Raw genomic sequence first — 144179 nt, forward strand, 5'->3', positions numbered from 1 at the left:
GTCCTCATGAGTGTTTTACATCCTAATACACTGTAGCACAATGTACCCTTTATGAATACAAGCCCCTCCTCCTCACCTATAGAGACGATGGGGGGGTTTACTCCTGAAGTCTGCTCTGCCTGATGTCACACAAGAGGAGACGCTGCAAAGTTTATTTGAATTCATCTCCTATTTACTCGTCCCACCACCCACCCAGCTTCTCATTACCATCGTGTTGTTGCTATCTCAGTGTCGGAGTGCTGCAGCCTCCTCAAAGAGGCTTCGGCCAACAGAGCTCTCCGCAGGACCGAGCCCCTCGTGCTATTTTACCCAGATTCAGGCTGTCACTCTTCGCCGGGTTCACGGCTCCCTGCCTTTGCTCCGGTGGCCTCTCTCCCCTCGATGATGGAGCAGATAAGCATGTTGCATGCCGAATCAGTGAGCTATGACAAAAAAAAACTTTGTGCTCAATAAGCCAGATGTAAATAATTGTTGAAAGCCATATAGGGCCCTGCGTCGTGGAGTCCACTTGATGTTTTGTTTGGCTGCGAGCGGGGTGGCTCGGTTTCATTCAGGTCCTGAAATGCCTTTTAAATGTTTTGTTGAGACTCTGTACAAATGAAAGACTGCACAGAGTGAGGCATCAATACTGGTGGAGCATGAAGGTGACTATTTTTAAAAACTGCCAATGCTTGAATGCATCTAAATGAAAGGAAGGGGGAAAAAAAAGAAAGAAAGCACTTTTAAATAAATACTTTTTATTCTGTTATTGGCTTTTTACAGGTACAAAGCATACAGCATGTTATAGTTTTATCAAAAGTGGAAAATACTGATGTTACATTTGTAACAAATGTAAAAAATAAGTCTTCAATCTTACTTTCCCCGAAAGTAAGAACATACATTTCAGCATATGAAAATATTCATAAAAACACAGCTTAAGTAATTTAAGTTAATAAACAGTACAAAAATGTAGAAACCATACATGTCAAAATAATGAACGAGGACACCAACATCAAGACGAATGACTCCATGATTGCTCACGAATTCAAAAGAAAAAAATGTACACAAGTTCATAGTGTTTTAGTTGGGGTCACGTTTACAGGATTCATACATCATCACCGTCGCTGCCTGGAAACACTGGTCTGAGAATGTGGTTTTTGACTAATGACACCATCCCTCCTGAAAAACTTCCTCTCTTCCTGAACTGAAATCCTCAAATGTCTGTAAGGCAGGGGGGGGGGGGGGGGGGGGGGGGGGGGGCTCGATTAAATCTCACTCTTGGAGCATTTAGCCAGTCTGTAAGAAAACCCACAGCAGAGGGACGGACGGATGGACAGACGGACGGAGAGGGATCGTAACGCTGGCGGGGTCTGCATAACAATACCGTGCGAGCAAAGCAGTGTTCATACTTTTATGTCACCTACAGGTGCACTTAGATCAAACACACATGCTTCCTTTTAAGTAAATTAGAAAAATGAGCCTAAAAAGGCTGAAACTGGGAGATTTCTCTGGCTCTGTGGAATTCTCTTCCTGTGAGTTTTTAAATGATCTACCCTCTTATCTCTCCACTGAGAATGTGACAGAAGGTTCTGGAAAGGAGAAGCAGTGTTGGTAATAAAGAACAGAAATGTTTAATCAAGATAATGTGAATGGAGCTTTGCAGTCACCAAATTGAATTCAGACATGGACTTCTTTCTTTAGTCAGTGGATATGCTGTAATGAGTCCTCAGAGAGACGAATGCAGAGAAGACTGGTAAACTATTCCAAGGTGGCTCAGATTCGACAAAATCTGTTGTTTTACAGGTGACATTTTTCTGCCTTACTGCATTAAAAGTCGTCTTATTACTTTGAGTTATGTAAAAAAACACAAAGTCCATTGTTCTCTCGAAATGTACAGTCTTCTTTTTTTTTTTTTAAATTGGAGAACGACACCATATTGTACAACATTGTAATAAATAGTCTCATACATATTGCTCAGCTTCTCCTTCGTTTAGGATGGTCACTGAGCCATCTCCACTGTTCATTTCAATGTCTTTTGCTGCTGCGTTCTCGGGAAGCAAGGCTAAGTCCTTGAACACATCTACGTAATGTCCAAAGCCAGGGCCCCAGTTCAACAGATTGTCCCAGTTGAAGCCTCCGGCTTGCTGCCCCAGTTTGTGGGGTAGGGTGTAGTGCTGATCAGTAGGGGGCATCTGGGCAACGCCAGGCCCTCCTTCTGCCCTCCGACTTGAGTACCGCCTCTGCTTGAGCCTCCCGCCGTAGTCCTCGTCGTCAGCGTCCGACTCGTTAACTTGCGAGAGCTTGGGGACCCGGGAGCTGTAGGACACAGGCTTCTCCCGGTCATACTCCATCTCTGAGCAGGTGAAGGAGTCGTGTGAGTCACTTTCTGAAGAGGACTCCGGGGCAGGGATGCCATCAGCGGGGTTGCGCACCCTTGACAGCGGCCTGCGGCAGTCCTCCTCTGAACTGGAGCGCCCGTGGTCAGCGCTGCAGATGCTGGGGTTGCGTGGACGCGGAGTGTTAAGCCGCTCCACTTCCTCAATGGACAGCCCCACGGGAGGCCCCGTCTCCAGTGGGATCTGCTCGATCGGCTGCTTCAGCCGACTGCCGGGCCTTGAGGTGTGGCCGGCCATGGTCTGTGGACTCTTGCTGCGCCTCCCCAGCCGGGTGGCGTAGTTAAACATGGGTGGCGGTTGGCACATGTCATTGTGCAGATCCAGCGGGCTGCCCTCACGACGAGCCAGGTTGAGTTCTCTGGTGGGAGTGTTTCGGTAAAAGGAGGAGGGCTTTGTGAACGGTGCTGGAGAGTGTCTGGAGAGAGGGTTTGGGGTGGGGCAGGCTGAGTGGGAGTGGCTGAGGGGGGTGGATCTCAGCGCTTGGGTGTACTGAGGCTGGTAGGTGTAGCTTGTTGCTCCGAGGGGTAACGGAGACTGCCTGGCGAAGCCCAGCGGGCTGTGTCTCTGGATGGAAAACTTAGGCGTGTGGCTGCGAAACTGCTTGTAGTGTTGGATGATGTCAGCATCCGAGGGGGCGATGCTGCTGGCATTGTCTATATCATAATGTTCAATGTCTGCCTCTGGGGCATTGCAGGGGGCACAGGGAGCACTGGGGACTGTCTCGGTATTGTGAGGAATGTCTGTTTCATCGTAGATCAGGTAAGGGTTCTCCCTCTCAATGATGTCCGGTTTGGGGTTCCCTTCTGGTTGTTTCCGTACCGTCATGTCATCTCCATATGGTGGGATGTTATCCGGATCGTCGAACGCTACATTCTCACTACCCTTCTTCTTTTTCTTCTTCTTCTTCTCCTTGGGTTTCTTCTCCTTGGGTTCCTTTGGCACTTTGGTCTTGTTGCGGTCCTTGCAGTGGTTGCACAGGATCAGGCTGAGCACCACCAAGGCGAGGACGGTGGCACAGCTGCCGACAATAGCTGGCACCGCCCAGATGGGGAGGACCATCGTCTCTGGAGTGGGGCTGGGGCTGCAGACAAATCCTCCATTATTAGCCGTGTTGCACACAGTACCCTGAGGGCACTCGACACCCAGACAGGCCACCAGGGTCTCGCAAGTCCTTCCCGTGTAGAGCTCAGAGCATACACAAGTGAAACCAGAGTGGGGGTCCGGCACGCAGCTGCCTTGGTTCTGGCAGGGATTAGAAGCACAGTCGCCGGGCGGGACGCACTGGTACGTGTACCACTGGTTGACGCACATGAGGCCGTCCCAGCAGGGGTTGCTTTCACATAGGTTGGGACCTCTGCAGCCGATTTTGACAGATGAGCTGGTTTTAGTTAAAGCGACCAGGCTGTGCTCCCCCATAAACGGCAGGTTCTCTCCATTGTACTTCACGTAGGCCAAGCAGCCGTCAAAACCTGCGGACGGAAAGCAGAAAAAAAAACTGGCTCAGATAACGAGAAACAGCCAACAGCAGCTAACAGGGACACAACAGTGGCCTGAAGCGGAATTGTTTCCGACTGCCACCAGACCAACTGTTCTTCAAAATGTCTGCTGACGCTGGATTGCTTCCCCATAAATACCAGGAACTGGCAGCTATAATCAGAGCTGAAGGAATTTTGTTTAGATGGGTAATTGGTTCAAGCTTAGGATAAAAAGATTTTCCTCTTGGACAGCACGTCCAAAAAAAAAAAAAATCATATTCTAAAAACTGGCTGAATAAATCACCGGCCAATTAGGGAGAAGAAATATGAAATATTTTATCCATCGTCAGAGGTCTTATAGCTTCAAGACATCCATCTGGGATGGATGAACGTCTCTGTGTCTAATTTAATCTTTTGCTTTGTGTGTTGCCTAACAGCGCTGCCTCACCGGTGCAATTACACTTTTATTGAATTTATCCCGGTGCAGATGAAATCCATTTGTGTCTTTTCATTAGCTCTCAGAAAGTGAGTACACAACAGAGCACAAACGCTCAGGTACACACTGAGTTAAGGGTGGGTTCACAAACAGTCCGCCACAGATCTGCGTGCTGAGAATGTGTTTGTTTTGAAATATGCTCCGGTCTTTCTGTAAAAGAGGTTGACAAATCATCTAAATTGCTCATTTTTACCATATTAGTCCAAAGTATTAGGTTAGTTTTTCCCTCCCCTGAAACCCTGAAATTTACTGTTGCGTTACCTCCTCCTGGAAAGCCTCTCGTTCACCTTTTCCAAACTGTTCTGAACTCGTGCTTGAGGACCTCTAATCTGTGATTTAAACTAAGAAAAGAGTAGATGCTCCTCCAAGACAAAGTCAAATTAAATTATAATTAGTTATTTTGTCCAATAAAGAAACATTTACTTAACTACTGTAAATTCACAGCAGGTAAATCTCAGCAGTGTCAAATAGAAACAGATTTCAGGCCAGTTCCTGAGTCTCGTTGGACGGCCACCAAATATGGTCAGCTTCTAAGCAGCAGACTATTAATTCATATGCAGGAGAACCCCCCCCCAACACAATCTGCACTGAGGACTCACAAGCTCACGTGTGCTGTGTCACATAGATGTGGTATACGTGCATGCACACACCTTTAGCATGCAGAAGACATTTCCACATTCAACACAAGTTTGACTGTCATGTAGCTAAAATCAGAGTTTTGGACTAAATATCCAAAAAGCCTTTTTAAGGAGGAGGAGGAGGATGAACATGACCTATTCTCACTACATGTGGTAGGCACTTTGGAGAGCAGCTAAACTGGAACATGACTTTGTGTGCATACTGGGAACAAAATATGTGATTTCTTTGCACACACCAAAAATCTTTGTGTTGAGATCAGTAGATCCTTAACTGTTCCCACTCAGATTTATCCTGAAATTTGGGCTTCAAACCTGCAACGCTGCAGTCACGGGCCATTAAAGTGAACTGTGTGTGTTCCACCATCTAACCCTGTTGGAGCAACAGTGCACACTGCAGCAGTGCCAGCAGCATGTCTGGTTCAACTGATGATTATAGACAGCAGCCTCCATACACTGATATATGTTACAAATATGGATGGCAAAATTATTGCATGTCTGATGTTTCTAATATTGTTCCCTTACAGCAATTATAGTCGCTCTAGTCCCTGGAGAGCATCTTAGTCCACTGATTAACTAGTATTAAGTTAGCTAGCAGTACTTGTGCCAACAAGCTTTCTGGTAATCATCTCAGTCCTCAGCCTTATTTTAGGCAGATAGTCTAATTTAGGGGCTGTTTTTGTGAAGAAAAGGGTTCATTTTAAACCCCCCCCCTAAAGTTTTCAGTATTTGTACTTCAGTACCTGCTGTCCCATTTCCCCCACTCAAAGACGGATAACACCCACACTGTCCAGCCTCACCTGCTCCGGTTTTCTGCTGAGCTGGCCCGGGTGCAATCCCACCGAGGGAAAAAGTCAAAACGCCGAGACCCCCGAAGTCCTGTGTGGGGTGTTGGATGACCCTGGGGTGGCCGCCGTCCACCTGGAGCACAGTGACCGAGCCATTCTTGAGCAGCTGAAGCGTGTGCCACTGGCCGTCTGACACCACCGCATCCCCCACGGTCCGCTCCACCTTCCCCGCGACGCCGGCATCTGATACGTAGTGGATGTTGCCGTTCCTCAGCTGAAAGAAGCAGAGAGGTGAGTTCGGTTATTCGCTCACGGCTCAGTGATCAAAGTAAACCGGTGAACTCCGGCTGCTCGGATCCAGCTGGCTTTGGTGCAAGTATGCATAAAAACAGGATGTATGACATTTTGATAATCATGTAAATCTGCATGCTGACACCATTTTTCATGTCAAGCATACAATAAAAATATTCTTTGAGGAAAGTCTAGATAAACAATGGTTAAAACTGCAGTTTTTTAAATTAATGCAATAAGTTATCATGTCAGCATCAATCACGACCAATGAGAGGAAGTCTTGTCTCGGTCCCCACAAAACTACCACCACTGTGCTTTCAGACTCTGGTCGGAGATCGAAAACAAAAATGCAGCTGGATCCTCGTCCAATAAATCTTTCTCCCCCGGGACACGCCGCAGTCAATCATGTTCTCACAGCTCGTGTGCGTCGCTGCAGTCAGTCAGCCAGAAGACGATCAGAAGCTCGAGTGCAACGAATTCAGAGAGATTCAAACAGCCGCGAGAGAAGGCTCTTTACTGAGGAGAGATGACGATTGTGCTTTAAAAAGAAATTAATCAAGCTCACTTTGGCACGGGCTACAAATGTGTGGCTTACTCTATGTATGGTAATCTCATGTGTTCTCCCCACTTCCATGGAAAAGTAATCCTGCCCTCCTCCCCCCAAATCAGCAGTGATAAGTTGCTTCCGGAAGAATTGATTTAAAAAGGGGAAAGTGGAAGTCTCCCAAGCCAAAGAATACTGAGAGCTCTAAAGCTGGAAAACCAATCATGGCGTTTATCTATTAAACATCTTGTTTTTCATATCTCAGTTTATATAGTTCTCTCTCAACATAAGTACACCCATAGTATGTATTCCCCTACCGCTCCTATTTTTTTTAGGTTTCAAAGCACTTATAATACTTTTCTGGACTGTTTAGGAAGCTCCCTCTGACGGTGATTTGATGAGCACCAGAAGCTTCTCAGTGGCAGAAAACAAAATCATAAGAGACAAAGCCTGATGCTGGAGCGGGACTGGACCGATGGTGCTGGGACTGCAGGGTGTCTGCAAGGAAACTGAAGAGGATGAATGAACGCTCAGACTTGTCTGGGCAGCTGCCCGGGATCAGGCAAAGGGAGGAGGGGGTACCGAGCGGGACGAGAAGGGAGAAAAGAGGCTGGAGTGAAATGAAGGTGGCAGAAAAAGACCGGGGGTCCTAGAGTTTATACTGAGAGAAAGTGGGATGTAACGCACACAGAGATATAAGTCAGTCAGTAGAACTGAGCAGATCCAGGCCTTTTTCAGAGATCTGCCTCCTTTTTAATCTTACTCAGTGTTCACAAACTCCAGGACTTTGAAAGCTTTTATTGTGAAATCTCTAGAGAAACACGTAAAATAGAATTACAAGAAACAATAAAAAGTTGCAGTTAATTAAAAGAAAGTCTTTAGCTGTTTTGCTGACAATATCAATTCTGAACATATTCTCAGTATATCTGCAGCTTCAGTTTGTTTTCTGTTCTTCAACCTTTTATTTTGAAATTTCCCATATGTGCTGTCATTAAACACACACTTCCTCACCTTAACAGTAGTGTAGTTGCTGCTCTCCTGCACGTGCATCAGAGTACCGGTCTTGCTGCGTGTCCTGAACTTGACCTCCAACTTGCTGGGACCGACGGGGTCAGAGGTCGCTCCCTGCAGAGAGCGTCTCAGCAGGACGTCCCGTTTCGGGCCCTGCTTCAGGGTGTAGTCCAGGCGGCCGGTGCCATCCAGAGACAGAGCGGTGTCGGCCGTCATGTCTGCATGAGAAAGAATGTTCACAGGCGGCTCTTAAAGTTCCATTTCCACTCTGGCCGACGGTCAGGTACAAACGATTTTCCTAATCCGACTGCCATAACCACAACTCGGTCCTTCCATTCCCACCAGCGGTTACGGATATCTTCCCATAACATCATCAGGTCAGACTTCAGAACAGCCTGTGTACCATTGAGCAAGATAATATTTTCTAATAGACTTTAAATGGGAAAAGAACTGAATCTGAATGCCGGAAATGAAAACCACGAGACATCTCATAATTTCTCAGTGTTATGGAAAGAAAGGGAATTTTATGTGCATATTAGCTGCAAACCTGAGACAGTGCTAATTGTATGACATTACTTTATTTATGAAGCTACAAGCCTTTTGACATATTTCAGATATGACTGTAATGAGAAGCAATATAAGCCCTTAAAATATTAGTATATTATCCAGGATATATAGCCAATTAAATGTTAATAAAACACTGAAACGAGGTTAGATTTATTTCATAAATGCAGTGTGTGCTTCTTGTATATTAACAATGAAATATAACTTTTTTGAAGGGTAACAGTGAATGATGGAGGGAAGGAAAAAGATCATTTATAAGTTTTCCACTTTAAAATGTGCTTAAGAATAACAGCGCGGGCAAGAATTAAACACAACTTTAACAGATTTTGTGCCAATATTTCACTTCAAAGAGTCTATAACAGATACAAATTTACCATGTTAGCTATGTTGGGCTGACCAATGAGATAACAGACAGCAGCTGATGTTACAAATATAGATTTGTAATTAGCAAAGTGACTGCACTGTCACCAGTAAGCTTGCACAGTGGCCTTTTGTGGCTGCTGCTCAGAGGATGAACCTGCAACCCTCTCAGCCTCTGTGGGAACACTTTCAATTGCAAGTTAGACGACTGCCGTCTAATTTACAAACGCAGACAGATTGCAAACACGTTGCAATCAAACTGAGTCAGTCTGTGCCAGTGACAGGAACTCATCTGTGATGTGTCGCTCTGCAACAGAGGACTCAACTCACCTGGTTGTATTCTGCTTATATTCCTATATTAAAACAGTGATGTTGCAGTCAAACCGCCGTCCTACAGTAACTACGTCACTATTTGTGGAGGAATTTCTGTTTCCGATCTCTGAGATTCTGGCTGGACTCTGAATGTAAGTCGTTAATGTGAATTTCTGTGTATGCAGATGGCAACATATTTGCCATTTTATCACAGTAATATGTGTATTATCTCAAACAGTTTGCACGTAAGTGCAGACTGTACGTTCTTTGTCTTGATGCATCAATGTCGCTGTGAAGACGGCCATTAATGGTGAGTGGGTGCAGACCTGGTCCCACTGCTGGAAGCAACTATTTCAAAGGCAACAAAATCAGTGCACACAGTTGCATCCATGTTGAACTCTAATGTGATGGTTACAGAAGCCTTTTGTGCCACTTATTTGAATCTGAAAATGAACTTTTCTGCGCTCCATTCAGAGGGTTTTACAATGTGACCCGTTACAAAGTATTTACTCTGCAATCTTAAATTAACCACAAGACTGAAGTCTATATGACACAGATCACTGCAAAGAGAACATATCCATATTTAACTCACTGCATATCTTGTTTATTTTTCATTTTTCCTTTCTAGTAAACGATGCACACGGCACCGAGAGCCTGTTCCACGTCTGCTAGAAGAAAATGTCTCTCATCTTTTTTTCGTGCGAGTGAGCAAACCAGCAGATTCCCCACAAAATCAAACTTGATGGCAAACAGGCAAAAGCTCGCAGTAATGATCTTGTTTGTTTCCAGTAACAATATCAAAGTCTCCGAATGAATCTGGTAATAATTACCGGTAACACCGCGAAACACAATGTTGCACCTTACACAGTAGCTGTAAGTTTCTGTCAGTTCTCATGCCTCTCAAAGGGGCTTCGGTCTTTTTTAGCTCTCGGATGTGAGTCTAATTTTTCTATGATAAAGTACACAACGCTTTGAAATGAAGCTCAGAACCCACCGACGCGCTCTATATTAAGCTACAGGGTGCAGTACGATGACTCAGGAGGGATAATTCATAAATAATCATGGCACAACATCCCTTTAGTAAGCGCAACCTCAGCAGAAATGAGACACTTCAAAGGCGCACACTTACATTTCTCACAGAATTTGCCAGTGAAGCCGTCCACGCACTGGCACTGCTGCCAGGACCAGCGGTCCACGCAGGTGCCCCCGTGTCTGCAGGGGCTGGTGCTGCAGGCTCCTTCCAGTCTAGGACATCTATGGACACAATTACACACAAACTGACAATCAGTTTGACAGGTCAGCCACACAGTCGGCAGCGGGGGTGGAGGTGGGGGGGTATGCTGCGATTTCTCTTCTCGTACAGCAATACAAAAAACCAGAAAGAACCTCAGAGAATTAGCATATTAAAAGATCTGTCCTCACTATTCACCAGGAAGACAGTGAAGAAAAAAATTGTCTCTGGAATTCTGCAATTGGTCCCCCCCCCCATCAAAAATCTGCCATTTGTACTTAAAAAAAAAAAAAAACTTTTTAAAAACTCCTGAGAGGGTTTTAAAGTGTGAACAGATGTCCCACAGCGAGAGTCAAGGGGGTTAGAGGAGACGGACAGATGGGAAGAAGAGGAAGAAGATGGAGAGAGGCTGCGAAGTGGGAGGGGGGGGGGTGGGGGGTGCAGACCTGTCAAGGATGCCGTGCGATGCCAGCGCCTGACTGGGCTCCAGTGGGCGGCCGTTGACGGCAAACTCCATGATGCAGCCGACAAAGTCGTGGGTGGCGACCTGACCGCGCCGATGAAGGACGGGTTCTATTGACCTGACGCCCCCCACCGAGAGCCTGTTGGGCTGCACATCGAGGATCCTGCACGCACGCGCGCACACACACACACACACACACACACACACTTTGGGTCAGTGAGTTTCATAACAATACGGTCTCTGGGGCCTTTCCTCATCTGCTAAATCTGCCTCTCATGCATCCCCACACACACACACACACACACACACACACACACACAAAGCTAAAAACACACAGAAAAACATACACAGTCTCAAGTTTTGGCCCCACAGGGCCTGGCTCAGAGCTGGCTCTGTGTACGGGTGCTGATCATCGAGTAATTTAATGAAGGTTTACATCATATATTGCATATTTACAACAAATGACTTCATTCTGACTTTGAGTCATTTGTGTAGAAATATGTAAGAGAAGGGCCTGCAACTTTTTAAGCAATTTGCATACATCAGGAGGCTTTGACAGTAACACAGTAGTAAAGGTCATTATGCTTTTTTTTATAATACAGCATTAAGGAAATTGTTGATACTGGATGATGCCTCGGATATGTTCTCACTACTAGCAGTACTCAGTTCAGTTCAGACCCTACTCAGGGCCTGAGCAGAGCCTGCAGGACAAATCACACGCACAGGGTTGGTGTGAACTCAGCAGACAATTACCTGACCAATCCTCATGGAGGCTCAACTGGACGTTACATGGACTTATACTAAGGAGGTGGCAAAGTAATGAGTTAAATGTTTGATCCAACTGACTGTGACGCTTGATTCCCCAAAGCAACATCTAGAAAAGTTCAAGGAAGGTCTGCAGAGGCTGCTGCACACAGCAACATTTTAAGGAGTTGGATCATCATCCACTGATGGGAAGCACAATACGTGTATAATTAAACCTTACTTCTTGGAAGTGAAACTGTCAACAGTGCTTTCACATTTACAATTTGGATGGACCATAGAAACAACTGTTCAGTGTGTGTGTGTGTGTGTGTGTGTGTGTGCGTCTGTGTGTGTTACTTTCTTACCAGTCAGTGTGCACTGCCACGTTGCTCACAGCACAGTAGCCTGGTTCCTGGTCATCACCACACAGGTCCACGGTCAGGGATGCAGCCTGGATGATGACAAGCACACACACACACACTGCTGTCACGTGTGGTTCTCTTTAAGAGTAACAGCTGTGAAGCTACACTGACTCATACAATTATTGTTCATGGAGGAAATTACATTTAAGAAAAAAAATGTTTCTGGAAGACTGTGGTTGACAAAAACACCAACAAGCTGTGTCACTCACTATTATTTGTGACTGTGGTGGGGGTGGGCCATAAAACACTCACTTAGCTCCAGTCAATATTAGTCTGTCAGTCACTTTTTATTTTTTTAAGTGAGTGTTTTTCTCTTGAATGCAGAAAGCCCCCTTTAATTCAGGGCTTAAACACTAGACACATTTTATATTTCCAGTTTTATTTTCTTTTGTTAGCGTGAGTCTGTAGAACAGGCAGATAAATGGTAAAAATAAGGCACCGATCAGGCAACCTGATACCTGGTAAGCCATTATCTTTACAGGTTAATAAACATAACCAAACACATTTTATGTTAATAATGGAGAAGTTTAACATTTTTGGTAATATATCTTCATTTTAAAAAAAAAGGCTATAACTGGTGAAAAAAAAGAAATTGCAGTTCCTCAAATGGCCACTTGAGGCTGGTTCCAAAAGCATGGACAGTATCGGAGCCAGCAATGGCTGTGGCTGCAGAAAGACTCATGGTCCTATAGACGTCAGTAAGAAGGTGCAACTTTTATTTTGAAGGTAAACCGTCTCCAGTTCTGGTTTGCGTAGTCCTTTATCACTGTTTCAGTATAACTTGGTGAATAACTAGAGAGTGTTTGTAGACAAGTTTGTCACTTCCATGAAAACTGTGACTGCAACACTATCCTAGCAATCAGAGCAATCACAAGGAGGTTTTTGCCAACTGTTTGGGAAATACACATTCTTCCCTAGAGATGGATGGTTGCTAGGAGGTCACACTGTGTGTGACTGAACTGCCTGCAGCCTAAAGCAACCGGTCGGGGACCTCACGACCAGTGGTTGCAGACCGGTCTCTTGGCTTGTGTGACTGGGGCCTTATTCGCTCGATCTCAAATTGCCAGCACGATCGTCACGTGTCTGCAAAACCTGCACAGCCAGAGGCTGTTTAACTTAGCATAGCACACAGCCTGGAAACACGTGGCAGAACAGACTTACTCTGTCAGAAGGTTAAAAAAGCAGCAGCAGCAGCTTTGAAGCTCAATAATCAATTTTCTTCTCTTTTTTTGTCCTGAGCTAAACTGTCTGATGGGGGTAAAAATCATATCTGTGGCATTAATCTTCTCTCTGTATACCAGATGGTGAATAAGTATTTCCAAAAATGTTGAGCTATTTCTTTCTTCTGAAGATGGCAACAGCTGTGTAATTAAACCTCATAATGTGACAGTGAACGAAAGGGACAAAACAGTCTGATGGAGGCTATATGCATATTGTTTAGTCACAAGAGGAATAGATCCTCAAATCAATTTTATTTCCTGCCTGAAGTAATTAGAGGTTTATTGTTTGCACATCTTTTGGACTAAAAACCCACGAGAGTGTGTGAGAGTAAATATTTTCTCACGCACAGCTGGCATATCTTTTACTCATGAGTTCTGGTACCACCAACTGAGGGTTGCTTCACCTGACTGCGTTCCAGTATTTGCTGCTGAATATGTGTGTTACTAAGTCCTGTTCAGTGGTTAGCGTGAGCTTTGTTCACCACAAGCCATCAGTTACATTATTTTTCATCATTTCACGAGCATTCGATGGGTGAGGGGCACAGAAATGCCATACATTACAGCAAATGTTTCCTATTTCCTGTTAATGGCACTAAAGCTTTCGGCCAGATGTGGGTTATTCTCCTCTCTCTCTGCGCTCGGAGAGGGAGCGACCCTGCTAGGAAGAAAAGAAATGGGCTGGTGAGGAAACTGTCCGGAAAAGTGTGTGAAAGTGTTGAAAAACCGGGGCAATCACGCTCCACCTCTCCTGGAGCTTAAGCAAACACGGACCACACCGGCTCGGCTCTCCGACACAAATCATCCAGTGGAGTACGACACACACACACACACACACACTCGAGTCAGACACATGAACATATAGAACCAAATAAGAAAAAAAAACAGAAACAAGAGTCGAAGAACAGCAGAACACATTTGACTCTGATGTGCCATAAAGAACATCAGAACCGCATAAACATTTTATTAATGTCTTTCCTGCGATCAAAGGCACTGCAGCCATCCGTCTGCACTCACTGACAACTGTCACAAACTGTGGAGGAGGAATTACTTCTCAAAAGAAACCTCAGAAACAAGGACTGAGTGCAAAGATGAGGAGTGTCTTTTACAGTTTGGCTAACACTGGAGGAAACTTGAGGAAAGCACCACTGGAGATCATTGTTTTCCCCATGACTAATACAATGGGGGGGATCATAGCCTCGCTCTCTGTTGTGGTACACGAGCTGAGTAACTGTTGTTTTGTGCTTGTTTCTAGGACAAATAACTCACTTAATCCAAAACGTAATGATTTGCTGCTGGTGCTAATCAGCAGCAGCGAGACCGATACTGTCAAAGTGAATATGAAACATCATCGTCAGAACACGTCAGTATTTGTTCTGACTTAAAACTCCTGATTTTAAATAAACTAACCTGCTTGGCTGTTACCGTGAGACATCACATGATCACTGTAATTGTTATTAATGCATGATTACATCCAAATAATGCTTCTTATTCTTCTACTTACAGCTACAATATTATCTAGTAGTACAGAAACACTAGGCCTTTGACACGAATGTCCTCAAATATTATTGCAAACTCTGCAAAACTGAACTGATCATCTTTTCAGACTGTAGAGCAGATGGTCCAGTATGGCAACATAAGGACAGTATTAATATCGTAGGTTGAGCGGTTTGGTAACAAAGTTAGAGAGGCAGGCTGGGATGGTTTGGACACGTGCAGAGGAGGGAGAGTGAATATATCAGGCCAAGGATGCTGAAGCTGGAGCTGCCAGGCAGGAGGGAAAGAGGGAGGCCACAGAGGAGGTTCATGGATGCAGTGAAGGAGGACATGCAGAGGGTTGGTGTGACAGAGGAGGATGCTGGGGGGATGATCCACTGTGGCGACCCCCGAAGGGAGCAGCCGAAAGAGGAAGTAGTTCTCAAAATGTATCCAGTTCATTAGGTTAAACAATTAGTCTGACATGGAGTGGGAGCTCTTTGCAAGCTAATGAGTAACATTTTACATTAGAAATGACTTTTTATTTTTCTTTGCTTATGGCACTTGGACCAATAACTGCAGCATTAAGCACAAACACAGAAGCAAAGGGAAACATGTCGAACACGATGAAACGCACTTTGATGTTGCACTGATGCAAATGCTTCTGCTCAGGTCTACTAATGCCTTTCTATTAAATATACACAGACAGAAATATTATCAGACGACACTGTGCAGGTCAGTTTGATCAAAGCAACATGGCTGTTTGAATTTTGACGTCTCTGCTGCTTTGAAGCTGGAAACAGTTACTTCTTACCTCCCTTAAACTCTCAGCTGAACCTCAACTATGAACATTTTCTGTTAGCATGACTCAAACACGACGTCTTACACTGTGAGACTCACTGGACTGAGACAAGCTGCGTTACATTGATGGTATTTTGGCAATTAAAACTGATCCCTGCAGAGATGACAGTAACTGTGATGGTTACTGTATCTGTGAAGCATCCGCTCCCTCTGATTACTCGGAGTCTTCACGGCACGGTGAAGCGGTGCGTGACCGTGTCCGTGTGCTTTCGGGATTGGCTCAGAATTCAGGCGCAGGAATGTAGACCAGACCTCAAGTCTGACCACCGAAATGACCCGTGGCACCTTCTCCAAACACGGTGCTCGGGTTCGCTTCACGGCGCCCGAGGGAGCTGGCACCTGAGGCGTGCCGCACTCACGTTTCTCTCTCATTCTTCAAGAGCCCCGACACGACCACCTCCGCATAATAGCCACTGGGTACTATTTGCAGACAGAATCGCTGTTCTCAACGTGTGCTGTTATTCCTTTACACCCGTCACTCTGCACCATCTCAAAACTGACAATTTAACGATTTTACCAGCTTCCTATGAAACTCCCAGTGCACTGTGGGAAATGACAGATTTGAAGTCCAGCAGGAGAACTACATTATAGAAGGCTTGACAGGGCCTAGCTGGATTTTTTCCCCCCTCCTCCTGCCTTGCCACTGCATTGCTGGCAGAGAGAAGCCTCTCATTCAGAGCACAGGAGACAGGATTTCAACCTTCATGGCCATTTTGGATCCTGGTATTGTAAATCAGAACTAGCAATAAAATATAATTACAAACCATGAAAACCATAAGCTGAGCTACCCGTGATTTGGGGAAGTTTAATTATCATCTGATGGTGCAAAAAAGAATATAAGGCCAAATTTGGAGGCAGCGTTCAGCTATAAAAGCTCAGGACATAAACGCTGTTGAATGTGCAGTCCCGACCATGCAGCCTCTCTCTGATTTTCCTAAATGTTTTTGCTACTAGACCCATAAAAACTAATATCCCACTTAAAGCAAAAATGAATGATGAGAAACATTTGACGTATGAGATAATTTATATCATAAAAAAATAGTTATTCTTACCATCCCGGCTCTCCTGGCAATGACTGTGTGGAACTGCCCGTCCGAAACTTTTATCATGGTCATCAATTTATAAGTTCCACTTCCCAAGTTAAAAGAGAAGCGCATCTGTCCCTCGAAGATCTCCAAAGCCAGGAACTCCGCCTTGTCTCCGGTCTGGTTATCGTGGTTGTACAAAAGTAGCGCGTTGCTCTTCAGGGTAGCAAACTTGATATATATGTAGTTATTGTTGGGATCCAGGGACGGAAACTCCATGTAGGAGAGCTCCTCAAAGCCATAGCTGTTCAGTTCGCAGTGCTTGCCGAAAACCCCTGAGGACAAAAACAGACCAAAAGAGGAATCACGGAGGAAGCCAATGAATGATTCACAGTGCTGCTGTGATAAAAATATCTACAGATAAAACAGAATCTTTATCAAGCACCATTATCTGCTCGGTATGTAGAAGTAGCAAAGCAGACATCACTGCTGTCTGATCATAATCTTGCAAAAGATTATCCTTCAAAGAGTTGCAAACTTTTTTCTTGCATCAACTGGAGACTGAGAACACCAATACAATGCATGAAAAATGGAGACAAAAAATAAAATGACAGTTTCCACATTTGTTTAAGAAATCAAGGATTGAGAATGGAATAACTGCCCGTGCTGTTCAATTTACCAGGACTCTCTCATAGCCTGAAAGTTTCCTACTATTACTTACCAAATGGACAATGACAGTAATATCCATCCACCCGATTCTGACAGGACCCGCCATTAAAACATGGGTTACACTCACAGTGATTGATGATGGAATCACACGTTTTGCCTGGGTTCACAGAACAACACAAATTAAAATGGATGGAGTGGCAGACAACACAGAAAAGCCCCAAAGGGAACGCAGTTCGCTTTCCCCACAGGCCAAGTCATGCACACCTTTCATCACCTCACAGCTGACAAATGCACTGCAAAAAAAAAAAAACCCCAAACCCATTTAACTACGTACTGCACCTTTAAATCTTACTCAAGTTCAAAGAATAAAAGTGAAAACTCCAAGTTCACCTGTTTCGGTGCAATTCCACGATGCTATTTTGGAAAAGCATCGCTTGCCCAAAGATGACATCATTTGACCAAAAACAACATCTTGAAACTTTTATGGGAAAAAAAGAAATGATCTCATTCAACTGGCAGATTCCTCTCAATAGGAATAATCAGATTTTCAAACTCATTGCAAATTATGTTTGGACAAAGCTGGGTTTTTTTTCTGGTTTTTTTGCAGAGCATAAAGGCAAACAGTTACAATGTACACAAATGGCTGCCATACATGCAGGCAAACACTTAAATGAAGTTTAAACATCACAATAAGGAATGTGACACTGGGAATACAAATAATGTACCGGGTTCAAGAGAACACAAGATTCATGAGCGGCAGAACAGAAAAAGACTGACGATGAACTTCAGGAAACGTATTTTATGCTGTAAATCTTGAGACAAGTTGCTTAATGGTGATAAATTCTGCTGCCAAACACTAGTTGCAGAGACAGGAAGTTGAAAGTTCACTGTGAGGGCATGCAAACTACTGTAAGTCAATAGGTGCATTTCTGCAAGAGGGTCATTTATCTTGATGAAACCTACAGAATTGTGGTCATTTTTTATCGTCATAATAAAAAGGGACAGTAATGACTTGACTTGAGGCAAATTGCCTGCTGCAGCCCGCTTTGAAAATGTCTTTCAGATGCTACAGAGGCTGAACAACACACAAGATCCAAATGACCGTTCCGCTTAAATCCCACTCCCATTTTTATCGAGGGTAATAATGAAGAGTATTCATTACATTTCCAAATTAAAAGGCCTGATTGGATCTGTTATAAAGCTGCTCATTTGTCATGCGACTCAAAACACTGCCAAATGAGAACCCTTGATTAAGAAATCCTCGTGTATACAGTTGGATCAGAAATGCATCTGTGTGTGTGGTCAGACTTGCATGCGCATAAAGATACACAATGAAACGTGATAGTGGTGAACTGTGTGTGGAGCCTAGACTCAAGTCCTGACCACGGTCAGCTTCGCATCATCCTTTTTATTAAAGCAAACATGGACGGCTGATATGCATCACAGCTGATACCCCCCCACCCCCACCCAAAACAGCGATCCAAAAACCGAACTGTTTTTGGCAGCAGTGCTCGTATGCTATGGCTACAACAGCTCCAAGAAACATTCAGGAGCAAATATTTTCATTGGACCTAAAGCCATGTGTGCGACTACAGTATTGTGGGAGTTTTAATGCACGTGTGTGTGTGTGTCCCCACATGCTTTTTTTTCCCCGAGCCTAACGTGAGCGGCACTGAGGTCAGACATAAAATGTGACTCCAGTGTGTGTAGTACCTGCAAAGCCGGATTTACAGAGACAGTTGAAGCCGCCGGGGAAATTCTGGCACAGCGCCCCATTCTTGCAGGGATTGGAAAGGCATTCATTGATGTCCCTCTCGCAGGCCTTGCCGGTGAAACCCTCTGGACAGGTGCAGGAGAAATCCCCCACCAGATTATGGCAGGTGCCGCCATTGTGGCAGGGTGATGGCTGGCACTCATCGATGTCTGTCTCACACAGAGCTCCTGTGTATCCTGGCCTGCAGCTGCAGGCGTAGGGCTGCAGGGGGTGGTTGGACACAATGATCACTGGGACGCTTTCTTCTGTCTTCATATCAGGCCCGACACTGAGACGCCTCTTGCAGCTGCCTCCATTCTGGCACGGGTTACGTGTGCAAGGATCATGGTCCACCGCATCTATTTGCACGCCGCTCTGTCTATATAAAATGTCTTTGATACTCTGGAAGAATGTGGCCACGCCACTGGGGTTGACATATTGTCCGTGGCCTCGTTTCACAGCTGCTGTCAGGAAAGTCTGATTGTTGAGCTCAAACGCTCCATAAAGCAGAACCTCTGTGCCTAGTCCTGCTAGCTGAGAGTTGGCAATGCGTAGGAAGCTGAGGTAGTGGTTGGTGAGGAAGTTTTTGACTCCATCAGAGCGGAGCCGGATGAGTATGCTGTTATCCACTGTAGCATTGTTGAAGCCCATGAAGAGGACTTTGGCCGTATTACTGACTGAACCATGGACACCATCACTGCTGCGGATGGTTAGGTCAAACGATCCGTCGGTTGAGCGGGCTTTAGAGTTGAGGTTGCACGTTCCGGTCGGGATGCCAAACAGACCGGAAGATGGAGGTATGAGGGAGCAGTGAAACCTGTCCTGAATGTCAGGGTCTTGGGGTCTGACATCTCCCAGAGAACCTCCAGGAAACATGTTTCCAAAGTAGTGGACAAAGATTTCCATGGACCTGGGCTCTGAAGGGTTGTCATTCTGATCATTTATTTTTACGTGAACTGTTCCCGTGGAGGACATTTGAGGCACGCCAGAGTCCTTAATCACAACAGAGAGGTAGAAGTCACTAATCTGCTCTCTGTCAATCTCCCGACTTGTGGTTAAGACTCCAGCTGGACTAAGGCTGAAGTAGCTCTTGGCAGAGCCAGAACTGAGGAGGCTGTATAGGAAAGGGCCTTGGTTGGGTGCTAAGTCTGGGTCAGATGCTGTCAGTGTTGCGACTGCAGTGCCAGCTCTCTGGTTCTCCATTACCTCAGCATAGGCGGTTGTCAACGTCGGGCCGTTATCATTGATATCTTCAAGATTCACAATCACCGTGGTGCTTCCGGTGGCAGGAGGTGTGCCAGTATCCACAGCGAGAACAGTCAGATTATACACAGGAGTTGTTTCTCTGTCTAGCTCTGCAGCCACAGACACTTGGCCAGTTTTGGGGTTGATAGTAAAAATATTTTTGTCAGACTCAGGAGCAATGGAATAGGAAAATCTGCTCCAGCTTGGGACAGAGTCCGAGTCCTCGGCACTCACAAAAGTCACCAGACCACCAGGTGATAGACCCTCGCTGACCTGGACATCATAAAGTTCGTTAGTGAAAACAGGTGGATCGTTGGCATCAAGAATAGTGATATTAACAAACACCTCATCAATATCCGCCCCACGGATGCTTCCTGCATTCTTGGCTAACACCTTCAGTGAAACCTTCTCTTCTTTCTCACGATCCAGAGTACCTGTGACATAAATCTGGCCTGTCCTCTTGTTGATGCCAAAGCCCTTCTTTCTGCTCCTACCAAAAATGAGGTAGTAAACCACTCCGTCTTCTCCTTGGTCTCGATCGCTGGCAAATACTTCCCCTACCACTGTTCCTTTTGGAGCAGCTTCTGAGATTTCAAAGTAGTACTGTTTGGAGACAAAGCGCGGCACGTATTCGTTGGCTCCTTTTAGCTGAATGTTGACATTGGCGAAGCTGCAGCGCTCCTCGTCTGGGACATTGAAGGCCTTCACTGTTAAATGGTAGACCTGTTTAGCCTCATAATCCAAGAAGCCCTGGGTGGTGATGGTGCCCGTGTTTGGGTCAATAACAAAGAGGTCGCTGTCTGATGACTGAATCACATATGCCATGACTGCATTAGGTCCCGAATCCATGTCTGTGGCGTTCATTTTGACCACAGTGGTGCCACTGGGAACGTTCTCCTGCACGACGGGGAAGTACTCCTCAGGGTCAAACACAGGAGGATTGTCGTTCACGTCAGTCACGTGTACTGTCACGGAAACGTAGCTTGTTTTTGCAATCCAGCCACCGTCAGTGGCTGAAACCCTCAGCTCGTGCTGTTGCTTTTCTTCAAAGTCCAGAGGCTGAGCTAAGGATAACACTCCAGTTTTACTGTTAAGTGCAAACAGACCCTTGTCGTTGCCTGAAGTAATATTGTACGTGATAAGGCCGTTCATGTCTTTGTCTTTGTCTCTGGCAGACAGGGTCCTTATTGCTGTTCCCACAGCAAGGCTTTCAGGTACCGTGGCTGAGATTTGGCTTTGTGAGAACTCAGGTGTGTGGTGGTTTTCCTCTGTGACGGCTATTCTCACTGACGTTTGTGCAGACAGAGGAGGATTTCCTTTGTCACTTGCAGTGATTTCAATGAGGAAAACTTTATTCATATCAGTTGTAAGGGAGGAGGCAACAGTAATCCACCCACTTGTTTTATCTAGCTTGAATTTACTAGAGCTATTTCCACCTGTCATCAAGTACTCCACCTCGGAATTAAGGCCAAAGTCTTTTTTGTCCTGAGCTACAACCCTAAGCAGGCGGGTGCCAACTTTTACACTTTTAGTGACAGGTGTAAAGTAGCTGGGGGCATCAAACTCAGGAGGATTATCATTACTGTCTACAATGTTAACAATAACTGTTGTCTCACTCATCAAAGGCTTGAGTGCTCGGTCTGAGGCTGTCACAATGAAGCTGTGGCGGTTTATATTTATGCTGCTAGCACCTGTTGAGTTCTGATACTTTAGCTGCTGCTTTACAAATATCTCTCCAGTGCTGGCGTTAATTCTGAAATACTCTGACTGGGATCGAATGAAATAGAAAATTTTGCCATTGAAACCCTCGTCGGGATCGGTGGCAGACACCTGTGTGACGAGGGAGCCTACCTCCGTGAGCTCAGGATAGTCCAGATAATAAGAGGGACGGCTAAATCTGGGGGCGTTATCATTAATATCTGTTATGAATATGGTGACATCTGTGCTTACTGCCCAGCCAGAGTCATGGGCGGACACTTTGACGATGTAGTGATCGGTGTCTTCTCTATTGAGCGGCCTGCTAATCATTATGTCACCTGTGTTTGGATTAATATTGAATGGAAGGCTGGTATCTGTAATCGAATATCGGCTAATGGCATTTGAACCAGCGTCCTCGTCTGTGGTGGTGACTCTGGTGACGGTGTAACCCACAGGGGCGTTTTCAGCCACTGTGGCACTGAAGATCTTGGAGAACCTGGGGGCGTTATCGTTCACATCCAGGACGTTGATTAGCACTCTGACCGCTGTGTTTTTTGGAGGCAAACCCCGGTCAGTGGCTTTGACTTTCAAAGCGTACACGGCCACCTTCTCCCGGTCCAGTGGCCTGGTGGTTCGTATTTCACCGGTGGCCCGATTAATGCTGAAACTGTTCTCTTTGTTGCCCTCAATGATGGCGTATTCCAGCTGTCCATTTGGCCCACTGTCCAGATCTACAGCAGAGACCATGAGCACTTGCTGGGGTGAAAGGTTCTCCAATTTCTCAGCATGGAAGGGATCCTTATCAAAAACTGGGTGATTGTCATTCACGTCCAGCACAGTTATTTCCACTTTCTCATAAGAGGAGTAAGGTGGGAAGCCCTGATCTCTGGCCTCAATCCAGAGAACATACTTCTGTATGTGTTCATAATCCAGTGGATGCCTGATAGACAACTCGCCGGACAGCTGGTCTATATGAAAAGCATTATCCAGGTTCCCACTGGCGATGTAATAGGACAGCGGCCCGCCCCTCAGAGATGACCCGGTCACAGTTGTAACGATGTGGCTGCTCGGCTGGTTTTCAGGGAAGGTGAACGCGCGCTCCTTCAGCTTAATGACGGGGAAGTTTCCTCCGGTAACAAAGCGGACGGTCACGGTGGTCGTATCCGTTTTGGGATTAGCTCCGCCGTCTTTTACTCGAACTGTAAGTGTAACTTCTGAGTTTCCAGTTAGCCTCTCGTTGGCGGTGATGGCACCTCTGACTGGGTCGATCTTAAATTTCTCAGCGTTGCGCCCCATCAGGGAGTAGTGCAGCTGGGCGTTTGAACCGGAGTCTTCATCGGTGACGGTAACAGCAAAGACCAAGGACCCTGGAGACATAAGTGGGAATAAATGAGTTTTTACTAGAACAGAATGTAAACAGCCTTTATTGTCCCGCAGACGGGAAATTCAAGATACTAAATTTAATAAAAACCACCTACTGTGATTTAGCAGAAAAAAATTGCATATGTAGACATAAATCATTAAAAAAAAAATTAAACTGTAGTCTATTTTAACACACTACAATTAAAATATTAAGCTATGCCTAATAGCACAAGCACCTTTTAATGCATGTGCTCACCTGCCGCAGTAGAGGCGGGGATGTGGGTGACATAGGGGTGGTGGTGGAAACGTGGAGGGTTGTCATTAATGTCGGCCACTGTCACGGACACAGTAGCAGAGCTGGACAAGCCCTCGGGCTGCCCTCCATCTGTTGCCACAACCAGCAGCTGGTAATTGGCCCTGTCTTCTCGGTCCAGCAGGGAGCTGGTGATAATCTGTCCTGTAGCCGGGTTGATGGAGAACTGGCCGTGCCCTCCGGTCAGGCTGTAGCTGCAGGACAAATAAAGGAGGACGTGTTTTAGTGATTACTTTATAAAGTCTTATGAAGTAATTTCCTGTGATGTATCATGAATTTTTGCATTTGTTTTGTGAGAAATTACAAAGTCACTCATTTCTGATACCCACTATTATAAATCAGTATCATTTTATTAGTGAATATCTTCTCTAAATGTTGATTGATAAAGCAAATTTGAACGCATCTACACATAAAATGCTTACAAGAATTTAGTGCAATATAGTCTGCTACTCTGCACTGACTGAAGGGCCTTGTTCAGTGCCACAAAGTTGCCCATAGAGGGCACTGTTTCAAGGTTCACATTAGCACTTATAGGGGAGAACATGGGCAAAGATGGCCCCGTATTACAGTACAGTGCCTTCAAATCACTGAGGTCTGCACATCCATATGCTTTACTGCTCTGTGGGGTTTCAGCTGCTTTTTCAGAATCCTTTATTTGATTTATCATACTCATTGTGATTTGTTATTGTGGAACACTGTAAACCAAAAGTGATGAGAATTTTAATAGCTATAAAAATATATTGTATAGAATGCAAACAAAACATAAAATACATGCATACATAACATGAGCTTGAGACTGAGGGGGCTAAAGTCTTCTGCTTTCAAACAAGTATCATGTTTCAGCCTGTATCTCCCGAGTCTCCGGCAGGACCCAGACATAAATGTAAACTGACACATACATGTACACACCAGTGCATATTTTGAAAAGGTTTCTTGAAAAAGCACCCCCCTCCAGAGATGGGACGACAAATTGCAGAACAACGTGTGAATGCAGCGTGGGTGCAAAGCTTATTTGGACACTGACAACACTGTAAACTGTCCACAGATGCTTGTGGTCAGAACATAGTCCAGAGACAAGTCCAAGTTTGGGACTTACGTTTGACGGGCTGTAAAAATAAGTAAAACTAATAACTGCTGGTGACCGGTCCTGTTCTCCATTAAAGGCCCCGAACCCCATGGAACCCCTGATGGGTACATCTCGTACTGTCACAGACAATTAACATCCTCATTATCATGTTTTGGGAAACTGGAGCACGCTGCGGTACCCCCCAATGTGTACCCAGTGGGGCTACCGAAGAAAGAGGAGGGGCCGGACTTGAGTCAGCGTCCGGCCTGAGAGAGACCGGCCAGGAGCTCTTACAAGCTCCCCCATGGAGGGGGCTGTGAGCGTGAAAAAGCCTGATTTCAGTTCAGCCCAAAACAATGACTTTGGGTTAAAACTTTACACTCTGTGACTAAACTTCTGTCATCGGTCTGGAATTTTACAAAGCTGACCCGACCGCGCTCAGCAGTTCCCAGGACTGTTCATTAAACACACAAATAATTTAATATTTGTGATGTAAATCTAAAATGTTTTTCTTTAACTCTATTTGGTATTTCTATTATTTAGAAGAAGAGATTTGGATGCAATTTTTGGGGAAACTCTGGAGTTTTCTACGTCCGCTCAGGAAATTTCAAATGTAACTATTTGAAGATTTTTGAGTGGCTTCATTTTATCAATTCTGGTCAAAACAGTTCTTCCACACCTTGAATAATCTGAATAACTGTGCCGCAAGTTAAACAGGCTTTTGATGTGAGTTAAGTTAAGCAGCAAAGCTTTTGCAAAAATAATCAGGCCACAGCACACCGGGGGTCCCACGTTTGAGTTTGGCTGGAAAAAAAACCACTGAGAATGAGAAAGAGTACCTTATAACACCATTCACTCCCACGTCTGCGTCGGAGCTGTTGACCAAAAGCACATCTGTCCCCGTCGGGGCGTCCTCCATGATGGTGGTGTGGAAGGTGGAGGAGGTGAAAATGGGGACGTTATCATTAACATCATCCACCAGAATGGTGACCGTCCCTGTCCCGCTCAGCGATGGAGTACCTGCAGGTGGAGGGGGAGCAAATCTATGAGTGACAACAGCAGCTTTCTCCTCCTTCAGTGAACACCTTAAAGAGAAGTGAAGGAGAAACTGTCTCACTGGCCGGGACAGAAGAAACTCATTACACTCCGAGCTTGCATGACAAACTGAATATGGAGATTAATCCAAGTGACAGAATTACAAACGCTTTTTTGTGCCACAGCGAGCTGGTAAAGGGGACACATGTGAGTGCCATTAAGTTCCCTGCTGACTTTAGACGCATGATTTATTGTACACGACTTGTCATTTGCAGCAAGATCCACACTGAAGCAATTCATATTCCTGCAAAGGCTCAACCACACGATTCCTGCTGCATTCAATTCAAGAAAATGTCTTTAGCCATGGATATGCATTTTCCACGGGGTGTACTGTCACATCAACACACATCAGCGAAAAACACATCAAAGGGGCTTAATGTCTCTGAAACCAAATCTTTCAGATGTCCTTCCTGGGGTCTTGGACACTCACAGATTTAATCTCCACAGTGAGGTATCTATTTTAAGGCGCACGGCCCTGCGCGAGACAGTCGATGGAATCTGAGCATGAAGAAGTGCTATTTTCAGCAAAAATCCGACCGTTTTTTTTTCTCCCAGAGCAGGTGACGAAACGTGGCTTGCTGGGACCCGGGGGGGATGGACTTAAATCAATAGCAGATGAAAATGAGCTGCAATGCAGAAAAACCTAAAGAGAAAAAAAAGACACTCAGGCATCTGCCTTGCTTGAGCTGCCCTTTATAATCCATCCCTAAAAGGGAAACGCAAACCGCCTAATCCATATTCCAAACATAAACAGGAGTTTTCAGGCTTGTTACTGAAAGTCACAGTGTGGGATCAGGGGACATCCTTAAAGGCTTGATGCTATTCCGAGTTCTAAATGATTTGCATATGGTTTACAGTATGAATACTACAAGGACAGAGAGCACCTGAGGACTGAGAAAAGCTGAGATGCGAAAGCTGTGGGAGGTATTTTTTCCCCACCTCTTACATGTAGTTGTTCCCTCCTGCAGCTCTCTTCAGGAATCTGTGTGAATATGTCAACTACAATACAAGCAAATAAAAACATACACAGTCCTGAGCTCGTGTCTCCTGTCCCTGTGTACTCAGCTGCTCAAAACATCACATGCTTGAACTTGTGTACCGTGGAGGCCTGGATTAATAAGAGATAACAAAAAACATTTGGATGTTGGCCACAAAGATTCTCTCCTAATGCTGCGCCGTGCAAAGTGAAAACATAAAGAACTGGAGGAAAGCGGGTGCTGAGGGGTGGAGGGTCAGAAAGAAAGCTGGAGGGACTCGATGGCTTTATGGAGCAGCCAGCATGGATTCTTTACAAATATGAGGAAATTAGGCCAACTTATATTTTGCAGCAGTTCTTCTCATTTGGAAGTCAGATGAAACATCTTTGCTGCTGTAGTCTCCTGAGATGATGCATGAGTGCTGTTGACACAATGATGTCTTTCTATCACACTTAAACGTCACTAAAAGAGAAAGAAAGATATGATATGTCTCCCTTATCATCCAGGTACTAGTTTAGATATTTTAGTCACGCTATCGCGATGACAGTGTTGGTCGGCCCACTGCTTTGACAGACATTCATGTTCCCCAGAGCATCAATGTTAGGATTGTCTGAATGAAGGTTAATGTTCTTGTTATATTGTAACCTGCAGGTGGTTTCACACCTGTACTTTTGGTTCAGATCAAATCAAAAAACCTAAAAGTCCATGTCAGGATTAGAGATGTCCTCTACCAACAATCAAGCCTTATGTTTGCATGAAGTCCATCCATCCATCCATCCATCCATCCCATGGTTGTGTGGGGGTGCTGGAGCCTATCCCAGTCGCAATAGGACAAAAAAGGCAGGGTACACCCTGGACAAGTTGCCAGCCTGTCGTAGGACTAACACAGGGAGACAGACAACCATTCACACTCACATTCACACCTATGGGCAATTTAGAATCACCAGCTAACCTAGCCCCATTAATTGCATGTATTTGGACTGTTGGAGGAAGCCGGAGTACCTGCCGAGAACCCACACAGGCAGGTGGAGAACATGCAAAGTCCACATAGAAAGGCCTTAGCCAGACGGTGGATTCAAACCCGGAACCCGTCTTCCTGTGAGGCAACAGTGCTAACCACTGCGCCACTGTGCTGCAAGACCGGCTTAATATTTTTACATAATGCAGGAACCACTGGCCTGTGAACATTTCAACTTGCTCACTAGTTTGGTTTATAACTTATAACCAAAAGAACTAATCCCATCCACCTATGCTGTCCTGTGGCTGGTTAACACATATTAGCACTTTGAGTGATACCAAGATAAAAGCAGATCTTATACAATCTAAAGCCAGTATAAAAGCTGGAATTCACTGAGGGAATCTCATCATCATCAGCTTAAATTTAATTTGATGTCTGCTACCCTTGATTTAACCTCACACTGGCCATGAACACCACCAACCACTCTGCATCTGTCCAACATAGTGGATTACTGTGAATTCACCCCAGCACTGCAAACTAACCAGAGCAGCCTGCATCTAGATCAGGGCTCTTCAACTCCAGGCCTCGAGAGCCGGTGTCCTGCAGGTTTTAGATGTGTCGCTGCGTCAACACACTTGAGTCAAATATAGAAGTCATCAGCAGGACTCTGGAGAACTTGACTGCATACTGAGGAGGTAATTCAGCCATTTGATTCAGGTGTGTTGGATCAGGGACACATCTAAAACCTGCAGGACACCGGCCCTCAAGGCCTGGAGTTGAAGAGCCCTGGTCTAGATGTTGGAAGCTGTGACGGGGAAGAATAGCTCCCCTCAAATGTCTTAAACCTAAAGTAAGGAGCCTTTTTTGAAAAGTAAGTACAGATATTTGTGTAAAAATGCAGGAAGTCAAAGTAAAAAGTAGTCAGAAAACTCTACTTAAGTACAGTAATAAAGTATTTGTACTTTGTTACTTCCAACCTCTGCGGTTGGCAGTATAAAAAGCACTATAGTTTAGAGACCCGCAAGTTACATACAAAACGTGCCAGCAGGACACAACTTGGAGCTCCCTGCAAACTGTGCTCAAACTCCTAAAGTGTGCGCGAGCACACAGAAATAAAATCCCCCACAGGCTCTACAGCTGAATCGCTGACACTGAGTTCTGAGTCCTCGCGGGCACAGAGCACAAAAGAGATCTTTCCCTGTGAACATCAACAAATTTGAACATTACTGTGGGGCTCGGATACCGCAGCGGCTTCTTTCAGGAGGGCAGGGGATTCCTCCAAAAATGAGATTTGAGATAGTTTACTGTAACATCACTTCACTGCCTGCCTTTACGATAATAAACAGACATCTGGCCCGGGGCTTGTAATGCGTCCAGGTTTTCTGGTCAGAACAGAAGTGGCTAACATTCGCATTCAGAATAAACAGAGCTGAATTCCAGAAGCAAAATAAATGACACAAAAAGAGGTGACAGTAAACAGATTTCGTCCCAAAGGAGACCCAGAAACCATACGACGGTAATCTTCAGTGACTCATTACCAAAGTGAATCACTAACGTGTCCCCTGCTGCTCCGGCTTTACTCACTCCTCTGTTTATACCCATACATAGGCATGTTGAATTTTGTATTTCCACCTTTACAAATATTTGTGATTATGAGAAATCTGCTTATAAACAAAATACAATCTGCAGTCATTTAGGCGGGACATCTGACCACAAATCTGGTGTCAAATACAAAGAATTAGCAGCAGCAGGAACACAATCGGAGCATAAATGTAAATCCATCCAGTCTATAGAGCTTCATCACAGAGCTATTATGTAATAACCGCAGCATTTGTACCAACATCATACTGTACTGTGGCTTTCTAATCCGCCTGCACTCGGACCTGGATGTCATCTCTTTCAGCGCGCTTCATTCGATAAGACTCATCATTCTGGAGGTTGTCATAGCAACAGATTAGAGCTAATTCCGTTCCTCCTCAGCTGATCCTCTTAATTGAAGAGCGATCCAAGTCAGCAAGGTGTCTGTATCACTTTGAATTAACCAGCATGGAGCTGCTGGTGGTGAGCAAAGCGTGTTTGACAGTCAGCAACGCGCTAAGACTGTTGTTGATCAAAGATGTTCTGCGCAGGCTGGAGCTGCCGGGCCGATAAGTGGCTCTGAGGGCTAAGTGGCTTTGTCTACCAAAGCCATTAGCTCACACCAAGAGACTTGAGTGAATGCAGAAATGATCTGTTTTTGAATATCAAACCAGCTGCTGTATTTTTCTGAACTTAACTGATACTGACTGAGCGCGGCGGTTGCATTTCAATAGCATTGTTTCCCCTCACTAAGAGAGGAAGCCCACCAAGCTAAAAACGCTAGCCCCGGCTGTGTGTATCTGCGTGTATGTGCAGCACCCCCCCCCCCCCCCCCCCCCCCCCCCCCCCCTTCAGGCATTTCATTTTTGCACAGGATGCGATGTCACAACCTGTTTACTGCCTCAGAACGGTCAGCCTTCTGTGCTGGAACCTCCAAAGCCTCTGTCACCCAACACATCAGGGACTCCGGGGCTCAGGACACTGTTACGCCAGCTAATCCTGAGTAAGGACAGAACAGAGACACCCCAACCCCCCCTCAATAAAGACCTAAACTACGCTCAAGTGCTCCCAAAGCCCTCTGACGCTCCTCTGTGCAAACCTGAACCTGTGTTGACCCCACAGATGACAGGCACGGGCTCAAACCCAGGATTTTTCACATCTTTCTTGGCGTATCACTTCTCGCAGCATCACACACCTCCGTGCAGTTTCTGAACGCGCCTTCTTAGCCTCTCGGGGCTCACTGATATCACATAACCCCCTGGCAGCTGTTACCCCCTCCGAGCCTCCTGTTGGATGTGTAAATAGTTCAGATCTATCTTGTTACACTGCGTGGGATGACAGATTTAGTAAAGGAACACTATATCTTGGCAGGTATGCAAATGTATGTAGATGACAGTTGTTTCCAATAGTTATGGCTGGTGTGAGACATTGTTGAGATTCATATGACGGCAGACTAAATAACAGCGTCGGCATTGCAGTGAGTCATCATCTGTTTCCGATTCTTAAATTTCCCCTGAATCCTGTACCTGTAACAGCAAGAAAACAATCCCAGAGCATTTTTGAAATGTACAAAATAAACTCCATCCAGTTCTTCTTTTTTATGGAGGCGGTGACTCAACGGGAGAGGAATGCTCTCCGAGCGCGCTGAGAAACGCCAGCATATCCTCCAACCTGGCAAAGCCCGGGGAAGAGTGTCAGGGTCAATGATTTAGATGACTGCAGACAAGGCGGGTGTCACCTCGCGCACGGTAGGGATATGGCAAGGAAATCAGCCTGGATCTGGCAGAGCACGATTTGGCCCACCGCTGGACGACAAATGACATCATCTTGCCATGGAAAGAGAGCTGGTGGAAACTTGCAGCGGGAAGTCAGCTGCCGACCAGTGGCAGCCGTGCACTGTGGTTAGACAAGTATTTTTTCCATTGGCAAATCCTGTCCTCAGACCCTTTCTTTTATTTGTGCAGCAGTTCTTTTATAGGGCTGCATTAACCACGGACATCAAAGACGTTCAGAGGTAGAAATGTGATGCCGTTAGTCTCCATGTTCATCAGCATATAGTGCTGAGCAAAATTTGAAGACACTCATATTAACACTGTGCCTTGAGACAGATGAGGTAATCAAGGCACTCCCTTACCTCTGTTCGATGTTTGCTCCATGAGCTTAATCCTATTTCAGGGGTTAATCTCTAGCCCCCCTCCAACCTGACACTACTCTCCTGGTGACTACACCCTCACATTATTGTGCATTATCACACTTGTCTCATTAAAATCTCATTCAGATGTCAAAGAAAATTGCTTTCAAAGCGACTGCCACTCACTTCCTGTTATTTATTACTGCACAGAAGGAAACAGGGTTTGCTTCCAGAGAGGTGCGCTGCCTCAATCAGCCAGAGTTCTGGTACCGTGTTTCCGTGAGGTGCCACTGAGCTCTGAGGTGATATGTAAGCTAAAGCCTCGTGATAACTCTGCCTTCTGTTTGAGGGTTTTGTCCAAGCAAAGACATCAGACCGATGGTATTCAGATAAAGGTTTTTATCCTGTGAGCAGCCATTACGCTGTGGGATAAAGCAGAAAGACACTGGCGTCAGCGCACACGAAGCAACTCAATCCTTCGGGGAGCTCAAAGCCGCATGAGGATTCCTGCCTGTTTTAATTGAATCTAGACACACCATTACCATTTAATTAAACGCAGCACACTCCCCTTCAGATCTAGGAATGACACAGTTGGCCCGGCGACAACTAAAACAGAGTCCTCTGTTTGATATTTCACAATAATCCCAAAGAACTTAAAGTGGTTGTTAAACTGGCAGCGGGACCGACACATAAACCTGCCCGTTAATATTTCACTGCTGCATCTGAGCTCGCATCTGAAAGCTTTGTTTCAGTTTGATTCCCATTTGGAGAAAATGGAAGAGGCCACGATAACCCCGAGTGTCCAAAATAACGAGCTTTCAGACTAAAGCAGACCGACTGACCATCTGCTGCTGCCTCCGCCATCGAAAAGATCCACAGACAGTTTCCTCCGTAAGCCTCTCAACTCAGAAAGCATAGTCTAGAAAAACATATGGCAGGGTCTAAGCACTTTATTAGTGTACATTACCACTGGACAAATCACATTAACCTCCAAGAAGGTGCCGCGGCCATACTTTCCGCACCAGAGGGGGTACAAATACATGTGTTAATGACGATTAAAGCGGCGTGTTTTCTGACTGCTGCAGCTGCTGCGAGGGTGCGAGAGCCTCGTGGTGGTGGGGGTTGACTTTTAAGGAAACAGCATCACCCACCTAGTGGGAAAGGCTGCGAGTCACCCTGAGTTGCTCAGCCTAAGCCGTGCTAAGAAGAAGGTTTGAGTGTCTGTGCTGGCACAGGAGATAATCTCTTCCTTTAATATATGAGTGCCTGAAGTTTTTATCCAAAAAAAAAAAACCTGAGTTGAGCTTCACACAGGAAGGATAAAGCTGGGATCTTTAAACAAGCAGGTTCATTAAAGTGGGAAGTTAAAGACAGGTTGACTTAGAGAAGACGAATGAATGTGTAAATTTATGAGACAGCCCATCTGTAGCCTGAAGCTTAAGGCTAAACGGTTAATTACGGTTTATGGACTGCGGCTAGATTGTGCTCTTAAGGGACAGCGTAAATAAAACACATCATTACTCAGGGGGGGTGAGAATTGGCTGCCAACAAGCCAAAATTGACATTTTTCTGCCTCTGAGAACCTGTTGCTTTGCGACAAAGCTTCTTTTAATGCAACCCTGTCCGGCACCCATGAAAGACCTCGTGGAGCCGAGGGCAGGGTGCAAGCTGTCCCACTGCACGGTTTGCCAAACATAACAGAGTAAACAGAGGTTTTCTCACAGTTAACAAGCAACAGAGTGAAAGGGATATCTCAGCAGAACACTCAGAGCTGCTACCCGGCATAAAGGGGGATAGAATATTCCTAATAATATGGCAATCTCTGCGGCATCCATCAAAATTAAACCTAGATTCTTATACAGCTCACCAGTTATTTATGGAGTGCCGCGTCTAAATGCTTTTGCATAATTTCTTCCACATATGTTACAGATACGGGTTGGCGGTTTGAAAGCACGCACAAAGAAAAAAAAAAGCCTACTGACAGACACGGGAGTGCTGCTTTTTTTTTTTCTCACATTTTAGGGCTCGTGGTGAAATTTAATGAAGTGATTTGCCTTTTGTGTTTTTATTACTGTGGCGCTTTTATTTGCTGTATTGTAGAATATCTGGAAATCCCAATCTAGCACTGGGTCTGTGCACCATTCAGTGGCTGCTTTCCATTTTATGGTGACACAGGAATACCAACAGATCATAACATCATGTGAGAGGTGGAAAACTTGTGCTGCCAGAAGAACTTGCTCATAATACAGCTCTATAATGTTCATACATGAGCCACATAAAGCTGAAATATGACTTTGGAAAAGTGTTTAAGAGCGAAAGCATGCACACATATTCACATACATATTGCACAGGTTTCCTATGAGTAGAAAAGCAAGTTAGAAGCAGCCTCAGATAGTTATGACAGGTTTATTTTGGTGAGAAAGTGATGCGGTAATGGGGCTCCTCTGTGAATAAACATCATTAAAGAGTGGATCTTGCCAGGCTGAAGCACCGATCATCCAGCCCACACCTCCTTTTTAATGCACGCCTTCTCCCTCCTCCACAACTTACCAGAGATATTTACACAAACATTCAGATCCAGGATCAGTGTGTACCAGAGTGGAAAAGAGAAAACAGGCGATAGGAAAAAACTCTGCACGACCACATTGTTACTGCAGAGCTTTTTAAGAGCTGATCCAGAATGTTACTGCACTGTTAAAGTTCATTTGAGGAACCTGATATTTTATTTGGCCAAGTCCTGTGTTGCCACTAGACTGCAGACTGGGTGAAAGCATCAGAAATGGACCCCATTAAAGGTTTATTATGGCGAGCGTTGGACGGTGATCTGGCGATGCCTCGGCCACGTTTAAGCGCTGCGTTATCAGAGTTCGCGGACGACTTTATTTGATCTGTTTCTGTCTGCCTGATGTGACAGAGACCGACGGAGGTATGCTGGCATTACATTTTCTTTGCTGCTCTTTTCAGAACCTGATGAGAACCTGGAGATTGACAGATCATTATTCACCCAAACAAGCCCGGGGAAAGGAAAACTCAAGAATACTGAAGGGTTTACACATCAGATTCATGGGAGCCATTTAAGAGAATAAAAGATCCTGCTTTTAAATAGGCACGGTCATTAAAATTCTTTATCTGCTAAGCGGTCGTTTAGCCCCCCGAAACTCTCCCCTCACCCACCAGCCAAAAGACCATATACAAACAGCGCGGCACTATGGAGCGATGTGCTGGAGGGATGTGAAAGACATGGGATTTCTATGTGACCGTATCCACCATAATAGGCATGGGCCAAGGGATTTACTGTGCCTTCTCTTTAATAAATGTGGTCAAATGCTGTGCATGTCAATGCGCCCCGAGGATGCTCTCACCACCACACGCAGACTTGCACAAACTCAGGGGCAACACACCCACACACGCGTGCAAATGCACTAAAAATATAAATACAAACATTTAAGATTGTATAAGCGTGCACAAAAACAAGGAACAATGCATGCCTACTAATATGCAGGCACGAGCGTGCATGTACCTGCAACTCTCAATTACTCTCAGCAGGCCGTGACTCAGCCGTGCACCAGTATGAAAAAAGGGGCTTCTGGCTGCATTATTTACTTAAAAAAAAAAAAATACAATAAAATCATGGATCCAGTGGGTTTCTGTGATTAAAGTTCAATCCAGAAAAGGGTAAAAAAACCCCCGATATATATCAGATACATAAACCTCAAACCTGACAAGCTGCCGTGTGCATAAAAATACGCTCTCTATAACCACAGATGCCTACTTAAAGCCATAACAGGAACATTGTTTTGAAAAAGCATTTGCAGCTCTGTGGGAGATCTCATTGTTGCACATTCTTCCGAGCAGGCAAAACTTGTACGTTACTAAGCAGTGGCTTGAAAATCTGACTTGCCTGCAGCTGACTCCAGATGTTGGCTGAGTAAAAACAACAGTCCGGGGCTCCAAACCCCAAATATCTCCTTGTATCTCAACGACCAGCAAACTAAAAAAAATTGAAGCAACTTCCCATAAACAACGAAGGGAGAGTTAAAAAAAACAAAATTCCATGTCAGATTTCCTCTCTACGTGACGCCTTGTAAAACACCTTTATGCGGCTTGTGTGGACGCCACAATTTGTGGGGGCTGAGCTCAGATTTTCAAATAATTGCAGAAGTTTACAAAATCGCGTTCTTCTCACGAGCCAGAAGACATTATGAGAACCGAGCGCCCGGTGCGCGCCTTTGTTTCCATCCATTTCATGACCGATTTAGCTGTTAGCACAACAGAGCAAGGACAGAGGAGATCTCTTAATGAGTTTACATTCACTGAAAATACTGAGAAGGGACCGCTGCAGGATCACGCTCAGGGGCACGGCTCTGCGCATCAGGCTACGATTTCTTCGTGTTAAAAAAGAAGCTGAGAAGTTAGTTATGTAGCACTTTTTCTCTTTCTGTCATAACAAAGTGTTTTTGGGGCACAGCAGCTGCAGGGAGACTCAGACTTGGATGTTACATGACAACCATGACAATAGAGTTTTTTTTTGAGCAGACAGACAGCTCGAGCCGTTTTCTGACAGAATAATACGCCTTAGCATAACAAATCCTCCCCATTCTTTTTCCTTTATGCTCTTTCTTTACGTAACAGCACACAAAGGCAGACTTTAACACGTAAAGATGAATTCGTGCGGTTGCAAATGGGTCACGGTAGACAGCAGGCCCCATCCACCTTCAAACACGTCCTGACAGATAGTGCCTGGGAGAACCATTTCCCTCCACTGTCTCAGCTGAGCCCTCAAAAATGTGAGGAAATGCTGCTGGGTAATTTGGACTGTACTATGATTATGGTGTTTTTGATATTTTGATATTCTACCCCAAAATCCCTCTTTCTGCCTCGGCATCGCACTGAGACGTCCTGTCAAAATATTTTGGAATTGTTGTCAGGGCTCTAAATAAGGAGTCCTCGTGAAGCGTACAGAAAGAGATCAAATCCTAATTAGTATGTTCGCTTTGTTGGGCAACTTTGTCCATGTGGCACCGATCTCCAAACAGCTTCTGAAGCAAGAAAACTTTGACAAAAATTCTTGTTTGAGCAAGGACCTGATTATCCTTTTGATTTACGGAGCCTTTTATAATGAATTATGTCCTCCTTTGCCACAAATATTGTAGTAATTAAATGAAAAGGTAATGAATCTACCGCTTCAGTGTCTTTCAAAACAAGATAACTCCATGCAGCACTGAGCCAATTCTCACCAAAGTCTCTGCATAAAGTCAAAAATACACAGCGTTATGAACGGTCACATGGTCAATCCAGGAATGAAACGGAACCACCCTGAGACCGTGACGGCCGCGCCAGAGCAGCTCAGGGAAACATATACTTAACTGGGATACCATGTGATTTGGCTGCAACGGGGATACGCATGTACTCCTTTAACTGCACATTAACTGGCCTCCATGCAATAACAAGTTAACCTTTTATCTGGCTATAACGAGCTCTACCGCTGTATCCAAATAAACAGAGGATGCTATTCAATTGAAGCCGCTGAAAAGACTTCTGCGGAATAGGTCAAAAAAACACCCACTAGTTTGCAAGCTAAAAACTCCAGATTGTTTGGGTTATTGTGCCACACAAAAGGGGCCCGGAGCAGACTATGAAATCAAAATGCTGTTTGTTGACATCGCTGTTGGTTCATGACAATATTCTTTTTCAGCTGTGTTTTGTAGGCTGATTACAAAATGTGTTCTGCGCTTTGCTTAAGGTCAACAGTGTCCATGTGGGGACATGTTCCACAGTGCTTACTGTTCACTAGATAAACCAGATCGTACGTGATAACTTGAACATGTTAGAGGTGGAGCCAGTTCGGACATAAAGCCGCCTCGCAGCTCGAACCCTTCAACGCGGTCGTACCTGAGTCGGTGGCTGTGACCAGCAGGATGTATTTCTCTTGCACCTCCCGGTCAAGTGTCTCGGTCAGGCTCAGCTGACCGCTGGAGGACAGTGTGAACGCGCCTTCGTCATTCCCGCCGCTGAGCATGTAGCTTAGCTGACCGTTAGCACCTTGGTCATCGTCCCTGGCAACAACCTGGAAATCAGGAAAAGAAATGAGTTTAGTTTAGAAGAGTTTAGAAGATAAAACCAAACTAAACAGGAGTGGAGACCACTTCAGCTGAAAGAAGATGGCATGGGTGAGGTGGGTTGCAAAGCAGCTTGCAGAGGAAAATGGGACCTGTAAGGTGGGCTGACACATCTTAAATGTAAGATTTCTATAAAAGATATGCAAAGGTGATGTGCAGAGGAGGACCAGCTGACAGACACTGGGCTGGCAGTGAGACCAACACTGTTAACATGGGTTAAAATGAGTGTGGAATTAACCTTTTGACTGGCCACGCCCCGTCAAGTCCCGTCCGCCGGACGAATGTAGCGTATCGGAGAAGTTGTGTATCAGAGTGTGTTTTTAGTCTGTGTGTGTATGTGGTGTTTACATTTACTGTAACTTTTTTACGATATACCATTTATTTATTTAGGCTGTGTGAGGGAATCACTGAAAATAGACTGGGCGTGGCCAGATAACAGGTTAAACTTGCATCAGCAATATTATTAAATTAGTATAATCAGTAATGATGCAGCACACACAGAGCCTTATTAGTCAGTACTTTGAAGTACATTTTGCTGATTATACTCTTTTACTTTATTAAGGGTTAAATTTGTAACTTTTTAAAATTTGTAACATTTCCTTCTTTTATATAAGAAAAGGTTTTAACTGTTATTTTTTTTATTATGTGTTTTATTATGTGTTAACTTTTTTAATATTGCAGCTTTTTAAGACGGGTTAATTTTAACTGCATAATTAAATCTATTAAAAAGCTTCATATTCTAGGCTTTGGGCACATTAACAAAAGCACAATGATAGAGTGGAAATCCTTAAAATAAGAAGATACAACACCTCTGGTTTAGGCTGGTGACATTCAGAGACGAATAACTCCTCCCTGCTTGTACGACACGGACGGGATACTTGTAAAAGTTATATTGTCTCTTTTTAAGTCCTGTAAAATTAGGGTATGGTCCAGGTTTTGAGTGCGTGTACTTCCATCAGGGGATATAAAATTTGCTGTATGTATAGACTTGACACTGCAGTGCACTGAGCAAACAGAGCAGCTGACGTGGGACGTGGAGAGAATTCTGAAGAAACATCATGACTGCGATCGAGCACCATCTCCTTTAACTTAAAAAATAAACTTTTGCAAACTTTGATTTGACTTTATTTTCTAATCTCACGTTGCTGGATTCACGCAGCTGCATCAATTTAAGCATGTCTGCAAGTAACCCGGTATAACCACCGACCTCACTCAGTCTCACAGTGAAGGAGCTGAGGCTTAATTACCATCACGGTGCTCAGCGGCACACTGAAGGTAATGGCTGAGGGAAGGAAGATCATTACTTATTCACTTTGTCTAATCAGACTTTCAAAGGGAATCCACCAAGAAGAAAGCCAGAGTCACACACTGTGGGCTGCTGTGAGGATTACAGACAGACATCTATTTAATGGTTTCTAAAGTATGAAGCTATTTGCCATTCTAACGACTCACTGCCCAGTTGCATTGTGGGAATCCCTGTCCGTGTGTCGGTCAGGCATAGCCAGGTTAGCATGCAGATGTGAGCTTTTCTGTGGCAAAATGCACTGGATCTGGACCCTTTCCCACCCCATAACTGTACCCTCATTTCCTCACTCGGTAAACGAGTGAAAAAAGTGAAATTTGCACCATCGGTGGAAATCAGTGTTTACCCACCATTTTTTATGTATGGCTCATTTAGTCATCAGGGTGGTTAGAATCTTAATCATCTTGCCATGCAATTCAGCCAAGTTTCATATTTCGCTGAAATCCCATAAAGCCCTAATTGTGCAGAACAAATAGCAGTTGTATATCATTTCTTTATCATTTCACCAAAGTATTTGCTGTGGCATTTAGCAAAATAAGACCACCATGCTCAGTGGTTTAGTGGCCTAATGGCACTCACACACCTGCACTTATTAAGTTAATGTAGCTACTACCAGTTCAGCTCATTAGAACCTTTTCTTCAGCTTGGATGTTCTTCCTGTGAATGCTAACAGTGGTATAACTTTTAAAATTTAACTTAGTGTCTTGGCAAATTGAAACAAAAACTGACCTGCAGAATGTTTTTCGGTAGGTTCTCGAGGTTCTCCTGAACGTTGACAGTGTAAGGAGAGAGCTCAAAAACAGGTGAGCAGTCATTAACGTCCAGTAAAACAATGTTGATTGTCGCTCGGTCCACTCTGGGGCTGCTGCCGCGGTCTGCAGCTTGGACCACCAACGAATACGACGAACGTGCCTCTCGGTCCAGCTGTTTGGCTACTGAGATCACCCCTGTGACAGAATCGATCCTGAAATCAGAGTTGGTGTTTCCCCCGGAGATAGAAAAACGGATCTGCCCGTTGGTGCCGTCATCAGCATCGCTAGCAAACACCTGGATGACATCGGTTCCCGTCAAGGTGTTCTCCTCGATCTCGATGTCGTAGATATTCTGCGAGAAGCTTGGTGTGTTGTCGTTGACGTCCAGAACCAACATAGTCACGTCCATGGTTGAAGAGAGAGGCGGTTCGCCCTTATCTGTAGCTACGACTGTGAGTGTGTAGTTGGAAAGCTCCTCTCTGTCAAGTTCCCCAACCAACCTGACGTCTCCATCTATTGTACCAATGCTGAACTTGTTACCAAACAGTCCTTTGAGGGAGTACTCCACGTAGCTGTTGGGCCCACTGTCAGCATCTGTGGCTTGGGCCGTGAACACAACCGTGTCCACTGGCGTGTTCTCCTGGATGTAAGTCATCTTCTGAGAAGTGAAGGTCGGCGGGCAGTCGTTGACATCCAGAAGAATGACCGACACTTGGGCAGTGCTGGTGAAGCGGGTCATGGGAGGCGGGGCCAGGTCATTAACTGTGACTGCCAGGTTATAAAACGACTGGGTTTCCCGGTCCAAAGACTTCTTAGTTTGGAGGACCCCTTCTTTGGTGATGACAAAGTGGCCCTGGGGATCCCCAGATGTAATCTTGTAGAGGAGCTGTGCATTCGGGCCTGAAAAACATGGCAAGAGGTGGATTATTAGAAGATAAAAACATGTGATACCAGGAACGTGAAGGAAATTAATCTTTTTAGATTTTAAGCACCCCAACAAACTGATCAATGGAAAGACCTAAGCCTGTTCTCTAATGAAGTCACTTCTCCCCAATTAAAAGACTTTACACTATGAGATTTTAAATTAAGCTTAAATCAAACTATTTACTGCGGCCTTGATAAGGAAAACAAACAGACAGCAAACAGAAAGGACGGTATGGTGGAGGTCAAATGCTGATACTTCTGACTGACATCCATTGTTCTAGATATAACTCTTAGATATTCTCCATGCGCTTGAATTAAATGCATTATCAGCTTCCATTTCCACTAATTGTGCATGTGCAACAGCTGGGTGCTGCAATTTATCTTCCAAGTGGGCAATCCATTCATGGAACATGACAGATTACAATCAGAGGAGAAATACCACTGCAGACCACTTCCTCGACTGATAGTGTGGTCGTGCAGTTTTGGAAAATCCCTCTGAATTGAAATATTTATTTAAGTGACATAACTACAATGCCTGTGAACGAGTGGATGGATGTGCTAAACCATCTAACCCTGAAATCTGGCCTAATCTCTACAACCGCCCTGGAAGTGGAGGTTGAAGCAAGCTTAAATTGAGCGTCTGTAATTCAACTCAACGGGGTATTCATGTGGAAAGCGCCGCCACCTTCCCACACTCCACTGTGTATTTACAGTATACAAGTAATCCCTTATCAAAAGCTTGAGTGCTACTTCCATCTCAGTTTTGGCTACGCTATCTAGAGACAAAGTCTGGGGGTCAGGGGTCAGGGCTTAGGAAGTGCTAACAATGGCGGTGTTTTATTTTGACAGTGCAAAAACGGCAGCAATATATCTGAGAGGAGGACGCGGTCAGATTATGTGGACGGTGGAGAAAGAACCCAGACTTTGGTTGAGAACCAGGCAGCGTATTTCCCAGGAATGTAGGTCACAATAACCACATTAGGCCTGGGTGAAGCGATAATTACAGCAGAGGAGAGCAGCGGTGACCATTCAAATACCACACGGCTCTTCACAGACACAAAACCCACCACCTGAAAGGCCGAAATAACTCCAGCCACTTAATCGCCGGGAGAAGACGCTGTATTTCATCGAATCATTTGTGTGTGACTCAAAATAAAAACAAAAAATTAAAGTGCAGGCTTGAGAGCTTCTGTGTAACCAGCTGTCATAACAAAGTGACAGGCCTCTATTAAATTAATCTACTATGGCTAGCTCATTCTTGATTTATACACAACGAGAGTACATTACTGCTTTAAACATGCCCACCGAGCAGTTTGCTTTAAATACACTGACATCACTGGAAGGCCTCCAGGACTTAACTCGATGACTGAGTTTTCGAGCACAGTTTAAAATGCAGCGCTGGAAAAATTCACTGGGATATCAGGGCCATAAATGCTGCTCGTTATTCCTCATTTTGTCTGACAGGTGATGTTTAATATCATACTGTCAACTAAACAAAAAAAAGCATAATGATTCATAAAGTATCTAAACATTTTCATTCTTATTTTGTTCCCTCAAATTTGATCCTTATTTGTCATCTTTAACGTGCTTACACAAAACGACATGAACAGTGTTTACAAAACATTCACCACTCAATAAAAGCAGGGGGGCATGTTCAGGAGAAACAAGATCATCAACACAACCTGGACTCCAAGTTACCCCCAAAGCCAAAGTTAATAATAATAAGCTAATAAGTTAAATAATGATTAATCACAATGTGGCTCAGCACTGTGTTTGGTCCCCGTGTAGCTGCCAGTTGGATTTAGGTCTGAGGCATCACTGCCATCAATGCCTTCATCATCCAGGAACTGCCTACATGCCCTGGCCACATGAGGCCAGGTATTATCCTGCATTAGGAGGACCCCGGGGCCCACTGCACAGACTCTGGGTCTGAGCATTTTGTCCCGGTACCTAACAGCAGTCGGGGTACCGCTGGCTTGCATGTGGAGGTCTGTGAAGCGCTCCAAGGATAAGCCTCCCCAGACCCTTCACTGTCCCGCTGCTAAAACAGTCTCGCTGGACGAGGTTGCAGGCAGCGACACGACATCTCCAGACTCTTCCACGTCTGCCACGTGTGCTCAGTATGAACCTGCTCACACTGGTACGCTGCTCCCACGTTCAGATGAGCTGAGAAGTACTAGTCAGGTGCTAGTATATAACTATATCCTATGTAATATCTCACATGTACATACCATCATCAGCATCAGTGGCCCCCACGGTGATAATACTGGATCCAGGCGGCAGACTCTCAGAGACAGACGTGCTGTACGCCGTGGTGTTAAAAATAGGCGGGTTGTCGTTTACATCCAAGACGTTGAAGTACACTCTGACTGTGCCGGCCTGCCCCCCACCATCCCGGGCCTTCGCCGTCAGAATGTAGTACTGCTGAGTCTCGTAGTCTAGCGGACGCGTCACGTTGAAAAATCCCGTCACTGGGTTAAGGAGGAACGTCTCGTCCTCGTCGTCGTCCTCCAGCGAGTAGGTGACCTCGCCGTTCACCCCTGAGTCAGAGTCGCTGGCCAGGATCGCCGCCACGATGGAGCCTGCGAGAGTCAGACGGGTCGTAACACAGAGGCGAGAAGTTAGTCTTTATGGCCCTATAGAAAAAAATAACTGCAGGGGGGTTATTAGAGAGGTTTATTAATACCAGTGACTCAGTCATCGCTCCGCCAGTCGCTAAAATAACTGGAATTTTTTAAAGGTCTTTGGCCGCTTCTGCTTTGGACTGGAAACAGTCAGTGATGCTGTCAGCTCACAGCTGAGGCTGAGCTCACAGCTAATTATTAAGTGTTTTATTATCACTTTGCACAAAACGTATCTTAATGACATTCTCATTCGCCTTTGATTACAAAACTTCTGAATCTCTTTCTTGTGAGTGAAGCGGAGAGAAGAGTGAGGACGGCGGGCCAGACAGCTGTCAGTACTGCAGTAAATCCTGCTTGCTGCCGATAGATTTCCATATAAATCAAATATCGGTTACTGTCCCTTTGACCTGTTAAACTCTTGATTTTCCCCTGAAGGAAGATACACAAGGAAAAAAAAATTGTACAAAGAATTTACCCCCAATAATTTGTAACTGATGATCTTAACAGAAATGTCCGGTCTGAAGGGCTTTTTTCCAGGACACCAAACATTGCTCGTCTGGATTTACAATCTCCAGTTCTTCCAGCATCTTACCTGGCACCATGTCTTCAGGGATATCAAACGAGTACGTTGCACGGGAGAACTTTGGCGTGTGGTCGTTGACGTCCTTGACGGTAATGTTCAGCGTCATGTCAGATGACTGCTTTCCATCGTCTGCGCGCACCAAGAGGGAATATTTTGAACGCCGCTCCCGGTCTAGTTTCTTGGTGGCGATGAGATCCCCGGATTCAGGGTCGATGCGGAAACTGTCATCTGCCCCGCTGATGATAGTGTAGGTCACGAGAGCATTGGGACCCTGAGGTGAAAAGAGAGGGATAAAGCCAAACAGTAAGTTAGGATCGAGTCATCGGTTTCACTCTGATATGATTTTCCCTGGTTTCATTTGCCAGCGAGAGTTTATAAAGACCCTGTGGTTTCTTGGACTACACGTACTTTGCTGAACTTTGGTTGAAATTTAAGTTCTTGGGACACAGGAGGAAGATCATCATGATTAGAGACATCAAAGCGAGTCTATCTGCTCAGAAATCAGATTGTTTACTACATGTTAGCATGTCACGTCTCCAGAACAAACTAACTGCTTGTCCAGCATGAATGAAACCCCCTAACATGGCCTGCTTCACAGAGACAGTCCATAAAGTGAAGGCTTGTGATTCCAAAAAGGCCAAAGAGGAGATCACAGATGGACACGGTGACACCGAATGAAGGACCAGAGGGAGAAAACAGAGTTAAAGGGATGATAACGAAGTGACCTTCACAAACGGATGAGCTCTGAGCGTGTAAACAATAAATCCACCCTTTTATCAAATCCTTGATGTTGCTGCTTTAGCACGAAGATTTTACTTTAAGAAAAAATGTCTACCAGAGCAGAGAGAAGAAAAATTTAAGACTTTCCGGCTTGTTTTTGGACAGTAGCATCGAGGACTCATTTACAGGCACAAATGACACGACGTAAAGAGGTTTCAGAAATCTGACAAACACAAAGGGGCTTTTTTTTTCACATTAAAGGTCATTTTCTAAAATAAAAAGTCACACTACGGAGAACAAAAGAACAAGAAACACAGCAGCTGAGTGGTGATATTCAAGGCAGAGCGGCTCTTCCTCTTTGAGCTTTTGGGAGGTATAGTGTTCCTCTATAAATGCAACTAATAGATCATCTATTGCCTTGGACAAGTACAAGCACCGTGACACATGCGATCGCGGAGCGAGAGGCTTTGGAACCAGAGACGGGGGCTGAATGCTGTGAATGAGGCTGACGACAGAGCTCGACGTTTACATTTGTGCCGGGGACAATAGCAGATCAGACGACTGTCTCACTCGGTGTCTTCTGCCAAAAAGCAGGAGCAACATCAAAAAGCTGCTGCTATTCAGCGAGCCGGAGCGAGGGCTCCAGTTACAGTCGGTTAGGAGCTAAGCTAAGAGACTCTTTCAGCTATGCCCGATGCTTGTGTGATGCTTTTTGATCCTGTTGGAACAATGGGAAGGCTTATATGGTAGAAGTGCTGCATTAAGCTGGGTTTTATATGCGTATTGACACATTTACTGCCTAAGTGAATAAGCTGTGTTGAAATAAACTGTATGCACGCAGGGCTGCTTCACGGAGAGTGATGTTAGCTGGTACGACGCTCCTCGCCGTCTCTCGCTTCTTTCTAACATTTTTGGTTCGCTGGATGCAAATTACAGATAAAAATAAAGCAGCATAATTTTTTTCAAGAATACAGAAATATTTGAAGCCTTTCAGATTACTGTTTTGGTTTTTCAGTTTCTCCAAATCTGCCGAACAGATATTGAACTTGCATTTGTTAAATGAGCTGAATCATGACTCAAAATAAGTGCTGATGCCACTCTGTGCCTGCAGGGTATTAACCAAGCAACAAAACAAAACAAGTTTTATTGAGTTTATTGGGTGATAATAGGAACAATAGGCATTTATAACTAATTTACACGAGCTCAGTGGTTTCAATTACAGTCCTGCAATGCTTATAATTGTTTGTGTAAGAAGTGTAGTTCATCTCTCCTGCAGGAATCAAACCCGGCAGGCAGAAGAAGGTGCTCACCCCTACACCGTTAAGATCAAGAAATCTGGAACTTGTTATTCCCTTTTCGATGTCCATAGAGCTCGAAACATAATCACAGTTTAAATGGACGGCTGTTTATCATATGTCACAGAGTCAAATGCAAATGCAGCGTTTTACTGCAGCAGTCTTTGAAGTGATCCTGTCATTAAATCAGTGAAAGGTTAAAACTTACATTAAGTGAATGTGGAGCAGGAAAATATTCTCTTCTCTACCTTTATTTCCATTTTGTTTTTTTACAGCATTTGTGCCCAAACACAACCAGTCTGAAAAGGCAGTCAGTAACATACGACTAACTTCATGACCGGCTCTTATCTCTTTCCCATGGCCTGTTTTTTTTTGTTTTACGACAGATAAAACCTGTCTTCTTGACCTCGTCTCTCATTGCATTACCAGAGACTCGGTCTGAGATCCAGGCCCAATAAAAAAAATGGGGGGGACGGGGAGGACGGAGTGAGGTTCTGCTCATCGAAGGACCCTGCTGTCATCAATCAGTGGCTCCAGTTCTGGCAATCTCATTAGCCACCTGGGCCGCAGTCCGGAACCCAACACCCATGGTTTGCCAATTAATTTTCTGATAGGGTTCAAAGGCAGAGCGAGGAAGGTGGAAGAGGCCGAGCTGGGGGTCCATCTAGGCTTCGATCCAACACACACACCTACCAACACAAACTATAAACACAGGCAAGCATTTACAAACCATTAAAAATAGCTTCACTCTCTTTTTAATGCATTTTATTTCCCTGAACAATCCCATCCCTTTCTCTTCACGTAAAGTCGTTACACACACTCAAACACACACTCAACCCGACTCTGCTTGCCCTCTTGACCCCCACTCAAGAGTCTGACTACTTTACAGCTCTCCAAAGACATGAAGGGTTGTTGGGAGGAAAAAGAAAAAAAAAAAAAAAAAAAAGACGGCTGACCAATTAAACGGCGGCGTTCCAGGGAGCGAAGCGCGCCCGGCTGGGGCAGAAGGAAACTCATTTAGCAGATGAGTGATTTTTGGGAGCGCGCAGTTCCTATGAGAAGCGAGAGGTGCGAAGCAGACAACGCCGACGGGGATAGCAAACTTCCTGTATGCAACGGGACCGAGTGAGCCGAGCCAATCATAACACAGACTTTTGGAAAACAAGCAATGTGGTGTCACTAACAACTTACAGATAAAGAACGCTGGAGGATGACTCAACAGGCTGTGCTGCTGGTGTGTAAATCCACTCGACTGTATAAGATGGGCAGAAATATCCTTGTTGTTGGTTTTCGGGCTTCTGGAATGCATTACTGTTCGTTTGGAGCCTGTGCTTCCTTCCAGGGACCTCTCCCAAACCCCCCATTGTTGTAGCTTTCCTCATTAATAAAGTTTTTTTCTATTTTTTTTTTACCTGCAACATATTTTCCACATAAGGTCAGAATTCTAATAAAATGCTCGCAGTCGCTCCAAAAGCACAAAAGGCTGCATATTTCTTTTAAATGAGGTGAGAAACATTCTCAGAGAGGCCTAACTCGCATTACACAAAGCAGCAGCGTTTTATATTGATTTCCTTTCAACCCCGATGCAATCCCCTCCTCCTGCTTTTTTGGGGGGGTGGAAATGGGCACGGTGCAAAGCGGATGGGTAGAAACAGCATTTTAATACCCTCACACATGAATCCCACATGTAGCACTGTTAAATTGGATGGGATCATTATGATGTCTGAATTCAGCCCGTCAGCTGGCCAACAGCTTGTGCTCTTGGCTTCTCTGCTCTGGCTCACACATGTGGCTTTTCTCAACGAGGGCTCCAATGCGTTCGGTACGCTTAGTGTCAGCGCAACTTAAGTTTCCTGCGTAAGGATGTGGGCAAAGGCTTGGCTGGCCTCATATCTGGCTCCGAGTGGGAGCTGGAATGAAGCACAGGCTTCTATTTAGCAGCCTATTCATGGCAGCGCTGAAGTTTGGAGTAAACATCACTAGAATCTGTAATTCCTAAAAAGGCTCCTCTACATTCACTTTAAGTGCTTCTGTTTTTCATTTGAATCCCCGCTTGGAAGCAAAATGTGACAGCTCTTGAATTAAAGTTCTTTAGGTGGGCAATTCAAGGAAGGCTCATATGCAAATCCGTGCGTGGAAGAACGAACTCTTAATTTTCTACAAATTACCAAAAGCCTTCGATTACCACAGGTCAGGGCTTTCTTAACTTCAGATATGTGGAAAAAGTGAACAACTGTGCAGTTTGATTTCAACAGCATACGCCAAGCCTTTCGAGATCAAAACTGTGAATAGTCTGGAAGTGAAAGAAGAAAATAATCAAATAATGTCCTCAAATCCCCCGGCTGAAAAGACTGACCTGCCTCCAGGTCCGAGATTTACAGTCAATATACGATTCCGACAAAAGAGAAACGGCATGAAGCGGGACTTTGTGCGGCTTTTCTCACATTCAGAGCAAAGAGATGGGAGTGAGGTAACAGCTGTGCAATAAAAAACGTGTGGCCTCATAAGTTAACATTAAATCTGAGTCCATATTCCTACTTTCTAATCTCTCTCCCCTCTCTGGCCTGACTTTTTCCACTCGCTTCAACTGTGTCCTTTGGCTTGGGTGCGGGACTGCAGACCTTTGAGATGCCGCTGGGGCCTGGGTTTTTGCTCGCTGCAGGATTTAATGTCCACATCCTGCAGAAAGCAGCCAAAGATGGAGCCGTTAACTAATTCAGAGTGATGCTGGTGATGTAACGTGACCCACGGAGGCCGCGGAGGGACTATTGAAACGGCAGGCCGAAGAATCAATCGATGGTTCTGTGACACCTGCGAGCTCGAAGCGTCTCAGATAACATCGACATATCAGGGGGAAAATGACCAGTCTGTGTGTGTGTGTGTGTGTGTGTGTGTGTGTGTCTAAGGAGGAAAATAGGTTAATGTTATAAAACGCTGATTTATGTTTTAGTGGCAGCGTGTGAGAGCAGAGGGAGGAGAGAAACTGTGGACGACGTGCTACATGCACGAGTTTGTGGCCTAATCAACTCAAACTCAGCTCCTGATTAGTGACAATAACTCTTTTTGTTACTTTATAATTCATAGCCACTATACTGCTGAATTCTTCTGGTCCTAGCCTTATATCAGGCCATGATTTACTGAGTTTTATTGCTAATGGCCGACTTTAAAATGCAAAAACTGCTGTAAAAATGGATGCAACCCTTATCAGAATAATAGTGAACTCATAATCATAATCAATCAGGGACAAAGTTTCCTACCACTGTCTAGACAATGTTTCCATTTCTCTTCTGCCTCGAATATTTGAAATTTTGGTATGAAAATGGTCCAATGTAAAGATTTTAATACTGACAGCTGTGTTAGTCTAAAAAACAAAAAACAAAATTTGAATCTTTAGTGGTTTTGACACAGTAGGAACAAAAATGTAGAGCATATTTTTAATTCAGATCGCTCCCAGGATATCCACCCTGTGGAAAACGGGCACAGAAAAAGGCCGAAGCCGTTACCTCGTCTGCATCCGTGGCTGTTAGCTGCATTATCTTGAAGCCGTCTCCGACGTTCTCCTCGATGACCACATCAAGAATGTCATTAGGGAAAACAGGTGGGTTGTCATTGACGTCCTGCAGTGTGATCTCCACCTGCAGAGGAAGAATAAACACCACAGTTTCCATTAAAGTGCTGCCAAACTGCTACAGTCTGCCTGCAACAGCTGTTAAGATTCCTGCAAAGAGGAAAAAAACGTCTCAGGCTTCTTGGGTTTCAGGAGATGAAGAAGCTGCACCAGCAGAAATTCATCATTTTCTGGCTCCAGAGGGTATCGAAAGGAAAAAAGTGTGAAATTATCAAGTGGGGGGCGGTGCCTCGATAAAAATGAGTTTGCACTGAAATATGATGATAAATATAATTCAAATGAAAAACAGAGCTTTAAAAAAAGCAGACTGACAGTTGATCCTGCTTTAGGTGCAACACCAACCAATGATCAGCTGCTGTACACCAGCATATCTGGAGAACTGAATTGTGGGTAGAGCTCGTGTACCCCACTGTCACTGCAGCTTATGGAAATTGTATCATTTACAAAATGACTGCAGGCTCTTTTCCACAGAGACACACAGCGAGTGTAACAGTAGAGCAAACTAACTGCAGCACAGGGATTTTCACTTTTAAGTCTTACAAACCAAAATAAACACACATTACAGTCGACCACAGACACCCCCACCCCCACCCCACCCCCCAGGAAAAACCTCGTCCCCTATAAGTGAGACTTTTTCTAATAAATTAAATCTAATACAGATGCAGCAGCAGCGGGAGTGAAACCTATGATTAGATCGATTGTTTATCTAAATTATATAATTCCAAGTAAATCAAAGAGGCCTTTGGCTTTTCCTCATTCACACAGAACGGTTCTCTGACCACAGTTGGAGAACCCTCTGTCACCATCCTGGTTTACAGCTAATACTCCATGTGGGGGCCAACCATGAGCCAGGCCTTCTTCCATCCATCCCTCCATTTTCTCCCGCTTATCCAGCTCAGGGTTGCGGGGGTGCCGGAGCCTATCCGAGCTGCCACAGAGCGAGAAACGGGGTACACCCTGGGCAGACAACCGGTCACTCCTGCATTCACTCCTGCTTTATGCTGTGAAGCGACAGCGCTAACCATCGTGCCACCGTACTGCAGGACTGTTAATATTTTTACATAATGCAGGTACCATCAGCATGTGAAATTTTCAGCTTGTTCACTAGTTTGGTTTATAATCTATATCCATCCACCTAAGCTGCACTGTGGCTGGTTTATCAATATTAGCATGCTAAAACTCTAGACTAGGACAGTGAACATTTTATTTGCTAAATAGCATGCTAGCACAGTCTTGTTTGTTTAAATAAATGAAATCCAGCTAACTAAAAGTCACAGAGATGCAATATAATGTATTTTCAGTGGTTTGCATATCTAAATAAGTTTATGTTTTGCTTCCGGCCACCTATAGGAGGACCCTATGGAGCAGGCACACGAGCCCGGCCGTCCATCTGAGGGGAAAGTGGAAACTGTGGAGACAGTGAGAGTGACACATTTATGGTCTCAAATGTTCGGTGTCTAGCGTGGAGATATTACATTTCCACTCGCATCCCACAACTTACACTGCTCTCCCCTCCACCTCATCTACTAACCCAAATATGCATTTCAAAGCCAGTAAACATGGCTCGCTTTTGAATCATAACAGACATTTTGCTGCGCATTCTCTGTTTATTGCTTCTATAAATATGGAAAAGCCGTGTTTAAATTCTCCAATGATAGGATCTCCATTAATGTTGACAGTGATTATGGTAATTATTGTGCCAGGCATCACTGTAACACACACACACACACACACACACACACACACACACACACACACAGAGTGAAGCATTACTGAGATGATATAGGGGAATGGGGGGAAAAAAAGCAGTTGTTAAAAGTCTACAATGGGTGCAGGATTTATTTTTTTTTGGAGGTAACAGGAGTTTCCCAGTGGGCATTTATAGAGCAGACAACAGGCCTCAAGGCCATTTGACCACAGAGGTGGGGGGGCTTAAACACAGCAGCCTATTCATACGCAGCTATTTACAGGAAAAGCAGCCTTCACGTCCCACAAATCTGCTTTGCAACCAACAGAAGCAGGAAGCGCTTCATAACAGCTGCCGCTGCCGCCTTTTGGGAAAAGCTTAGTTCATTAAAGTTGACCCAAAACAAAAAGCTGAAACAGTGTCACAGCCTGACTGAATAAAATACGCTTCTGCTGCTCGCTAATGTGACACCGCGAGGGCGAGTCTGAGCAAGGTCACAATTAGAACAAATCCAATGGCTGAACACTGCCTGCGTGCCAGGATGCTGTCCACTTATTAAACCCACTCTGAGTTGGTGTCTGTCTGTCTGCATGAGTGGAGATAATTACAGAAGAACAAGACAGATTATGTCCCGGGCACCAGCAATACAGAAGTCTCATAAACAACCACAATGACAGCGGCTCTCGACTCAACTTGCGCCCGAGCTGAGGGACCGGGGCAAAGTCAACAAACAATGAATATTTATCTCCCGCACTGTGTGTCCCCTTGATGTGTAAATAATGCAAGGCCCACTTCTGAGGAGTGAACTAATTAGGGTAGAAGTGCAGTTTTGAGGAATAATTATGCCTCATGCTTCCAGTTTGCATTACCCGGGCTCCCACGGGACAGCAGCATATCAAAGAGCTTTGGTAAAAAATTCATTGGAGGAAGAGGAAGCGAGGTCAGGAGAGGGAGGCTGAGAGAGGCAGGAAGAGAGGCTCTGCTCCCTCTACCTGTCTGCAGCTCGTGGTGAGCAGGCGGTTAACCCGGACGCAGCGGCCCAGGCAGGTGAAACACATTAGTTTACAAGACAAAGATTGTGTTTCATGAACTACTGTTTCAAGTTGCAGGTGCTGCTAACTGGCTGCCAGGGCTTTATTATTTATGGGGACGTATGAATGATTCACGTGTCAAGCGGTTCCTGAGCGCTGTCGATTATAAGACCCTAAGTGATGGAAAGTATTTGTCCGAGAGCCTGAGACTGGAGCTCAGCAGTGATAAATTCATCGAAAATTCCCAAAGCTTGTATGATGCATGCAGAAGTGGCAGGTGGGAAAATTTAGATGTCTGAGCTCATGTTATGTAATCATGTCTCTTTTCTCACTCGTAAAATCCAAAATTTAAAGAGTAAGTTCACCTTAAATTACTAAAGACATCTTTCTCACCAAGATTTGGGGAAAACTGATATTGTGAGTCCAAACTGTCAGCTGCACTGTGCTCAAGGTTTTGGAAAATCTTGGCACAAAAAGTAAGGAAATTTGTGCTTTGATTACTTCTGTGCAGCAACAATGCCTTGAAAGCCTGTTTATTTCCCCTTACATGGAGCCACATTTGTAAGGAAATGCATTTGTGGGTTGAGCAGCAGAGTTGAGTATGTGGGTTGACTGTGTCAAGTTGGATCTTTGTTTTCCTGTTTCTGCCGTTTCTTCTTTGGTTCTTCACTCGCTCAGTTTCCTCAGTTTTTTTAGGGGGACACTGCACACCACGCCGAGATATGCAAAGTTTTTGGCCAATAGCACTTTCACCGTGCTGGTGCAAAAATATTACTTTACACCTGCCAAGTTATCTTTGGAATTTTTCACATATTCAACTAAAGAAATGGAACAAGTGATGTGTTTTTGTGACAGGCTGCTAGTAACAAAAAACTGGCTCTTTGCTCAGTCATCTGTTACAGTATGTGTAGACACAACCCTGGTCCATGCCTGGAGTTAGGTGCCTTTTGATGCTTGAATGAGTCATAAGTCATTTTTTAGTGGCTTAACAAATAAACAAAAAATGATCAGGAAAAAATTAAAAATATTTTAAATAAAAAAAAAATGATCAGGAAAAAATTAAAAATATTTTAAATAAAAAAAATGATCAGGAAAAAATTAAAAATGATCAGGAAGAAGAACTGGACTGAAAATGAAAAAGCAACAGAAAGCCTGAAGATCTCAAGACCAAAATAAAGGGTGTCTCACGACAATTAAACAGTAATATGTGTCAAAATTTGTGACGCAGAACAACTCGGCTGGTCTGTAAATGAAAATTACTGTACAGCACTGTAAGTCATTTGTTAGATAATTGCATTAAAAATAACAAAGGATGAGCCAAACCTGCCCGACAGGTGGAGCACAGCAAACAGCAGCTACGTGGCCACGCCTCTATCTTTAGGTCTGACTAAACTTAAAATAGCCACAGCACCTCAAACTGCTTTCTGCACAACGCTGTAAACACGCTTATTTTTATTATTTAAATTTGGACATTTTAAGACGGGAGTCTCTGGGGATCGATTCACTTTTGGAGTGAGCTTCAAGTGGGTGTGCAAGGAGCTGCAGCTTCTGGCACTTACACACCGGTGTCATCTGTCAACCCCGGAGGCTGCCCCCTGATACCAACGCTCCACATTAAACCGTCTGCCTGTAGAGTAAAACCAGGATGTGTATCAAAGCAAAGAAAGTCAGTTCAAGAGTAACAGAATATTCCAGAATACGTCTTCTGTTCCACCACATCCTATTTTCCACGAGGAGAAGAAAGCAGCCGCGGTTACAGCTGAAAAGAAAGCATCACCTGCTTCCCTGAAAGGAAGCAGGCCATATTCACCACATCTAAAAAGTGGAAGTTGCACAGGTTTTCATGTGTTTCCCACTTTCTCATTCTTGCTCCTTTTCCAGGTGGACTGCAGACAGATGGAGGGGAGTTAGTGTAGGAGCAAAAGATATTTTATTTGAGCACAGTCCCATGTAGGCTGTACACATATTTGGCCAGTCACCGACTCAGTTGTTTTTAATAACCAGTGGAGATTCTGATTAACGGAGTGAGCGATGGTGCGCGTTAAAAATGAGTAACGCGGTGCACGATTGCTCCGCTGAACGCCACGAACCTCTGAGTGAAAAGGGTGAACTTCACATCATTAGCACAAACATTTCTTCCAAGCTTGCAGAAAAAAATGTGACCTCTGAGTGCAACTGATGCAACAGTTGGCCTGTAAATGTTGAGATCATCTGATCATTAAAAAAAAAAAAATGATATACTGGAGCTGGGTGCGCCTCCTGCTGGAAATAATCATTTCAAAATGATTAAATGTCTCATTAGATGCTGCTGACGACTCGGGGTCAAGGGTCGGGGGAAGCACCGACTTCCAGCGCTTATTATACTCAGCCTGTGAGATTGAACAATTCCACTTTGCATCATCCATTTTTCACTGATGTGCATGAGACCAAGTTGGGCCTAATGTGTTAAAAAAAAAAAAACTGGGATCACAAAGCAATCCAAAATACAACACTTCATCACAGAGTCGGAGCCAAAATCATGAGCTCTTAAAATTATTCCGGCTTTCTGGCTGAGTATAAACGGTTAAATTGGACAAAGGAATTTTTGCGATGCCATAAAAGAGTCGAAGCTAAAAGTCTTACTGATTATAACGACGTGTAAGAAACAAATAGTTTGTTTCTTTCCAGTAACATGATGGACATCTAAGCTTACGTTCACCTAACACCTCGGCGGGGCTGTGTGTAATGCGAGGACCTCGCTTTAAGACTGCAGGGAGCGGAAGGCTGGTACGCCTCGCGGCGGTTAGCTGAGTATTCCAGCAGAAGCTGAAAAATACTCCAACTGTTGGGTTCCCAAAAAGGAGCAGAAGAGTCACCACTGAGCCTTCTCATATTCAGACTGAGAGGTTACATCCCTTCCAACCACTGACTGGGAAACCTTTGAGGAGCCGCGCCCATGCAGGTCAGTAAGGACATCTGAAAAAATTCCCACAGCTGCTTCAACAAAGCATCGACCTTCCAGGAGCTTCAAACTGACTCTGAACACACTGGAAAATCATACCGTCTCCATACTGCCTGCACTATATAAGGGGCACTGTATTGTATGAAGGAATCTGTCATCTCTGAACTGAAATGGATTACCAACCGTCTAGAAAAAGCCCAGGCCCGTGTCTGTGTTTGCCTTACTTAATCTGAAAACCGTATGGCATGATCCATGTGCATCTGATGAATTTCCTGCTATGTATAAAGAGAAACTGTAAAGTGGACCTGAATGATCGAAGGCCACATTCAACATGATACATTTCCCGCAGCTCTAGAGACACGCAGACAAAGAGCATCATTATTTCACTTCATCTTCACTTCCTCCTCTACCTCTCCGTGTGGTTATTTCAACTGTTTAGACAGAACGTCATCGACTCTTGGCTCCAGATTTATGGAGCTAAAGAAGTCACGAGTTCTGTGGGTCAAGGATATTGGCAAAAGTGCCATCTTGGTTCAGCCTTGTAACAACAAAAAGGAAACACAACTAAATAATTAAGACAAGGTCAAACTGAGCTCCTCTGTACGGCTTCTTTAACACGTGTACAATCGCAACTGGCTCCATCTGTCAAACAAAGGCCTGCAGAGTAATTCATCTTCCAACCGCAGTCATCAGGCTCGGCAAAGTGCACGCGCGCCCTGGAGACAGGAATTTGCTGGAGATGGGAGCGTGCCCGGGAAAAAGCAGACAAAGCTGGACTTCAGCCAAACCTCAGCGCACAGTGCAAGGGGAAAGTCAGGATACGATCACAGCCCCTTCAAGTCTCCCCCAAAATCTTCTACAGTCCCACGAAAAGAAAAAAAAAAAAAGGGCGAGACAAAGCAAAACAAAACAAAAACAAAACAGGAGAGTCTGCAAATGATCACAGAGCACCTCGGCCATATGCAGGCAACAAGGGGAGAGACCACGAGGACGAGTGGTTTTAATAAAGGGGTGCTCTCCGTGGACCACTTCACCAACTGTTAAAAGATTGTTTGTCTACAGCAGGCCTCTTCAAGCCCCCTGCGAACTCTTGCCAAATGAGGTTCCCTCTGAGTGTTTCTAGTGGGATATACTGTATAATCCAACAGGACAAATAACCTCTCAGGTCATGTGGGCCAGCGTATTGTTTCACCTGGGCTCTGGGCCATCTTTGCACACAGCAGAGTGGGGGGGGGGGGGGAATCGAGATGGATTGCTATTTTTAATGGTCCCATATCCGGCCGTGAGCAGTGCAAACGGGGGTTCGTCTTCACTATAAACAGCCATAACTCTTTCCCCATTATTCCTACCTGAGAGAGTTAGATGGAAAGTTTAATTAGACCTTGCGCAAGATCAGAGTAGAACTAATAGAAGCGAGACAAGACTTCACTCTCCTTGAAGCTGGAGCACAATTCAAAGCCATCATCGAAATTACCACAGCCTATTAACTGCAGCACATTCTGCATCCGTGGATTAAAAGGTTAGAGGAACATCAAAACAAGCGGTTTCTCCTTCTGCTGAGATGAAAGTTCAAAAAACAAAATAATTAGCCTATTTGTGAAAAGTATGCTTTGAAGATATAAGAGAAGAAATGTATTTTGTTTTTATCAGTTGTCTGTCTTTTTTTTTTTTAAGGAGTTCTTAAAAATGGAAGGAGACCATAACGGCCGCCTGTCTCAGCGCTGGTGCCACTGAATCTGCGTGAGTCTGCGGCCTTATCACTCTCCCTCGCTTTCGCTACAATTACCTCCAATCACGGCATTCAAGCCGTGCAGACCATGGCGAGGAGAGGAACAGAAACACGGCACTCTCCTACCCCTAAAATAGATCAAAACAACTCTTTTCTGATTTTAAACCTACAGATTGCTGCAAAAAAAGCAGTAATTATTGTAGAAATTACTGTCAAGCACTGTAACATAAAACACTCGATATGCCTACAGCTGCGCACACAGCGACAAACTCACAGAGCAGCCAGTCGCTGTGAAAGTGTCGCTCCAGCTCATGTCGACGTCGTCTCTGGGCTCGTGCGTCTGGAACCAGTCGCGCTCACGACGGGGTGACACTTCGCAGCGTCTGCCTGTCAGGCTGTAGCTTTAACTGAAAACGACTTGTAGCCAGTCACGTCTTCACCAGCGTCAAGATCATTTCTGGAGACTTTTCCCTCCATTTCGGAGCAAAATGATGCACCTACTTCTTTATGTTCTGCTTCTTCAGGCTTCACACTGTGCCTTGTTTAAAAGTGCTCCTAATGACAGCACAGTTTTACAGTTTTAAAGAGGGTCTAGAGTATTTTCCAGCCTGTGGACGAGCTTGTAATCCTGTAACTGATCTAAAACGATGGAAATTCATACAAGCCTCACGTTTCATCCCATACTGTAGCTGCAGCACAGACACGCACTTCACCACAGTTTAATGAAGTCAGAGTCTGTGCCATCGCTGAGAACATCAGAGCCCACAGGTTCACACAGAAACCGTTCTTCATTATAAGCGCTTGTACATTTTATGCTTTAGATTAATGGGGTATTATTTCAGTACGGTGCTTAAATAAAGGACAGAGTAAAATTATTGTCTTCTACTAATGCAAATGTGCTTTGATATGTCTGGAGCCGTCGTAAATATACATAAGACAGGAAAATTGTTCCACATGCAAGTAATGACAGAGCTTGCATTGAGTGGGATTTTAATAGATAAATGCTCGATCTCAGTGGCATACAGTAGATATCAGGCATCTTTCTCTAAAGCCAGCGCTGGTTTCCAGGCTCTCTGGAAGGTCTGCGCGAGGCTTTAAAGACTATTATGGCATCGGTTTCATCGCTGCTGTCACCCACTGATAAATGCATGAGATTTACAGGAGCTGAGGGATGAAGGAGCACATTAACGAAAGATCTCTGCTTGGATTTGATCTAATTATTAATAAATCACATCTGTGATGACACTCTCCCCCCTCGCCCCCAAAGAAGTCTGCTACTTCTGAAGCTAATTAAACAATTAGCCTAGCCTAATGATGTTTAGGACTGATTAGATTATCGGTCCATTAGATCTGACTTCCATCATGGCGACTGTTCATGAAAGGAAATGTTGCTCCCAAACGTTTCATCTACCTGTTTGTTAGTAACAAGGAGATGTATCCCTCAAAGGAGTCACATGGTTTTCATGGTCTGTCCGTTACAGTATTGTTACTGATTTGCAAGTAAAGTTACCAAAAACACCCTGCTATTCTTTGTGGAGGAGTGGGAGGGGCGGGGGCATACGCAGGCATGTGGTTGTGTGTGTGTCTGTGTGAGAGGTGGTGTAGAAAACGGCTTTAATCCAAAACAGGACCTGGATTGTTGTGTGAAAAGCTGCAGCCCGCCCCCCTGCAGCCCCTGTTTATGTGAAAAAGCCCTGAAAACATTAGGAGCAGCAGAGTGGGGGGAGGTAGAGTGGATATATGTGTGTGTGCGTGTTTGTGTATGTGTGTGTGTGAATGTGGGGGAGATCTAGTAGTCAACTTGTGGCTGACCTGTGCTCCGGGAGGAAGCCTGACTGCCACCCAAGGTCCTGCTGATTAAATGAAAAATAGCACGGTAGCTTAAGTGATAATCTGGAACAATGGGCGGACATTTAAGTTTAGCATTTTTGTCTCATTTTGATGATGTAGCTGTTTCTATTCTTGTCTGATGCTTAAATGTGACGCCATTTAGTAATCTGAAGATGAATATGGGGAATTCTCAGCGTATAAGATTGCGGGAAATCTGCTTTCCCTTATACTAAGCGTGAGATAAGATACACACCGCTCTCATGTCTGAGTGTGAAGGATGGAGCTCGAGCTGGGAAGCGGTTAGCTGAGCTGACCATAAAATGGAAACACAAACTGAAATGTAAAAACAGCAATTTGTGGTTTTATGGGGAGTTATGTACTGTAACTATTACAGGCAAGTTTATCCATCCACCTTCTGTTAGCAGCATAACTGTCTGCATCCAGCTGTCAGAAAAAAAACAAAGGTTAAAAAAGAAAAACAACAACATAAAACTTCCTTCGAAGCCAGAAATTTTCTTTTTACATTTCAGCTTTGGTTCAGACAAAAAAAACCTGGGAGATGACAGCCCTCAGTCTTAAAGCTAACCTATGCAGATGACTTCCTGGTTCGTATTTAAACGACTCCTACAAGCTGTTATTATATCCTGTAGATTACTGTCAAAAAAAGTCACACTTCGGCGTCATCACACCGGCCTACAGTCCTGATGGCAACCGTCTGGCAAACAGCGGTCACAAGGGAAAAATGAGAATTCCCAAGTCGGTTGCGAGTGGTTCCCGAGGGTTGCTCTGCTAAAGCCCCATTCATGCAGGCCTAGAGACCAATCAGTGACCCCCGTAGAAAACCAGCAGTTAGAGATCACCTGGCAAAACCGGGCAATTATCCATCCATCCATCCATCCATCCATATTTCTTCTAAGCATTTTACCTTCTTTAGAAACATTGTTTATGGATTATCTGATGTAAAGCTTAGTCTTAGCTGCCCCCTAAAAAGAAAAGTAGCTTCTGTAGTCAGCATGAAAATGCTAATCTGTTAGCTGATTAAACAAGAGAATATTTTATCAACAGCCTTATCGCCCCGTATTCTGATTCTACTCACCAAATCATGGAATACCATGTAAAAATAGTTACAGAGTAACCACACTAATAAAGCTCTTAAAATCACACAGCGTCACGTCACATACTCGACCCCGTTATTCCCGATCCTATAAATACCTTCCTCCTATTCCTGCTTCACTGCCATGAAATGTCATTTCGGTGTATTATCCATCTGCCTCGGTCATTTAGGCCTCAGCAGGAAACAGCTTGGCAAGAAAACCTGATCTGAAGACATTCTGAGGGGCAAAAGGAAAAAAAAAAATGACAGAGAAATGTTGATGAATTTAACATGAGGTGGTGTAAAAAAAGTCTTCTGCCAAATAACTTGACAATGAGGGACAGTTTCCCCCTGCTGAGGCCATTCGTGGAAACAGGCTGGAGGGCCTCGAGGCAGCGCTGCCTCTCTTTTCTCCCTCTCGCTCACACAGATAGAAACGGATAAAAATGCAGACTCTGCACCAATCACGCGGCAGGCGATGACACGCTCATTCATACATGCGTGATGGTAAAGCCACCCTCCCCCCTTTATACCGCACACATACCTTCACTTCCACACCGCACGGAGGTCTTACAAGGCCTCGCATGTTTAACTCTCTATTATTATCATGAAGATGGGCCTTTTAGAAGTACCATCCATCTTAATTAACAAGCCATTTGTATACGCTTCGGCCCCCACGACAAAGCAGCATGGGAAGAAATCCTGTGGCAAAAGACGAATTCTCGAGCTCTAAGACATCATTAGTGGATTAAAAAAAACACAAAAAAGAAAGCTTTAACGGTCTTCCCGTGTTGCCTGCATATTTCATTATCTCCCACTGTTCACGGCTATTCCCGGATTCATCCTCTGGGCTTTATTTTATTTTTTTTCTACGAATGAGATCCAAAACTTTCTCCATGGAGCGAGACCCTCGCTTCTCACTCCTTTAAAGTCCAACATATTTTGAGGCGCTCTCATCTCGATTTACGGCCTTAACATCGGTGCCTTCGTCGTCTGTGAAGTTAAAACGACTGACATACGGCATGTCGTTCTGCGGCCACCGAAATGAGTGAATATTTTTTCGGCCTTCAGACGCGAGGCGTGAACAAGCAAACGGCGGCCTCGATACGATCTGTTTTCTCTCGCCGGTTCTGAGGCTAAATGGCTCACAGTAAGAAGAACTGCTGAAAGATGACTATTTTAAAGCGGCTCTGTTTTGGCAGATGTCTGGCTTTCGAAATGGTCACTTTTCTGGGTGGTGTGTGCGAGTGCGTGGGGGTCTTCCCATAGGGCCTCTGTCTGTAAAACAAAAAGGTAATGTCTCAAAAACAGCCTTATGGGTAATTCGCCCTCACAGCCATCGCTTTCTTCCTTTCTTTTTCTTCTTTTGCTTTGTCTGGTGGCACGCTTGAACGCAGCTGAATAGCTGAGAGACAATTCATCTCAATTCTGCTTTCAGGAAGCCTACAGAGGCTATTAATTGTCAACTCATAAAGGCCCCAAAGACGCCCCCATGTGAGAGGAAGCAGCTCATACTCCAGGACTCTTTCTCCCCAGTTTTAGCCGTCTCTGCTATCATCCATAACACCTTTGGGTTTTCTCTGGGGTTTAGAGGGTCAGAGCACGAGGTCAGGAGGTTATGATTAATGCCTCTGAGCAGTTGCATTGTGGGAGCTCTTGGTTACTCTGGGGTCAAAAGCTCAGTTTAGTACAAGGGTGTCATTTGTTAGTTGACCTTTCTTGTGGCTCTGACATGCATTTTGTCGATCGGGGGGAAAAAAGGAGAGAGAGGGAGAGCACATGACTTCTGTTGTTCATTTCTATCACTTGGTGCTTTAAATAAATCCTCCAGACTTTTACCTCAAAAAAGAGACAGACTGCCCAGACAACAGGACTTGTGGGTATTTGGGAATCTGACAGAAATAAATACTCAGACAACAAAAGAGCAATGCTGTTCTTCTCTTCTCTGGACTTTGGGAACTGAAAACAGCAATCAGCAATCACGCAAACAAAGGACTTCTTAGAACGGTGAACAACAACAAAAAAAAGTTGATGTTTACTAGTCGGGAAATTGTTTAGTCTAGCAACAACAGCAACAACAAAATTCAAATGTCATTATCAATATCTGTGGCAAACAACGTGGACATGAAACATGAGATATACAGTGTATCCAGAGCTCACTCCACACCCAGGCAAACACACAAACAGACCCTGAGAAGCGGCATATTAATTCAACATTTATACAACATTTTAAACAATGGGAAAACCTTTATGAGATGTGTTTAGACTGAGTGGTTTTGGAAAATGCAAATACACAATGGGCAAGATTTGATCCTGGGCATGTTCAGTCTTACACATCAGATCTGCTTTTTTCTGTTTGGGAAACTCGAACGGGATGTCAAAGATGAGCCCTAACGAAGCCAGAGTTTACCCACAAGCTGCCAGTGCCGCTTTCAGGACCTCACTGTGGATCTGGGCAAAGCGTGTGATCGCAAACTGTGCCAGTATCACTGCCACACAACAGGCGGGGCGCGTCAAAAAGTCAAAATGCTCGACTGACAGTTGCGCATCATCCAGCGCAGAAGGGAAAAGAGCTCCTAACGTTTAAGCCGGAGGACGTCTGGCTGCTGTCACTCAGCGTGGAGAAGAGGATTTAAGAAGGGCCGCGCTGGGGTAAAAAGGCTTACAGTGTCACATATGATCTAGTCACCGACAGGAGCAGTCACCACCTCCACCTCCACCCATCAAACCCCCTCCGTGGCCGTGGCACGGCATGCACGGATGAAATCAGCCACTTGGCTTGACGGGACTGAGAGAAAAGGGGGGAGCTTAGAAAGTGGAAAAAGGGAACGAGGGCAGCAACTGAGAAAGCAGAAAAAGACAAGTGAGGCCCTAAAGTCAATCGGGCCTCTTGTTTCCCTTCTCTGCTCCTTTTCTCCCTCCACTCTCCCCTCCTCTTAACCTCTTCTTCTTTTCTCATGACACACACACACACACACACACACACACACACACACACACACACACACACACACACACACACACACACACACACACACACACACACACACACACACACTTTATTTCAGTCTGTCTCTCAGCTGTCCTCCTGGGTTTCTTCTCCGATGTACAGAGTTATACCCAATAAGCTGAGGCGATACACTAAATATCCGATGTGGATATGAGGGATGTTCTTCCTCAAACAATGTTACACATGTTATTACAGAACAAACTGTAAAAATACTGCTATGACATGAGTAACTGTGTACTCTGCGGTGATGATCTCATCCCACGACCGGGCACAGGTTAAAACAGCGTAACCTCCTGTTTTAGACTCGAGATTGATCCTTCATTGTGATATTTTCTGCCTGAACATCCTGTTTGAACAGGAAATGGAGCAAATTGAGGAAGTAATACCTTCTCATGCAACCTTTAAAATGGCTTATCTTGATTATTTTGTCCGCCTGATTAGGGTAGGCTGAACAACAGAAACACCCATTCTTAATTAAACACAAACACAATAATATTAAGGTTAAATCAACACTTCTAAACATTATAAGGTTTATTGTAGGGCTCTTGTCTTAAACAGCATACAGCAGGCTTTAAGCCAAGGGTACCTAATAAAGTTGCTGCTTTGTTTTTGACTTTTTAAAAAAAATATCTGTCACATTACAGATGCACACAAACCACTAAAGATGCTGATTTTAATGCTTAAAAAAGCAAACCGAACCTTAAATAGAACCTGACAACAAAAGTAGAGCAGAAAATCGCAGCTGTTATAAAACTGCCGTTGTGAAAATGTCAGAAGATATATTAACCATGTCCACTATCAGTCAAACTAATGGCTCATGTCTCTAAACCATCCACTACACTCACATGCACGTCACTCCAGTCTTAATTCTATTTTCCATTTTTCCACAGCAAACCAGAGCTTCTGTTTCATTTGAGATTCCTCTGACATGCAGCTCAGGTTTCAAGTAAATCCAACTCTGGACCCCAACTCTTTATTCCTACCTGTTAAAACAATAGCTCAAAAGTTGAGAACAACACTTCTAAAGACAGTAAACGCTACTGTACGGCCCCACTCTGTGAAATGTAGCACACCAGACTGTCACACAGCGAGGGGTTTATTTTCTATTAGCGTGATATAATTTCCATCTGACACCAAGCTTGGTTCATCAGTGGACCATTGAATTCTCATCTTTCTACCCAGGCAGGCTTTGCTGTGCAGACGTTGAAGTATAGTCTGCTTCAGGGTCATAAATCTACACACATTCAGCTGCTCAGTGCTAACACAGCCATCTACTGCTGGTAACAAGGAAGATTCACTGAAGCTGATGTAGCTCGAATGAGTGGATTTCTCGAGGACAATGAGGAGATGCTTCTTCTTCAAACCCTCACCATATTTTCCAATATGGTCAAACTGGATTTTCGTCTTACTTAAGTTGTTTATTTTGAGATGCTCTGGTAAAATGCATACTCCTCATCCATCCATCCATCCATCCATCCATCCATCCATCCATCCATCCTTTTCCACTTAGCCAATCCATGGTCCCAGGGGGCTAGAGCTGTCATGGGGCAGGAGGTGGGGGACACTCTGGACAGGCTGCCTGTCTATTGCAGGGGTAACACAGAGAACCCACACATGTACAAGGAGAACGTGCAAACTCCATATGAAGGCCCCAAGCACCAGGTGGGTTTAAACCCAGGACTTTCTTGCTGTTAGGCGACAGTGCTAACCACTGCATCACTGTTCTGTAGACTAACATGGTTTGTTTGAACCTGGAAGCTTCTTACAGGGGTTTGATCTAACTGGACATTTCAGTATAATGTAGTTTTTTTTTTTTTTCCAAATCTTCATTCATAATGGTTTAACTCAAGCAAAAATACTTCTCAGGAATGTTGTTAAGAGCTGCCTTTCAGAGTCCTTCTAACTCTTTAGCTGCTGCTGCTCTGTATGTCTCCACATTGTCTAGGAATGCCTTTACATAGCACGGTAGCCCTTCGACTTGGTAGGCCAAAAAAACCTCTCCAAGCCAGATGGTTTGGCTGGACAGTGGAGGTCTGGATTCCCACGGAGGAAACACTGAGCTTGGAGCTTTTTCAGTTGCACTTAAAGCTCCCTGCAGCACTCTGTAAAGCCATGATTCAAACTCATTGGGCTGCGTGATGTTTAATTGAACCACAAGCTGTTAATCCAAGGAAAGAAAATCAACTAATCCAGATTAAGGTCAGCCAGGCGGGGAATGGAATTGTCAAAGGCACTCCCCGGCCTGCTGGGCACCTTTAAAGATCGGACTCATTACTTGAAAGCCAAACATGCTCACGTGAAACAAACACCAAACGGGCTCAGGGTTTTGTCGCACCGTGAGAAGATTTTGACATAATCTCACACCAACGACTACTGGTTTGTTTGTTTTCTGCTAAACTGAAGGCTCCAAACCAGACAAAGATCAGTGTGAGAAATGTGACCGGGCTGATCCAGGAACGGAATTTTAACAAGAGAATTGTTAGGTGTGAGCGGCGAGCAGACAGAGGGTTATTTGATAGCATTAGCAGATGCGGTTGGCACGCCTATCGGTTTCATAGCTACACCACTGTGTCTAATTCAGCCTCTCCTTATCTGCTGACTGTAGACAAACACACTTTCTCACTCTGTAAGTTTCTTTTACAGACACACACCTGCCAGTTTTATCTGCGTTTCACCGTCTCTTTCACCATCCATCCCATCTTCACTCAATAGATAAATGTAAAGGCCAACAATGAATGCACCGTTGACAGGCAAAATTCCTAAATAGTTCTCTGTTACTCCAGCAACAGTACCATCTGCAGGGAATATTGCACGATTATGTCTTTTTTTTTCTTTTCACATCAATGAAACAGCAGGACATTCGTATACACTGTTCACTGAATTCTAAAAGTGTGAAAGTATACAAAAGTGAATGCTATAAAATAGCCGGACAGTTCTATACACTCAGTAGGATACCCACTGAGTGGGTATAGCCAGCCCGTTTTAATCCCCCCGGGCACTTGGGACTAACAGATGCATACAAGGTGTTCTGTGGTGTCGGTGTCATGAAGCACTGAGTTTATGGCCATAGGTTTATGTGAGGTGGCATATTTTAATCCAAATCCTTTTCTAAACACAACAAACTGGTTTTATTGCCTTAATTTAATGAAGCACTTTTTGATGCCTAAACCAAACCGAGCAGCGAATGAAAGCAAAGAAAAAGTCTAATGAAAAAGAAATGAAACAGTGAATGAAAACAGCATGGTGAAAAAGCTTCCAAAGAAGCCACAAACTACCCTCTGTTGGTTGAAAAACTTGTGACTTACTCTACCACCACTACTCTACTACGGTTACTCTTAAAAAGCCCTTCCAATATTCCAGAGACCGGGTGTCAAAGCAGGGACCACAGTCATGGAATATTATTACCTCTCCTAGCTCCACCCTTCTTGATTATTTTCTGCTTTGGTTCCTGCTCTGCTCACTACACAATATTTCAATGCGAAATGCCCGATACATGCCAATGTTGATGAATAAGCGTGGGTTACAGCCTCATCGTATCACTCTGTAACCGTGGTCAGCCATAACCGGGAGATTAGAGTATATCATGCACACTGCCAAGTTTATAAAGGTCTCGTGGCGCTGTGAGGTGCTCGGGATTAACCTCTCAAACAATGACGAATGGCATCAAGTGCTGTGCTTTACACTCAGTGGCTATTACTGCATACCACAGAGGGCCAAGTATGTGGGAATTCAAGCATGTGGAGGTAAATTCACAGAAACAAAGACTCAATGATCGCCAAGTGTAGGATTTCAAATATACTCATTCTTGCTACCCTGTAGCTTCTCGTCTCTTGCAAGTGAAGCCTTTAAGTAAAAAAAAACAGATCATTTGTTGACACATATCTGCTTATTTATCTGCTTATTTTCACACCTCTGTTAGAAAATAATTTTAGGGTTTCAGGACACGTCAACAGATGGGACTAGAGTTTGATAACTTACAGCTGAGAACAGCCAAACGGTGTTGCAGGAGCACACGTGGGTAATCCATCCCACACTGTATCCCATACAGTGTGTGCGAGAGATTTCAGGTGTGCCGGACAGTAACGTTTATCCAAAAAGTCTTTGTTTTTCTTGGGGTGTTGGCGCAAAGTGGGGGTGGGAGGACCCAAATCTGAGTAGACAGCTGTGTTTGCGAAAGGAAACGATTTATCAAAAATGGGGAATGATATATGCTAACCCCGCATGTGTCGTCTCATCTGCAACTGTTCTCAAAGATCCATCACAGCCTCTAAGATAGATACACCGAGAGCCGAGGCCGCCACAATTAGTGCATCAACAGCTGGAGAGACCATTAGACACTCCTGGGTGTTTGCTTCAACTCTTTTGTTTAGTGAAGGCTGAACGGCATAGACAAATACGGGCCGCTAATGAATGGTGTCTGTCATCGAGAGTGGGAACGCCTGGGTTCTTAAAGGAACTGTGAATTTGGGGGTAAAAATGGCAAGAAAGTGGGGTGAAGTGACGTCAAACAAACCATGGAGAACTGTTTGGAAAATGTTATTAAGATGTGTAATTTTTGCAGATGTTCATTAGACTTTGGCTAGGGTTAAGAAAATAAGTGGTATACAGTTTTGCCGTTTGTCTTTGGAGAATAGATCATTGGCTGGAGCCTTGACTAGGAGCCATTTGAGGCCAATGTAGCATATACATGGGAATCAAACCCAAATGTGAACGTAATTCTTGCCTGATGAATGCTGCGGACTATGTGAGCTTTCTGGCTCAATCTGGGAAATTTAATTGACTGAACGGATCAAGTTGCTGTCCAAATGTTGCTGCTTTCTGAGCCCAATTATCTGCATAAATGGCAAATTCCCATTGCTGCCATTAATTTACATTCACGCAGACTACAGGTAGGACCTGAGGCGGGGAGGATGGTGGAGCGGTGAGAGTGTGGGAGTCTGAGAACTGTCCGCATTATCTTAAAGAATTAAGATAACCCAGAAGTGAATCATTCAACATGCTCTAAACCTAATCTAAGCCCCAGCTGATGTATACAGCATTATCTCACCTACACTCACACACTCACTCACTGCACGCATACACACACGCATGAAAACAAACACAGATTACAGATGCCATTTATCCTCGATAAGTCAAACCACGGGAAAGGTAAAGTGAACGCACAGAGGATAAAACGTTTACCCCAAACACTCTGAATGTGGTACCTCTGCTTTTAGGAGATACCGAAGGCGATAAAGGCAGAGTGTTTGCAGCGTGCTGCCATGGCTTCCAAAAGAGTGACAGTGGATATATTTTTACCCTTTCTTCTTCTCTTACAGCAGAGGTTGTAAATGTAATCTATCCCAAAAGGAGTGCACTCCTTTTTGCAACAGGCTCCCCTCAGTGTTGTTACTGGCAAATGCCCTGTAGCTGGCAATCCCAAAGAGTGATGCTATTTTCTGTTAAACACTCTCTTTCTTTTATTTTTTTTTTTGTGTGTTCGCTCTCTTCACATCTATTCCTGAAATGCTATACAGTAAATATGTTGATTCTTTGGGCAAATGTGGGCTAGAAATCGAAGGCCTGTAATCAGTTTTCCAAACCTCTCCGCCTTCACTTGGCCAGGCTGTTTATTTCTATCTTGATGACATTGTCCAAATTTGGTTCATGCTTAAGTATGAAACATCAAGACTCTCAAACCCATACTCTTGTATTATGATTAAAAAGTCTGGCAGGAGAGGCCTGTTTTTTGTTCACATTAAATACAAAGCAGGATAAATACAGAGTAAATAATGATTAGCTTCTCTGAGGATGATCAAGCTCCGTTTGCTGAGTAGGGGGGATGCCAACTTTACGGATACTATATCATGATCATTTTCCATGTGCTCCACAAGACAAGTGTATTTATGCTGCCCGTGACATGAGACATGGAAACAAATGGAATAATTAAACCACTATTGACAGTAATTAAAGGTTCTCCAGCATCCAGATTTAGAAGATAAACAGAGCTGAGCCAGATTTAGTTCAAACTGTAACCAACTGTGGCCCTCATGTCTCTAAATCAGCTTTACTACAAGTATGTGGAATTTATAACCTAACCAACGGCGCTCACCACTGGAAGCTGTACGCTCATATATGACACAGTATATGTGCGAAGATTAACAGTGGAGAAAAACAGCTTAAACACTGCACTTTTTAAGAAAATATTATTTGAAAGTTTTGGGACAACAGCTGGCTCAGTTATCAATCACAGGGCTGTTTATAGTAGACGAAGTAACCCACTAACTCATCCATTTACTGTGATCTCAGGGGTAATTTAATCTGAGGAAATGTGACAGTTTTCAAACGGCATCTTTATCCTTTTCAGAGCTCGAGCTTCAAAGGAAGAAAAGCTTTTAGTAGACCACTTTTACAAATTACTTGGAAGAACACTACATGGGGGGAAAAAGATGCCTCAAGTGCGGGAGATCTAAGATGGAAGCAAGAGTGTCCAAGTTAAACTCGACTTCTGCACTAAGAATAAATCGCACACAGTATAGGAAAAAAATACCCTGACAAAGAGCAGCTGAGGCTGAGACACACACAAAGCTTGCAACAAGCCAGAGTTTAGATAGTTTCTCTCTTTTGTTTTTTTTTTAAGTGCCATTTGTATGAAGAACAATGTATGCATACGTAAACACACTGTGTCCACTTTGTTTCCATTTTTGGTTGTTGCTTCTAAATTACAGCGTGAATGGACAAACAAACAGTTCCCGAGTCACAATGTGACTGAAACAATAGCCTGTGCCGCTGCTCAGTGTCGAACCACGTTAGGCCGCATCTGACCGAGGTGACACGAGGCTGAAGGAGGTCATAAAGTTAAGTCAGCAGAAGAAGGGAAGGAACGAAACACAAGGGTGGGGATTGTTGGAATTCTCGGCGCGCAGCCAGCGCCGCTTCCTGTTATTTGTTTTGTAGTAAACGCTGACTCTCTTGGGGAATATGAGTGACCGTGATGCTGGACACAAGTCGCCATTTGTCTTCGGACCGCCACTGTTGTCTGCAGAACTCTGTGTGAGTGCATACACATGGATGTGCGTGTGAATGCATGGGTAGAATTGCGTGCTCCCTGCAGTGACTCCTCGTTTCTGAGTCAGTTTCTCGTGTTTGCTTCAAATTTTTCAATTAATGTCAACTTATGTCTAAATTAATAATGACTTTTAGATGGTCTAATTCTCCCATTGAATGTCCTCTGGATTCAGCTGCCGTGTGCTTGCATGCAAGTCAGAAAACAAATGCACATGGACACAAAAGTAGTAATGATGACACAGCAGCCAGAAATCCAGATTCTTAACTAGCTAAAGCTGGAAAACAGAACTTAACAGCTGACATACAAGAGACATTAAAATCTGTTTTTTTCTTTTTATATTTTCTGTGATATTGAACAGATTCTGAAGAATTTATGGGTAAGAGCCGTGCTTTGAGCGGCTTTGATTCCATCCTCCCTTTTCTTTCTTGTTTCCTTTCCACTCAAAAGAAGCAATTTATCTGTATTTATTTCTCAATAAAAGAAATTACTTGAAGCTTTGTTTAAAAATGTGCAGCCAGCGCTGCACAACAGTTGGTAATATATACACAGGGGTCCAGAGAAGCAAACACATGCATTTGTGAGTATTTATGGTGTTCTGACATGTCTATGGTTACATGAGTCAGCATATCAATATGTTTACTTGTGTGTGATTTGACTCCATAAAAAATAAGAGGCATACAAATCTGCTGCTCTCCTCCATCGGAAACTAATGGGCCGGGACCCTTTCTCGCCTCATTATCTGGTTCTGCTCCTTCTCAGCAAAATAGGAGGGAACGGGAAAAAGAATTAAAAATAGAGAAATGGAGAAAGAGAGAGGAAAGAGTAAAAAAAGAAAAGCTGCAAACAGAAAAACAGAACAATCAGAGATGATAAAAACAGGTGTGAAACTGTGAGAAAAGAGTACTTCACAGCGAGCTATTGAGGACTGAGCAGACTCTGTGGCGTAATTTTTATTGTCTAACTACCTAATTGTAAATAACAGGCCTCAGCGATGTGAACGGCCATTCATTCGCCCAGACAGAGTGATTAATCCATGCTGGGCTTTGGGAGAGTGGGCAATGTGTGTGAAAAAAGAGAGAGGGAGCAAAAGAGAAGGGTCTTTCTTTCCCTTTTCTTGTCTCTATCTCACTACCCTGCAGGGCCTAATTGGTTAATTTCATAAACTTCTCAAAGGGGTGCACACAGAGGCCCTCCCTCCCTCCAACTGAAAAAAACGGGAACCAGTTCAGCATCGCTACCTGCAGCTCCTCGGGTCTTTGTGGCGGTGGGGGGATGAGAGTCAGGCAGCGACCGCGGGGGGTTCCTTCACAGGGAACTACAGCAGGGAGATAATGGGCACGTTGCTCGGCCCAGACGGGGAGAGAGCTTTGAGCCCAGAGTGAAGCTGGTCACTTCCCAGTGTTTTGTCTACGGTAAAAAGTCTATGACCCGCTCATTACTTCGACCTGGGGTACTGCCGTGATATCATGGCTAACAAGCTGGTCAGGGAATTGAGCACATTAGGTGTGGTGCCTGGCGAGGTTTATTTGAACAGAACACTGTCTGTATTTGATTTTATAGGAACAGAGGTTAGGAAGCCTGTTGCATTAGCTTCTCAAAGCTACTTAATTAACTCAACTGCTAAAGTTAAATGGGTGGAACAGAAAGTTTTGGAGGTAAGTTGTTGGAAAATATTCACGTCCAGTACCCGCCACCTTACATAGATAAGGAAACTGAACTAAAAAGCTAATGTTAGCTTGGTTCTGTGATCTGACACAAAAATACTCTGATAAGAAAACCTTTAAAAACCTAATTAATCAATTTAAATCAATACTGATTCAAAATACTCACTTAAATACAATACCCCAAGTACCAAAATTCCAGTGTTGTGATCAAACTGCCTTATTTCTAGATATTATGCTAATAATTATAGGCTAACTGCTATAAATCTATTAGTTAAGCTAACTTGAATGTGATATTTTACTACTACATGTCTTTTAAATGTAACTAACACCTATTTCTCTGGGTATAACATAATCCAAGTAGTTAAATTTAGTATACTGCTTTTTAAAACTGCTATTTTTGAACATTGTGTTAGAGTTTTCCTGTTGCTGGCTTTTACCTCTTATGAACATTTTTCTAATTTATGACTGGATAACTGGATAAAACATTTGTTACATTTTAACAGTGGTACAAAAGCTGAGCTGCACCAGCTATTTGTAAGTCCTTTCTCAATTTCAATGGCTAGCTTTCAAAGCTATCTAAGTTAGCCAGTAAAGCTAGCTAGTAGCTACTAAAGCGCCTTACTACCCTGAAACTTTGGACTTATGAATAACTGGTGCAGTCCAGTCCAGGGAATTATATCCATGTCTATGTGTTCATGCACCAGCGTTGCCAAAACAAATTTCTCTTCTGCTTATTTCACTTACTAAGTGAAGTGACTCAGATTCTAATTTTGGCTAAACTGCAGTTTGTTCACGCAAGAGAGTCATTTGGCTTTGTGCACAACAGTGTTAATGTTTATTTGCCAACCATGGAAGTTTTTTCTTCTACATGAAGCTGAAAATAGACTGAATACGCTTGAAATAACAGTCAATGAATTAACAATAATTGTGTAATACCAAAACAGCCAGCTATAATCACTCAATAATAACAACATTAAATGGCTGCCTTCGAAATTGGTGCAGCCAGACATTAAAACGTCTACATCAGTTACTCTGCCTGCAGCAGTTGCCATGCCAATGGTGCTTGCTTGGAAGAAAAGTACTGTGGAAAACTCCCTATCAAAGCTAGGGATCAGAGTTTTTAAAGTGTTTTGCCCCTAAAATGAGGAAATGAACCAGAGCTCTGAGTCCGTGTTTACGCTGCCCCTTCACGGCAAGGTGGACCCTGCATTAATGTCTGGTCAGACGAGGCGATACCATCGAAGCCCCTTCTATATGCAAGCAATAGGCATCCACCTTGACAAATGATTCCTTTCATTTTTTTAATTCACATAATTCACGCTGCAGTACCAAGAGGAATTCCAGCCTTTTGTATAGCGGAGCACCCTTAACAGCAGATAAAAACTCAAAGTATAAACACGCTCCCATTAGGGAACTGGCGGCCGACCAACCTTTACCTCAAAGTGATCTGTGTTATCTGCAAAGCAGCCTCGGCCTGAGTCCGAGTGATTCACAGGGGACTGCAGGAGAGGACTTTGAGACGAGCCAGGTCTGAGTGCAGCCGTGGCCCAAAGGCCAATCTGTCTCCATAAAGTCGACTTGTTCGTCCAAAATGAAAGAACAAGAGGTGTCAGCATGTTTGGATCCATGTGGGTTGTCTCTCAAAGCAATCCTACACTTGCTCTGTGTGAACCTTTACGTTATAAGTGTGTGTTAAATCAAAAAGTATGAGCCTTATGGACCGTTAAGAATAGCAGTCTCATTTAAAACAGCCCAACGCACATCTAGAAACAATGAATTTTTCTCAGGTGAGATTTTTCTTTGGATTTTTCCACTTAAGACTTTATAAATATTGTCCCATATTTGCAGTTTGTAGGGGATTTTTACCTCTGCGGTCATGCGCAAAACTAGAGGTACTGTACTGCTGCTATTCATCAGCATCACCAGAGCAGTTTACAGTTCTATAAAAGTGTTACTGTGTCTTTGCCTATCTGTAAATCAGGTGTGTAGAAAGCTGACATCACAAGTAACACAAGGCTAATAAACCAGAAAGTAAATCTGAAAAACTTTCATAAATAACATATATTAAGAAGGCAGGCTGGCAATAAAAATGGAGACTGGTGCTCCATGGGAATGGTGTCCTGCTGCTGAGGCAATTTTTATTCCTTGCAGTGTTATGAAAGGATATTTAAAGAAGCACAGTTGGTTTGAGAAGACACAAAGTTTAAGACAAAGTTGGAACATGAACTGTAAAATGAACTACAAGAAAAAAATCGTTGCAGGATGTGTTTCAGTGAGGGAGCGAAGAAAAAGAAGAAGCAGAAACACAAACATTCACATCTGCAACTTTCTTTCATCTCAACTTTCCGTGCCGTTAGCCATGACCGCTGTTCACATTTGCATTTACATATACAACTCTGCAAAAGCCATTTGATTTTTTGCTTATTGAGGCCGCTTATCAGTTGCTGTTACCAACCCGGCATAAATCCTGAGGATTAAAGGACTTCAAAAAAAAAAAAAAAAAGTTTTTGAGGGTGTAGAAGGGTGGAGGGAAAAAAAAAGTGAGCGTTTTGGGGAAGAAAAAAAGCCGACAGGATGAAAAGAAGTTGGGGGCCCATAGAAATGCTAAGGAAGTGGCCCTCTTTTTTCCCCCCGAGTCGCTCAGGGGTAGGAAGTTCCCAGCTCTGCCACTTCATTAATTCATGCTATTTAACAAGCGGGATTGTGGTGGGGCTTCTTCGGCCCCCTTCACACTGGAACCAACAACAGTGCCATCAGTAACTGACAACCCCCCGGGCGGAGGGGCTATGGCCTCCGGGGTCCACGCTGCAAACAGAGCCACGGGAAGCAGAACCTTGCCATTCAAGAGTTCAGCCTTTATTTGTCATCCCTGGTTTCTCCCCACCATACACATCCCCAATCATGGGCCTCCGAGGGTGGACGGCAGATTGGAGGATGAATCTCCAGAGTTTCCTATTAGGACAGAATAGAGGATGACCGGGGGGGAGCAGAATCAGTATGCTCATCCATAACTTCTTAACGTTCGCTGACCACAGGGTTTGAGAGACGCGGGGAGAAAGCGAGGTGGCAAACGCCAGAAAAAAGTGGAAAAGGACCTAATAAAAAACAGCCAGTGTGCTTCAGAACATATTTACACTTTAAAAGCAGATTTAACTGTTTTTTGTGGGGAAAACATTCACAGAGTCTTTTCTCTAACAGGAGCTACGATACAACCTGAGCTCCACGGACAAGCTCCTTAGTTCTTCACAGACAGAGCCGTGATGACTCACATGCATCCATCTGCTCAGAAACAAGCTTACTTGTTATTGTTGGCCACTTGGCACTTACACTTAAAGTCATAGTATTGATTTAGGAATGTAAGTACACATATTTTATCTAGATGGACTGATAAAGGGAGGAAAGAAATATAATACAATAAAATGCTGTAAATAATCAACTCAAAACGTTGTTTCCAAGCCTTGGGGTTTGGACCCTGTTGAGGGGTTATAAAATAAATCTCAGAGAAAGCAAAATGTTGAATGGCTTCTTGTTAGATAAAATTATGTTCATTTTTGTAACTTTTCTCCATGTTAGTTTTTTGTTTCTTATCATTTGTTGGATAAAACTTGAGCTCTATGCACAAGCTCCTCAGTTCTTCTAAATGTATCACAATCAGACAGCTTTACAATGCAGTACAGCAATTCTGTATGAGGCAGTGTGCATACTGGTAAGTATTCCAGTTTATGGATTATTTCTCTGTAGCTGTAAGGTTGAAAGATGAGCAAACCCTGTAAGAAAAGACACCAAACACCACCATAAATATGAGCCTGAATTTAAAAAAAAAAGAAAGAAAAAGTATGTAACAATATTAAAAGCCTAATTTACCGTGGTGGGCGAGTAACTTAATGAGGTAAAAACAACATTTAACATTGTGGTAGAGTAAAAGAGGCAAGCACAATTTTGGAAACTAAATCCAAAGACTCAAACATTTGCTAAATGACACAATCGAGTAAGGTAATACATGGCCATAATTCACTGGTCTCTCATACAGGACATATAATACAGATTTACAAAGGAACATTTGTAACATTTTAAGGCTCGCTCCAATTTTAAGCATCCACTGAATATGATAGTACCCAGTTATGTATCATACATGTGGGCTTCATCCAACAACAGCTCTATGCAAACATGCTGTGAACCCTCAGGGGAACTTCATAAAGGGGTAAGCTGACAGATCACCGGGCTGTGAGGGGAGGTTTGTAAATCATCCCCGAGAAATGTGCACATGTGAGGTTTACTGTGATTATGGAATGAAAGCTGGGTTATCCTCTTGGTAAATTAGTCAAAATTACATTACATTAATGCCTGTCTGAAAGAATGTTGCCCAGAATCCCTCATGAGACCCTGCCTGGGCCCCACATCACTCACCCTGCCTGAAGGTGTTGAAATCAGGGGAGAAATTCCCATATCTGTAACCTCAAACTCTAAATTTAAGTCGCCCTCAGCTGTTCTTCAATCTGCTCATTTATAATGTTGAGCAACTGTCGAGGGACAGCAACTGAAAATAAACACGGCGTATAGTGTTATATCGTCAAGTGACATTATCTTAAGTCTGTTATCTATTATGGTGAGACCATAATGAACGAGGGTTAAAGAGTACATGGATGATGTCTTCTCACAGCCCATTAAGTCTGGCCACAGTTGGCCGAGACGAGGGAAAAGGGGACAATCTATAGGCTCCGAGTGTGGCTCGGCGTCCTCTCTTAATTGCTAATATAGTTATTAAGGGATGCCAGAGGGTAGACCACCGGGATCGGATTCTCCCTGAATTATCACAGTTGCCTTTCAGGCCTGTGGAAATCCTCTAAAGGCCAGTGATTCAGGGTCTCACAAGGCTTTTATCATTTTCCCATGGGGCCCGAGAGGATCCCCACTAAGACCCACAAAGCGCCACGCCAACACACATTCACAAGTACTCACACATTCACAGAAACGATCAATTAATCACTGATTTTAAAATCTCCAAACATCTTTTACTTACAGCTTTGAAATTGTTACAATTTGCTGCTTTTCTTCATCTTAGGTGAAAATAAAAATGGGTACGTTTGGGTTTTGAAAGTCTTCTTGAAGAGAAACATCAGCGATGAATGACACCGGGACTGGAATACGTGAAGGCCACTTTCTGCTGATCTCTTATAGACCCAACAATTTAATTAGTAACACAATTTGTTTGCTTTGAAACTGCAGTACACACATACTGCATCGCCAAAAATGTGCATGTGTAGTGCATGCTGAATTAAGAAAAGAATACTATCCAGCACCAGCAACCCGCAGTGGGATGGAGGTATCACACAGAACCATCAAAGCGTGATCTAAACCAAACTTCCTCTTTGGAGACGATAGCTTTATTTAAGAAAGCTCACTTTTTAGCAGAATCAAAAGTGCTTCTTCTTTTTCAGACATACACAGAGTTAAATGGAAATCCTGGCAACTGACATCTAAACTTTGTTCCATTACTAAAAGCTAAACGCATTGTAACGAATGTAAAAAATGTACCCCGACCTGATGAGCCACTTCTCTCCCTTTTTCTTAATGTCTCCATTTTTAAAACATTTCCCAAGATGTGACAAATCTTTCCTGAATGAAGTAATGAACATTAAGGACACTCTTGGACACATCAACCTCAATTTTTTTTCTCTGGTTTTTTCCCCCTCCCTATGGCTAATGACTTTTACATACATGGATGGGTAGTGTGGGTAGACGCTCCTTTTCCCCTTAGCCAAACAAGGGGAAATGCCTGGGAATTACCTGTTGGACCCAAGAGATCCCAGTGAGTCCAATGCAAGGGTGAGAGGGCTGCAGTGAAAACGTTCACTTTAACAAACAAAGACAACAGCAGCGCAGGTCTCCAGGGTAAAACTCGCTCATTAATTCCACTTAGCTCGATTTTGCACGGTCTTCGCTGAGCACTGACTGACAGAGTTTTCTACAAAGACAGCATTGAGACATCTTCACTTCAGTGGGAGAACTGTTAAAGTTTGATAAGGCTACTGTCACGCTGCCGAAGCAGAGACACTGTGACTTTGACCACCGATTTGGCACAGAAAGTTTCCGATCCGCCTCCCTTTAAGGCAACTTAGGCTCAGAGAAAAGAGTCCTTAACACACTTTTTCCAAATTAAACGCAATATGCCGTTACATCTGATTGCTGGAGCGAGCTTCGCTCAGCTGGGTTAAGTTAACCATCAAAAACGGGTCAGAGCATTTTAATGTAAATTCGTTGCCAGGAAGGACATCAGCACTCAATTATTTGTCAAAGTGAAAAGCGGAAATCCTGCAATAAAAACTTCCAGGACGGTCAATAGGCTGCATAATGGGATGGAAAAAGAAAGAAGAGAAATGCTGGCTGATGAGATGTGTCACAGTTCACGACTTCTTTCCCCCGTTTTGGCCCTTTTTTGTTTTCATTTGAGTCAGTGTGATAACTAACGAGGGGAAAGATTGACCAGGCGTCTCTTTGAAAGCAACAAGGCCCCCCCCCCCCTCGGGGTTTGTGACATCTCTGCCTGGTAACAGATAATCTCAGCGGTCCCAGGCTGTGCCACTATTAGCATGGCAGCAGCGGTGCGCAGAGGCCGGCCGGCCCTCTGCGCACCGCTCAAACCTCAGCTAAATCTGTCTGATTCTCATCAAGCACAGAGAGGGGAGAGGCAGAGGGAAAAGAAAAAAACTCGAGCCGAGACTCAATGCAGACACTGCGCCACACAACTCGCCTGGCAGGCAAAGCTGTCACCATTCAGTTTACTCCAGTCCTCCAAAGAGACAAGCCAGCTACAAAAACAGTCTGGTGGTGCCTTGAATTGTGAAAAGGAGTGAGGCTACAGAGAGGGGAGAGACAAGAGTGAGGTAATGTCAAGTTAATGGAACATGATAAGGAAAATGTGTCCTTACCAAAACAAGTCACGGTGACAATAGAAAGGTTACTTTTAATGGCATTATCTCAAATTCTTTAAGGGCGGCGGCACCGGGAGTGGCGAGTGAAAAGAATCCGTGACCTTAGTTTCTGCAAAGTTTCACTTCTTGAGCGGTACAGTTGGGAGTGGGATAGTTTTTCCACCTCTATCCACCCACTATGCCCACACCAACTCCTCTTTTGTATTTTCATCCCCCTTCCACTCGAGGGGTTTAACCTCGGGTCACCGCTAACTTCTTAATCAGTTCAGCACATGACCATTCCTTTCAATCCCCACATACCAGGAGAGAAGCACTCCCTGATACAGTAAATTACGATAAAGAGCTCACGACCCAAAATCGAGGGACCATATCCCCGTACGAAAGCTGGGGCCCTCGTACTTCAATAGACAGATTTGGGTGTGGGGTGGCGGCGAGGGGCTTTGAAGCACTTCTCCAGAAAATCCGCACTTCAAAAGAAGCCAGTATTAGATGGAGGGGGAAAGAGAGCAGGAGGGTGTGTGGGATGTGTGGAAGATAGAGTCCCCCTACAAAGTCTGCCATGCCGATCCACTGCGGTCACCAAAAGAAAGGAAAAATCTGAAGGGAGCCAAGATGTGTGTGTTCTCGAAATTCATTGAAGGATACAGGCGTAATGGTTACCAGTTGGCTTATCATCATTTTGATGTCTTAAACCTAAAATTCATGGGCTGTGATCTCCGACTGTCACCACAGCATGATTTTACTCTCCATTGTGTTCTCGTTAGATTCTTTTCAACATATGTCGGAAAGACGGTACTGACTTGCTGTCAAAGGGAGCCGGGACAATTTCCTGGGTTAGCCCAAAGGTCAGAGGTCAGAAAGAGCTCTAAAGGGTGGATGCCAAATCGGGAGGGGTTAAAGTTCAGCCTGTGCAATCGCATTTCTTTTTTTTTTCCTGCTCACAAAACTCTGGTAAAAGCTAGCTTCCGACCCACATCTTTTTCTATAATCGTATAATTCCTTCTGTCAAGTGTGTTCTTTTAATTGGTGTGAAAGATTACAGATTTAGCTGTGAAATATCCTGAGATAAGTAAGCATGAGTGGCAGTGACAAAACCTAGGATTATATCAGGCTGATGAAAAATAAACACACTTTTGTTTTTTCAACAACTGGAAGGAGCTGAAATGCTTTTTTTTTTTTTACCCAGCAGTGCAGCCCTACGCTCTTAAGCTTCAAGTCAGGTTTAAAATTATTTCTGGCAAACATTTGCTAATGTATTAGCTGGTGCTTTGGAACACGTTTAAGTAAGCACTACCAGCAAATATTCCATCCTTCACACATCCTGGACGCCTGCCCAGACTAAGCCCACATACAGTATTTATCAGAAGGGAAGCAGAGCCAGGGATTACTTCAAAGAGAGGCCTCGATAAGAGTGACCCGATAACCTTAAACCTAGACCAGTGTACTACACTCTGATGACTGGCCAAGGCTCTTAGGTTGACACAAACTTGTTAAAACAAGAGCAAGAGCTTGAGAGCAGGATTTAAAGCGAATACAAATGACAACAGCTGGACAACTGCTGCTAATACCCAGCATCTGCATCCATTATTGAGAATAGAAATAGGTTATTGAAAGGTAAAGAGCAACACAAAAGCTGTCTGCATGTGTCTGTGTGCTTTGTCTATCTCAGCTATGGTTCATCTGGTCCACTTCAAACTCTGCAAGTGTTTTGCTGAGGGTGTGAGAAAGTGCAGTGCAGAATTTGAAGCCATAATTATGATACATGCTCTCATTTTTGGGATCCTATACCTGTGCCTAGTTACAGTAAAAGCCCCACTTGAGAACACCAGCGAGGCTCCTGGTAGGGTGCACAACAGATAGATGTGAAGAGTACTCTTCCTCCAGTGAAGATGACAAACAACCTTTGCACTCAGAGACGATACAGCTCAGAGGGAGGGTGTCAAGGGTCAGAGGATAAAACGGCAACACCTCTGCAGCCACTTGACAGGATGAAGAAAGAGCGGGAGAAGAGGGTGGCGGGGTGTTTGAGAGAGGGTGGGAGTAGCACTTGAGGCCAGAATGGAAGACACAAGCCTCCCAGCAGCAGCAGTCAGAAGCAAGGGGACACAGGGGCTACTGTTCCCATTGAGGTCTTTGTCTCCCAGGCGCTCTCTTGTTTTTCCTCAGCAAACCGTGGGTACAATGAAGGCGGCATGCTCCCCTCCCCTCGCGCAAAGGGCTGTCAATACTGGACCTATCAGACCCTGAATGGCCGAATCAGCCTTCCCATGAAAATCAAGTCAATGACCTGCTTCCCCTTAGCTCTCCTCCTTGTGAAGTGGGTGACAGCTATAATTTCAATAAGTAAAACAGACGGAGAGAGGGAGAGAGAGTTTTCTCACATGTTGCTGAGGGGACTTCGCCTCAGACTCGGCATCCTCATATAAAATGCATTAATTCCTTCGTTGTGAGCTCACCGTAAATGATTTGATTGTGGCCGATTCGACATAGTATTCCGAGCTTCCCTGAGCGCCGTTAGAAAAAAAAAAAAAAAATGGGAAAGAAAAAACATGATGCTGGGAATGGTAAGACAATTTTGAACCAAACATTTAACCTCAGCCTTCTGACCCAATCAAGTGGAAGAGAAGACAGGCTTTGTCTACCTTGGCCCATCCACGAAAAGTTAGAAAAGAGAGAGCGCGAGAGGGGGGAGAGAGGAGGAAAAGAAATGTAAAGATTTTGCCAAGCTTTTGTCACGCCTTAAGGACTGGCTTAGTCAATTGCTGTCAGATCAAGAAGACAGAAAGAAAAACAGCCGTGGTTGCCTTATATAAAAAGAACACTTTCTCTCACAGCCAAGTCGGGAGAGTCCCCATAGACAGAATTACACAGTTACTTTTAAAGGATTTGCATTTAAAAGATTGCGTACAGGCCTGAATGCAGGTCGTTTCCCCGTGACCATAGAAACACTAGAAAAGGTGGAAAATTCAGTCCGCTGAACTTTAAACGACTTTATTAAAGTGTCACTAATCAGACGTGAAAGACACAAGGTTTTAGTGTTTGGGCAAACTTACAGAAAAACTAAAAAAAAAAAAAAAAAAAAAGCTTAATGACCTGCTAAGAGCATTAATTTGAAAAGCCTTGTTGATGTCCCATCCCATAGCAAAGAAAGGACCTTTCCTAATGTCGGGAAAAATGATTTCAAGAATTTGACTTCACCGTTGTCCAGAGCTATAAAAACAGTCCATTAATGCCCGACTGTCATCGAGTTTTACAGCGTTCTCGTAATTATTTAAGCACACTACAAAGTTTTCAGCTAAACTAAAAGAATATGCCTAAATGCAAGATATCAGCACATCAGTGTGCACAAATATTTTCCCGTTAGATCCAGCAGAAAACTCAGAGTTGTCTAAAACGTCACTCTTCATGGAAATGCAATTTAACAGTTTTTACAAATTGCACATGATAAATGCTTGATGTAAAAACATTCTGGCATGTATTTCCCCCCAGAAAAAGCCAAATTCCTAAGCAGAAAATTGCTACCATTACAGCATAATGGGATAACAACCCAAAGAATAATCCCTCGCTAACAATGGTGAGGTTTGAAAAGACTCCTGTGAGTCCTGCTTGGTGTCTGCCAGCAGAGCGCTGCATTTCGCAGCCACCAACCAACGATGTAATCTCAACTCAATGGAGACCTGGAGAGACAGCCTGCACACTAGCTCCCCCCCCCATCCATCCATCCATCCATCCATTGATCTACCCATCCCTAAAGAAACGAACAGACCTCATTTCCATCCAACACAAACTGCGCAGAGGAACTGGGGGTCTTATGATTGGAAAGAATAAAACCTTAACAGGACAGAAAAGGATTGAGAGGAGGAGGAGGAGACTTGCGGGGGGGTTTGGTAAATGAATTAGCATCAATGCCACAGAATAAAAAGAGCCTCTGATCTTCGAGGCTGGTCCTAATCATATACACCCTAAATGAATCACCCCGGGACTGCTCCCATGTTAATTTCAGAGCGAGAATTAATTAAAGCCGGAGCGAACTGATGTATGCAAAGCAGCGGAAAAACAACAATGTAAACAACACAACAATGGAGTAATCATTGCAGGGGGCTAATTTGTGTCATAATGATATGATTTTCATTTTGCGAGGAAGATTAATGAGGAAGACACAAATGCTCCTTTTGAAGATTTTAAATGGCATACAGGGGATGTTGGTTTTTGTTTCGCCTTTATAGCATGAATTTAGGATACTGCAGTCAAGACTGTGTGAGAGGTGCAAAGTTTAATGGATGTGAACTACATATTTTTATTTTCTGAGCATCACCCTGAGCTGGGTACAGTGAATTTAAGATTTAAAAAAACAAAATGCACCCCACAGTTGGTCATTAATGTGAGGTAGATACAATCTTAATTCCTGTGAGAAAATTATGTCGTTGTGTTAATACCAAACAGCACCGTGTCCGTGCATCCTCCATATGCTGGGGGAAAGCGGGGCATTTGACAGTCAGGGAATCAAACTGGTTCCATATGACCACAGCTGGCATTTCTCCCGGCCCGGGGCGACCACGGTTTCCTCCCAGCATAAGTAGAGGGCTTGTGGAACTCAACAGTGGGGGTTACGTCTAAAGCCTGTGAATAAATCTTATGTTTCAAAGACAATTTGAAATCTGATGCCCGTGCCCTTTTACTTTTTGATTTCCATGGTTAGCGCATATCCCAAAACAGGATACCCCGAATTCAAAGACTGTATATGACCTAGAAGCACAATTAAAGCTGTTATGTGTAACAAAAAAAAAAAAGTCATGTCATTACAATCTTCTTTTAAAACTTCTTAAGGCGTGAATGTGTTGCTAAAAGAATAACAAGATAACCCTAGCTTCAGTGGATCAGCTGCTCTTTATGCTATCTGCCATAATATTTTCATTGATATAACCAAATGGGAGCAATACACCTAATTTCCAGCAATGGTGGTGCCACAGCCACTTCTGCCTTTGACCAGCCCACCTTTTGACCGATTTAAAAACCTTAATGTTACACAGCAGATGGATATCTGGGGTCTGCATCTGTGAATTACCATTGAAATTCTTGCAGTAGCCCCTCCTAGGCCCACTGACGTAAGTTGGCCCAGTAATTGCTGTGGTGGTATGCTGAGTGCTAGCTTTCTGGCACTGGCACCAGGCTTTTGTTTTTTAAATCTGGGGAAAGGTTTCAAAATCGGGCACCAGCACCATGACGGTGGAAAAAAGGTAAAACTAGCTCTGAAAATTGGACTTTTCTGATGATACTGTATCTATCTGCTGGACTATGGTAACCAACAGGCTTCTGTCTCCATGTTTGATTCTGGCCAGGCTAACTGGGTTTGATAAAACTGGGTCATAGGTGAGTTTGGTTCATCACTATCTCCTACCTATCAGATGTTAATAATTCTGTCCCAAAAACATGACAAAAGCAAATAAAGTCATAATTTCATTTTTTTTTTACATAATATAAAATCACATGTAGGAACAGTTTGGCCAGTGAGGTCCCGCGAGTGTGCCGCTGAGTGAAAAACGCTTCATAAAAGAGCCACAAAGTGCTGGCCACAGTAGGCAGTCGGTGAGGGACACAGTGAATGTACCGCACTGTTTTACGGCCCGGCCTGCAGTGAGGCATGATGGGAAGTAATAACCACATCATTACCAACAGCGCCTCAGCCTTGTCAGACGTCAGAGACATAAAGAAAGCACGCAGAGTTCGAGCTCGGGCTGCCAGTCTACCGCGCTGCAGGACTCTGTCACATGTTAACATGCTCTCGCACACATACGCACTGATGTGTTTCGGCCTGATGAAACACAATCGCACTTTCTACCAGAGTATATCCACTCACACAGACACTGTGGCAGACACATAGCTGGTTGTTTAGCTGCCAAGAGATGTGGCTGTGCTTCCGCTTGAGTTCTGCCAAGCAAGGTCAAAGGTTACAAGAGTGACTGGGAAGCATCCTGCGAGCGCTGCTTTTCATTGGCTCGCTTTATCAAATAGCTGCATCCAACGGCAGGAAACCTGTGCAGGCTCGTGTGAATCTGCAGGAGGAGGGATTAGCAGCGAGGCAGCTGGTGCGCCTGAAGAATGCAGATGTCACTTTTATATTGCATTTCTATAAACTTTAATGACTGACAAGAAACATATTTCACTAAAATCCAAACTGATGGGCGTGTCCTTAATAAGAGCCGACCTCTAAAAATGTACTGCATCTTTGAACACCTCAGTCATGTGACTTCATAGTCTGCTACGTAAGCTGTCAAGGACCACACTGGAATTATTGATTCTTCTTAAAATGCTTCCTTGATGCAATTATGACTTTTACATTGATCCCATACATCCATTTTCATAACAGCGTCTCCAGCCAGGGTCACAGGGGGCTGGAGTCGATGTCAGCAGGCAGGGTGCACTCTGTACAGGTCACTGATGGTATTTACAGGTCAGACACTGGTGCGCCAGTATAACTGCCCACTAAACAAATACTCCTGTAGCCAAGCCTAAGCTTCTTCACAGCTATTATAATTTGATAATTCACCAACAACTTGTATTAAAATGTGCACAAAAAGGCAAAATAGCTCCTCAAGTTGTGCCAATGTGCAAAAGAGGTGCAGTTCTTTTTTTAAATCCTGCAGCAAGGGAAAGATGCTGGCACTGTTTTCAGAGTTGCTTCACCTTTAATTACCTCAGTATGACATGCATGCTGATTACAGAGATGCTCAAATATTAAAAATAATAAAAGAAAAAGCACTGATAAGAATAACAGATATTTTTGGGTATTTGTGATGCACACGAGCAGGTTTTTATTGACTTAAGTTGTAGGTGTTGAGTTGTTGCTCCTTCACTATCCTATACCCCTCAGGCCTCCCCTGTAAGTGAAGCCCCCCCAATAGCAGAAGCCCCTTGGAGGAGATAGAATCATAATGCAATATCTGATCACCATCCATGTAATACCATAAGATCTCAGTGTCGTGGGAGGGAGACTTCATTACGATCTGTCTGTCAACAGCAGGCCAGCCAAGTTTAGACGAGGTTTTGGATGATTCATTGTTCGGTGGGGCGATTTTTTTTTCCTCGTCTCGGTGAGCTGCGTGTCAGTGCCAGAGACAGCAAGCAGGATAACCTCAGACGTCTGCATGTGAGCAGGCAGGCGCGTATCTGCACTTTTACACACATATAACTAAGAAATGTATACAAAGTCAACAACAGTGTTTGAAAGTAAAAACCATAAAGTCAACTCTGAGAACAGCAGTTTGTTAAATTACACCTCGACACAAAAGAACCTGCTGAAATTAGGCCACTTCATCCATTTGCATAGGAAAATCACAGAGTGGGCAAAAAAAAAAAAAACGAAATAGAAAGAGCAAAAATAGCACAGTGTCAACGAATGTAATCGAAACCAGAGCCGCAGCTTTTTCTCTCCTTTAGGAGCTCAGAGCAGTCAGACTTTCCTTCAGTCTGCTGCATGAGATATCACAAACTTTGGGAAAAACATAACTTTTGTCTGACAACAAAGCAAAGGGGGGGCAGCTCAGGTAAAGGCCTGAGTCACGCTGAGTAGACCCCCGCACATCGCTGCCCAGAACACTCACCAGCTGGTTTCAATTAAACTGACCCAACTGGAGAGGGGAGAGGAGGGCCGCGCTCACCAAAATGGTTAGCTCTCTGGAGCCAGGAGTTGTTGCTGCTCTGTTTCTGACAGCAGATCAGTTGTTGGAAATTTGTGTAAACACAGTGTTTTGTTTGCTGTCGAGGGTCAGCGTTTGCCAGCTGTGTGCCGTGCAACATGGAAACGTTTGGAGGCCAAGCGTGCATCTAGCGTACCCTGTGAGATTTCACCATCAAAGATGCTTTAGGATTATTGCTTTGGAAATACAGAGAGCCAGCGCCAGCGCCGAGACAACTCTGATCCAAGAATCTCCTTGAATGAGATAATAATCCTACAAAGTGAAGCTCATACTCTGCAGTTATTGTCTCGGTGACCACGAGCAATTTTCCCGGGACGTTCCACTCGACTACGTGCTCACACAACCACAGCGTTTCAGCAAAACAGCCCGAGGGAGGAGGAGGACGTATACGGGCAATTAAACCAGCGAGGAAGCCGGAGTTTTCTGAATGTTTGTAAGGTGCTTCAGTATCTACCCAGAAACACCTGATAAGAGGCACCTGCCAGTTCAGTGAAGGCCTAAAGGGCTTTGTGACCCCCCTTAATCTTATCTTTGACTTGTTGATTAATTCATCAAAATTAGGATAAAATGGTATTTGTATTTTAGGTGAACTAACCCTTTAACCACTCAACCAAAGGCTTTTCTTTTTGTTTCTCAGTCGAAGCTATAAAAAAAAAAAAAAAAATCCATCGAACTGTACACATTTCTTCCAAATTAAGGCTGATACATTGATTTATTATGTGGGTTTGAACAATGTTTGGCTGCACAGCATGAGTCTGTAATGACCTCAATAGCACTGCACAATATTCACAGGACACAATTTGAAAGGAAGAGAAAGAAAGGATTAGAAAACAAAGAGAAACGAAACATTAAAATCAGCTATAATCTGGGGAAAAACCCATTAGATCACATTAGATCGGTCAGCGGATTTTCAAAGTCCACGAAACGTCCAAAAAGCTGTCAAAGGAAGAGCACGGACAGAATTACGACCAACACTCCATTGCATGATTCTTAAAATCTAACAACTTGCACAGAAATTGAGTGCCGGAAAAGTCATGCAGGGACATTTTGAGAGCTGAAATATTTCAATTCCAAAATTGAAAACAGCTGCAAATCAACCGCAGCTCTGCTTTTTTTTTTTTCCTTTTTTGTTAAGACCTGCACAGCAGACTGAGCAAGAAAAGCTTGCAAAATCTTTGCAAGCTTGAAAAGTAATATTATCACAACAACACAGCAAGAAAACATAAAAAATAAGTTCTGCTTAGACTCTAAATCAGAGTACAGTTAACCTCTTAATAAAGTCAAGAGTGCGGTGCATTCAGAGCGCGAGCTGCAGTGACTCTCCTGATGGAAAACTCATAAAATAAGATGGGAGATAACAATAACACAGGTTCTTGCTCTCTGGTGCCAGTCTATCTTTTGCTTGTCTCCTTCTCCTGACACTAAAGTCCTACCCCACTCCCCCCTTCCTCCCAGCTCCAACCTTACTCCCCTTCCCCCCCTTTACCTCCCTCCATCTCTAGATCCTAAATTATCTGCCTGGGCTGCGGGAGACACCCCTTCCTGCCTGCGGGTCACTCATCTAACCGCAAGCTGGGGAGATGAGGGGTATGCATTTCTGTGTGCACACGAGAACTCTGCACACACAGCAGAAATCCTCTCTGTCCTTTTTGTCTGATGTCCCTGAAGATGAGAGGATCTGCGAAGGAGCCAACTGCACCAAGTGTCACTCAGGAGGTGCCGTTGATGGACGGCCAGAGGGAAGCGAGATGAGCAAAAGAGCAGCGAGCAGACTTTTTTCTTTATTTCTCTCTGGGACACAAAGCAGACAGACAGGTCAACCAGGCACCACAGTCAAGTCTGAGCTCTGAAAACAATGGAAATTTGCTGTGTGTATTTCTGCATGTGGAGTGTTTGTTGATGCTAGAGAGCTCGGTAAGTCACGTGGAAGAACAAATCATTCTGTAGCTGGGATCCATTATTACCGCTGAGGATACATGCCAAAATCAACCCACCGCTCTGCCTCTCTCTCTCTCTCTCTCTAACTCCCCTCGTTTTACAAGCGAAAGTAGTGGAACATTTTTTTTCTTTCACTTGGAGAGACTTGGGCATATTTTATGGTCCCTTCACAGTCAGTGCAGAGCAGAGAGAAGTGATGAAGAAATCTCAGGGATGTAGTCATACTCAGTCAAAGATTTATATCCTTATGTAGCACTTGCTCGGGGAACTGTGCAAACCAAATCACAGCTCTACCTGATCATTCCCACTTCAGCAACTCCCAATCAAACTTTCTGCAGTTGAGCGACTGCAAAGGTTGGAAACTTTAGATCACAGCTTCCCGACGACCTTTCCGATCGCACTTGAAGAAATCCCACCTGCTTCAGTCCCACACAGTAAACGTTTTGATCACGCCTGATTCTGCAGACCAAAGGAGAAAGGCATTCCCAGCGGAGATTAAAACTATTTCAGTCGCACATTTGGTCCGAGCATGTGTGCTCAAGACAGAGGAATGACCCCCCCCCCAAATGAGGCATGACAATCAAAGTCGCACAACAAGAGAAATGAATCTCTGAAGTGAAAATAAACGCAATGATGCAAAACTGTGCAGAGCATGCACAGCGCTGGCCGCATTCATTTATTATGCTAACCCAAGGTCCTGCATTGACTTTTCATGAGGCAGAAAGGGGGGGGTGGGGGGGTGGGGGTTTAAAGTTGCAGACAGTCAGCTGCAGAGTTAAAGATTTTTCTTTTAATACACACAAACATTCCTTTCGTGAATTCAGCGGTAAACCCTTCTTTAAAAAATAGAACGTGTAAATAATTTGCTTTAACCTGTTTAGAGTAGAGCAGGGCAGGGTTACCGCACCAGCACAATTCAGCTCGCCGCAGAACACAACACAATGAGTGTTAGAAAGTTCAGACAATGCCAGCGAAATCTTAAAAGTAATTTTGTTTACTTGGACGTCAGTTTACTTTGACTGGATTCAGCATGTGTCCAAAGTAGCATTAAAATTCCCCAAACAGCGGACGGCTGGGTTCAGTGCCTGGTCACAGAAACCATCAGCTGACTCTCTTCCTGACTGCTTGGACCACATTTAAGAGATTTTTATGATACAACATCATTTTAATTATTAAATATTTAACATTTAAGAACTTTTGCTAACTAGGAAAAGTGATGGCAAGAAAATTTAGTGCTACACCAAATAATATACATATACAATTTTGGTGAATGGTCTGAATGCAGACATTATATGGGGTTAAATTAACAAGTCACTAGCCAGTAAGGTTGGAAATCAATGATCTAATGTGCTAAATCTGTCTCAAAGAGCTTTACTGCAAGGGAAACCTTAAAATATTAGAGACAACAATCAGACAATCCCCTGTGAGAGAGCACTTGGCAATGGTGGCGAAGAAGAACTCCTTTGTAACAGAAGAGACCTCCAGCAGAAGCATGTCCAGGGACAGGCAAGCATCTGCTTTTAATGGCTGGAGGGTGAGGGGGGGGGTGAAGAAAGAGGAGCATGAATAAAATAAAACAGAGCAGCCAAGCGTTAGTGATGTGCAGTAGTGGTGTATGAATGCACGGGGAGGGAGAAGAAATGCTCAGTGCATCATGGGAAGTCCCTCAGGAGCCTGAGCCTACAGCCGCCCAACTAAAGGACGGTTCAGGGTCACCTGATCCGGCTCTAACTATTCGCTTTATCAGGAAGGAACATTTCAGGTCTAACTGCTGCACAGCAAACGCAGCTTCATTTATGATAATATCAGGGATGACGAATTTCAGCAGGTAAAATACTGAAAGTGAGCTGTGGGATTTAACAGCATGTGTGACTGTGTGCCAAAAAAGGGTTAGTTCAGCCCTTTCATTACTAATGCAGTGGTTGGCTTAACTTTATAGAACATGGCACTGCAGAACAATATGATCCAGGTCCTGACCTTTCATCCTCCAGTTTCAGAAACGTCTGTTATGAGCTGCCCGAGTTGCAGCTTTCTGATTAAAAAAAAGAAAAGTCATATGTACAGAAACGTGAGGCGGCCTGCTGCAGCAACGACTGTAAGGGTGCTGCAGAAAAACACATAACACAGTATTTTTAATACATGCTTTAACGCAAAGTTAGAGCGAGGCACAAAGTAAAGGGAACGAATGCGAACAGTTGGATACAATAAAAGGCCTGACTTTAAATCTGCAGAAATAGAACCGTCTCAATGATCTGACTTGACAGTAACATAATCATACTAATTGAAATAAAACAATTATTTTGACTGCTGCTATTTAATGTTTCTGCACATGAGTCTGTGTGAGCTTGTGGTCAGTGTGTGTCTGTGTGTGTGTTTGTGTGCGTTTGGCAGCATTTGCTTGCAGGCATCTATGCATGAGTGAATGTTTATTCAACTTTTATGGCGACGGCGTCTCGTAAAACGGATCGACGCTCTGGGACAACCGGCACTCCCCAGCGCCGGTTCACCCGCAGGTTCACCCGGACCCCGGAGAGACCACCTACCAGGAGAGCTGAGCAGATGCGTCACCTCTTCGATGACCATTTTAAAACGCTCGTCCGGCCAGATTACTGGGTGAATTACAACCGCGGTTACGGCCAGGACTAGTGTGTTACCACCTTTCCCAAGCTCATGTGCACAAGCAAAATATCGCAATTACACCGTGAATTATAATACACAAGGATGCAGTTTGTTCTGCATCATTCCTCATCCAGTTCTTGTAAAATGTGCCTTCTGAGCAACATGAAATTTTTATACCAAACGTGTGTGTGTGAATCAAATCTAAACAAAGCATTTTTTTTCTGTTCATTTTGATTCAAGAGGTTAAAATGCACATCTGGAGCTATCTGTAATATTATTCCCCCTTTTCTGTGGAAGCTGTAGTCATCAATATTTCAGGCTTTATTGCTCTCACAAAATGACACAAAGTGCACAAACAAGAACCAGCATCCATATCACATCATCCAGCTGCACGTGACCTTGTCCTCCTGCCTCGCTGACCTGGATGGCTTTACAGGTGTTGTATTTCAGTGAGGCTTTTTTGGTCTTCTCTACAACCTCAGTGCTGCCTCTGATCACGTTTCCCTCCGAGTTCACGTTAGAGGAGCTTCAGCATCATGAAATATGGAGAAAGCAAAAGGACTCTGACATTTTGCTACCATTGAGATTTATGAATCTGACAGAGAGCCTGCAAACAGCTTGTCAGAGACACAAAGCAGGCACACAGATACAAATGAGATGTAAAAACATGAAGATATACGACTTTAATGAGGAGGGGAGGTTGAAGCTACAGTAACAAGAGTTCAAACTATCCGTAACAACGGATCAACACTAATATGAGCCTATTATCTGACTCAGCCATCTGCATTCCCCAACTATGATGTTCAAACCTGCTAGCAGATTGATCTGTCTTCCTTCAACCTGCTTGGGACATAATCCTGAACCATATCCTTGCCTCCTACTTCCCATGAGTCCTTGCAACGGTGCCTGTGTCTGGCACTTCCAACACCCTCATAATAATGCTTCCCGTCACCCCACCTCTTCCTTTATTCCCACAACTCCCAATAACACCGCCTGACATGTCCAGAACCCTCCCAAAACACTCTTTTCTTTCCTCAGTCTCATGAGCCCAAACAGCCTGACTGTACGTCCCTCGCTGGTGAGGAGAGGGGAGGAAAGCTGGCTGACAGGGGCATCCATACAACCTCCTAAATCTGCCAAGCCAGGACGCTGGCACAGACAGAAAAATAATAAAAGCCTCTCAAATCGCTGCCGGGGCAGCGCAACACTTTATCTGCGAAAGCAAAACAAAGGAAGGCCTGTTCAACACTGTGACTGTGTTTACTTTCAGGCGGGGGGGACAATGCCTTTAAGAGGAGGGGGCACAGCCTGATGTGGCACTTGAGGGTCTGTCGGAAAAACAGCACTTCATTTCGATTCACAGAGTTTAAGAAAACAACTGTAGCGCTGCAGTGCATGTGAGGAGGAGGCTGACGGGGAGAGAGTGCAGAGAGGATAAGAAGCAGAGCCGCACCGGTTTCTTCAACAGCTTTCACTCCTTTATGTAAAGGAATGCTCCAACCAAATATGCAACTTTTTAAACATGAACAAAAAGGTTTTGAGAGGTGGCAATGAAAAGTGTCCAAAAGCTGCCAACGCTAACCGCAAATGGAAGCTGAGTGACGTGTCCAGGAATTTAAAAAGGATCCCAAAGGACCATCCTGGTAAATTAAAGGTTCATTAAAAGGCTATGCAGACATATTTTTACATAGTAAGTGCAATGACAGACAGTGGGGATAGACAGAGATAGAACCAACAAACTGCACCTAGTGTTTATTCATCAAATTATGCACCTTTTGTTTTTGCAGATTATTTATTTAAGATCTGAAGCAGAGGAGGAACGTTTTATGTTAGCTCTGAAACCAGAAACAAGTTTGGGGGTTATCATGAAGGATGTTTTTACCACTCTGAAGACCAAACAACTAATTAAAGAATGGATGAACATCAGAATAATCTATAATACTCTGCTCCAGTCCCACTTCTATTTGGCAGGTAACATTTGCTTCTAGTGATCATTTTGCTTTTTAGAGTTAACATACAAACCCCGATCGCAGGTGTTTGGTCTTGAACAGCTCATGAACGCCTCCTGTCATATTACTGATGGTCCGAAGTGGAACCAATACATCTCTTCACCTCCAAACACAGACATTCCAGGATGTGATGAATCAAAACTTTGAGTGAAATGAAAAACATCCTTCTAAACACTATGAATGAATTCCCCAACAATAGATAAGGCTGCTGCCAAGACATCCCCCCCAGCATATTTACCCAAACTAGGAAATAGGAGAGAGAAAGACAAAGATTTCTGGGTAATGAAATCATAGGAAAAACATTTCAAAATGCCCTTTTTGAAGCTAGTAAATTACAACAACAAAAACATGATTAACCAACTTTAAGTAGAACTGCTGTTTGGTTAAATGGTGACCTCACTGAATCATATATGACCCAGATGTGCGCCAGAAGGCACCAAACAACAATCACTGACAAACATCCCGAGCTGTTTGTGATTGCAACCCCTGATAAAGCATGTCCAACCAAATTCTCTTTGTTTGAGTGTTTCCAAAACATCACACGTGGTGCATAGTGCAGGGAAAAATGCCAGCTTTCCCTCATGCATCCAATCAATGGGGAAAATGGGAAATGGAGAATGTGAAAGGGTCACAACCTCGGGGATGGAAATACTCCCCGAGTTGCTACCGGGTATCTGGTGTATAAACACTGCACTGGAAAAACATTAGTCTAAGTCAGAAGGTTTACACTGGTGTACCACACTGTGCATTGAGGTCCCATTGACAGAGGAGACCCAAACAGTCTGAACAGGACCTGTTCATCTGTGCTGCTACAAATGTGGCCGTAAAAACAACAGCTTATTGCCTCGGAGCACAAAAAACAGCCCGTATTTCCAAATGTGGACGGTCATTTGAATTCCACCACGTTATTAGATCTCACGCTTCTCAAAGTGGAGAGACCGACTACTCAGCCAGGTGGTATGGTAAAGTCATCTCTTTGAGGGGTGAGAAAGTTCAAGCTTAGCATGAAACCAATCTAGAGTTTAAAGTTTGGGAATGAAGCAGCGCTGCACTATATTCTCTCATTAGGCCGACAGCAGAGTCTGCAGGAAAGTAGATTGCCATCTTTGCTGCAGGCAACGTGAGAGAACATTTGATATTCCCATTTGGCCTGGGCAAACTTTTAAGTTAACTCTGCTAACACGATTTTGCCAAGTAATCCTTGATTTCAATAATATGTGCGTTTGTCTCCAAATAACAGATTGCTGTATTGGATTTCAGTTTCAATATGCGTCTTGGTTGAAAAGGCATCAATCTTGAACTGCTAATCTTAAACTCCTGAATAATTTTGCATCAGGCATTTTTTAGAAACGCACTAACACAAAACACATTTCTTAAGAGGACGAGCAGCCTACACTTTTTTTTTTTTTTTATGGGTTATGTGTGTCATCAAGTCTGTTACAACATGGCATTTCAAGCCATGGCTAAAATTTCCAAAACATATATAGAAACACATTTGCTTTTCATTTGGCTAGCAGCTAGGTTTTAGTCACCCGGACTGGCCTTAGGGTTTCCACGGCACACTTCAGAGAATTTAGCTCCATGTTATTCAGGAAAAAAACCTAAAAAAGGTACGTCACATAATGCAAAGAAACTCAATGAACAGCTTAAGTTTCAGTCTCTGTGACCTGATTGTTTCACAAAGTCTTAAGAGGTCACCTAATTTTAATGGTCACTTATTGCCTGTGGAACAGTTCCCGGTGGTATAAAGGCACCCAAAGACCACCCCCAGTGCCAAAACAGCCTCAGGCCCAAAGGCTCAAAGTAATACCCGTACTGATGATGCATACCTGCTCTGGAACACCATGTGAATGACTCTGTTTTTCATTTCTGCTTTAGACACGAAAGAAACCATTGTGGGTCTCGAAATTGAGCAGCCTTGAATGATTTATGTCTACTGTGGGGAAATTAAAAAGTGGTCTTTCTTTGATTTGTGCAGTTCATAACTAGTTGATAAGAATATTTCAGTTCAGGAAGGCAGTAGAGGAGCTTGTGCAGAAGACATGCAACGCTCATTTCCTTTCCGAGACTGCTCAAATATTAGAGGAGCGACACTCAAGATGAATTGTTATGGCTAGAATGCTTTGGAAACGAGAAAAATACAGTTATCATGCCAGAGAACAAGGCTTTCTTACTCACGTCCAACAAAACTATGATTTAATACAATGCAGAGTTGTGTGTAAAAAAAAAAAAAAAAAAAAAAAAAAAGGATTTAATTAATGCAATAGGTGGCTCTGTTTTATATGTGACTTGGACAGTCACGCCCCCCCCCCCCCCCCTCTTTCCCTCTGTTCCAGTTCTAACTTTGCTCTTATTACATTTATTTGATCCAAATGTCTCTAACAAGTGCCAGTGGGTGAGTTCATGCCCTTTTCCTGCCAAACAGATCAAATAGACCAATAGTGCAAAATATAAGGTGGCTTTCCAGTACCTGCAGAGAAGAGAGAAGTCAGCAGTGTACTAACCTCAGCACGCTGTGTTCTGGGCTGGCTGGCGTCTGTCTCAATGGCGTACACATCCACCAGGTAGAGGTCAGACCCCTGTTCTCGATCCAGCTCCGCAGCCGTCTGTATCACTCCTGTGTGTCGGCCAATGGTGAAAAGGCGACCCACAGCTTTTCCACCGCTGCGCACCGCCACAATGAAATACTCCACTTTGGTTGCAGAGCCTCTTGGACTCGAGGCATCCAGGGAGATGACGTTGGTGCCCGGCGGCTGGCCCTCTTTAAGGATGGTGATGTATTTGGGCTGGGAAAAAACAGGTCCATCCACTCCTTGAAGGATGATGGTCAGCTCAGTTCTAGAGGTCTTGCGGTCAGTGCCGTGGTCCGTGGCCGACACCGTGAGGGTGTACATGAGTCGGGATGGAACGAGCTGGGACGCCAGGCGGATATCCCCGCTGTACCTGTCCATGATGAAAGTGTCCGAGTCCCCTTCCACAAGCTCGTACTCCACCTCCCCGTTTGCACCATCATCCGGGTCAAAGGCCACCACTGTGGTCAAGATGGAGCCAATGACTATGTTAGGCTCAGCCACGAGCGCATTCTGGGACATAAAAGCAGGAACGTTATCGTTGAGGTCCGTGACCCATATTGTTACATTTTTCAGGGCATATCGACGGAATTCAACCGGAACTGCCTGATCAGTGGCTTTGATTGTCAACTCAAACAGACTGGAGAACTCCCGGTCGATTTCCTTGCTGGTGTATATGAGCCCAGTGCTCGAGTCAATGCTGAAGTGGTTTCCTCGAGGAATCTGCTGAACAATAGAGTACTCCAGCTGCCCGTTTATGTCTGCATCCGTGTCATGAGCTGCAATGGTCATAACTGAGGCAGAGACAGGAAGGTTTTCAGGAATGGATTTGAAAATGTCTCCAGGTGTAAATACAGGAGGGTTGTCATTAAAGTCCCTGACATGAATAACCACGGGAATGGATGAGGAGCGGGGTGGTCGCCCACTGTCCTTTGCAGTGATGTTGAGTCTGTAAAATGACTGGGTTTCAAAGTCCAGCTTTTTAACCAGAAAGATGCTGCCTGTGTTGGGGCTGATGCTGAAGGTGCCGTGGTTGTTTGTGGCTGTGATGCTGTACGTGATATCTGCGTTCTGACCTGAATCTGCATCAGTGGCGGTCACGGAGGCCACCAGTTCCCCTATCCTCATGTTCTCCAGGACGTCAACAGACAGCGAGGATTTAGGGAAAAACGGGGAGTTGTCATTTTCATCCAAGATGCTAATGCTGAGCATACAAGAGGAAGACAGGGGCACAACTCCAGCATCAACAGCTATGATTTTTAGTGAATAGGAGGATGTAGATTCATAGTCAAGCTTTCCAACCAGAGTCACCTGTCCGGAGCTGCTATCGATCGTGAACTGGCCTTCCTCGTTGCCTTCAGCGATGTGATAACGAACCAGCCCGTTTTTGTTCTCATCCACATCTGAGGCAGAGACCCGCAGCAGCTGTGTCATGTTTTGAGCTGACTCAGAGATGGAGGCCTGGTAAATGTCTTTGGTGAATTTAGGCGGGTTGTCGTTGATGTCTTGTATGTAAACTTGCACTTTGGCCTGGTCCCTAAGGGGTTTGGGGAGACCCTGGTCTGACGAGACGACCACAAAACTGAACACAGCGGCGCCTCTTTGTCTCATGAGTGACTCGCGGTCCAGCTGCAAAGTGCTGGTCAACTCCCCTGTGATGGCATTCAGCTCAAAGTTGGGCTGTGGTGTCTCAAATGTGTATCTGACCTCACTGTTTGGGCCAAAGTCCTTATCCTCAGCAAAAACCTGCCCGACGAGCGACCCTCTCTTCTGTTCCTCCTCAAAATGAAACACATAATTGGTGCTGTTAAAGAGAGGACGATTATCATTTACGTCATCTAGAATCACTGTTACATTGACGGTGGCACTCAGCGGCTCCACGGCCCTGTCTTTGGCTGTAACCACCAAGTTATATCTGTCCTGTATCTCTCTGTCCAGCTCTGCTTTGATGTACAACTGCCCATCCGGAAAAATACCAAACACATCGCCTGTGTTCCCACCAGCGATGTCATACATAATCTCGCCATTGAGACCAGAATCTTTGTCGGTGGCCTCCACTTTAAAAAAACGGCTGTTGACAGGCTCGGACTCCAGGATGATGACCTCGTACGAGAGCTGGTCAAACACAGGTGAGTTGTCGTTGACGTCATAAACGCTGACGATGAGGATGAGGCTGGAGGTGTGCTGAGGGACTCCCATGTCTGATGCGGTGACTTCAATCTCATAGGAACTCGTCGTGACCTCCAGCGGCCCGGTCAGCGTGATGAGGCCATGCTTCTCGTGAATGTGAAACAGGCCTTTGGGGTTTTGTTTGAGGCTGTAGACCACCATGCCATTTGCACCTTCATCAGGATCTGAAGCTTTGGCCTGGAATATTACATGACCTGTGCTCCAGTTTTCCACTGCGCTCACATGCTCCACAGTGTGAATAAAATGAGGAGCATTATCGTTTAAGTCCTTCACAGTTATGTTAACAAAGGCTTCTCCTGTGATCTCACCAGCTCTGGCTACAACTTTCAGTTGGTAAAATCCCTGCTCCTCTCTGTCTATCTGGCTTGATGCTGTGATCTGGCCTGCACCGTTAACAGTGAAAAGCCCTCTCTGGTCCCCTGAGGTGATCAGATATGAGATGTTTGTGTTTAAATCAACCGTGGTTGCAGATACTGTCCCGATAACTGTCCCAACACCCACGTTTTCAAACATGACAAAGCTGTACACTTTCTGGCTGAAGACCGGCGGATTATCCTGTGTGTCTATAACAGTTACAGTCACAATGGCCGGTGTGTGTGAGCGCAGACCACTACCATCTGCTGCTGTCACCTGCAACTGGTAAGCAGTTTTCTCCTCTCTATCCAGGGACACCAGTGTGGTAATTTTGCCTGTATTGCTATTAATGCGGAATTTGGAAGCGTCTCCAGCTGTAATTATGTATTTGACTGTGCCGTTCCTGCCCAAATCTGGGTCTGTGGCTGCAACCGTGGTTACATAAGAACCCGAGGGCTCGTTCTCCTTCACATTTGCAAAATACTGCACAGGGTAGAAAACTGGCCTATTGTCATTGATATCCCAAAGGGTGATGTTGACTTTTCCTACAGAGTGCAAAGGAGGGCTGCCTGCATCTGCTGCCTGGATGTGGAGTAAGTAGGAGGCCTGATCCTCCCTGTCAAGCTCCACGGCTGTGCTTAATCGCCCTGACACGGCATCCAGGCGAAACAGCTCCTGGACGCTGGCTGGAGTCTCTGCATCAAATGAAAACCGGATAGTTCCATTGGCCCCAAGGTCGTCATCTGAGGCAGACAGCACCACCAGCTCAGTGCCGGCCGGAGCGTGCTCCACCAGGGAAACGTGATATGTGCTCTGTGTAAATGTAGGCACTTGGTCATTCACATCTGTGATGTTGACTATCAGTTTAGTGTAAGAAATCTTGGGCTGCAGCCCCTGGTCTTTGGCACTAATGTTGAGCACAATTTCAGATGCTATTTCTCTATCCAGCAAAGCGGCGCTGGTAACCAGACCACTGTTTTCACTGATGGAGAACCAGCCCAAAGCGTTTCCAGACACCAGGGAGTAGCGCAGGTTGGCGTTCTGCCCAGAGTCGCCATCTGTTGCAGAAACCCCTTTAATGTAGCTGCCTTTTGGTATATCTTCACTGATATCTACTCTGTACACAGTTTCCTGAAATATGGGAGGGTGATCATTGATATCATTCACAAAAATAACCAGACTGGCAAAAGAAGACCTGGCCATAGGCCTGCCATTGTCTGACACAGACACAGTCAAGTTGTATGAGGAAATTCTCTCTCTGTCTAACACACTGGCCACTTTGATCAGACTTAAATTGGGCACAGGAGACGTGTGCACTTCAAAGTGCCTCTGCTCGTTGCCTCCTAAGATTGAAACCGATATGTTACCATTAGCTGTTGGCGAGTCGGCATCAGAAACGGTGAGCAAAGCCACAACTGTGCCGATCTGTGCGTTTTCATCTACAGAGGCAAATTTAGAAGTAGTGGGAAAATATCTGAACTTTACTACGGGGTCATTATCATTCACATCTAAAAGTTTGATAGTGGCTTCTGTTCTGCCTGACAGAGACGGCACCCCATTGTCTACAGCATGAATAGTGAGGGAATACTCTTTTTTGCTCTCATAATCCAAACCCTCTTTTATTATAATAGTACCTGCTTTGGGGTCAATTTGGAAAGGTGTCCCCTCATCTAAAAAGTACCTGATTTCAGCATTGGCTCCCTCATCCTGATCTGATGCTGTAATCTGCAGAATACTTGAACCTACAGCTGCATCCTCAAAAACGCTGGTCTGATACTGGTCCTGCTCAAAAACAGGGGGGTTGTCATTTATGTCTTGAATGGTGACGTTTACTTGCATGTAGCCAAACTTTTTGGGCTCTCCTTTGTCCTCCACTTCAATCAGGAGCTGGTAGAAGGGAGTAACTTCCCTGTCCAAGCCTCCGGTTGAAACAAGGTGCAAGAATGCCCCCTCTCCACTAGGGTTGACTGTAATATCCAAGCGGAATTTCCTCTGCTCGTTGCCCTTCACTATTCTGTACGTGGTGTGATCAACTCCGTTGCTTCCTATGTCGGAATCTGTAGCAGTGTCCAGGATTACTTGCCTGCCGCTGCTGGCGTCCTCCTTAAACGACACGACAATTGACGCGTCTGGAAACACCGGCGAGTTATCATTAATATCCAAAACTACTATCCTGACCTCAGTAGGGTAGGTGGGATGACTGGACAGCACCACAACATTGATGACATCACTTTGCAGAACCTCTCTATCGATCACAGATGAGGTGGAAATGACTCCCGTGGTGCCGTTAATTGCAAAAAGTTTGTGATTTTCGCTGAAGCGGTACGTGAAGCTGGGTTTGGTCCCTATCGTGCCCACATAGGTGCCAATAGGCTGCTCCTCCAGGACCTGAAACTCTTGGCGGACCTGGCTGGATGCTGAGTACCGCGACAGAGTCCATAACATCAGCAGAATCAAATGAAGCCGGCCTAAGCCCCTACCTGTGAGCGCCATGGTCAGTTAGCCAGTCCACCTTTCTCAGACAGAGTTCATGCCTTTGATGCATCAACTTTACTGAGTCTGGACGAGTCGCTGAATCATTGTATTCCAGAAAATGTGCAGAAAACTCAATGAGAAACCCAGCCACGGCTCCTTCCACACCAAAGTGCTCCAGAAGTGTTACTTTATCCTGCGCGCCGCGCCGCTTAATTGCAACAAAATCCTCTAACCGGAGAGAATGATTCCTGCAGGTCAGGAAAGTCTCAGTTCAACTCCTTAAATAGCATTTTCAAGAAGGAATCTGACAATCCCATGAAAGACAAAAGAAAGCAAAAGTTCCTGGCTCCTTGGAGATGCGTAAAAAAAAAGGAGAAAAGTTTATCCAAAGTTGGGGCGCAAGGCAGCGGTGTTGAATATATGCAGGCGACTGAGCCTACGCGCTGTCCCGTGGAATAACGGTGCAGACGCTTCAGTCATATTGTGCTGGAGTCCCAGTAAGTTAGAACAAAGCTGGAGTTCGGCAAACTCCCTCCCATCACCGATCCCATTGGATAGCGGCGCTCCTGCCCGCCCGCCCACTGCCTTTCCCCCTCTATTGTGCAGCACAGCCCGCTGTCCGCGCTTGTGGAAGAGGATGTCAATCAAATAGGACAGGTAAGGATGCCCCAAGAGATCTTAATTGTCAAAGGATACAAGCGATATTCTCTTTAATGCAGAAAAAAAAGCGATCACGATAGAAAGTATTTATATAGAATATAAATGTATCCAATAAAGATATAGTTTACAAAGTCAAAACTCCTTAAAATAATCTATTTTAAAATCATTTTTGTACCGTAAAGTCCTTTTTGGCATTTTATACAGTATTCTGATAGTTCCATAAAATATTTAAAATTTGAAAAAAAAAAAAAAAAGATTTTGAATAAATTTAAAGAAATGTGGAAAGCTGCTTTGGAATAAGATTTAATCAATTTAAAGTATAAATTTATATGAATAATTATGAATTAACATGGTACATTTGAACTGAAGAATGATGTATAAAAAGAATATCAGTATACACACACACACACACACACATATATATATATATATATATATATATATATATATATATATATATATATATATATATATATATATATATATACAATACATCCCAAAATTAACAGTTATATTATGCGCGAAAGCAGATACATGTTTGAGTTTTTTTTTCAATGCGATTTTCTTTCAGAAGATATTAAAATTAGGAGTCTATTAGAGCTTAATTGGTATGCCCCCCCCCCCCCCCCCCCCCCCCCAGTCATTCAATAAAGTGACATATTTGCAGATAATGTAAGAGACAGGAAGCTTCGAAGTCATGGGTGAGTCGCGCCATCTAGTGGCCGAATTGTGGTATTTCCAAACAAACTGAAATATGTTTCAGAGATGCAGTAAATACAGGACAAAATACTAAAAATCATCTCTGAAAAATATATAAAATCATTACATAATCTGTTTTTTATGCTTGAGAAGTGAAGCAGAGGATTGCAACACTCAAAATGACCTTCTGTAAAAACCATTAATTCTATTTTCTTAAAAATAGAACAACAAAAATAAGAACAGTAAATTTAAATTTTCCAGCTTCACTGACTCCGTATTTAGAAAAATGAAATTCAGGTATTATTGACTGGTAATAATTACAGACTGGTTAGACAGTATTTGGATAAATTAAAGGTTACCAATAAGTAAATTAATGACAGTATGAACAGCATATTATTTTATATTCGTGAGCCAGAACATTATTACTTATTTTGTAATTACTGGCAGACATGTGACTGGAAATGTGGTCATTTACGAGGCAGCCTGTTGCTGTTTGTATAAAAACTGCACAAATAGAGTTTCTGCTGCGTAAGTTTATGCTACGCTACATTCAGCCGCCCCATAATTGCTCCATCAGTCTGGTGGGTGTCAAACATGCGGCCCACGGGTCAGAACCAGCTCGCCAAAGGCGCCAGTGAGCCATCCCGTCTGGCTCAGTGGAGCTTTGCAGCGTGAAAACTGCAGGGAAAGAAAACACCATTTTTGAAGTCTTTAAGGATGAATGTGTCATAAGATTTGGTTTTCCAAACCATTAATGTCAGCACACCGAAGTGAGATGGTGAAACCGAGGAGCCGAGGCCGTGTGCTTTTCTGCTCTGAGACGCGACTGCAGACTGAAAACAATGACACATAAATCATTTTTGAAACTGTAATCACTTTTCTTCAGACATTTCAGGCTGTTTATGTTTTGCTTTGTAAATTAAATATTAATATTGGACCCTGAAAATGTACTTTGTTACACTTACAGGAAGAGAAGCATTCATGTTTGCCATCAGGGAATTTTATCATAGTTTTACAGTCTGAGCCACTTCAGACCAATCTGGCCTGTGACACACCTCCTCTGAGTGTTCACAATTAAAAATGAGTCTTTGCCTTTACAATGCAAAAATATCTGAGTGATATTAGGTTATCTTTCAATGTATGTACTTAGATCAACCTCGGCATTAAAAGCAGCCGTTACTTACTGTGAGCCTGGACACTCCCCACTGCTGCTGAAATGGCTTCGGGGTCTGTGTGAGTGCGGACTTTGGTTGGGGGTTGTAGGGTCATTGTGCTTTTCCAGACACATCCAGCAGATACTCAGTTGTGCTGGGATCTCAGGAGCTCAGAGATCAGGTCCAAACTGTGGCTGAGCAGCCTGAGGTGTGCTGATTCACATAATCCTGCTGGGGGATGCTTCTACTCATGGGACAATGCGACTGCACAGCGTTTTTGTTCTGTTCTCCCTCCAACTCCAGCTCACAAACTGAGACGATGTCACATTTTTATTGATTTTAGTGCAGAGAAGTCAGCCCGTGTGAGTGCCACAAAAAATATGTGTCTCAAAAAGAGACGAGCAGAAACCCAGAGATGAGTCCCAGATGGAACAGTTAGCAGTTTGATAGTTATAGAAACAGATTTTATCTTACTGATATCACACATATATGCAGTGATATCTTCACACTGCATGTTCCCTTAGAGTATGACACGAGAGTTTGTAGAAAATGCCGCCATCTGGGGAAAAAAAATTGCGCAGGTTATTCTGTTACTTTCCAGAAAGTTCGGCGTACTGAAACAATCCTGTGAACAAAGACTCTGCAGGACTGATATTGTTCTACGTCCTAAATGTTTATAGCTTCTGGGGAGAGTTCAGGGTCCAATGAGTTCATCAAGAACTGAAACTGCAGCAGGAAGAACCGCTCAAATTTCCATGCAGATGATCTGAGAAATGAAGCTTGTTGCTGAACTCTTGCACCGCACTTCATACGTACTCTGAAATAACATTACCGACGGTAATTACAACCCTCCTGGTTTTGAGAGACATAAATGTTTATTCAGGTTTGGTATTTGACAATTTGTGGCTTCCGTAATCAGGCCGTTGACTGCCCGGACGTTAAGTAGGACATGAGTCAACGAATGTAATTGAATTACAGAGTGGGCTGGACTGGTGGTTGCTGCTCAGACTGCGCAGCCTGACACAGATTTAATGTTTCGGTAGCAGACAGGCAGCATCAAAGTGGATTACCTCCTCACAGGAGACACTCAGCTAACCTGATTACACCAGCTAAGCCAGGAGCTCGCAGGATGCTTTTGATACAAATATCAAGTTGTTGTTATGTTTGAGCAAATTCCCTGATGCTGACTGATGTTTTTCTCATGTGCTGTCAGTGATCCGAGTCCTAATTTTGATGTTAAAGTGAACCACGTGCAGATACAGTAGCAAAGTGAAAGCTGAGAGGACTTCTGCAGTGTGTAAAGCTGTGTGCTTAACTTTGTATCTGCCATCATATCACATTAAGGTGAAGATATGACTTTGAGTATGACTATGAGTTTATTTTAAACACATTCCCATGTCTATATGGCACCATACTCATCAGGTGAGATTTTTGCTCTATGGTTGTTTTGCATAAATCTGTCAGACATGATGAAATTGCAGTGCATGTATTAATATTGTATCCAAACTAACTGTTTTTACAGGGCTGTGCTCCTGAAATATGAATACAACTGGAATGAATTGGGGGGGGGGGGGGGGGGGGGTTGTGCCAAGAAGAGCATCCTGCTTGAATGTGCAGATCAGTCCAATGTGGCGGCCTGTGAGAAAAAAAGGGAGCGGTTGAAAGTAACTGGTTACATTTCTAACCAAAACCAGCACACACATAATTCTGTGACTAATTTCAGCAAATCTGATCATTTGTCAGACAATTTTGCAACTGGCACTCTGGTCAGTAGCCACCCAAACATATAAAATAATCAGATAGCAAAGTTCACTGCAGGCAAAACCATTCAAACACGTATTTCTGTATTTTGTTGAATACATAATTCTGATGATGTGGTGTGAACTGGCAGCCCGTCCACGGTGCAACCTGCTTGCCATCCTATGACAGCTGGAATACGCTCCAATAATAATAACATAAGCAGTTAGGAAAAAGGAAGAATGGCCGACTGATTCTGATGATCTTACCGTATCCTAATTATTAGACAGCTGTGGGCGTGCACTGGCAGGGGTCACCATCTGGGCTTTTTCCACATGCTTACAGTTGGCCTTTGGGCAGTGACTACACACACAAACATTAACATAACCTCCATACATTAAAGGCAAAGAGTCTGTATTACTGTATATGACAGAAATGCCTCTTACTATAATCGCTGATCAATGATAAATCAAACTTAAATTAATCCAAATTAAACAAACTGGTTAAACATAATTGATTTTGGTGGTGATTGTTCGATTTGATCCATCCATCCATCCATCCATCCTCCCTCTTAACCAGGTTCAGGTCACAGGGGTCGCGATAGGTAGATCAATTTTGGCTACAGTCTAAACTTTGGAGAGAAGATATTACAGGATAGACCAACAGGAAATGTTCTCAGCAGAATGGAGTGGATTTTTTTTTTTCCAGTTTAATGACCCTCGGTAAGGTGTTTAACAGAATGGGGCAAAAAATTCTAGTAGCAGATATGCAAAAATAAATAAATACATTAATCAATTAAAAACATGGCAGGTATTCTCTGACAGCTAAAACTCTTCAGGACCTCCTTCAGGCCCCTCAGTCCAACAGCAAACAGGATCTTTGTGCTATGGTGACGAGAGAGACAACGTCTGAATGACGGTCTCTGAAATCCAGCTATACTGTTTGAAAGCAGCTTTCTCGTGGACATTTTCCTACATAATGAGGAACCCCATGAGCTCTGCTCGGGGAATTCAGCATGTGCACAGTGCACGTTAAGCCACAGAGGGATCAAACCACCAATTCTACCAATTCACCTCCACAAAAATCTGGCACAGGCAGCCTGGAGATAGAGGCTAATCATAATTAGACATAAAACAGTGAGTGCTTATGGAGTGATCATTTTTTCAGTAATATTAATAAACAATCAGAAAACCTCTGATGCCATGTGGAAAGCTGCATGCAAAACAAGTCTTGGAGAATGAAAAAATAAAAGTGAACTGTGTTTGAAACTGCTGTTAGCCAAACATTTAGTTCAGGCAGGCAGACGTCAGAAAAGTGAAATCTCCTCAGTAAGATTACTTCAGACCTTCAAAGGCTGTTTCTGTCCATCCATCCACTTTAAGCTCAGTGCAACTACACTGCCTGCTCTCATAAAATCTATCAGCATATTGTAAAGTCATAAAGATCAAATGCAGGCATCGGTGAGAAGATGAAGGGCTGCTGTAATCCAAAGCAGCCATTCACGCACCACGTTGTGTCTCCTGTGAAGTGCACAGAAACGGGATGTGACCTGGAAGAACTTGAGTTAAATTAAAAAAGGAGACACATAATGAAATGCTAATCATCATCTTTTGATTCACTGGCACTTGATTGCAGTCTTTAGGGTCAAACCTGGTTGCAGAGGAGGGTAAAAAAGTCTTTTCTCTTTTCAACAAGCCAATCGTTGCTTTGGGTCTGAGGCATCAGGGGCTGGAGCCGAACAGGCTTTTAAAAAGCAAGCTACAAAAAGGTTATTGTACGCCTCGGGGAAGCGAGAGCCAGCAAAACAACACTGCCTTCTTTTCCAATGAGTGTGTGAAGGGCCGAGCTTTAATGCTGACAGTGGATCTTTTGCATGTCTGCAGTTGTTTAACGTGCTTCTGGGTTTGAAATTGTCGTCCTGGTTTTCTGCCGCAGCGTTCCCGGTCACTCCTCGTTGCTGAGTCTAATGTGAGGGCCTGCTGCTTCCTAGCACGCTCTCCTGCTCCCATTTTCCATCTCCCTTTTATGCTCATGAAGAAGAAATATCAGCATGAAGAAATAAATGGGCAGTGAGATATGAGACATCATTTGCAGCAGCATTTGCCAAACGAACCAAACGGTCTCTCATCGTGTGGTGGAGGACTGCACGCTGCAGCTGTGTTGAATTAAAGTGTGCAAATCTTTTGAGGAAGTATGCGGGAATTTTTATTTCCAATATTTTCACACTAGATTTAGTCAGAAGGGAAACAGGCAGGTTAATGATATACAGTATGCTGGAGTTTAAGAAATACAGGTAACTCCCTAATAACATTACCCGTACTGTATAAATTAATGTCTGCCTTGATGACATTATCAATCAAATCCTTTGTGGAAATTGTGGAATCCATCCATATAATGTAAAAAAAACCCTATTTATTGGATGTGTGGTTTTCCCAGTGTTGATCGCTCTGACCTCAGCACTGCACCTTTTAGTTAGTCTCTTCATGAAACCAGTAAAGCCACCACCAGTCCTTCAGTCACACTCTCAGCTTACTTACTACATAACCTTACTTTGTTTTTATACCTGGAAGATTTTTGTTGCCATTTGGGGCCCATAAAAACAAAACTGTGAACACAGTTTGGAAATCTTGGCAAACAGTTGCTTATTCATGAATCTGGCTGTTATGAAGGGACATTTTGGCTCATTTGGAGTCATTTTTCAGGCAAACTGGTGAATGCAAGTCAAACATCCACTCTCTTTTAGCTCTATTTTTGGCCTCTATCAACTGGATCTTTAGCTGCTGAACTTGAAACTCTTTGCTGGTACTTGCCTGACCCAGCTCTGCCTCGGTGCTTCTTGAGAACCAGCCTAATAACAAAAGTTTGGATAATTTCTGCGGGAAGAAAACCAAGACAGACAGAATCTGTTGGCTGCATCTGAGCATGAAATCTATGAACGCCATGCAGTACCCACTGGCTTCAACCTTGGGCTTTTTGGCAAAGGCACCAATCTTGTTTTGTTTTTTCTGGTGGAACTGCACAGAAGCAGTTACAGTTTATCCTACAGTCACACTGAGGAAAACAGGCACAACCGAAATTCTCACAACTGTGTGCAGTGAAATGGCTGCTTTGAGCACTCGTTGCTGTCTTCAAAGTAACTTTGGTGCATCAAGATGATGATAAGTCTGCAATCAGTTTGCGACTGAATGGGCCGAATGTTGCCATGTCCATAGACAGAAATTCACATTAAACATAATTTCACATTAACTGCTTACATTCAAAGCCCAACCAGAATTGCTGCACGATGGTAACTTAACTGTAAAATGACATAAGTGCTCAACAACGTTGCTTTTATCTAACTAGAATGCAGCCGGTTGAGTTGAGTCTCCCACTGCGAAGAGACGTCACAGACGTTGTCAAACTCTGTCTGTTAGAGAGTGACTGCAGTCAGTCTGAGACGAGATGTTTGGAGACAAGTTACCTCCCACCAAGTGACCCGTGCAGTCGCCTTGCGATCGATGGTGCCACTGTAACTATGCGCAATCAGTCACCAGGCAACCACCAATTTTTCCTAGTTGCAATGTTGCTGTCCCATTTTCCTCCAATTTGTGTATGAAATTCATGTCATTGACTCTTAGTGTGTTAGAAGAATAAGCATTTATTAGGGTTTACAGAAGCTTTAGATATACTGCACTATGTTACCTCTACTGGACTTTAGCCTTGATGACAGTTAGGTCCATAAGTTTTTAGACAATGACGCATATTTGGAATTTTGCTTGTGTACGCCACCACAGTGGATCTGATTTGGCCACTCCGAAAGTTTTTGCATATCAGCATCTTTGACCTGATGATGGATGTTCAAATGAACAACTACCAAATGCAAGTTGAACACTTGGAATCAACCTAATTTTTTTATTGACTATGACTTCACATGGCTGAGAAACTGTTTGTTAGTCAATAGGCCGATTAGCTTTAAGCCTCTGAAAACAGGACTGTGTATAGAAATGGCTGTAATTCCTAAACAGCTAATGCAATTCTTTTATTAAACCCTGTGAATTAAAGCTGAGAGTCTGTATTTCAGTCACATCCTGACTGCCTGATTTAAAATCCAATGTGGTAGTGTACAGAGGCAAAACTATGAAAATCATGTCATTGTCCCAAAACTTATTACCCGAACTGTAAAATTAAAAACCTCAACTCTCATTTTTGGGCCTAATGTTTTTGTGGGTGGTGGTGGTGGTGGTGGGGATTTGGCCCACAGGCATCCATTTACATACACAGTCAAGCAGAAATAATGACTCTACATCTTCATTCCTTTGATTTACAGGGTCAGACTGCTTTAAATTATAATTAGAAAATGTAAGCTAATTGGTGTGTGCACAATTATCCTTAAAAAGTTTCTAATTCAGAGTTTTAATGCACAATATTATAGAGAAAGGTCTCGGAGAGCAGTCTTTTTCCATTCTGTTTTACATTTATAGTAAAAACAGCAGCATACAGAGGTCCAGGTGACGAATCTGCACAGTTAATACTTGCCAACCAAATAAAGCAAAATAACAAATTTGTGAACAGGAAAGAAACAGGAAAGAAATAAGAGTGCGTCACGGCAAGAAATACTGCAGGGACTGCCCACCACTGTGCATGCAATACCGCAGCTGGCCTACAGGGGTCAGTGCTGGATCATTAAAAAGACATCTCTGATCAGCACCCCACAGTGAGAAACTGCAAGACAGTTTTGACCCACACCACCATCAGAAAAGGGGGGCAGGGGGAGGAATTAAAACTGTTTATTCCTCAGGACACAAGCCTGTTTATAGCCGAGTTATGTTAATGGAAATATGGAAAAACCAGAATATTTTTATGGGAGTCCAGAGGGGAATTGGCCAGTTCTCTGCCTTTTTCATCTCACAAACCACAAATAGTAACACCAGAATAACACACCACTGGCACAGAAGCCATACATTTCATTCATTAATTGCTTAGGTTACCAGTAAGACAACAAAGAGGTTGCATGTGTGTCTTTGTGTGTGTGTGTGTGTGTGTGTGTGTGTGTGTGTGTGTGTGTGTGTGTGTGTGTGTGTGTGTGTGTGTAAAATGAAAAAAATTTGCAAGTTAATTAGACATTTATATGCTTAATAAACTATCACACTGTTTTGATGCTAGAGGGGCCGCTCATATTTGACTAACTTTGAGAACATGCTGAAACCAAAGCAAACCCATGAGAAATCCCACTTTCATTTCATTGGGTGGCTTCTGTAGCTGTCAGCAGCTAAAATCTGCATAATTTATTTAAAACTTTAAATAAAAACTTTAAATACCTCGCTGTTTGACTGCTTTGACTGCGCCTGTTATTATATCACATTTCCGGAGGCAGATTATTGAATGCAGGTTACACAAAGCAACCAATTTAAAGTAACTGAAGTCATTTAAATAACAATGTGACCTTTGGTAGATGCGGATGGGCCTCATACAGCGAGCTAGTTTTCATATACAAACACTGCAAATTGCTTTGCTCCTGCAGTTGATCCTGAGATAAGAAGAATGAAGATGACTGCTCTTTGATTCCTTTGAAACTGATCTGAAACTGCAGCCTGACGGAGGCTGCAGAGGAGTGAGGAGGACAGTGACAAACTGCAGTGAGTGGAGTGTGCTGCTGTTCATTAGACACTTTATTCCATTTCACACTCACACTGGGTCCTGGGTTTTTTTTGGACGCCCTTTTAAAAGCAAAGTGCTGCATTGGAGATTCTGCAGCCACTCTGAGCATAAAAGGACAAATTTGCAGCCCCCTTTTTGGAGATTTCCTTATCACGAAATATAAGCTTTTAAGGTCTGTCTGTGTGCTTCACTTCATTTTATTAAATGTGAAAGATTAAAGATAACGCTGTATAGGATATCTGGCATTTTAAGCACATTTAAAGATCAAGTATCAGTGGCTGATTCTTCCTGGCTGGCTCATCCAAAATAGTTTACCGGGATATGAAAAATAATGGTTCTAAAACACAGTTAAATAGAAAGCTACGCCTCCTTCATTGGAAAACTGGAAAAATGAGCTAAATCTGATCTGCAAACAATTATTTATTACTAAAAATGATCAGATACACTCACCAAGACCTGCAACCTTTTTATTCATTTGCCTTGAGGTCTCCTCCTCTGTAGTTTGGTCTCATACATCAAAACTGTAACAGATACATTCAGCAAACTGCTGTTTGTCCTCCATGAATCTGTCTCTGCATTAATATCAGGAAAGCCAAATGCTGCTTATCTTTTGTGATGAAGTTCCCCAGAAAGTGTTTTCTCTCAGTTCCAGGAGTAAAATCCCCAAATCTGCAGGTATGTACAGTAATAACATAATATAGTAAGATTTGTTAAATCCAACTGAGAACAACACAGTGAGCAGCATCAGTCTCTATCCCTCAATCGTTCGCACAGTGCTGCGCTCATTTATAATGTGTTTACTAATGTTGGTGACAGCAATGCTATAAGTGGATTAATAAAAAATGATGTAAGTGATCATCTACCAGTTTTTGCAACAGTACAGAGCTACGCCAAGACGAACAGATGCAAACGATTAAAAAATTAATTAGACATAAAACACAAGAAACAATCTGCTGCCTCAAAGACGATCTCACCCGCCAAGCCCGGAGTAACATCTATGTTCAAGATGTAAATGTGGCACGTGGAAGCTCTCTATCTATAATATCAACACTTTACAATAAACACAATGAGTAAACTAACAAAAATCTGTTAAGACACCGTGGCTGACAAAACGGATCCTGAATGCATGTAAGAAAAAGAATCTGCTGTATAAGAAATTTTAAGGAACAGAACAATAAAAGCTGAGCAAATCTATAAGATATACAAGAATAATTAAATTAAATTCAATGTTATTTATATAACACCAAATCAAAACAGTTATAAAGACCCTACAGTGACAGAGAGAAAATCCCAACAATAAGACAACCCCCATGAGCAAGCACTTGGCGAGAGTAGGAAGGAAAAAGTCAGTCTTAACAGGAAGTAAACTCCAGCAGAACCAGGCTCGGGGGGGTGGGGTCTCTCTTGTAAGTGAGACACTGAGTCTTAGTGGGGCTAGCTGGATAAAGGTTAGGGGAGGGAGACGGGACAAAAGACATGCTGTGGTAGAGAGCCAGAGATTAATAATAAGTAATAATTTAATGCAAAGTGGTGTATAAACACACAGAGAGTGATGAGCACCTCACTGCATGTTCATCCTGTCTGAATTAGCAAATGTGGCTATGACTTTCATTAGCATGTAAAACATGCAGCTTTTCCGGGTGTTAAAGATCTCCCTCACATTAAAAGGTACAGCTCCCTTATCACAACTCAGAGACTGAAATGAAGGCATTACTGTATGGACCTCATCGGCAAAGTGCCATTTTCTAAAGACACGGAAATGTGTCAGTTATAGGAAGCTGCACTTGGGAGGATTTATGTGTTGGCTTATAGAATAGCACAGTAGGTTTGTTCTCAGGCTGATGGCACCTTGGGTTAAGCGCTAGTTAATAATCCTTTCAAATGCTCAGGTAATTCACTCGAGTCCGGCCCAATTGTCTTGTCAGCTGAGCTCACATTTGAATTATCCCCAAGACGGCTGCTCAGCAGGAACCAGTGACTAGTATTTTATCTAAGTTTCAGATAACGCTGTGGCACTGGGCTTTCATATGAGTCTTATTATGAAACTAGCCAGACTGTAAGACACAAGAACAGTTTGTGTAATTAGATTTTAAGACTAGACTTGATGGCTAGATTGCATCATAGCAGAAGCTTATACAGGGATCATAGCTGAACCTTTTACATCATCAAACGGTGTCTAATTGTTACCAGAGAATGTGCCATCAGTGGTGATACTGTGCTCGAGTATAAGTGGTCAGTTGGAGTAACTTTGAAGCACATACAGAACTTAATCATCTTTGAACAGAAGATAAAACAAGCCCACAGCATATAAAGTCATTAACATTACCTCAGCTAACATTATGAAGCTGTCTGCACGTGAATGAAATTCATAATAAAACATGTTGCTGCTGGAGCTGATTACAGAGACGCTGCGGTCCATAAAAGCAAAATAATGAAGGAAAACATGATAAAATCCATAAACCAGAGGGGAACATGTTAGTTAGTAACACAGGCTGTATGGATGTAGCCACCGTGCCATTACCAGCCGGTTTGTGGACTCATTATGAAGCTTAAATTTGCTGACTTGGCAATTAACATCTTGTTTTGTTTTGTTTTTTGTTGTTGATCTGAGTAAGAAACAGAAACTCTAAATGGGACCACAATTTACAAAATGAGCATCATGTTGTATTAAAGACTGAAATAACTTCCTGAGGTCATAGATCCACACTTTTTTTGACCAGATGCGCTGCCCCCTACTGGCCATGAAAGACAGCAAGAATGGAGATTTAAAACGTTCTACATTAGCTTTACTTCCTAAATCCAGATACATGATCCATTTTCTATATAGGATGGCTTAGTTATATAAGCCATCCTATATAACTAATGCATTTTTTTTTTCCCCCTGATGAATCTAAAGTCCAATACTCGGCGTCGATGCCAGAGCATCTCGATTGGTTCACTTTTATCTGTTTGATTAGCAAAAAAAATGTCATTTGTGTGCACACTTACAAATGCACTCAGACACTACATTCACAAAACAGAGGTTATAAACTTGCTGCAAAGCAGGAAACTTGTTGAATTTACTTTAAAACAGTGCTGCAAGAAGCCATCCTATATAACTAATGCTGGGTTTCCATTAGTACCTACTCAGCGCGGGTCAACTCGACTCGGCACGACTCTCCACTGTCTTGTTTTGTTTCCACTGAGCACCACCTGGATGTGGGTCGAGTCGATATAGCAGCACGGGCAGTAGCGTTTTGACGTAATTTGTATGCGACTCAAAACACAACACAACAATGGATGAGACAGAGGCAAGCTAGCATAGCTAAAGCCAGTTTAATATCGTCACCATGCATAAGTCCCCTGTACAATGTTTTAATGGATGATGGTTATCATTGTTAAGTACCTATACCGCCAAACATGTCATAATTGACTCAGTGTACTACTTGGTTGTGAAGTGCAGTTTCTCAGGCTTGGTGTTAACCAGCTGGTCACGGCTATTAGAGGCAGGTAACGGGTGCTTCAGCTGCGATCGCCCGGCAGTATAGGGTTATAATATGTATGCTGTGTGTGTGTTTCAGATGGCTCTCATGTTGCTGCAAACTGTCGCTCTGGGCATTCAACCGGTGCTTTGCGTGCCTCCATTCCCTTGCTGTCGGGTTTTAAAAATGGCACGGTTGATTTTGGTGAAGGAGTCGCTCTCATGACTCCGCTAGTGACGGCACTCCCTGGCCAATCAGTGGCATGCTGTTCTTCTGCGTCACATTTTCAGATCGCCTCGGATCGCTTGGAACCCCGGGTGAGTGAGTACTAAAAAAGTACCTGGTATCAGGTACCAGGTACTAATAGAAACACCTTCAAACTGCAACAAGCTGCGCTAAGTAGATACTAATGGAAATGTGGCTTAATACATTTTACACTGGGCCACCATACAGGCTACATAAAAAAAATTCAAGGATAAAAAACCCTTTTTTAAACCGTGTCGGGAACTGGCATGCATAATTACAATAATTATTGTGCTTCCCGAGAAATGTGGCCACAACTGAAAAAGTGCAAACAATTCATGTCTCAGCTCAGTATGCAAAGCAGGAGAGACATTTTCTTAAAGTTCTTAAAGTGGATTAATAAGCTCCCCACACTCTGGGACAGTTGGAATTGCAGCCCAGTGAATGTGGGATTTCTCAACACGTCCATCGGTTTTGCAATTTTCCACTGAGATCATTCACAAGCTGATAAAGACCTCTTTTTAGCGCCAAAGAGACATGAGGGGTATTTCCCAAACTCTCACTTGCACGTATTGCATGAACAGTTTAGGAATTTTTATCCAATTTTTGTAGTTCCCCACTGTCAAAGGCTCAAAAGTAATTGGACCACTGACTGACAAGTAGTTTCCTGGCCAGGCGAGCCCTGTTCCCTTATTATTTCATTTTAAGCAGATAAAACGTGTGGAGATGATTCCAAGAGCTGAACTTGCATTGGTCACGTTTAACTGGAAAACTCAATATGAGGTCCAAAGAGACGTTGATGTAAATGAAGGAAGTTATCATTAAGCTGAAAAACAAAATAAATCAGAATCTGGAAAAACTTTAGGAGCAACCAAATCAACAATCTGTCACATTCACGCTCAGGAACACCGCGAGGCCTGAAAGACCACAGAAGGCATCTAAAGTGGATGATTGAAGAGTCTTTCCTTTGTTATGAAAAACCTTTCTCAACATCGAGCCAAATCAAGGAAACTCTCGAGGAGGACTACAATCCTCTACAATCGTCTACAACCTACAACTGAGAGACGCCTTCATGAATGGAGTTTACAGCAAGGAGCAAACCACTAGTTACACTCAAAATCAGGAAGGCCAGGCTTTGCTGTAAATCATCTAAAAGAGCCAGCACACTTCTGAAAAAATGATCTTGAACCAGGACAAATTGGACCAGAATGATTGGAGAAGAGGTGTGAAGAAAGAGGAAAGAGCTTGTGCTCTAAAGCACACCACATTATCAGTCAAACGTTGTGGAGGCAGCGTTGTGGCATGAGCATGAACAGCTGCCAGTGGATCTGCGTCACTGGCAGCTGTTTTTTATTGATAGTGTGACTGCTGATGCAGCCACATGCTGCAAAACTGATCAGACTGCACTTCACAGTGTAAATGGATGACAACCCAACACGTACCACAAAAACATCCCAGCGTTTGTCAAATGGGATATTCTTCAGTGGGCAAGTAGGTCACCTGATCTCAGCCCAACAGAGGATGCTTATCAGTTACTGAAGAATGAATTGAATGAAGAATCCAACAAACAAGCAACACCTGAAGTTGGCTGTAATTAAGGCCTAACAGAGCCTCTCAAGGGAGGAAACAGAGCATTTGGTGATGCTCGTGGGTTATAGTATTAATATCAACCGCTAATGCCTATACACTGCCAACACCCATCACCTTCTAGCTCTGGTTTGGTCACCAGGAAACATGTGGTTCTTTAACACTTAAAGGCTCCAGTATGTTCATGAGCAGGTAGTGCACGGAGGGGGTTTTAGAAGCTTTTTGCAGAAAGCAGCTGCTTCTGGAGAGCAGCTGAGAAAACAGTTTAGCAGATCAGTGAAAACCTCAGAAATGAGATTAAAGATGCTAAAACTCTCTGTGGAGTTCGGATGTTAATACCCAGCGGATTTAATATTACAAGCAACTCCTTCCATATTACACAGTCATTTGAACCATTGTTAAAAACATAGCTGCGAACAGCTTTAAGGAGGATGTAAACACTTCTTCACCGTCACATGCTGCACATGATTACAGAGATGCTGTGGAGATGATGCAATCCTTATTTACTCACTCAGACGTGAAGCATGCAGTCCTGTATAGCAAGTCTGTTATCCTTTGCAGCCATGTGAGAGCTGTGATCACACTCAGATGAAGGCCTGAGGCCGTCCCAGGAGAAGTGTGTAAATCTCTTACTGTACAGTACATTCAGCCACCCCTTTATAACGACTCCTGCAGTTCTATTATTACCGGGGCATAGATTTCATGTTTGTCAAGGCAGAAAATAATAGCTTTGAAAGTGTTACGTTCCTCTGTGAAGACTGTGAAAAAGAAAAGCTTGGTTAAAATGTGCTGACTGTGGGCGAGCGCATACTGTACCTCCCACAAAGGAGAGGGGATCCCGTGATTTGTGTCCCTCGATTCAGCGATCACATATCATAAGCGGTGTCGTGGCGGGGTAAAAGGGAGCTGAGCTGCAGATGGATCCCTGAGGCACTCCTATTAAGCAAAGTTTAACAAGGCAAGCATTTCTTGTGTTACACTGGTGTCAAATGCGCTGCTGCCTGTGAAGCGCCCAGGGACACATTTTTCAAGTGTGAATACGAAACGTACGATAAGACTTTGGCCTTCATCTACAAAGGAAAATTGTTGAATGAGAATAAAATCTATTTATAACACCACATTTGCCATGCTCAGTAGAAAGCAAAATAAACATGCATCTGCATGATAAACTAAAACAACTTTGGAGAGAAAGGTCTATTTAGCCAGCTTGAAAGGAAAATGGGGGCCTCATTAGCCATCAGGAAGCTTGTCCCGAACATTGGCAAGCTCCTGCGGAGAGTTCCACTGAGGCTGAGAGATGTTCTGTAATTTCCGACCCCGAGCTAATCTGTACAGCATGCTGTGTGGTGAGATTGCGATTTCTACTCGGGGCGGATGGGTGGTGGTGGTGGTGGTGGTGCTGGGAGGGGGTGGTGGTGGTGGTGTGTGTGTGTGGGGGGGCAGTGGTGGTGATGGATTTGTTGCATTTGAACTCCCTCATGTCTTCCTTGTCACGTCTGTAATTAATATGTGCTCCCTGGGAGACAGAGGGGCTCTGAGTAATAAAAAGTCAGCTTTGTAAGCTTCCCTCTCTCTTCTGATGTTTTAGTTTGTGTTGGTCGGCATAGTGACAACCGCCAAGACATGCCTTACATGCAGTTTTAATGCTTGTAAAAGTAAATCTCGATATCAGTATCTGCTCAAACCTGGCTATGAGCTTCCAGGCAGCTGAGCAATGTCGTCTAATGTTAACTAAATGGATACAAAGCTCATTTCCTTTCATATAGAGGAAATAATAAATTGAGGTATTTTCTGTATTTACAGCTATTTTGAGAGACCACTGTATGTCCTAATTACATATTTTTTTCACTAACGGTTTTCCTGTTGTGGTAAATATGAGGTTTTAACCTCCAGAGCAGGAACTGTTCAGGGCTCATTAAAACAAACAAACAAACTAACTGGCGGTCACCATCTCTGTCATATTTTATAGTGATTCAGTCTGGTTGGACTACTTTTTCTCTGACTGCATTGGCAGGTTTTACACTGGTTTTCAGCAACGATTTATTTTACTCTTATTACTACAGCTAAAATGAATGTACCATTGCTTTTGCTCATTTTGGTAGCACTGCAGTTTAAAATTCAAAATGTCAAATGGCTCATTTTTATAAAGCTGGTATTTACTTTAATTTCCAGCTCTGATTGGTCAGAAATAGTGTCAGTTTTTACAGAATTCTTGAAATCTCATTTTGTACATTTGGATTAGGAAAAAAAAAAAGTCTTCTTGGTGTCTCAAGAACACAAGGTTGATTGCTCATGACCTACAGTTAGTGATCTAACTTGTGGATGTTTTTTGGGAGGGGTTATTTTTTAAAATAACGTTTGCGTGGAGGCAAAGACACAATGTGAGGTGAGAGGTGCATGGAAAAAAAAAATGCAGGAAGTTTAGTTGTAGTTTGGTCCACTTATCAGCACAATCAGCTGTTTCAACAGTGGCTGTAACATGCAGCACATGGAGCAATCAAGGCAGGCTGCAGCCCTTAGCGCATAATTGCTGCAATTTGCGTCAGAAGTCAGACTCAATACCGTATCAAAAATCTGAACACATGTATTTGATACCAGCCCGGTCTAACAGCTGTTTTTGAAGTCATCACAAAAATCAATCTATTTTTTATTCTTCTTGGGAGATTGTCTTTTCATCCAATGAGCATGAATTACTAAGTAATGTATTTCAATAGGAAATACATTCCATGGTAGAAACACATTTTATCCAGAGAAAGTGGCGAGGCACCACCATGGAAAAAAAACAAGCTTGATGCTACAATTATACTGGGAAAAACTGTGGTTGGAGGATGCAGCATGACCAAAATGATTGCAACCATGTGGAGTGAAGTTGCGATCTTATTGCCTTTGGTTTATTTGAAGAGTTTCAGAATTCATCACAGTACAGAAACAGCATTAGTGAAGGTTACAAATGATCTTCTTACAGCCTCTGACAGTGGACTCATCTCTGTGCTTGTCCTGTTGGACCTCAGTGCAGCTTTGATACTGTTGACCATAACATTTTATTACAGAGATTAGAGCATACTATAGGTATTAAAGGTACTGCACTGCAGTGGTTTGAATCATATTTATCTAATAGACTCCAGTTTGTTCATGTAAATGGGGAGTCTTCTTCACACACTAAGGTTAATTATGGAGTTCCACAGGGTTCTGTGCTAGGACCAATTTTATTTACATTATACATGCTTCCCTTAGGCAGTATTATTAGAAAGCATTGCATCAATTTTCATTGTTATGCAGATGATACTCAGCTTTACCTATCAATGAAGCCAGATGACACACATCAATTAGTTAAACTGCAGGAATGTCTTAAAGACATTAAGGCCTGGATGACCTCTAATTTCCTGCTTCTAAATTCAGATCAAACTGAAATTCTTGTACTCGGCCCCACAAATCTTAGAAACATGGTGTCTAACCAGATACTTACTCTGGATGGCATTACTTTGGCCTCCAGTAACACTGTGAGAAATCTTGGAGTCATTTTTGACCAGGATATGTCCTTCAATGCACATATTAAACAAATATGTAGGACCGCTTTTTTGCATTTGCGCAATATTTCTAAAATTAGAAACATCCTTTCTCAGAGTGATGCTGAAAAGCTAATTCATGCATTTATTACTTCTAGGCTGGACTATTGTAATTCATTATTATCAGGCTTTCCTAAAAGCTCCCTGAAAAGCCTTCAGCTGATCCAAAATGCTGCAGCTAGAGTACTGACAGGGACTAGAAAGAGAGAGCAGATTTCTCCCATATTGGCTTCTCTTCATTGGCTCCCTGTTAAATCTAGAATATAATTTAAAATTCTTCTCCTCACCTACAAGGTCTTGAATAATCAGGCCCCATCTTATCTCAAAGACCTCATAGTACCATATCACCCCAACAGAGCACTTCTCTCTCAGACTGCTGGCTTACTTGTGGTTCCTAGGATACTTAAGAGTAGAGTAGAATTGAATTGAATTGAAGATGGGGACCAGGTCTGCAACCACTCACAGTGAGCTGTGGTCTTCAAAGTGACTGCCGCATCAAGACGGTCTGAGGATGAATGAGGTCAAGCTGGCAATTACATGCAATCTGTTTGTGATAATACAGTCAATAAAGAGATCAATCAGCAAAAATCTCAAATCTATTGATTGCAAATCTGTTGTTGGCTACATAAACACAAATTCACATTAAATAATTGTGTTCTGAGTCCAGCCAGCTCATAGATTTGAAACAGAAAGTCCTCCACAAATGGTGACATAGTTGCTGAAAGGTGATGATTTAACAGAAATTGGTTTTATATAGTAATATATCCAGAATAAAACAAGTTTGCAATGAGTTGAGTTTCAGAGATGCACTGCAAACATTGCAATGTGTTGGCAATCTGTGTTTATGAATTAGATGATTAGTTACTTGTAAACCTCTGTCTGAGAGTGATTGCAGTCACTCCACGTTGGACTTCGATTGCTTGGAGACAGGTTGCTTCCCACCACACAACCTGTGACATTGCCTTGTGATTCAAAGTGGTGTCGCAGCAACTTGCAATTGGTTGCCAAACATGAAAATAATCAGTGAAATCAGTTTTCCTAGCCGCGTGAAGGTTGCTGTCCTATGTTTGCTCTAGTGTGACTGAGCCATTAAAAACTGTCATATTTTGACTTAAATGTTTATAAAATGTTTATATAAATGAAAATATGTATGAAAATCTGTGATGTGTATGACTTTAACTTGGGTCTCTAGCATGATCAGAGACATCATTCACTCCACCACCACCTCCTCCAACCTCATAAAGTAAACTTTTTGTCCTTTTAAAACAGAACATAGAAAAGAAACATAAACATAAATAAAATGTAACATTTTAAGAAAATTATGGGCTCTTTTTGAATTTGATGGAAGCAACACATCTCAGAAAAGTTGGACCAGGACCATGTTTAGCATCCAATCATCCTTCAAACAACAGTCTGTAAATATTTGGGAATTGAGGAGAGCAGCTGCTGGACTTCTGGGAGAGGAATGTTGTCCCACTCTTGTCTGATAGCTGCTCAACAGTCTCGGGTCTTCTTTGTTGTAGTTTCTGTTTTATGATGTGTCAAAGACCCGGACCGCAGGCCTATGAAGCCATAACAGCCGCAGCACTCAGTTTAGCATTATCTTGCTGAAATATTCCAGGCCTTTTCTGAAAAAGACGACATCAGATGGGAGCATATGTTGGAATTGGATTTGTATTTTGAGCCTGTGCAACTTAAGACTTTCATTTTAACTTCATTGTCTGCCACAAATAAATGTTAATGAAAAGAAAGAGACACTTTTTGCAGAACTTACTCAAGAAAAGGGAATTTTGTATTAAAAGTCCCTCCAATTACTATTGTAAATGACATTGTAACCATGTAGGTAATGTGTCATTTATTGTGGAGCAGCGTGGTGGTCACAGTGTGTTAATACCTCAGTAGTTTAATAGTTTCATAACACCCCATGATAAACCCCTGTAGACCAATCTGATGCTGTCCTTTTCAGACTTTTTACCTGTTTGCCCAGCATACAGAACTGGCTGGTAGAGCCGGAGGAGGAGATTCATTTATTTATTTGAATCATGCTCTGAATGCAAAGCGCATACAGCTCCCTCAGCAGGGGGCATGAACTCGACTAAAACTGCAAATTTGAAGATTTAGATGCAATGTTGGAGCTGTTTAAATCAATCCTTAAGTTTTTAGAGGACAACGCCAAGTCACATCTCAAGTGTTTATTGGGAAACAGAACTAAATCTTTCAGGTCTATCAGTGGCTGACATGACACTGTGTGTTAATGTATGCCAACTGGTTGGTTAAAATGTCAGTTGTTTGTACAGTGAAGCATTTTACATTTGTTCTGCATACAAATTTCCACACGTTTCCCTTATTTTAAGTCTCAAGTCAACAAGTTGTGTTTTCAGGTAGTCAAATCACTGGTAATTCCTGCACACATCAAGCTGAAAGACTATAATTTTTGTGACAAGAGTCTAAAAGTCGAAGACTCAACTCTGCTTAACTTAATTACTGTATTCGTTTGTGACACTGAACACAGGAAGCTGCTCAGAATGGCCCCTGAAAAGTTCAGATTACAAAAACGGCTTTCTCTGATCTTTAGGTTGCTCATTTGTCTGCAAATGTGTAACGATATGTGAAATAGTGTACCTGTGATGCATTTCAACAATGAAAGCAAATTAAGTCCCAACAGTGTGGGGCCAGCACTGCCCACCGGCATATATTACTGACCATAAATCCAGTTTTATTGCTCCTGCATTCCTGAGGATAAATGTCCTCTGCGCAATGTGGCATTAGGTATCGCTGTGCAAACACAAAAATGATGATATCTCCTTTATCTCGTGCACTGTTCATACAGAATCTTTGTGATCAGGGTTGAGGGGTCGTTTAGCACTGAGCTTTTATCTCATATGTCAACAGAACAAGGAGCCAATTTGCCTCCGTGCTCCACTGATGCAGGTTTATTGTGATTGTCTTGTCAGCAGTTTCATATAATCATAATAATTATGTTATGCTTTTGCATCAAGAAGTTCTGTCTAGAATATACATGTTCTACACTACCGAATGCATCGAAATAAGTATTCATTTTCATCAGAGTAGAAAATCAGGACGGGCTCTGATATTGCCATTTTGACAGCCTTTCCAAGATCATATTTCAGGTCTAACATGTTCATTCCTTCTGCATATAAATGAATGTACAGTGCAAAGAAGTGGAATACATTCCTCCCACAAACTGCCCAAGCTTATACCCCATCTCAGCTGTCATCAGACTAGATAATGCACACCGGTTCTGCTCTGCTGCTGTAGAGATTGGAGTTTCAACAACAACAACAAAAAAAAAATTGTCATATCTGCCCTGATGCTTGCTGTGTGAGAGCATGGATCTTGTGTTTCTCTGTATGGCACAGGCCATTGAGCAAACTTGTTATGATGGACTTGGGTTTGTGTTGTCAACTCAGCAAATGATCTGTGACTGAGGTCTACTGGCCTTGATCATGCAGCTACTGCAATAAAAACATTTTTTATTAGCTCTATTTTGTATTTTATTTGTCCTTGAACTGAGAATTTTAGTAATTTTGTTCAGAAAAATGCAGTAAAAGAGAGAAACTACGCCCTTCCAAGAAGAATCATGCTCCTTTCTCAGACATGGATGTGGTAGCTTTAAGTTAGCATGGGTAGCCTAGCCAGTGACTTTCAGGGTGCTAGCACCACAGAACAATCATAAGAAGTAAAGAATATCTCTCTGTTCTAGCACCCTATGGTCTGCCTTCAACTTCTTCAGAGTACCTGAGCCCATAACACACCTGGTGAAGACCTACTTCCAGGATCTGCAGTTCTGCTTTTCCACACCTGATTTTACCACCATGTGGCAGAGCGACATGGCTGCACCATATTTCTACGGGCATTCACCAGGGCGATGGAGGGGATTACCAGAGCCTCAAAATGGGCAGAAAGTGGATGAAATCTGGAGTCCAGTTAACACCAATCAGAGCATTCATGGATGACATAATAACCCTGACCACACCAGGGTTGTAATAGTTTGGGATTTTACATTATAGTTTAGTTAGTTAACTTTTTTCTCTAATTCAGTTAGTTTTCAAAGTGGTTTTGCTCATTTTTATTAGTTTTTATTTTTGATTTAATGCTTAGTTTTGGTTTAGTTTTAGTTTTTCATGGTTTGTCAGATACAAGAATGACTACTGTGTAATAAAAACTGGAGAAAAGATACCGTCTCCAGGTATCTTTTCTCCATTTGCTGACGTTTGTGAGTCCTTATATTGATGCTTTGATTATTATTCCTGATTGTTATTCTCTCACTGATAATTTCAAACACTACTGCGAAAAGTAGCCAGAAATACACAACATGACTCGGCAGGGCTGAACAGGTTAATCCCAATCCTTGCAGGCTGCGTGCAGCCGACCTGCAGTTACAAGCTATTAGACCAAAGATTTTTCAACAATAGTGAACCAATACCAACCATACCTGAGAAACCCATTAAAAGCTGTGGGAGATGTTACGATGCAAGCTTCAGAGTGTGGTTTGGTCCAGCAACTCAACCAGGATGCTGACAAGAAGCTCAAGAAAATCGATCACTCCATGCTCCCTTGGCACATCCTAACTGGGTGCAAAGTGAGCCTCTCCCAGGGAAGATACATTCGCAGGCACAACCAGGTGTTTAAATCTCTGGCCACAGTTATTGAGGTGAAAAGAAAAGGCACCAATGCTACTCCTTCTAGAACATCTACAGCAGTCGCCTCAGTATCCTGCATCCGTGAATGGGAACAAGGACAGTAAAGAATTCCATCACAGACCAGGAATGGACGGCCGGAAAGTGCACAGGACTGGGAGATGCTGGTGGATGTAGGCCAACAGCTCACAGTTCCACTGCAAATAGTTACTTCCACCTTAAGACCAGAGCTGGTACTCTGGTCCAACATCCTGTCTACTTTATAGAACTGTCAGTACCATGGGAGGATGCCACGGATGAGGCCTATGAAAGTAAAATGCCGCCCAGTGGAGGTTGGCTTTCATGGCATCATCCAACATCCACCGTCAATCTCCTTAAAGACCTGGTGATTTGTGGCCTAGCCCCAAGGAAATGCCAGGAATGGCTGAACACTGCAGCCAGTGCCTGTGGATGGAGAGGAAAGACCCCGGTTTCACCCCATGAAGTTAGGGACACACACCCAGGTCTGTTCAGCCTGTTGTGTACCTGCCTCAGCAGGCAGTGAGTCAATGGCTGAAACACCCAGTGACACTGAGGTACACAACTGAAGGTGTCTCCCTGGCTTCTACTGGTCATGTGGGGTTAATCGTGTGCAGAGAACCTTTTAGCCAGGCAGCATTAGCCTAGCAGTGTTTCTCATTGGTGAAACAGAAGCTCCCAGAGGAAACCTGAGCAAGCACAGAAACAACATATATAACCCACAGAGGTGTTTTTCAGTTATTTAGTTTTGTCATAGGTTACATAAGTTCTTCCATTATTTGCACAATGATCCAAAAACAAAAGAAAATAAATCAAACATGTTTTTTCCAGTACAACTATCTTTAGTTCCTGTGGAGGAAGGAGGAAAATGAAGCGCTCTACAACTTTTGAGAAGTGTGGACGCTGTAATCTGTGAAAGGATGAGAATGTCACAATAAAGCGCAACTATGCCCAGGCCACAAACATCCATCCACTTCTGCTGGCACACTGCTGCACTCTTTCCAAGCATCTACAAAGGCAACAAGCCAATACAAAACAGAACATCAAAGAACCCTGAGTCATATTAAACTAAGTGCATGCTGACCCCAGACCTGCAGCTGGAGCCTGATCTTAAACAGCAACGAACAGTCAGGCCTGTAGCACTGCAACCTCCATTTTTCCTGTTTGTGCAGTAGAATCACTGGTGATCGCTGCATCACTGTGAAGCGCTCTTGGCTGTGGTTAAATCTTGTGTGCGTGTCCTTGTTAGAATGTAACAGCGTGTGAGCATGCAGCCTAAGACTTATATCTTTAACTGCTAAATAACTGAGAGCATTTCAACCCATGATGTGGAAACGCAAGAGGGATTTAAAGAGTAGAGTAATAAATTACTTTCTACAGGGAGTAATTAAGTAATCTAATGCATGGCCTAAACAAAAAAATGATTTCAATAATGACCCAACAGGGATTCCAAACGAGGACAAAACCTCATACAGTAAGTTGTATAAACGGACCTGCATTTCTAAACTGGAGTCACTTTTGAGGCAGGAACATAAAGAACAAACCAGCATTTTTATTTCTGTGGAGGAATAATCATGTTTTTCTTTACTTTGCTCTTTTCCATTAGAGTGTCTGATGTTAAAGTGCGCTCTGTTGTGTGTATGTCAACTCCAGGCCACAGTTCATGTGGTGGGAGAGACTGTGAATATGAAACTTATACTTAAAAAGTACCTGCAATTACTCATGTCTGCACTGTTTTTCAAATTCACAGCACTTCAGGTCAGTCTCTTAAAGTGCTGCAATCATTAACACGTTCATAATCTAATCAAGCTTTACCATTCCCCCACCGAGTTTGATTTAACAATGACCGAAGCTCATAAAAGGTGTGGCGTTCCTTTTCTTGGCTACAGTGTAACTGAATGTGGATCATTGTTTGAGTCCAACATCACCGGCAGATTATTCCTCCATTACCAAAACCAGTTCAGAGCTCTCTTTAATGGAGATGTTTGGGCCGCGAGCCAAAGTAGTCATTTTCAGCACTGCTGTTCTGAGAAATGACTCACAGTTAGCTCCACTGAGGTAACTGTCAGCGCACTAATCTCTGGCTCTTTTTTTCATATAATTAAAGGAGTTGCTTTCAGGATGTTTACACAAAAACACAATCTGATTCTTGGGAACAGTGGCCTTGTTGATGTGTGGGAGCTTTTTATTTGATCTCCCTGAGGCTTCTGCATGTGGGAAGACAGGTCACCTGCATCATTCAACCAACCCCCCCCTCTTCCCCACCTCCACCTCATCCCGCCCTCAGGATGATGCGGGTGGTGGACAGATGAGCGTTGACTAAGTGATGCTGACTCGCCGGTCCTCGCCTACCCCCGTTTGTATGTGACTTCTCGTGTACATGCGTAACTCTAACTTAGAATGCAGGAGTCTTCTCCACTGAGCACGTCCCAAAGGAGTGTATATATATCACGCTTTAGTTACTGGGTATTCTCTTCTGTTTTTTCTTTTTCTGCCACTTTATGGCATTTCTTATCTTGCCTTCACACATCAAACTAGCAGCAGAAAATTTAAGTAGTAGACATTTGATAGCAGCCACCTTTGATCAGGGGTGGCACCAGGTGCTCCCCTCAATAACCTTTGAAATTTAATCAATACTGTTAAGGGGCAGCCACACCTTCAACCACAACAACCAGCTCTAAGTTTCTGATGATGGGTGACAGTGTTGGTGATTTCCTTCTCTGGTAAAATATTATTAAATTATTGTTATTATTGAATTATTATTTATTCCTGGTGGGGATAACTATTCCTCCCCCCACCCCACCCCCATCTGATTTCAGCAGTAAATCCTAAAACACTGACACCGGACAGGATGATCCGGATCCCGGTATCCTTTTTTCATTATACTAACAAGCACTGCTGTTTCTACCACTGACTATATAATAGAGAAATGAAGTGTCAGATATTACACAAAAAACCCCAGACTGGGAATACTGCACATGTTAATTTCATAAAAAAACCAAAACACTATTATTATAAATACTGTAATGCACTATACTGACAAATACTGAGCTGAATATCTTTGCAGTGATAGAAAAACTCTCTCAAATGGGAGGAAGGGAAAGAAGAGAGAATGGAGGTGAAGTAAGGAGGAGAGGAAGATGGATGGGAGGAAGGGGGAGGCTGAATAGTTAGCTGTCGGATTAGCTTACTGCCTTCAGAATCTGTCTTTGTGAGGGTGGCTGGCTGCTGATGGCTGGTGGGGGTTTGCGCAGGGTTGAGACCGGGCCTGTACCTGTGACTCACTGGCCACAGGTGTCAGTCAAACTCGACCTGGCTGCCAGAGGAATGTGGTAAACAAGCCAGTGTGGTCCCAGAGAGCATCTAACAGAGCAGCAAGGTGAGCGCTGAATCAGACGTTCAGCTGCTCCCCGAAGTGCATGGAACACCTGGAGGTGAGGGAGACAGAAAATACACCCCTATCACTGCCTCGTCCCTGACTTTTTTTAGGAGCTGGAATCGTATGCCAGGGCTTCGTGCCCGGAGGCGATGTGAGCAGAGGTTATTGTTCAGTCATCTAACAGTGCACCTTTCCTCCTTCTCAGGTTCCACTCGAGCACTTTCATTTGTCAAGTTTGAGCCCCCCCAACCCCCATCTAAATTTTATCCTTAATCATTTTCATCATCACTCCTTACATTTATCTGTAAACAGCCAGGTCCCTGGGTATTTGGATAATAAGACACCACCACAGCAGATTTTAAAATCAACCAATCAGGATTTGATTCAAATGCAGACATTTAGCTTTTTTATACAGTTCCCCATTTTCAGAAGCAAAATAATGAAAACTGTGGGACTGTCCAAATACTTCTTCATTCTTGATTCGAAGTAACATTTTCAGTGTAGTTACTGTTTTTACTCACAGTCTTGACTGAGAAAATTATTATTTTAGTGCTATATAATGTTATTTGTTGTGACAAAAATAACTCAGCTGCTAAAACAATGTGTAGATAAACCACTGATGCTGAAGACATTTAACCAGCATTATTTATACAATTTAGATTTATACTGGCCATACTGTTTTCATGACCTGAGCTCAGACTGGTTAGTCGTTCCCCACAATGTACTTACCAGCACATTTGGCAGTGACTCAGCAGACTTCCACAGCTGCATGCTGACTATAAACACACATCCTTTGGTTTCTAAATGCTAACATTACAAGTAAATATTTTGTATATTATATATAACACACACATACTTTAAAGGTAGTGCGGACACAGCAACAGATATTTGCATAGATGCTGCTGAAGTGGCTAAAAGTAAAGTTAGTTTAGATTAAAGCAGCGTTTCATTTTGGATTTAATTGATATAAATATTTCTATAAATATACAATTATGTATTCAGTGTAAACACACATTAATTATTGACATTTTGGGCTGAATCATTACTGAAGAAACTGCAAACAACTTAAAAATAAAGTCAGCAAAATCTAACGGCTGAAAGTTGCTCTGCTTAGCAGGCATCCTGTAATCTCATCATTTGATTGAGTTTTTTTGTGCAACATATCATATGTGCCCATAATATATGTATACACAATGTTTTGTTGGCATGTATTTGCTCTAATCTGTTTTGTTTTTTTGCTTATTATTTCTCCAGCTTCATGTGCATTATCTTGTCATGGAAAAAAAAAAGAATCCAACAAATGTGTTTAAATCAGCAGTTCAGCCTTAAATAACCTCAGACTGGAAGTGCTGACATTCAGGGGGTGTTGAACTCCAGTTTGTTACTGCCATCACCAGCTTTCCTTTAGTTCTGCTTTTGCAATGAGCTGTTACAGCTGTTGCAGCTATTCTAGCACAGGAAATAAAGGGAGACCTCCACACATGGAGCCATAGCGCATTATAGTGTTTTTACACACACTTTCATTTTATTGGACAATGTATATTTTAATCACATTAACTGCATTTTATTTGTAAAGTCATGTTTGTAGTATAGGAGTATGAGAGTTGTATAAATCTAGTTTCAAAGGGAAAACACGGATCCCACACGAGTTTTATGAAAAATGAATTTATCCAAAAGTCAAACATGTAATCAGCAAAGCAAATATTCTTCCAATCTGAATACAATCTGTTTTTGGTGCTCTAAGTTCTTAACCCATTATTATTCATAAATGTCATTATATATATATATTTTTTAAATCATCTTTTGTATCATAAAATATACCAATACTTCCTTCCCAGTCTTGATGACCCAGCATCCTCGGATCCTGAGGATGCAGTTTTCCACCCCTGATTATACTCCGCTGCAGGCAGGGACAGCTGGAGACCCGACGGCCGAGCAGTCATTCCTGTTATATTTCTTTGAAGTCTGCTGCCTGGGGCGCGTGTGAAGCTGGTGCATTGTAATGTTGATTCTTTGTGGACAAGTCTTTGCAGTCATAAAACACAGGCAGGTGCACAGAGGTCCGCACGGACCCCTACGCTCAGCATCTGCTGATGAAAGTTACATCACTGTGAGTGGACCCTAGCAGACCACAAAAAGCAGCACAAAAAGTATAATTAAGGCTTTAATAAAACACAAAAACCAGAACTGTTGGAATATAATGGAGTGGCAAGTGTATCAAAACATAACTTATATAGAATGGGCACATGACAACACATCTGCAACCACATTTTCTTTACCCTTGATGTGACAAAAACCCAAATATGAGGTTGGAAGGCCCATCTCATTAATCTCTGACTGTGATTTTCAAGTGAGTGAAAAAAGGTTAATGGGTTCTTTGACTGCAGAGTGATTACATATTAGCTTGCTAGCCTATTGCTGATTCTCCTTTTCAAGCAAAATGATTGGGTCACTGCAGTGTACTAGTCCACCTGGTTTCAGAGCTAAAGGACCAGATTAAAATATCACATAAAATGAAGTCTTGTAATATCTGTCATGTAAACTTGCTACAACCGTATCGTGCATGTGGCACTGTAGATGAGGCTGCCCAAGGTTGACAAAAATTGTCTGCAGCTGTGATTTGACCATGATCCAGCACAATAAGAAATTAAAACCGCAAGCGGTGATATCGGGCCCTCGCACTCCCTGCGCGTCGACCCGTGGCGCTCGTCGACCCGTGCCGCACTCGGAGGTCTTGTGATCGTGATGGTGTACAGAAGGTCTGTAGAAAGTTGAATTCTTTTATAGGAAAAGATATCTTTTGCTCTCGGCATAGACGCAATGGAATATTTGGGGGTGGGGTCACGGCTCCAGCATGCAAAATAGGGCATGGGTCTGATAGACTGTTTTGATCAGGATGATGTCAAGAATGTTGAAACACATTTTCATACATTTCCGAGAAACTAAGTTTGTGGATGCTATACAAAATTTCATTTGCTTCTGTAGGGGGCGCTCTTGCAGCTACGTATAGCCTTGAATCCATAGTTATGGGTTCAGAGTGGCTGTGTACATGAGTGATTACATTTTCAGGCAGATCGGGCAAAGCATGTACGAACACGTGCCCAAACAATTTTGGTCGCCATTGAGAAAAATGAAAGCTAACTTCAATGGCCTGGTGTGACAACAGCATTTAATATTTTGTCAAGATTTCCACAATATTTGATGGGCTGTTTGTCTAGATGATCTGGAGTCAATTTGGTCTCACTGGGTGAAATGCCCTAGGAGGAGTTCATTCAAATAGCAGGCCTGAAAATGGCAAAAATTGACACTTTCAATTGAAGATGCTGGACTTCCTGTAGGGTTTGGAGTATGGCTCCAAGAGACTTTTTTGTATGTCTTAGGATGTTACATGAGTGTGCAAAATTTCAGAGCTGTAGATAAAATGTAACTCAGGGGCTAGCTAAAAAACATGGTATATTATGATATTTAAAGCTGCCAGTAGGGGGCGCTCTAACGTTTATGGACTTTATGCATATCAATTTGTTCAGGGCAGGAGGCTTATCAAATAGATGAGGATTTTGTAAGGAATGGTGAAAGATATTTCATGTATTTCAGAGCAAAACTAATTCTGTGGACGGTCATACAAATTTTCATTTGCTTCTGTAGGGGGCGCTATTGCGCCTACAGTCTTGAATCTGTAGTTATGGATTCAGCCTGGGTGTGTACATGAGTGATTAAATTTTCAGCCTGATCAGACAAAGCATGTGCGAACAAGTGCACAAACAATTTTGGTGGTGAGGGAGAAAAACAAAGGCCAAATTTAATGGCCTGGTGTGACAAGGCCGTTTAATATTTTGTAAAGATTTCCACAATATTTGATGGGCTACTTGTGTAGATGATCTGGAGCCAATTTGGTGTCAGTGGGTGAAATGCCCTAGGACGAGTTCGTTCAAATAGCAGGCGTGGAAATCGCAAAAATTGACACCTTCAATTGAAGATGGCCGACTTCCTGTAGGGTTTGGGGTATGGGTCCAAGAGACTTTTTTGTACGTCTTAGTATGTTACATGAGCCTGTACATTTTCATACATGTAGATAAAACGTAGCTCCGGGGCTACTCAAAAAACTTGTTATTTTAAGGTATTCCGAGCTGCCACTAGGCGGCGCTCTAACGTTTATGGACTTTATGCATATCAGTGTGTTCAGGACAGGGTGCTTATCACACCACTGAAGTTTGAGCCAGATTGGGCAAGTTGGCTTTGAGTTACAGCCATTTTTGTGTTCATGGCGAATCATCGAACTTTGCCGTCCCATAAGGGTCACGCCCTTTTGTCAAAAACTCACAGTTTTGAAAACACAGTAAGTCCAACTTCTTAAGGCTTTCCAGGTGAAATTTGAGATGGTTCTGCTAAACCACCTTGGAGCTGGACCTCCAAGTGTAAAATATGACATTTCCTGTTCCCACTAGGTGGCGCTGCGACTGATATTAAATATTGTCATATGTATGTATTCAGGGGGGCACCCTTATCCTACTGGAGAAGTTTGATGCACATTGGATCATGTAGGTATGAATGAGAGGCAATCAAAATTTCATGGCGAATGATCAAAGTTCAAAGGGGCATAAGGACCCCTCCCCCTTGGCAAAAACTCACCATTTTCGAGATTTAGATTCCCCTGGGGGTGTAGGTTAGACAAACCAAATATGAAGATGATAACGTCTAAAACCTCTGAGTTATTAGAAAAAGTGTGAGGGCTGCAAATCGCCAAATTTGCATAATTAATTCAAAATGGCTGACTTCCTGTTGGGTTTAGGGCATGGCTCCAAGAGGATTTTTTGTGCGCCTGGACATGATATACATGTGTATGAAGTTTCATTCATGTACGTGAAACACAGCGGTGGGGCTCCAGTTTAGGGGGCGCTAGCGAGCCATTTGGGCGCGCCCTTGCCCGAGCCCATTAAAATACTTAAATTTTCACCAGGTGTGACGCATGTGCAAAGTTTCATGAGTTTTTGAATATGATAAAGCCCCCAAAAAGCCAATTCATTTGCCTGAATAATAATAATAATAATTAAAACCGCAAGCGGTGATATCGGGCCCTCGCACTCCCTGCGCGTCGACCCGTGGCGCTCGTCGACCCGTGCCGCACTCGGAGGTCTTGTGATCGTGATGGTGTACAGAAGGTCTGTAGAAAGTTGAATTCTTTTATAGGAAAAGATATCTTTTGCTCTCGGCATAGACGCAATGGAATATTTGGGGGTGGGGTCACGGCTCCAGCATGCAAAATAGGGCATGGGTCTGATAGACTGTTTTGATCAGGATGATGTCAAGAATGTTGAAACACATTTTCATACATTTCCGAGAAACTAAGTTTGTGGATGCTATACAAAATTTCATTTGCTTCTGTAGGGGGCGCTCTTGCAGCTACGTATAGCCTTGAATCCATAGTTATGGGTTCAGAGTGGCTGTGTACATGAGTGATTACATTTTCAGGCAGATCGGGCAAAGCATGTACGAACACGTGGCCAAACAATTTTGGTCGCCATTGAGAAAAATGAAAGCCAACTTCAATGGCCTGGTGTGACAACACCATTTAATATTTTGTCAAGATTTCCACAATATTTGATGGGCTGTTTGTCTAGATGATCTGGAGCCAATTTGGTCTCACTGGCTGAAATGCCCTAGGAGGAGTTCATTCAAATAGCAGGCCTGAAAATGGCAAAAATTGACAAAAATTGACACTTTCAATTGAAGATGCTGGACTTCCTGTAGGGTTTCCAGTATGGCTCCAAGAGACTTTTTTGTACGTCTTAGGATGTTACATGAGTGTGCAGAATTTCAGAGCTGTAGATATAATGTAGCTCTGGGGCTAGCTAAAAAACATGCTATTTTATGATATTTCAAGCTGCCAGTAGGTGGCGCTGTAACATTTATGGACTTTATGCATATCAATGTGTTCAGGGCAGGAGGCTTATCAAATTGATGAGGATTTCGTAAGGAATGGTGAAAGATAGTTTCATGCATTTCAGAGCAAAACTAATTATGTGGACGTCATACAAATTTTCATTTGCTTCTGTAGGGGGCGCTATTGCGCCTACAGTCTTGAATCTGTAGTTATGGATTCAGCCTGGGTGTGTACATGAGTGATTAAATTTTCAGCCTGATCAGACAAAGCATGTGCGAACAAGTGCACAAACAATTTTGGTGGTGAGGGAGAAAAACGAAGGCCAATTTCAATGGCCTGGTGTGATAAGGCCATTTAATATTTTGTAAAGATTTCCACAATATTTGATGGGCTACTTGTGTAGATGATGTGGAGCAAATTTGGTCTCACTGGGTCAAATGCCCTAGGACAAGTTCGTTCAAATAGCAGGCGTGGAAATGGCAAAAATTGACACCTTCAATTGAAGATGGCCGACTTCCTGTAGGGTTTGGGGTATGGGTCCAAGAGACTTTTTTGTACGTCTTAGGATGTTACATGAGCCTGTACATTTTCATACATGTAGATAAAACGTAGCTCCGGGGCTACTCAAAAAACTTGCTATTTTAAGATATTCCGAGCTGCCACTAGGCGGCGCTCTACCGTTTATGGACTTTTGCATATGAGTGTGTTCAGGACAGGGTGCTTATCACACCACTGAAGTTTGAGCCAGATTGGGCAAGTTGGGTTTGAGTTACAGCCATTTTTGTGTTCATGGCGAATCATCGAACTTTGCCGTCCCATAAGGGTCACGCCCTTTTGTCAAAAACTCACAGTTTTGAAAACACAGTAAGTCCAACTTCTTAAGGCTTTCCAGGTGAAATTTGAGATGGTTCTGCTAAACCACCTTGGAGCTGGACCTCCAAGTGTAAAATATGACATTTCCTGTTCCCACTAGGTGGCGCTGCGACTGATATTAAATATTGTCATATGTATGTGTTCAGGGGGGCACCCTCATCCTACTGGAGAAGTTTGATGCACATTGGATCATGTAGGTATGAATGAGAGGCAATCAAAATTTCATGGCGAATGATCAAAGTTCAAAGGGGCATAAGGACCCCTCCCCCTTGGCAAAAACTCACCATTTTCGAGATTTAGATTCCCCTGGGGGTGTAGGTTAGACAAACCAAATATGAAGATGATAACGTCTAAAACCTCTGAGTTATTAGAAAAAGTGTGAGGGCTGCAAATCGCCAAATTTGCATAATTAATTCAAAATGGCGGACTTCCTGTTGGGTTTAGGGCATGGCTCCAAGAGGATTTTTTGTGCGCCTGGACATGATATACATGTGTATGAAGTTTCATTCATGTACGTGAAACACAGCGGTGGGGCTCCAGTTTAGGGGGCGCTAGCGAGCCATTTGGGCGCGCCCTTGCCCGAGCCCATTAAAATACTTAAATTTTCACCAGGTGTGACGCATGTGCCAAGTTTCATGAGTTTTTGAATATGATAAAGCCCCCAAAAAGCCAATTCATTTGCCTGAATAATAAAAAAAAAAAAAAAAAAAAAAAAAAAAAAAAATAATAATAATAATTAAAACCGCAAGCGGTGATATCGGGCCCTCGCACTCCCTGCGCGTCGACCCGTGGCGCTCGTCGACCCGTGCCGCACTTGGAGGTCTTGTGATCGTGATGGTGTACAGAAGGTCTGTAGAAAGTTGAATTCTTTTTTAGGAAAAGATATCTTTTGCTCTCGGCATAGACGCAATGGAATATTTGGGGGTGGGGTCACGGCTCCAGCATGCAAAATAGGGCATGGGTCTGATAGACTGTTTTGATCAGGATGATGTCAAGAATGTTGAAACACATTTTCATACATTTCCGAGAAACTAAGTTTGTGGATGCTATACAAAATTTCATTTGCTTCTGTAGGGGGCGCTCTTGCAGCTACGTATAGCCTTGAATCCATAGTTATGGGTTCAGAGTGGCTGTGTACATGAGTGATTACATTTTCAGGCAGATCGGGCAAAGCATGTACGAACACGTGCCCAAACAATTTTGGTCGCCATTGAGAAAAATGAAAGCCAAATGCAATGGCTTGGTGTGACAACACCATTTAATATTTTGTCAAGATTTCCACAATATTTGATGGGCTGTTTGTCTAGATGATCTGGAGCCAATTTGGTCTCACTGGCTGAAATGCCCTAGGAGGAGTTCATTCAAATAGCAGGCCTGAAAATGGCAAAAATTGACAAAAACTGACACTTTCAATTGAAGATGCTGGACTTCCTGTAGGGTTTCCAGTATGGCTCCAAGAGACTTTTTTGTACGTCTTAGGATGTTACATGAGTGTGCAGAATTTCAGAGCTGTAGATATAATGTAGCTCTGGGGCTAGCTAAAAAACATGCTATTTTATGATATTTCAAGCTGCCAGTAGGTGGCGCTGTAACATTTATGGACTTTATGCATATCAATGTGTTCAGGGCAGGAGGCTTATCAAATTGATGAGGATTTCGTAAGGAATGGTGAAAGATAGTTTCATGCATTTCAGAGCAAAACTAATTATGTGGACGTCATACAAATTTTCATTTGCTTCTGTAGGGGGCGCTATTGCGCCTACAGTCTTGAATCTGTAGTTATGGATTCAGCCTGGGTGTGTACATGAGTGATTAAATTTTCAGCCTGATCAGACAAAGCATGTGCGAACAAGTGCACAAACAATTTTGGTGGTGAGGGAGAAAAACGAAGGCCAACTTCAATGGCCTGGTGTGATAAGGCCATTTAATATTTTTTAAAGATTTCCACAATATTTGATGGGCTACTTGTCTAGATGATGTGGAGCAAATTTGGTCTCACTGGGTCAAATGCCCTAGGACAAGTTCGTTCAAATAGCAGGCGTGGAAATGGCAAAAATTGACACCTTCAATTGAAGATGGCCGACTTCCTGTAGGGTTTAGGGTATGGGTCCAAGAGACTTTTTTGTACGTCTTAGTATGTTACATGAGCCTGTACATTTTCATACATGTAGATAAAACGTAGCTCCGGGGCTACTCAAAAAACTTGCTATTTTAAGATATTCCGAGCTGCCACTAGGCGGCGCTCTACCGTTTATGGACTTTATGCATATGAGTGTGTTCAGGGCAGGGTGCTTATCACACCACTGAAGTTTGAGCCAGATTGGGCAAGTTGGCTTTGAGTTACAGCCATTTTTGTGTTCATGGCGAATCATCGAACTTTGCCGTCCCATAAGGGTCACGCCCTTTTGTCAAAAAGTCACAGTTTTGAAAACACAGTAAGTCCAACTTCTTAAGGCTTTCCAGGTGAAATTTGAGATGGTTCTGCTAAACCACCTTGGAGCTGGACCTCCAAGTGTAAAATATGACATTTCCTGTTCCCACTAGGTGGCGCTGCGACTGATATTAAATATTGTCATATGTATGTGTTCAGGGGGGCACCCTCATCCTACTGGAGAAGTTTGATGCACATTGGATCATGTAGGTATGAATGAGAGGCAATCAAAATTTCATGGCGAATGATCAAAGTTCAAAGGGGCATAAGGACCCCTCCCCCTTGGCAAAAACTCACCATTTTCGAGATTTAGATTCCCCTGGGGGTGTAGGTTAGACAAACCAAATATGAAGATGATAACGTCTAAAACCTCTGAGTTATAAGAAAAAGTGTGAGGGCTGCAAATCGCCAAATTTGCATAATTTATTCAAAATGGCTGACTTCCTGTTGGGTTTAGGGCATGGCTCCAAGAGGATTTTTTGTGCGCCTGGACATGATATACATGTGTATGAAGTTTCATTCATGTACGTGAAACACAGCGGTGGGGCTCCAGTTTAGGGGGCGCTAGCGAGCCATTTGGGCGCGCCCTTGCCCGAGCCCATTAAAATACTTAAATTTTCACCAGGTGTGACGCATGTGCAAAGTTTCATGAGTTTTTGAATATGATAAAGCCCCCAAAAAGCCAATTCATTTGCCTGAATAATAAAAAAAAAAAAAAAAAAAAAAAAAAAAAATAATAATAATAATAAACGAAGCAATTACAATAGGGCCTTCGCACAGTTCGTGCTCGGGCCCTAATAAACGAAGCAATTACAATAGGGCCTTCGCACAGTTCGTGCTCGGGCCCTAATTAAAACCGCAAGCGGTGATATCGGGCCCTCGCACTCCGCGCGCGTCGACCTGTGGCGCTCGTCGACCCGTGCCGCACTCGGAGGTTTTGTGATCGTGATGGGTCTCTAGAAAGTTGAATTCTTTTATAGGAAAAGGTATCTTTTGCTCTCGGCATAGACGCAATGGAATATTTGGGGGTGTGGTCACGGCTCCAGCATGCAAAATAGGGCATGGGTCTGATTGACTTTTTTGATGGGCTGTTTGTCTAGATGATGTGGAGCCAATTTGGTCTCACTGGGTGAAATGCCCTAGGAGGAGTTCATTCAAATAGCAGGCCTGAAAATGGCAAAAATTGACACTTTCAATTGAAGATGCTGGACTTCCTGTAGGGTTTGGAGTATGGCTCCAAGAGACTTTTTTGTATGTCTTAGGATGTTACATGAGTGTGCAAAATGTCAGAGCTGTAGATAAAATGTAACTCAGGGGCTAGCTAAAAAACATGGTATATTATGATATTTAAAGCTGCCAGTAGGGGGCGCTCTAACGTTTATGGACTTTATGCATATCAATGTGTTCAGGGCAGGAGGCTTATCAAATAGATGAGGATTTTGTAAGGAATGGTGAAAGATATTTCATGTATTTCAGAGCAAAACTAATTCTGTGGACGGTCATACAAATTTTCATTTGCTTCTGTAGGGGGCGCTATTGCGCCTACAGTCTTGAATCTGTAGTTATGGATTCAGCCTGGGTGTGTACATGAGTGATTAAATTTTCAGCCTGATCAGACAAAGCATGTGCGAACAAGTGCACAAACAATTTTGGTGGTGAGGGAGAAAAACAAAGGCCAAATTTAATGGCCTGGTGTGACAAGGCCGTTTAATATTGTGTAAAGATTTCCACAATATTTGATGGGCTACTTGTGTAGATGATCTGGAGCCAATTTGGTGTCAGTGGGTGAAATGCCCTAGGACGAGTTCGTTCAAATAGCAGGCGTGGAAATCGCAAAAATTGACACCTTCAATTGAAGATGGCCGACTTCCTGTAGGGTTTGGGGTATGGGTCCAAGAGACTTTTTTGTACGTCTTAGTATGCTACATGAGCCTGTACATTTTCATACATGTAGATAAAACGTAGCTCCGGGGCTACTCAAAAAACATGCTATTTTAAGATATTCCGAGCTGCCACTAGGCGGCGCTCTAACGTTTATGGACTTTTTGCATATGAGTGTGTTCAGGGCAGCATGCTTATCACACCACTGAAGTTTGAGCCAGATTGGGCAAGTTGACTTTGAGTTACAGCCATTTTTGTGTTCATGGCGAATCATCGAACTTTGCCGTCCCATAAGGGTCACGCCCTTTTGTCAAAAAGTCACAGTTTTGAAAACACAGTAAGTCCAACTTCTTAAGGCTTTCCAGGTGAAATTTGAGATGGTTCTGCTAAACCACCTTGGAGCTGGACCTCCAAGTGTAAAATATGACATTTCCTGTTCCCACTAGGTGGCGCTGCGACTGATATTAAATATTGTCATATGTATGTGTTCAGGGGGGCACCCTCATCCTACTGGAGAAGTTTGATGCACATTGGATCATGTAGGTATGAATGAGAGGCAATCCAAATTTCATGGCGAATGATCAAAGTTCAAAGGGGCATAAGGACCCCTCCCCCTTGGCAAAAACTCACCATTTTCGAGATTTAGATTCCCCTGGGGGTGTAGGTTAGACAAACCAAATATGAAGATGATAACGTCTAAAACCTCTGAGTTATTAGAGAAAGTGTGAGGGCTGCAAATCGCCAAATTTGCATAATTAATTCAAAATGGCGGACTTCCTGTTGGGTTTAGGGCATGGCTCCAAGAGGATTTTTTGTGCGCCTGGACATGATATACATGTGTATGAAGTTTCATTCATGTACGTGAAACACAGCGGTGGGGCTCCAGTTTAGGGGGCGCTAGCGAGCCATTTGGGCGCGCCCTTGCCCGAGCCCAGTAAAATACTTAAATTTTCACCAGGTGTGACGCATGTGCAAAGTTTCATGAGTTTTTGAATATGATAAAGCCCCCAAAAAGCCAATTCATTTGCCTGAATAATAAAAATAATAATAATAATAATAAACGAAGCAATTACAATAGGGCCTTCGCACAGTTCGTGCTCGGGCCCTAATAATTAAAACCGCAAGCGGTGATATCGGGCCCTCGCACTCCGCGCGCGTCGACCTGTGGCGCTCGTCGACCCGTGCCGCACTCGGAGGTTTTGTGATCGTGATGGGTCTCTAGAAAGTTGAATTCTTTTATAGGAAAAGGTATCTTTTGCTCTCGGCATAGACGCAATGGAATATTTGGGGGTGTGGTCACGGCTCCAGCATGCAAAATAGGGCATGGGTCTGATTGACTTTTTTGATGGGCTGTTTGTCTAGATGATGTGGAGCCAATTTGGTCTCACTGGGTGAAATGCCCTAGGAGGAGTTCATTCAAATAGCAGGCCTGAAAATGGCAAAAATTGACACTTTCAATTGAAGATGCTGGACTTCCTGTAGGGTTTGGAGTATGGCTCCAAGAGACTTTTTTGTATGTCTTAGGATGTTACATGAGTGTGCAAAATTTCAGAGCTGTAGATAAAATGTAACTCAGGGGCTAGCTAAAAAACATGGTATATTATGATATTTAAAGCTGCCAGTAGGGGGCGCTCTAACGTTTATGGACTTTATGCATATCAATGTGTTCAGGGCAGGAGGCTTATCAAATAGATGAGGATTTTGTAAGGAATGGTGAAAGATATTTCATGTATTTCAGAGCAAAACTAATTCTGTGGACGGTCATACAAATTTTCATTTGCTTCTGTAGGGGGCGCTATTGCGCCTACAGTCTTGAATCTGTAGTTATGGATTCAGCCTGGGTGTGTACATGAGTGATTAAATTTTCAGCCTGATCAGACAAAGCATGTGCGAACAAGTGCACAAACAATTTTGGTGGTGAGGGAGAAAAACAAAGGCCAAATTTAATGGCCTGGTGTGACAAGGCCGTTTAATATTTTGTAAAGATTTCCACAATATTTGATGGGCTACTTGTGTAGATGATCTGGAGGCAATTTGGTGTCAGTGGGTGAAATGCCCTAGGACGAGTTCGTTCAAATAGCAGGCGTGGAAATCGCAAAAATTGACACCTTCAATTGAAGATGGCCGACTTCCTGTAGGGTTTGGGGTATGGGTCCAAGAGACTTTTTTGTACGTCTTAGTATGTTACATGAGCATGTACATTTTCATACATGTAGATAAAACGTAGCTCCGGGGCTACTCAAAAACTTGCTATTTTAAGATATTCCGAGCTGCCACTAGGCGGCGCTCTAACGTTTATGGACTTTTTGCATATCAGTGTGTTCAGGACAGGGTGCTTATCACACCACTGAAGTTTGAGCCAGATTGGGCAAGTTGGCTTTGAGTTACAGCCATTTTTGTGTTCATGGCGAATCATCGAACTTTGCCGTCCCATAAGGGTCACGCCCTTTTGTCAAAAAGTCACAGTTTTGAAAACACAGTAAGTCCAACTTCTTAAGGCTTTCCAGGTGAAATTTGAGATGGTTCTGCTAAACCACTTTGGAGCTGGACCTCCAAGTGTAAAATATGACATTTCCTGTTCCCACTAGGTGGCGCTGCGACTGATATTAAATATTGTCATATGTATGTGTTCAGGGGGGCACCCCTCATCCTACTGGAGAAGTTTGATGCACATTGGATCATGTAGGTATGAATGAGAGGCAATCAAAATTTCATGGCGAATGATCAAAGTTCAAAGGGGCATAAGGACCCCTCCCCCTTGGCAAAAACTCACCATTTTCGAGATTTAGATTCCCCTGGGGGTGTAGGTTAGACAAACCAAATATGAAGATGATAACGTCTAAAACCTCTGAGTTATTAGAAAAAGTGTGAGGGCTGCAAATCGCCAAATTTGCATAATTAATTCAAAATGGCGGACTTCCTGTTGGGTTTAGGGCATGGCTCCAAGAGGATTTTTTGTGCGCCTGGACATGATATACATGTGTATGAAGTTTCATTCATGTACGTGAAACACAGCGGTGGGGCTCCAGTTTAGGGGGCGCTAGCGAGCCATTTGGGCGCGCCCTTGCCCGAGCCCATTAAAATACTTAAATTTTCACCAGGTGTGACGCATGTGCAAAGTTTCATGAGTTTTTGAATATGATAAAGCCCCCAAAAAGCCAATTCATTTGCCTGAATAATAATAATAAAATAAAAAAATAATAATAATAATAATAAAAAAAAAAAAAAAAAAAAAAAAAAATAATAAACGAAGCAATTACAATAGGGCCTTCGCACAGTTCGTGCTCGGGCCCTAATTAAAGCCGCAAGCGGCGATGAGCGGGCCCTCGCACCCGGCGCGCGTCGACCCCTGGCGCGCTCCAGCCAAGCCGCGCGTCGACCCGTGGCACGCTCCAGCCGAACCGCGCTCGGAGGTTCTCGCAGACGAGAGAGTAGCTGGCTCACCCGGCTGTTGACAGCTCAGCAGGCTAGCCGTACTTCGCGTCGATCGTCTCCCGCTTCCACTAGGTGGCGTCGGTGAGTGCCCACTAATTAATATGTCACAATGCTCTATGTAATGCCTGCAGCCATCAATGAAACTGTAATGACCATAGGATGATGAGTATCAGTGTCCTACTGATTTCCTGTTGCCACTAGGTGGCGTTATGAGTGTGAAACTAAGCTGATAGAGGGGTGTGTCCAGTCTCCCTTACCCTCCCATTAAGCCTGTGAAGTTTGAGGCAGATCGGACAATGTATGTCAGAGATGTAACAATTTGGTGCACTGTGGTATATGAGTAAAATCCCACATTTAGAGGGTTGCTACGGCAACACCGTTCAAGTATTCTACAAAACCATGAATATCTTTTGATGGGCTACTTGTGTAGATGATCTGGAGCCATTTTGGTGTGACTGGATGAAAAGCTGTAGTAGAAGATGATTCAAATAGCAGGCCCTTAAAAATGTGAAAAATGCTGCAAAAATGACACCTTAATTAGAACATGTCAGGCTTCCTGTTGGATTTCGGCTATCGGTCCAAGAGACTTTTTTGTACGTCTTAGGATGTTACTTCAGCATGCACGATTTCAGGTACACAGACCAAGCACTGCCTGGGGCTGATGTTTAGAACCTATCTGGGCCTGAAATGGAAAAAAAGTCCAAATTCAGAGGGTTGCTACGGCAACACCGTTCAATATTCTACAAAACCATGAATATCTTTTGATGGGCTACTTGTGTGGATGATCTGGAGCCATTTTGGTCTCACTGGGTCAAATGCCCTAGGAGGAGTTGAGGCAAAAAGGCCTGAAAAAGGCGAAAAATGCTGCAAAAATGACACTTTAAAGTAAACGTGGCTGACTTCCTGTTGGGTTTGGGCTATCGGTCCAAGAGAGTTTTTTGTAGATGTTAGCATCTTACATCAGCAGGCACATTTTCAGGTACATAGAGAAAGCACAGCCCAGGGGCTGATGTTTAGAATCTCTGTGAATTTGAAATTGAAAAAAGTCCAAATTCAGAGGGTTGCCATGGCAACACCGTTCAATATTCTACAAAACCCTGAATAACTTTTGATGGGCTACTTGTGTAGATGATCTGGAGCCAATTTGGTGTCACTGGGTGAAATGCCCTAGGACAAGTTCGTTCAAATAGCAGGCGTGGAAATCGCAAAAATTGACACCTTCAATTGAAGATGGCCGACTTCCTGTAGGGTTTAGGGTATGGGTCCAAGAGACTTTTTTGTACGTCTTAGTATGTTACATGAGCATGTACATTTTCATACATGTAGATAAAACGTAGCTCCGGGGCTACTCAAAAAACTTGCTATTTTAAGATATTCCGAGCTGCCACTAGGCGGCGCTCTAACGTTTATGGACTTTATGCATATGAGTGTGTTCAGGGCAGCATGCTTATCACACCACTGAAGTTTGAGCCAGATTGGGCAAGTTGGCTTTGAGTTACAGCCATTTTTGTGTTCATGGCGAATCATCGAACTTTGCCGTCCCATAAGGGTCACGCCCTTTTGTCAAAAACTCACAGTTTTGAAAACACAGTAAGTCCAACTTCTTAAGGCTTTCCAGGTGAAATTTGAGATGGTTCTGCTAAACCACCTTGGAGCTGGACCTCCAAGTGTAAAATATGACATTTCCTGTTCCCACTAGGTGGCGCTGCGACTGATATTAAATATTGTCATATGTATGTGTGCAGGGGGGCACCCTCATCCTACTGGAGAAGTTTGATGCACATTGGATCATGTAGGTATGAATGAGAGGCAATCAAAATTTCATGGCGAATGATCAAAGTTCAAAGGGGCATAAGGACCCCTCCCCCTTGGCAAAAACTCACCATTTTCGAGATTTAGATTCCCCTGGGGGTGTAGGTTAGACAAACCAAATATGAAGATGATAACGTCTAAAACCTCTGAGTTATTAGAAAAAGTGTGAGGGCTGCAAATCGCCAAATTTGCATAATTAATTCAAAATGGCGGACTTCCTGTTGGGTTTAGGGCATGGCTCCAAGAGGATTTTTTGTGCGCCTGGACATGATATACATGTGTATGAAGTTTCATTCATGTACGTGAAACACAGCGGTGGGGCTCCAGTTTAGGGGGCGCTAGCGAGCCATTTGGGCGCGCCCTTGCCCGAGCCCATTAAAATACTTAAATTTTCACCAGGTGTGACGCATGTGCAAAGTTTCATGAGTTTTTGAATATGATAAAGCCCCCAAAAAGCCAATTCATTTGCCTGAATAATAATAAAAAAAATAATAATAATTAAAGCCGCAAGCGGCGATGAGCGGGCCCTCGCACCCGGCGCGCGTCGACCCCTGGCGCGCTCCAGCCAAGCCGCGCGTCGACCCGTGGCACGCTCCAGCCGAACCGCGCTCGGAGGTTCTCGCAGACGAGAGAGTAGCTGGCTCACCCGGCTGCTGACGGCTCAGCAGGCTAGCCGTACTTCGCGTCGATCGTCTCCCGCTTCCACTAGGTGGCGTCGGTGAGTGCCCACTAATTAATATGTCACAATGCTCTATGTAATGCCTGCAGCCATCAATGAAACTGTAATGACCATAGGATGATGAGTATCAGTGTCCTACTGATTTCCTGTTGCCACTAGGTGGCGTTATGAGTGTGAAACAAAGCTGATAGAGGGGTGTGTCCAGGCTCCCTTACCCTCCCATTAAGCCTGTGAAGTTTGAGGCAGATCGGACAATGTATGTCAGAGATGTAACAATTTGGTGCACTGTGGTATATGAGTAAAATCCCACATTTAGAGGGTTGCTACGGCAACAGCGTTCAATATTCTACAAAACCATGAATATCTTTTGATGGGCTACTTGTGTAGATGATCTGGAGCCATTTTGGTGTGACTGGATGAAAAGCTGTAGTAGAAGATGATTCAAATAGCAGGCCTGAAAAATGTGAAAAATGCTGCAAAAATGA

General features: G+C 43.5%; 1 protein-coding gene across 1 annotated transcript; it reads right to left on the reverse strand.

Annotated features, from left to right (window-relative positions):
- Positions 1–1212: 1212 nt before the first annotated feature.
- On the reverse strand, positions 1213–99952 carry fat4 (FAT atypical cadherin 4). Its single transcript, XM_030739104.1, has 17 exons — positions 94816–99952; positions 48959–49090; positions 43450–43711; positions 42465–42815; positions 39287–40209; positions 37028–37202; positions 25236–25416; positions 23274–23524; positions 18673–23022; positions 17012–17116; positions 16318–16625; positions 11655–11740; positions 10529–10708; positions 9981–10105; positions 7616–7833; positions 5782–6043; positions 1213–3844 (listed from the first exon to the last, which is right to left on the reverse strand). The coding sequence occupies exons 1-17, from the start codon at positions 99916–99918 to the stop codon at positions 1941–1943; spliced, it is 14916 nt and encodes a 4971-aa protein (XP_030594964.1). The 5' UTR covers positions 99919–99952; the 3' UTR covers positions 1213–1940.
- Positions 99953–144179: the final 44227 nt, after the last annotated feature.

This window comes from Archocentrus centrarchus, chromosome 10 (genome assembly GCF_007364275.1).
Source record: "Archocentrus centrarchus isolate MPI-CPG fArcCen1 chromosome 10, fArcCen1, whole genome shotgun sequence".
In the NCBI taxonomy this organism is placed as follows: domain Eukaryota; kingdom Metazoa; phylum Chordata; class Actinopteri; order Cichliformes; family Cichlidae; genus Archocentrus; species Archocentrus centrarchus.

Coding starts and splice junctions, on each gene's coding strand:
- fat4 (XM_030739104.1), bottom strand. CDS start 99,918: ATGGCGCTCACAGGTAGGGGCTTAGGCCGGCTTCATTTGATTCTGCTG. Junction 49,091..94,815: donor CCAGAACACAGCGTGCTGAG/GTTAGTACACTG, acceptor CTTCCTCTGCAG/GTGGAGATCACACTGCAGGA. Junction 40,210..42,464: donor GGCCACTGATGCTGATGATG/GTATGTACATGT, acceptor CATGTTTTTCAG/GCCCGAATGCACAGCTCCTC.